Source organism: Sander vitreus, chromosome 7, assembly GCF_031162955.1.
Source record: "Sander vitreus isolate 19-12246 chromosome 7, sanVit1, whole genome shotgun sequence".
Lineage (NCBI taxonomy): Eukaryota > Metazoa > Chordata > Actinopteri > Perciformes > Percidae > Sander > Sander vitreus.
This window is the reverse complement of record NC_135861.1, coordinates 7264433-7382386: the sequence shown is the minus strand read 5'-3', so window position 1 is coordinate 7382386 and position 117954 is coordinate 7264433. Positions and strand designations below refer to the sequence as shown.

The following is a 117954-nucleotide window of genomic DNA, read 5'->3' as shown; positions in this document are numbered from 1 at the left end:
GTGAGTTTTTCATCGTCTATTTGGCACCTGAAGTCGCCTACATCAAACCCTTCAACAATGTTTGTGTAAATTATAATGTTGTCTTCAACAGAGAAGGTAACCAAAGTGTGTAATCCTGATGGCCAGTGGTTCCACCACCCGGAGAGCAACCGAGTCTGGTCTAACTACACCCAGTGTCAGGCCTACACCAAAGATAAACTTGAGGTAAAACACAATGCAGTGAAACTGTGAAAATTGTGTTTAAGTTAAAAACCTAAATAACGAAAGTTCCTTCGACCAAATTAGAGTAACGTCACCAAAGGACAAGGCTTGTAGCCCTCTTTCAAGTGGACTGATGCATAGTTTCTTTATTTGAACAGGTACAATGCATAAAGAATATTAAAGTGTTCAGTATAATCGCCATTCCCGACCTGTCGCGTGACAGTGTGACGTCATGGGAGCGCCGTAACTATTTAACTATTTTAGGTTAGCATGTTTAGACTTTAATTCACACGCTCTGATTCGCCTGCAGCTGGGTGGTGTCAGAATATCTTTATGAAACGAGGGGAAATAAATACCTCACACCCTACAGCGTGCTAATCAGTGTAAAGTGGGCAAAAAGTGTAATATTCAAAATACTGCTGCTCTTTGCATGTTCTTATTGTTTGTGTGACATTGCTGGTTTTTTTCTTGTATATGGTTATATATGATCAAATTTAGAGATGCAATATTAGTATAACAGGAAAACTCCCAAAACACTCTTGGAATTTAGCAGATAGTGAGATTATTTCACATTTTAATTTCTTTCCCCCACTTCATTGGAATTCAAACATCTAACACGTGTCTGTGGAGTTCTGATTTAAATGCAAATGTACTGTGAATCCTATTCCTCTATTTATTTTTTATGTAGGTTTACTTATTTTAATTCACCTCATGTCTACAAGTACAGTCTATTAAACTGACTTAAACATGCAAGTCATTTAGGATTAGTTCCACTTGGAGGATGGCAAATCTCACAGCCCTGCACACAGATATTACTGTAGGAACACTTTTTTTTAAAGCTTGTCTTCCACGAATCATATTTATTTGCCATGACATTTGGCCAACAGTATGATTATGTTCTTTAGTGCATCTACATTCACATGTTCTTTTCTGAATTTCCCCCAAAAGACTTATATTCTCTTCTTTCCTTTGCTTTTGTCAATGCTTCAAAGAGGCGTCCTTTCCTTTGCTTTTGATTACATACTGTATAGATGCAGACTATGCAAACACTGTAGCTGCTTTTACTTTGCTGGTGTCACTCTTGAACTTAAAATATAACCATTTTTAATAAGTGGTGAATTTATTTATATTTATCATGAATAAACAATTTTTTGTCCATGCAGTTTACATTGAGTCTCTACTACCTGGCCATGGTGGGTCATGGCCTGTCTATTGTCTCCCTGATCATCTGTCTGATCATCTTCTCCTACTTCAAGTGAGTCATGACTTTTCTCATGTATGATCTGACTCAACACCTCAACTAGAGCCCGACCGATAAAGGATTTTTAAGTCCGATATCGATACAAATATGTGGTGATTTAAAAATCCGATATTCCGATATATCGGCTGATATATATTTAAAAAGAAATCCAGAAACGCGTGACATTCCCTAACATTAGTTATTTGTAGTTATTTATGAGTCCTTACTAAAATAATATGATAATGCAGTTTAAAAATAAACTTGTTTGTTTTATTGTCACAACAGAACAGAGGAATATCAAAATATATTAAAGTTCTGATAAATAAAATGTATAAAATACAAACATAAGATATGAAACTTAAAGGGTTAAACACGAGTGTTTCCAACAGGGACGTTGTAGAGCGCCCTCTGGTGGACAAACTGTGCAACGCCAACACTCAGAACATGGTTGAAGGGTGTTTCGTCCGTTTTCATTTTATTTTTTAAATATTCATTTATCGGCCATTATAAATGTCGATATCGATAGTTTGGAAAATGCCTAATATCGGCCCGCCGATATATCGGTCGGGCTCTAACCTCAACAGTCTTCATATACCTTTCTTACTTTTGCTTTCCTATTTCATTGTCAGTTTGTGTATGATGGCTTAGAAACTGGTATAAGCTGCGTGTATGTATTCTGCATGCCGAATGTCAGGCTTTATCCCAGCACTGTACTTGAGCCGGTCTAATGAGGTAATAAATCAAGTGAGAAGTAGGGTCATTTTCGCATGGACTTCTATACAATCAGACTTTTTTAAACCAGTGGAGTTGCCCCCTCCTGGCCATTAGAAATAATGCAGGTTTAAGGCACTGGCACCGCATTGGCTTTACTTTTCAGACCCGGCGGTTATAATGCAAATGTTTCAAAGGCTTTTTTTTATCCTGTGAAAGATCTAATGAATGTAACTGAAGAAAACGTATATAGTTTAAATTGTGGGTATCTTTACGGCAACAAAAAAAAAAATGGTATGGTCAGATATAAAAAGCTATTGCAATTTCAGTCCAAAAATGTTTGTAAAAGCCTATAAAAAATATCAAGAAACCTTAACTAATATACCTTCCCTCTCTCTGTCTGTTTCTCTTATTCAGGAGTCTTAGCTGCCAGAGAATCTCCCTCCACAAGAACATGTTTCTCTCCTTCATCCTGAACTCCATTGTTACAATAATGTGGCTCTCGCTCACTGGGGCCAATAACCAAGCCATAAGCACCAGCAACTCTGTGAGCCACTGAATTTATCTTTCATCTGTATTTCATCCCATTACACATATTTCACTTCACTTATCTAATTTCCCCATGTTAAAAAATGTCCCACATTTAACCTAATGGTGTGCTCATTAGAAATCATACTCCATATCTAAGTGTGGGTGGTTTTCTGTTTGTAATTAGTTTCCTTTTGGATTAGAATCTGCTTCTAATTCATCTTGAATTAGAAGAAAACTTTTGAAGTGAAGTTTTCCCATTTCCTGTCCGTCAGGTGAGCTGCAAGGTCCTGGCTGTGCTGACTATGTACTCGTCTACTTCCAACTACTTCTGGATGCTGTGTGAAGGCATCTATCTCCACACGCTCATCATTGTGGCCGTCTTTGTCGGGGAACAGCAGCTCTTCTGGTACTACGTCCTGGGATGGGGTGAGTCAGGAGGATCTGATATTTCACTGCCATTTCCAAACTATTTCTTTTTGCGTTTCAGTGCGAGCTGCTTCTTTCTTGTGGCCGTGTCCATCTCAAACAACAAATATATATATATATATATATATATATATATATATATATATATATATATTTACACTGGGGGAAATAACTCTGAATATTTAAACAATGTCTACAGAGACAGCGTTTAAGAATCATAGTGCATTTTGTCATAAACCTGATTCTAGGTCATAACAAAAACTGGGAAGAGACACAAAATGCCAATAATTTTGGTTAGTTTACCTGATGAAGGTCTAAGACCGAAACGTTGTATTTTCTAAATAAATATGGTAATGGTAGTGTAATGGTCAGTGTGCGGGACTTTTTCTAAGCTTCATCTTGGAAGCAGCTTGATCTGCTACTTTGGGTCACATCCTACGCACCTGGCCGACAAAAGAGGTGTGCAAAAAAGCTTTCCTAGGTAGTAGTTATTACCAAAAAAATATACACAGTACGTTTAAACTAAATACAAGTATGAGGTGTGAAAATCAGTAACATCAGTAGTGTTCATGTGGATGTGTATAAAATGGATGTAGGGTGTTGTAATGTAAAAATGGACAACAGAACAAACAAAACAGCAATAGGGCTTCAGAGTAGAGTGAGAGAGAAGTCCAGGAAGCTGGGCCCTTTATTTCTCCTGTGGAGCACTGGGCCCAGGTGCTGCAAATCTGGCTGCATCAGCTAAAACCTTAAACACAGTTATGCATGCATAGTTAGAACAAGCAGACACACACAGCTGGCAGGGGCTGTCACTATGCTACCAATAGATTGCAAGACAAATATAAAAGAATTACATTAATACAGTACATCACAGTTGCGTTCTGTGGGTGTTTATGGCTGTCATTTACTCACAAGATGCTAATAATGCTACCTCATAATACCTTATGAGCAACACTCCAAGTGAAGAGCACTGCGTTATCCTCAACTGACTCTGTTTTCAAGGTTAACAGTACGGTTAAGTCTTCCAAATTCAAGTGCCAAAACATTAATTTATTCATAAGTATGCCTAATTATATATGAGGGCATCTGCAATGTTTGACTATATTGTAGTCCTTAATTCCTGTGTTGCGCTGAGAACATCACATTTCCACCCTAAATTATTGCATAAATGTAACCTTGAAGCCTGGATGTACAGTACCTGTGCTTAGATAAGTGGGCTTCATTTCAGCTCTTATCCAGGCACCTAGCTCTTATGTATTAATAATGGATTCTTTTATGTCTCTCTAAGGCTCACAGCATTTTAGAGCTGAACGGTATAGCGTGCCTGTAATGAGCATGGCACGTATCCCACGTGTCACCTTTACTTTGAACTCACTACTGTACTGTTGCTGCTGGTATAGTTACTCTCTTACTTGAGCTTTCTTCAACTGAGTATGTATGTAGTAGTAGTAAGTTTTTTCAAGGAATAGTTTTTCAGGAAATATGCTTACTCGCTTTCCTGCATTACATGAGAAGATCAATATCACTGTCATGTCTGTGCGACCAATAGGAAGCTACAGCCAGCAGCCACATAGCTTAGCTTAGCACTGAAAACATTATATCTCGCACAAAAACTGAAGTGTAAAATCAACAATACATAACCCCAGTAAAACCAAAAATTGACAGAGCCAGGCTAGCTTTTTGCCCCTGTACGGTTTCCTGGTTATAGGTTTGGATCGAGGAGCTTTAGAGGTGCTAGTATTACCTTTGCACAAGTAGCTGTTTCCCCGTTTCCAAACTTTATGCTAAGCAGAGTTATCAGTCTCCTAATTCTAGTTTCGTCATCTCGTCTCGGCAGGAAAGTGAATAAGCATAATTCCCAAAATGTCAAATTATTCCTTTAAGGTTAGTTAAAAAAGACTGTATTTTGTTCATATAAAACACCTTTATGACTCATCAACATATTAAAGCTATAGTGCGTAGTTCCTGTCTCCCCCATGAGGAATTCTAATTAATGCCAATAAAACTGTAAGCGCGTCCACATGATACAAGCCTTCCGTGATCCCGCACAGCCCCCAACCCTCCTCCACTCAGTTGCTAGTAGCCAAGGAGGACACGGAGGATTAAAAAACATGATGGACTCTTCAGAAGAGGTAATTATCTTCACTCGAGTTTCTACGCGTGAAAGTCACCGGACTACACAATCTTCTGAACATAGCAATACTGAGAGATACAGAGAGAGATGTGTGGAGCTGATAGTCTTAATTAGCTTTGTAGCAACTCATTTGGCAATGGCTTGAATGTAACGGACGTTCATTAATATCAAAAAGTTACGCACTAAAGCTTTAAGGTGCTGCATTACTTTTCACATTATGTTTTTTGTATTGTGATGCAACTGCAGAAGCCTCTGTAGAGACTCAGGATGTTACATGAGTCTGATATTTCTGTCTGTGTTTCTCTCTCTGTCCAAAGGTTTTCCCATCGTTCCTGCCATCACGTATGCTGTAGCACGCGGGCTCTTCTTTGACGATAAGTAAGATGTAGTGTGTTTGCTTCTTCTATTGTCACAACTGTGAAGCCCAAGTCCAGATCAAGGCCAGGAATGTCGCAGTATGTAGTCTATTGTAACATAACTACAGGCTGGGATTTCTCCCTCTCTCCTTCCCCTGACCTTCTACTACTCTCTTTGATCAGGCTGAGAGGATTTGTACGATATTGATTTCCCTCTAGTGGTATTTGCGTGAGCCCTTTGTTTGCTGAGTCCAGCACTAATGATGAATGACTTGAGCTTTGAATACCGTCAGGCTTATTTATTATATCACTGTGTACAGTATGTGAAAGCTTGCTGGAATAGTTTCAGGTTTTTTTTTTGCTCTCTGTTGGTTTCAGGTGTTGGATCAGCTCAAACACACACCTTCACTACATCATTCAGGGGCCCATTCAAGCTGCACTAATTGTGAGTCATTAATAAAAGTACATCAATATAAAATATGTGTCTTATAAGTGTTATAAGATTATTATTAACAGATTTGATCTTGCTGGCTGGAAATTGACTCTCAAAACTGCTTTTCAAATACTAAGTGACAGATGCAAATACACAATCAATTTTAAATAAACTACTGGCAGTTATCAGTCAATGTTTAATTGACTGCCTCTATTGGCAGTACTGTTCATCAGAAACAAAATCACCAAACAGTACTGATATTAAAATACCACTGAGATGGGAGAGCAGTTAAACATATTGACTTTAACATGTGGTAAGTAATATCATAACCAATTTCTATATCTGTCTCTCCCTTCTCCTCTACTTTCATTTAATCTACTATCAATCTGTCTAGGTGAACCTTTTTTTTCTCCTGAACATCATGCGGGTTCTAATCACCAAGTTGAAAGAGACGCACTGCGCTGAGTCCACAGCCTACATGAAGGCGGTGAGAGCCACCCTCATCCTGATTCCTCTGCTGGGAGTCCAGTTCATCCTTTTCCCCTGGAGGCCAGAGGGACAAATCAGCCGGGCCATCTATGATTTCATTGTAAATATCTTCAGCCACTTCCAGGTATAGTCAACAATAAACTGCACAATAGAGTTTGAACAAAAAGCTGATGCTGCTACTCGCCCACAGAGACTCATTCAGATCATGGCTGTATTAAACAAACTCCTATGATGAAGTTTACTATTACCAATTTTATACTAATAATCTGCAAGTTTTATTTCGCATGAATACATCTCTATTCACAAGACTTTACATTTGATGTTCTAAACACATTTGGTGTTTGGCATTAAGGCTTGAATCCATGACAGAAATACCATCCAACTCCTTCCATTTTCATTAAGCAACAACATCAAACTAAAGAGCACTTTGAATTTGAATAAACAAGTTATTTTTGGCCTCTTGCTTTTGGAAATTGGACCTTCAGCTGCTCTGTGTATTAATATTAGTAAAACAAGTTTCTAGTGATTGCCAGTCTCAAATTCACACAACTGGAGAAAAAGACAATTTACCTCATTTGGTCTATTTGGGTTTTCAAATAAAACATGATGATTCACAACATTTATGATTTACAGGATTATTTCACTGACATATGTTCCTATATGCATATTTAATCAATGTGGAATTGCTTTACAGGGACTCCTGGTGGCAATTATCTTCTGTTTCTGCAATGCTGAGGTACATTAAAACTATCATAGTTCATGTTTCAAACATACTTTAAACTGCTAGGACTCAGTTGTTATGACCCAGATAATGTAAACTGTTGTGTCACATATAAGATACTGCATGTAACCTTAAACTGGTTAAAACTAGACTAAAAGACAAAAACTGTTTTGACATCCAGGCCCAGACAGCGCTGCGGAGGAAGTGGGCACAGTGGAAGTCTGCCTGGGGTAAAACCGGCTGGGGAGAAACAACCACCAACTACCACTTTAACTCCCACAACAACTCCTCCATTACCGAAACCAGCCGTGCCACCATCAGCTTGGAGGAGCCTGCTGCGTCGCCTTCTGAACATAAAGAAAATAGCCACTTCCAGTTCCAGGTGCTGCAAAAAGTCAACGGGAAGCAGAAGACATGCAGCAACGGGGAGGTGGACATGCTCAACCAGTTGGAGACCACCAACATCTGACTGGAGAAAGGTGATGGTTGCGGTGCTAAAACACACGCCCACACACACACACACACACACACACACACACACACACACACACACACACACACACACACACACACACAATCCCTTATATGAAAGGCAGATGTTTGCAGGTGATTTTTTTGGTCAAAGGCTGGGCAGTGTATGTACAGTCTGTACAAAATATCTGAAAAGCACACATACACATTATTTTTAGTAACAGCTCCAGCTTTTGGACCATAGACTTACAGTTTTTACAGTCTGTGGTATGAACCGATGACAAAAAAAATATTTATATTATGGTGTCATCCTGTAATCCTAGTATAGTAATAGTTTCTGTTCTGTCACTGTCACATTGTTTTTTTCTAGTTTTTATAATGTATTTAGAGAGTTGCAGATCCCAAACCTGCCATTGTGATGTCACAAATGCAGAGCTGTTTGTATAATCTGTTGCCTTATGAAGCCTGAGTGCTTTACCCGTGCACCACTTTGACAAATGAATGTCATAGCCCACTGATGTGATCTATATGTTCTTTTACATGCTTTTATATAGGGAAGATAATATAATCATCACTGGCCTGCGGGAAAAAAAAGCCAGGATCCCCCTTTCAGAAAATGAAAACCACACCACACTAAGAGAATGTGTTAATAAAAGCAACACAATCATGGTTTAAATTTTGATTTCCCTATGACAAGTAACAGAAATAGGATTTACTCTTAGTCAGAGGAAGTCTACGATTGCAGGAAGGCCTACAGTTTTTAATGAACACTTACACTTACAAACTTCATTTTGTAGATCATGTTAGACTAATCAGCCCTTGAAAGGCAAAACACAGTAAAGACCAGAATCTGACTTTTTGACATCTGTTTGACCATATAAACAAGTATAATACTATATACCTTAGAGGTGTATAATTGCTGCTAAAACAGGATGTAACATAGAAACTAAGCTAAAACCGAAACTGCAGTAATTACACTCTGGTTTAGTAATGTGTTAGCTCTTATCTACAAGCCACCGTCACACTTAGGCCTACTGCACTCTCTGTCACAGATAGACAGCCAACACAACAGCCAAAGCAAGTGAGGGACTTCAAGTGGAAGCTAGCTGATGAAAAAGCCACAGATAGCCTTAGCTAAAGCTAAAACTAAAAGTATTTACTGATTTTTATCTGTTATCTGTAATTGAAAAATATCCATTTTGATGAATCTGATAATTCAGTTTGTTATTCCACATAACTAAATGAGACAGTAAAAGTCAGTGATGATGGAGAAAAACATTAATGCTAACCTAGCTAAAGTCATGCTAACTTGGCAGATAAATGAACAAAAGAAATGCTGTATCCCAACATTATTGCTGTAAAATAAGTTTGTTAAAGTTGATGGTCACTGTGCATGCTTACACAAATCTTCAGGTTGCCAAAATAATGAATTTACTTTTATGGCTAAAAAGTAGCACACATGCAATAGACATACAGACACTGTGGTTTGTGTGAAATAATTTATGTGAGGATGTGCACGTGTGCTTTTCACAAATAGTCCCTCCAACTTTGTTACAATTGGTGGGGAAAAAAGGTTTTCACAATCCCACAATCTTCACTTTATATTATTTATTGTAATACAGCAGGAAATCGTAATGTGATATGAACCTTTATTACACTGAAAGTTTAGGACAAAAGTAAATATGAGGCAGTTATGCATTTGGAATTCCATTTTTAAATGATTCCGTCTCAAATATAGCCTTTGACAGAACAAGACTGTGCCAAATTAATGTATACATTGTTAGGAATAAATATTTTTTCCATCTCTTATTAACTCCACTTCACTCCGCATTATTTGTCTATGTTTATTATAAATGTTTATTATTTTAATGTCCCTTTTGCTTTGTAATTTTGTAATGTTCTGTGTTATTATTGCTGTTAAAATGGTCTGTTTCACTCTTTCTAATGGATTGTATTATTGTTATAAGTTTTTTTGCAAATACAATTCACTGTCACTTCAATGAGATATAATTTAATAGCTTTTCCATTGCATGTGTACCATGCTGTGTGTACACTGGCAGGGTACAGTACCAGCACCTTTTCAGTTTCCACTGGAATACTGAGTAAGTCTTATAAAGTGAGCTGGTAGTAAATGTATTTTGGTGTTCTTCCAGGATGCATCCACACACAACATACTGGGAATACTAAGTACTAGTGTGAATACAGCAGGCTACACTGATGCATAGGGAATAAAACACAATTGTGGTAAGAAAACAGCTGAGTATGAGAAAGCTCTGTGAAAGAGCGGTGGTTCTCAACACTTTTGCCAATGCTGCCCAGTAGAGAAACAGCTGTCATGGACATATCTGTAAAGAAAATTGAAAAACATTCCAATAAAACGTCAAAAGAAATGTTCAGTTTAAACATATTATTATATATATATATATATATATATATATATATATATATATAAACATATATTTTCAACACTGCCATTAATGTGTGGAAATAAAGTTGTTTGTACATAAACCTGTGGTATTCTGGGTGAGTGGTATTTCTGAGTGAAAATATTTCATCTGTGCCACAGTATGATTTTCCAAAGTTGATAAATGTCTTTGTTACAGTACTGTACTGCACTTAATAGGTATTTCCTCTGCTCCTTTACTTCTACTTCACAATTACAGTGGAAAATATAGTCTTTTTTTTTTATATTTTGCTAGTACATTTGCAGAGAGATTTTCATACAAAATAATTATAAAATGTGATGGCTTGATATAGATTTAAACTGACAGCATATTAAGTAGTTAAAATGAGCTCCACCTTGACCTTCTAGTAATTGAGATTTTATATTGCTCTAATTAAGTAAAGGATCTGAGCACTACAGTAGGCAGGGTGTAGGGCCAGAAAGGGCGGGCCGGGCCCATGGTAGAGAAGTTATGTGAGGACAATATTGCTTTTCCATATATAAGAATGTAATAAGAATCTTTTATGGAATCCCCTCTTCAAACAGAATTCATCTAAGCAACATGTTAGGAAAATAGTCAGGCAAGATGGGCAGTCAGCCATTATCTGATTCTCCACAACACTTTTTTGTAGTTAGTGGTAGTTACAGATTTGGGTGCTGCTGTTTATTAGTTTTTGCTGTTCACATCCTCATCTTAGGTCCAAATGCGCAACTGTGCCGTAAATTACTATCGTGTCGTTATACATTGAAGAAAAAGGTTGAGGTCTCACCGAGATTTGAACTCGGATCGCTGGATTCAAAGTCCAGAGTGCTAACCATTACACCATGAGACCTAACGGTACCGTCGCCACTGCTCGTTCAGTTCTTATTCATAATAGGAGCGTCGGGAAAACTACTGATGTTGACGCTTCTCACGGGCACATAGCATATTATTTACAAGATAATCAAATAGTTCTCACTTTCAATTGGTGGTGTGGCGTGGCGTGTAGATTGCAGTGTTTTTTGCTGTGCTTGACAGGCTAAGTGTTAGGTTGCCGTGCCTCCAGTAGAGGGTGAAAACGTGCCGTATTGGAGTGGTGTGCCTTAAAGCGCCCTCTGTTATTTGTGTGTGTCGTGGATTTCAGTGTTAAGTGCAAGAGCTTTTTGGTGTCCTGGTGTAACCCTCCTCCCTATTTATGAATTGTTGAATGGTCGCTGTAACAAATAATATGGTCTTATTTTATTTTGTATTTTGCTGAAGGTGAAACTGTGTGCTGAAGGGCTCCACCCTGAAGAAGGCTGTTACAACAATAAACTGGAGGCCCCCCTGCATTGACTCTGAGGACCCCCTGTTAAAGATCCCTGGTAAAACTGAATCTACTGTGGACGCAAAACTCGCAAGAAACACAAATGGGTCTCTCTATGCCAGTGCTGTAGCAGGGATGTAAAGCTACCTGCTAACTGGAATAGCTTCATTGAAATGGATGAAAACAAAGCCGACTTAGTTCTATCAAATGAGTTTGAGAAGCATGTGCACACTTATGTTCAGGAATTTTATTAGTGGAAGGTTGGGTGATCCTGAAAAGGTGGAATCAGCAGCTGGGATTGGTGTTTCTCACCTACAGGCTGCACCTGAAGCTGATACCCGCATACTTCGACATGCAGCTGATGCAACAACCAAAGGTATCAGAGGCTCATCATTCAGAGGCTCATCATTCAGTGCCGGGACCACAGGCCGGGACACAGATGTGCTGGTGTTACTTTTTGCGTTTCTACAAAAACTGAGCCAAGAAATTTGGATGAAAGAAGGAACAGCCAAGAAGCCATCAAAGTTCATTATATCAAAATGCCAAATGAGAATGGTCTGTTGGGACTCTCTTGGTACTAGCTGGACTTGTGACTTCATCCTCACATCCAGCAATAGCATGTGAGGATGAAGTCACAAGTCCAGCTAGTACCAAGTCCAGCTACTCTAACTTTGCAAAACAGCAACTCAATCCATGTAGTTTGCTGTGCCGTGTTTACGAAACTAAAAGCCAATGTTGATACTTTACCACCAACAAGGAATGCCTTGACACTCCACATCATGAGGGGCCACTATCAAACAAAGATTTAGAAAAACACAAGGTGGATGGCATGCTGGTCCCCTAATTCTAAAGTCTGCCACAATACAGCTTTATGTGGCAGTTGACCTCCTCACTGACGAGATACAGAGATGCAGGAATTGCTGCAGCTCAGGCCTCTGCTCAAGACATATGTTATAGGAGATGAATGTGAAGGCTGTACTTAAAGAAAAGAGGCTCAGGAGCATAAGGAAACACTTTGCCAATGAAGCCCACATACAAGCCTATCGGAGATGCCATGAAGAGGCTGGAAACTGCATTCTTTAATGTGGTTGTGGACATCACCATTGAGTCATGAAAGGAATGGGTTGAAACACTGGGTGAAGTGAGAGCAAGATTTGGAGTGCCCCTTAACTTCAAAAAGCTAGATGGTGAGGCATTGTCCAACCAGTGTGACAAGCTCTGCAGCACATTAAGCACTGGAGATGAAGATGACATTGATGGAAAGGAACTGGCTCTTGCAATCAGAAACTTGCCAAGCCTGCTTTTGGATCACATGACTGCACTGGAGCTTTTCTCTTTCATCCACAAAAAGTAGCTGACAAAACTTTACCCCAATCTGTGGATTGCCCTGCAAATTGCCTGCTCTCTCCCTGTGACTGTGGCCGTAGCAGAGAGGAGCTTTTCAAAGCTGAAGCTCATTGAGAACTACCTGAGGTTGTCCTACTCACATTTCACTTCTTTGTTAGGCTCACCTCTTCGACTTGGAAATTTGAGATGTGCTACCTTTTCAAAAAAAAAAATTGTAATATGCTCATTGGCTCCTCAGATTGAACCGGAGATATGTCACTCCCTCTTAGCTTATATGTCAGTTGTTGGGTTGAAGTTTTATACCAGTTTTGAGGTTAGCATGAAATTGGCATGCTGACTGTGGAAATGTCCAACAGAGCTGTTGCCGGTGAATTGAATGTTCATTTCACTACTATAAGCCGTCTCCAATGTCGTTATTGAGTATTTGGCAGTACAGTAGATCCAATCAATCAGTACCAGCAGACCACGTAAATGTAAACCCTCCAACCCAGGATCTCCGCATCTAGTATCTTCACTTGCAAGACTATAGCCACCTGGACAGCTGATGCAACAGTTGGTTCGCACAACCAAAACCTTTCAGCACAAACCGTCAGAAACTGTCTCAGGGAAAGCTCATCTGCATGCTTGTCGTCTTCAGCAGAGTCCTTACATGACTGCATAGTGGGCAAATGCTTTGGAGAATAGTTCTCTGCACGGCTAAATCCCGCGTGGACAGAAAATGCAAATCTGTCGCTCTCATGTGAAATACATGATTCAGAGTGCTTTATTAATGTCTTAACATTTTAGATTGGCCTTTTATTGTGACCTTCCCAAATCACACTTGTGTAATAATGATGCTTGCACTTAAAGGTGAAGTGCTGCAGATTTAAAAAAAAAAAAAAGCTGTGCACATATTTTGGGAAAAAAAAGTCTAACATCATTTTTTTTGTATTGGGGTTGTATAATGATTAAGTCACTGACAGCGGTCATGTTTTCTGGCCTGCTGTGATAGATGTGAAGGTAGGCTACGTCTTTCCTTGTGTCAATACACGCACAAATGTTAGTTACATTATGCTTAACAACTCCAACTCCAACTCCGCTCTTACTTTTTTGCTTTATGGCGATGATTAAAGCTAATAGTGCGTAGTTTCTGTCAACCCCAGGAGGAATTCTAAGTAATCATAACAACACTGTCCACATGACGCAAAACCTTGGTGGTCACACAAACGGTGGATAAAAAAATATGGACTCTTCAGAAGAGCCTCTGATACCTTGTAATTTGTATGTCCTCTTTGTCTCCAAAGCTGCCCGTTGCTGTTGTTCTTTCTTGTATCAACTAATTTGCCAATGGCTTGAATGTAACAGACGTTCATTAATATAAAATAGTTGCGCAGTATAGGTTTAAAGTTTAATCTATTCTAAAATAAATTCAGATTACCACGGTCACTGAACTTCTGCATTACAGTCAAACAGGTGTGATTGTTTTGCTGCTCTCTGCATCTCTCTCTCTCTCTCTCTCTCTGGCACATAGCCTACAGATCCATCCACCCGTAGGTGCTGCGAGGACACTTTAACCTGATGTCCCAGGGCTTAGTCTATACTAACAACTTAATGCACACACAGACTCAGCTCTACATCACAATCCCTAACACGTGAGCAGACAACTCCCACTTGACCTGCTGATTCTTTAGCCCTATTTAACACCCGTAGATATGCACACACATACAGACCGAGATGATTAGGCATATACACAGACGGATACACAAACACATTTAACCAGCTAAAAAGGATGGGTGGTAAATCAATGTGGTGCTGGACTATGGATGCAGGAATGTGACCGAAATTAATCCAGCATGTCAGGCTGTCTGATTAAACAGAATGTCATCAATGGTTCAACCTATACCGATATGCTGGAAGTAAACCATACAGAAAGACAATAATACTGTATGGCTTCCCTGCTATGTGATTTATAATGTCATACAATTATCCTATACAATCAATCCTGTATAAAAACATATCAAGAGCAAATAATTTTACCTGGGATCACAAAAAAATCAAATCACTACAATTGTATATTGTAAAAGTGGTTCGGACAGAATAATGAAAGGCCACAGGGAATGAAATGAAAAATAAAATGTTTTCTCATAATGGAATTCCAGTTGCTCTGTTTCCTTGATAGATGGTGTGAAGCATCCAAGAAGGAAGAAACATAAGCACAAGTGTAAATATACCACATAGATAGCACACACAAAACGTGCTGTACAGGCATACTCACACATACCGTAAGCACACACATAAATAGATGAGTCTCTGTTTTCCTCTCCCCCCGTGTAATCCCAGTCTGTCTAATTTGGGCTAAATCCTAGTTTAGAGATGATCTCAATTTTTGCCTAGAGTTGGTCAACATTCAGACCCCAGTGAGATAAGACGGACTGTGTGCTTTGCTACAGTACAGTACTTGTCTTTTCTTCTCTTTTTAAATACATGATTTTGTTTATAGTATATCTTTATAATGTGTATAATCTAGTTTTAATTAGATTAAGTCATTTATCTATGCTGCATCTATACTGCTGTGACACTTCAATTTCTCTGTGTGAGATTAACACTTGTGTTATCCTCCCGGGTAAAAATTTACACTTTTTCAGGCACTGTTTTTCAATTTTGTACGCTTCTATCCACGTTTTGCTTTTTTCTACGTTTTATTTCAATGTTTTTGACACTTTTCCCCCCTATTACCACCAGTATATTCACCACTAGAACCAACTTATTAACACTAGTTTTACACTCATTTTTGAAATTCCTGGTCATTGAACCTCATGTATTGGAAATGATCACGTTTTTGTGTAAGAAAAAAGCAGAAATTCTGAATGATTTTGACTAAAAGATAAGATCAGATGAATGAAGGTAATGGATAATGACAGATATGTCAAAGGTTAGTCAGGATAATGCTATTAAATTAAATAAAACACCCAGTATTCAATGAAAGGAAAGATTTGATCCTTCATTTCACTTGTGAAATGTGTTGTATGGAACCATCCATGTTATTTTGGGGCAATTTGGTTGAAAGAAACCCAAATGTCTATTATAGAAAGTTTGAAAACGGGTCAAATTAGACCCGAGGACAACAGGAGTGTTAATAAAGTTTATCTTATATTATCACTTGCTCGATCAGGCGAAGGAGAAGAAGAAGGCATGCTTTGTGGGGACTTGAACCGGCAAACCTCCTGTTCCCAGGCCAGATACAAGTCCCTGCGGACTGAGCCCCGAAGGTAAGGTGGTGGTCAGCCATTTCCATATTGGCTCTGGGTCACATGCCACAAAGGGTTTCTAAAACCTGACCTGGGAGCAGTCCAAACAAACCACTGGTCAGTGGGTCACTGCGAGTCAGCAGATTTCCCTTTAGTCCAGTTTTAGATTTTGTTGACTTAAATCAGTTCAAATGACGAAGTGTAAGCTACAAAAATAGCTCCTTTCCCATGAGAAAACCCAAATCAGTTCCAGAGCCAGGTTATCATGTTAAAGCTTTATTGACATGTGTACATCTGACCACCAGATTAATGTAGTTTAGAGGAGATGACACATCCATGTGGTTTTATAAACTATAAATAGAAACTCAATTAAAAATATATAAGTGGAAAAAAAGGGATGTAAATGTTAAATATAAACATGGTTGATTGCAACATTTACCTATATAGATATTAGGTACACAATTAAATTAATATTCTTCACATTCTATACACGTTCTAATATAAATGCAATAAAAACTAAATTGCAAGCCAGAGACATTTGTGTATGTAGCCTACATGTATTTTATTTCTTTGCTTTAAGAAATAATAAGTAAAGCCTAAAACATCAGCAATTAGAAATATGCATGACTTCAAAAGCTAGAAATTCAGTACAAGAAAGTCATCAAGTGCATGCTTTAAAAACACCTGCCAGTCATTTTTCACATCCTTTTAATTATAGGCTCAGGACATTTACAGTGAAAGAGGGAGCCGAGAAAGGCAACAAAAGAACTGAGATTTTAGCTATTATATACATAAAACATTAATGGTTTTAAAGGCTTGTTAAAAGCATTATGTGAATCACTTCATGACATTTCCTTCTTAAAACATTTGGATTCCTGAGGTCAATTTGGCTGAAATGATGAGCCTATTTATATATAAGGCACACTGAGATGTTTCAGCTACTCGGGTGTCTAACTCGAGGTTGATTTATACCAGCTTTACGATAAACTCAATGTTAAATGCTTTGTTTCAATGTCAGTGGGAATATACAGACTCACAGCTACTAATAAATCAGAAATATCATAAAACAACATCTTTTTTCTGTCTTATTTTCTTCCTTTCACCTTATTTTGTTTGGTCTACAGCTACCATGATGTTACAGTCAGATACCACATCTTTAACAATGTCTATTGAGAGTGAAAGTAAAGGATAAATGTTCCTAGATGGTATTTAGGCTTTGATTTCAGCGTCTCATCCCATATCGGACCCTGGGCACTTGAAACTTGCTTGTGGCCTGTGATCATGTATGTCATCATTTTCCTTAAAGAGAAATACAGGTGTGTGCTAATTTGTCTTGTTTTAATCATAGTCGAAAGAAAGTTAACAGTTAACAAGAGAACTTTCTATTTTATCTTCTTTACAGGCTACGTACTTGACAGAAGCGTCTTGCTGTGGTTTGCCTGGTTTGTTTTTAATGGGATGAGACTGACAGGAGGTGGTTCCAAAGTTGACCGCTGAGAATGTTTGTTATTGGTTGAAAGATTTATTTTGGAGATAAAATTGGACACAGAGTGTATCGGAAAGTTTAGCTTAAGCTTGTTTTATTTACCCCTCCAGTCTTTTCTCAGCTTAAAGTGTTCCCAAAAGGTATCTTCAATATGAACCTGTAAATGAAGCTTTTTAGTGAGTGTTTGCTGCCAGGTATTAGCATCAGTGTCGTGCACAGACTATATAAGGGCCAGGGGACTAAAGAAAAATGGGACACCTCTACGTCACACCTGCAGTGGCGGACTGAGGCTGTCTGAAGAGCGGGGGCAACAAAAAAAAAGGGCACTAGCTGCATGCGGTGGGGCACAAGCAGACAGAAAGTTTTCTAGCATGTAGGGCGGCCTATATGGCACTGCATCACATTCTCTTCACTGAAGAGGCATTCTTGAATGCACTGCGTCGGTCTCGTCTCTGAATTGACCACATTTTAACTAGGGCTGCACAATTAATCGCAATTGTATCGAAATCGCAATATGGACTAGTGCAATATTCAAATAGCAAGGGGGCGCAATATTTGTTAATGGCAAAATATGTGTTAAACCATTCTGAATGAAGTATTGTGGTGCTGCAGAGACGTCCTGGGCCTACAAATCGTATCCTACAGATTAAAGAAAAAAATCTTTGTTTGGTACAGATCCTCGCAAAAATCACACTATAATCATTTTAATGTCTTTCAATGTTAATAATTTTCAATGAAAATGAGAATAATGATGCAAAAACGATCATTCCCGCCAATATCGTGAATCATATCGCAATCGCAATATCAGTCAATTAGATATTTTCCTCTTATCGTGCAGCCCTAATTCTCGGATAAAGAAGACTCAGGATTTTATTTCAAGACCGGTCAAGACCACAACTGCAGGGATTTGCTAAATTGTCTGGGAAGTATCAGCCAAATCCTCGGTAATACAATTTGGCTACCTAAACCATAAGTAGTTTATTTCCCAAACAACATCTAAAAGAAAACGGACATTAGCTATACATATTAGTTAGTTGTTATGTCAATAAAAGAAGTGAATGAAGAAGAATCCTAATTTGTTTTTTATAGAAATGTGGATCTTCCAGATCAATTTCAGGAGTGCCTATGGTTAGCATTTTCCACATTTTATCGTGTCATGCAGTGTTGGACTCGCACTGGTCTGAGCTTGGTCTTGACTCCGTCTCAACCCCTCAAAGTATTGGTCTTGTCTTGGTCTCGATACACTCTGGTCTTGACAACAACACTGGTGCACTGCATCTCATTCTCTTGTTGTCTCTCTTCTCGGTCATCACTCTGGAGGGCACTTCATCTCATCCACATGTGTGTCCACCAGTGTGTTTCCACCACTGCACACTGGGTTAGGTTCAGGTTTAGATTAAGCTTTCAATTTATGCTAAAGTCACAACTGGATAGCACTTCAGCTGAACTCAGCATCTGGAGAAGAATAATGGGGGGTTTTGGCACAACTTTACCAACTAACAAGGTGCAGGGAGAGGCGAAAGGAGTCTAAAAAGGTCAAACTCCAGTAACACTTGTAGTATACAGAACAACTTATGTGGTTCTCTCAAATGTCACACTAGGCAGGCATGGAGAATGGAAGTATCCCATTAGGGCGGTGGCTTATTCTGGGTTAAAGGTTTAAAAAATGTCACTTAGAACAAAAAGGTCAGAGGCAGAGCTGAACAAAATGATATCCTACATGTGTGATGAAAACCGAACAGAAGTGAGGCAGAAGGCCATATGCGGAGTTTGCGGGGGTGGCTGAAACTGGGAAATTGCACCGTTTCAAAAATGAGTGGAATAATTACGTCTGGCATGACCAGATCTTTTATAAATATTTTAAATAACACAAAACAACCAAATGGTGGTAGTTAATACATCTGATTTCATATACTGCTTTATTAAAAAAAAATTTTTTTCAGGGCTCTGCCTCTCACCTAAGACCACTGTCGACGCATATGCAGGACGCAAAAAACGAAAATTACTGTTGCGCTAATCGGGACATCTTGCCGTGCCAACGTTGCAATAAAGGTTGCCTAAATGCCATGTAGCCTATATAAATTTGCTGTCAGCTTACTAATTGATTGTGCGTTTTGCGTAGATTTGGACTTTTATAGCCTATGTTTTATTCCACTTTGTTTAAACGGTGAAGTGGAGAGGCCACGTTCACCTGTTTGGAGCTGGCTGGTGAATGTGACGCTCGTATCGGCCTTGCTGGATACACCGTGACCCTTTTTGTGGATCTACTGATCTCTGTGGATTACTTTTTTTCCGTGTCATTGGATTACGGCAAAATATGGATCTTTTTTCTTAACGTGTCTTAACGTTTTATGGTGTGACTGCGCTTCGTTTCTGCGTTTGGAGAGGCGTCTCAACAGACTGGAGGTCGAACACTGATTGCTCACTGTTACATTTTAGTTGAATTTAAGTGTCTGGGCATTCTGCCACCATCTGTCTATTGTGTTCCAAGACAGCCGTGCCTCGATTGGATTTCATAAATTGTTACAATGTAATTTAAAATCTGCTTTAAAAATAAACATATATGTTTATTTTGCATGTGTGTTTTGTCCATATGTGCTCGTGCTGTGTTCATCAAGTGGTAGGCCAGGTCTCAGCTGCTACAATGACTTTTTTTTTTGCCCCCCCTGGCTCGAATGTCAAACTCCGCCTATGCAGAAGGCATTAAAAATGTAGCCCTCATCTGAACTTAAAATATCTTGGAAAGAACCTCAAACAACCCCCATTTATGTGTCCAGGTGCACTTAAAATGTTTCTTTAAACTATTTTATATCCATGCGATCTCTCATCCAACATGACAGCACACTTACCTCTCTGGGCATTACAGGTGAAGTGTGTCCAAATATCAGCCCTCTGAGCCATCATGCGTTTTATCTGCCACTCTCAGATGTCAGCCAAGCTCAGAAAATGTATGGTGCGTAGCTCCAGCACTGAAGCTTCTGCTGGTGTAGAGGGAAGAGAAATGCAGGCAGTGTCCAATGACAATGAGAAACACATGAACAAGATTGTGTGTACAACGTGTTTTTATGGGTCAGTCAACTACAACTTTTGTCTTGTCTTTTTTTGTCAGTTTATGATTCAGAGTTTGTTGTTTGTTTTTAGCCACACCCTAGGGATGGCGATGTCGGTCGGTCGGTCGGCCGCCTCACCACTTTGATCCCGATTGAAACAACTATCACATGGACATGTGGACAGTTTATTTGCCATGGCCAAAAGCTTGTGAAGAAACCCAATCTGTTAAAGGAACACGCCGACTTATTGGGACTTTAGCTTATTCACCGTATCCCCCAGAGTTAGGTAAGTCCATACATACCCTTCTCATCTCCGTGCGTGTCGTAACTCTGTCTGACGCCCCCACTGCTAGCCTCGCTTAGCACAGATCCTGGAGGTAACCGGCTCCATCTAGCCTACTTCTCCCAATAAGTGACAAAATAACGGCAACATTTTCCTATTTTTATGTTGTGATTTGTATAGTCACAGCATGTACAAATAACAAGGTCACATGAGACACAGCCATCTTCTAACCGTATACATACTGGGAACTATATTCTCAGAAGGCGAAGCACTGCAACTTCTGCTACTTGGGCGGCGTGATTTGCTCGCAGCAACTGAGTGAACTCCAGGCGAACTCTCTGCTCCTCACCTCAAGTAGCAGAAGTAGCAGTGCTTCGCCTTCTGAGAATATAGTTCACAGTATGTATACCTTGGCTCCGTTCGGTGCTTAGCACCACCCAAGACGATTGTGATTGGTTTAAAGAAATGCCAATAAACCAGAGCATGTTTTTCTCCCATCCCGGAATGCAGTGTGGACTAGCCAGACCCTCCTGGTGGTGGAGGAGGGTCTGGCAATGCGAGACTACTGTCACTGTGACCACACAAGCTCTGATTGGATCCTGCAACCTCACTTCAACCTGGCAGGAAGGCAGGGATAGTGTTCATATGTAACACACACAGCCTCAGATTAACTCTTTTCACCCTGCCTCCTACTCAACCTTGCTCTTATAATCTCCCTTGATCTCATTTTGACACCTCTCTCAATCTCTCTTATTCTAGTGTGCAGGATGTGGTCTCATGGAAACCCACATCTAAGGATTTTTATACACTTTGACATACCCCATGCTGGTCACTCCAGTTCTCTTATTGTGTCTTATTCTCATGCTTTCTTTTTGACAAACATCCTGTATGTGTGTCTTAATATTAACACCCCCTCAGTTCCCCTGGGCAGTGACTTGCCTTTTTCCTCCTCCTCCTCCTGCTCATTCTGTGTTCCCTCCATCATCTCGCTCTCCTGCCTCCCTCTCCCTCCACACTGTTTGGCACGCGAAGCTCCTTCACCGCAGTGCCACATGTGATTTAGTCACTCAGTGTCCTCACTTCACGCCTGCCTGGCTCAGTCACCCTGTCCGACCTCCACAAAGGAGACAGTAGTAATGTAAAGCAAACAAAAACAGTCAACTGTTATCCTCAGCTCTGGTAGGCTGAGGTGGGGTGGAAGTAGTCTCGCATTGCCAGATCTTCCTCCACAGTGGAGGGTCTGGCTAGTCCACGCAGAATTCTGGGATGAAAGAAAAACGGGCTCTGGTTTATTGGCATTTCTTTAAACCAATCACAATCGTCTTGGGCGGCGCTAAGCGCCTAGCGAAGCCCCGGTGCAGCTGCAAAATAGCCTCGGGAAGGAACTTGTTTTGGTGGAACGTGTACGTTCCAAGGTTGTTTTAGTTGTGCAACAGAAAACTCAGACTGGACAGATAGTCTAGCTAGCTGTCTGGATTCAACCTGCAAAGATCTGAGGAGGAAGTTACCCATAGTCCTCATAAATCCTCCGGAGTTTAAAATTACAACACAAAGAAATAGGAAGGTGACAGACATCCGGCCGAAAAGAGTGACTTCCGGCAGAATTTCCGGCAGAACGAGAGCAATCCCGGAAGTGGAACGTCATGGATATAGACTAGGGTGGAAGCCACTCCAACACCACTCTGTTAGGGAAATCAAGGCTACCCAAAGGAAATCATGACTTCATATTTGGTGTTTGGTCCCAGTCAATTTAAGCCCCTTTTACTGAGATCATTTAAATGCTGTTATCTTGAGATGTCAAACATTTTGGGCTTTTTCGCTGCATTGTTGCTCAAGAGTTTATCCTAGTTTAGTCTAACTGAACTGACTAAACTTTAGTCACAGTCAGACCCAGGCACTGTGTCAACAACATATAGAAATGTTCCAATTGAGAAGAAAATAGCCAGAAAAAAAGATTGAACTGCATTTTTTTTACATGCATTTTATCTTAAGATAATGACATATTTATGATCACTAGAAAATAGTATGCAATATATGGAGAAAACTTTCACTGTGTTGAATTTGTCCCAGGACTGTCCTTGGTGAATGCTTGCTGTCACACAGTTGCCCTGCATCTCTGCTCTCTTTTGTTTCAACTTTCTTATATATTTACTCTCTGTGCCGTAACCAATGTGTTGCAGTGGTACTTTAAAAGGATTATTATTAACCTACCCTGACACTAAGGGCCTGAAATTAACATCTGCCAACCCACCAAATATCAGAATCATAATCAGAATCAGCTTTATTGGCCAGGTTTGCGTAAACAAACAAGGAATTTGACTCCGGTTAACACTCACTTAACTACGGTGGCCCTGAAGTGCAAATCACAACGGCAAATAGGAAAACACGACAGCAAATATGAAAGCACAACGGTATTAACTTCTACCGGAAAAGGTAGGGCCTATCTAGCAGAGGACGGAGCCTCCTGATTGGACAGACAGACTGTCTCTCTGTTAAAAGTAGGCGCTTTTCTGTGTTTTTCACCTCTCCTTCCTGTTAAAAGACAGACAGACAGTCCGTCTGTTACTTTTAACAGAGAGACAGTCTGTCTGTCCAATCAGGAGGGTCCATCCTCTGCTAGATAGGCCCTACCTTTTCCGGTAGAAGTTAATGCTGTTGTGTTTTCCTATTTGCTGTTGTGTTTTCCTATTTGTTGTCGTGTTTTCCTATTTGCTGTCGTGTTTTCCTATTTGCTGTCGTGTTTTCCTGTTTTCCTATTTGCTGACGTGTTTTCCTATTTGCTGACGTGTTTTCCTATTTGCTGTCGTGTTTTCCTATTTGCTGTTGTGTTTTCATGTTTGCTGTCGTGTTGTCCTATTTGCTGTCGTGTTTTCCTATTTGCTGTTGTGTTTTCCTATTTGCTGTCGTGTTGTCCTATTTGCTGTCGTGTTTTCCTATTTGCTGTTGTGATTTGCACTTCAGGGCCACCGTACTTAACATATAAGAATAAAAACAGAAAGGACAGTAAGAAATATATTTTTTTAAATAATAAAAAAATCAGGAGTTACTAGCAAACGTAACGTGTTCTGAATCAAATTGTAACACACATTTATAATGTTGTGGTGATAATGACATATTGGTCAACTTAAAGGGTAACTACCGTTTTTTTCAACCTGGACCCTATTCTCCTATGTGACTGATAGAAGCAACAATCTTTGAAATTGGTCCAGTATTAAGCGTGAATGCTGTAACCAAGCTGTAACCAGTGAGAGGGCTCCAATGTAACCCTATGGCGTAAATGTGAATTGTCAATTTGGTCCACTAAAAGTGCTTTATTTTGCCACTGAAAGGTTTAGATTATTATTCTAAGTGTCTGGCAACATTATGGAAATAATCCCTACAGAGATAGGTCTTTTTAAAAACCTCTTTAAGACCTTTCTGTTTAACCAGAAACAGCTCTGAGATTGCTAGCGCCAAACCCACCAGACCCCATTTAAAAAAAAAATACTTTTAGCGTGTATAGAGCCAACATATTTTCACATGTAAGTTGGTAAGCTATGTGTTTATTTCAACCACAACTAGAGTTGTGATGGTTGGAAAAGTGGAAAGACGACCCAAAACGGCTTTTCATGGTTTTATTTGGTTTCTGTCGACTTTGAATGAAGTGTATTTTATGATGCTAAAATTACTGTTTATTTACATGGAGTCTGGTGGCTTTAGCGAATGCAATTTCACGGATGTTTTTATGTTTAAAAAAAAAAAGGATCTTACTCTTTAACAGAAAGGTCGGCCTCCCTAGAAATCCTTTCCTTAATGTTGTCAGACATTTAGAATATTAATCTGAGCCTGTCAGTGGCAAAACGAGCACTTTTGTGATCTTAAATACAAGCTGGACAATTGCCCTATTAACTTACATTGTAGCTTTTTTTGCTGGACCAATGTCAAAGATGGTTGTTCCCATCAGTCACTTAGACACAAAAACATAGGAAAATAGGGTCCAGGTTGAAAAAAATACGGTAGTTACTCTTTAAAGACGTAATCATATCTGCAATTACTGACCATGGAGCACATGACAACTTACAAATTAAATTAAAAACAGTTTAGGCTTTGAGCACCACAAGCCAAGTTCCATCTAATTCCATTGTGTTAGAGAGAAGGCAGACATGTGTTTGGCCAATAACTACAACACCGGGCAACTCACACCAAAACGATCTAGATTGATAAAAAAAAAAGTTTTGAGTTGTGGGTGAACTGTCTCTTTACATTTTTTGTTAGCATTAAATCATATGCTTATCAGATTCCTTATCCTAAAATGTTAACATTAGTTGCAAGTGTCTTCATAAAACACTGAAGATAAAGTTATATTATGTGCTTGAACCTTCCACTTTCAGCTTGGCTTTCTTGCAGATTGGATTTTGTTTCCCTCCATAATAAAACTATGGACATATCACTAATCATAATAACTGGTATCCTGACTTACTCACCAATATCACATTCAATCAATTTTCAATCGATTTTTCTCTAAGTTTGGATACAGTTATGTACATCAATAATGATATGGCTGAATGTTAACCTGAACATGTTAGAACATGTAGATTCATTATTTTGATTAATATGTTGCAACATGCAATGCAATGAAGATAATTTCAGTCAAACTAAACTGATGGTTGGAATGCTATGCGACAAAGATAGAGATCATAGTTGTTGATGGTATACATTATGCCACATATCACTTACAATATGATAGTAAACATAAAAAATTAATTGTTTGATACCTGTCATGGTTGTGTATGTTTTATGCTTCAGTTTCCTGTTTTATTTTGTAGTCTGTTTTCTCCCATGTCATGTCTTGGATTACTTCCTGCCTTGTGTTTTCCTGTCTTTGTGATTGTCTGCCCCACCCTGATGTGTTCCTGAGCCTTCGTGTCACCTGTCCCTTGTTTCACCCTTGTTACCTTGTGTATTTAGTCTCTGTGTTGTCTTTGTCTGTTGTCAGATCATTGTATTGTGTGTATTGTGTGTGTGTGTGTGTGTGTGTGTGTGTGTGTGTGTGTGTGTGTGTGTGTGTGTGTGTGTGTGTGTGTGTGTGTGTGTGTGTGTGTGTGTGTGTGTGTGTGGGCTTGTTCAACTATATTCGTGGGGTCCAAAAACAGGGAGTCCAGTATACTTGTGGGGTCCCAATAGCTTTGTGGGGCCAAAATGCTGGACCCCACAAGTTTAAAGGGCAGTTTGAGGGTTAAGACTTGGTTGTAGGATTAGGGATAGAATTAGGTTATGGTTATGGTGAGGGTAAGGGTTAAGGTTAGGCATTTAGTTGTGATGGTTAAGGTTAGGGTAAGGGGCTAGGGAATGTATTATGTCAATGATGGGTCCCCACAAAGATAGTGCCACAAACCTGTGTGTGTGTGTGTGTGTGTGTGTGTGTGTGTGTGTGTGTGTGTGTGTGTGTGTGTGTGTGTGTCTGTCTACCCCGGTTGTCTTGGTGTTCCAGTTCATTTTGATTCCTGGTCTTTTGGCTTCCTCAACATTCTTTGGAAAAATATTTGCCTGCTTACTTCAGGACTCTTTTTGTTGTAACCCTTTTTATTTATTAAATCTCTGAACTCAATCAAATATGTCAAACTTACAGACGATCGTAACCATATGTATTATTATCAAATCATTTAAAATAATTGTGTAATACAAGTGCTATACATAAACATATTCAATTCTAACCATATGTAAAACATAAAAAAAATGTATAAAGAAGTTTTTATGAGCTACCTGCTTCAAATTTGGTTTCTTTTTTTAGTCAGCGTGACTTAATCTAATCTGAGTCACACACGGCACCAGGCCCAGAAACAGGCCTGTGCTTTATTCTGGGTCCTAAACTATATTTTAAGAAAACACACTGTTCTAACAGACAGCTGCTGAACACATGGCTGGTCCATCCATATTAATATTATATATATATATATATATATATATATATATATAGCTATAGAGCTCCAATTTATTTTTATTTTTTTTTCCGACTCTTAGCCTGACAAGTGCCCTATTTTCACAGCATTAAATTAGGTGCTAAAAACCCAGGAAACAAGAGTTATAAAAAAAGAGCTTGTAGGGAGAGTAATGATGACTAACAGGCCAAAAACATCCTTATTTTTTGCAAAAATATGTTTCAATGGGGCTTTTATCATTTCTCTTACTCCATTAAAAGCTGGTATTCTGCAAAGAGTACATTGTTGTAGGAATAGGTACATTCTTTGCCACGGAATATTTAACACCAACTTTTGATTGAACATCATTAAAAGAATACGCACAAATCAGTGTCCATCCTGCTGTTTTCTTAAGCCAATTCTGTGTGTTGACATTTTACAGATGCAAGACTTTTACCCAACAGCATCATTATGCATCCTCACACTCCAGGAGCCACTTACCAATGGGAGACTCACTCGAAAAAAGAGCTCTATTCAAACACCACGCAACACAAACACTGCTCATTCATTCCTGTGGAGCAGAAAGAGCTCTAAATCTGTCTGAAGCTGTGTTTTTACTCCCAGACTCCCTCCAGGTGGGACACCTCTGATCAAACCCACAGACTGCATACTGTCCCGAGGAGAACTCCCACAGACAGGCTTATACTGTAAGTGAAGACTGTGTGTGTGTGTGTGTGTGTGTGTGTGTGTGTGTGTGTGTGTGTGTGTGTGTGTGTGTGTGTGTGTGTGTGTGTGTGTGTGTGTGTGTGTGTGTGTGTGTGTGTGTGTGTGTGTGTGTGTGAAGAAAGAATAGCGAGACTGTCATAGAAATAAAACTGAGACATAAGGAAAAGCATCTAAGGCAAAACAAATACCTGTATGTGTGTTACATTCATGACTTTAATGACATATAACAGAATAAATACGTATTACCAAATAAATTTGTGACAAGACAATTTGTAAGATATGTGTTGGTAGAGATGAAGGGATTTGCTGTATTTATGCTTTCAGTTGTTTCAAGAAAATTCTCAGACCAACAGAAAATGGCTGCACGGGTCATAATAATGTAGAATTGCTATTTCCATTGTTGTAAAACAGCAGACTGTGCAGGGTTTGGTCACAGGGGAGAGTGTTGATGAGATTAGTGACAGATGTCACAGACATGGTCTTGCAAACAGATGTTAACTCAGGAAGCCTTCATGACCTTTGGTTTTCTGGAAAAGGAATGCTAATCAATGTTGCCCTTCTCTAGCTTGTAACCACATCATCACCAGTGTGATCTACAGTGTGCTAATTGCAACAGTGAGGGTTGTGGTGAGTTAGACTTTTTAGTATAACATAGATCTCTGTTGTATTTACGGTGTATATTAAACTTGGTCTAATGTTGTTTTACTGCACTAGCTGTATCTATGTTTTAATGTCTTGTATCGACTTGACTCCTGTAGCTGCCTCTTGGTCAGGTCGTCATTGTAAATGAGATTTGGTTCTCAATTGACTTATCCTGTAAAGTAAAGAAAAACATCCAAAGCATGTCAAGGAGGTTTGGAATAAAACATGCATCTGGCTACAGTCCCGGTGAAGGTGATTTTGACTTGTCTTATAAGAGGACAGACATAGGTGAAACAAATTGCATCAACGATGGCTCAGTGCCATTATGTGAGTCAAATTCTCATTTGTCAGTTACCAGGCCATCTGATTGGTCAACAAGACATTTAGAATGTGCACAAATCAGCATGAAAGCACAACCTGGGTACATCCCATGTCTCTTATTTGATAGCTCCTCGCTCCTTGGTTGTAATAAATCATGAACCATACTAGGACACACAGAAGCTCTCCAACATATTTACATAAAGGGATTCATTAGATTAAACAACTTATAGAGTTTTTATGTTAAAAATAGACTGCTACATGTGAAGTTTGCGGACTTATGGTAGCTGAATCTGTCGATAGAAAAAAAGAATTCAGCAGATATCTTAGATATCTGCTTTGCTAGCTCAATCTTGAGCTAGCAAAGCAGTTTTGTGTTTATACTGTATGTGCGGTATTTATTAAGTTTGGGAAATTCCACGATCTCTACAAAGCTAACGTTAAGCTTAACGTTGGCTGACTAAACAGGGAGGGACTAGAAATCAAACGAATTGCCCCACAATGTGAATACAATTTGATTATACAGTATCTTTTATTTTGTTGGTAACCGTAATATAATTGCAATATTACACTAGAGGGTGTGATTTATTGTCATAATATTGGCAGTTCAGTGATGCTTACGGACCATGGTGCAAACGCCTCAGTCTTAGCCGCATCACTATTAGGCCAATAATAACAATAAATCCCACCCTCTCCTGTGATATTGCTTAAAGCTTTAGTGCGTAACTTTTTGATGTTATTGAACATCCATTACATTCAAGCCATTGCCAAATGAGTTGCTACAAAGCTAATTAAGACTATCAGCTCCACACAACTCTCTCTGTATTTCTCAGTATGGCTATGTTCAGAAGATTGTGTCGTGACTTTCTCATACAGAAGCTCGAGTGAAGATAATTACCTCTTCTGAAGAGTCCATCATGTTTTTTTAATCCTCCGTGTCCTCCTTGGCTACTAGTAACTGCGTGGAGGAGGGGTTGGGGCGTGTGCGCGATAGCGGAAGGCAGTATCATGTGGATGCGCCGACAGTGTTGTTGTAATTACTTAGAATTCCTCATGAGGGCGATAGAAACTACGCACTACAACTTTAATTACACCTGTGCTTTTCGTGCTATCACATGCCAAAACATAAGTCCCCGTACAACCATAAATAGTTTTTATTTTACATTTCAGTTTTTGACTGAACAAATGAGATATAATGTGTGTATACTGTATATTAGTGAGTTTAAGAAATGCTACTAGTCGGGTTTTTTGTTTGTCTTTTTACTTTTGGACAGAGCAGGGCCAACTTTTCTCTCAACAAGTCTTTATGATAAGCTGCTAGCTTCATATTTAGCGTAGCGACAATAGTGTGGTATTGATATTCTCATCCAAGAAAGCAAATAAGCACATTTCCCAAAAGGCAAAGTATTCCTTTAACCTGTGGTCATTACAGTAATGCAGTTTCACCAGAACATAATTATTTTTGGCCAACAGAAAAGCAAATTATGCAGTTCCGCTAAGAAAGTTATTTCCCAAAGTGTGAAAGTTTATTCCTGACTTTGCAGTATTTGAATAGTACACAGTAAGTTAAATCTTTTCCTTTGAGAAAATAATATTTTGTCTAACTCTTTCCCAAAGTTTAAATGATTTCTACTGTGCAATTTACATCACAGCATCTCAAAACTGTTTCTCAGGGCTTCTACCCTGGATGAACAGTTCTTCCTGGGATTCCTCCTGTCTGATTGGCTTAGAAGGCCTTGGCCTGTAATCCATTTCAGGTTAAGTGGTTTTCTAACAGAGGAACAGTGTTAATGGTCTCATTTTAGCACTTTAAGAGTTGTGCGACCACACACTGGACTTCATGCTCTTTATTTGTAAGAGGTCTGTGGTGACTGAAAGCCCCTGAGTAATGTCAGAATTTTAACCAAGATTAAAGATTTTCTATTTTTATGCCTCCAAATTACAAGAAGTCAGTGTTTCCTGCCAGGGTGGAAAAGCTTTTGGAGCAGCATCATGAGACATTAACTTTCCACTGAAACCCAGACTAATGAGGTTCCTTTGAGGTTGGCAGCTTCTTTAGACAGGGTGGGTGACCCCCTGCAACCATTCAAAGGAAGGGATATTAGATTAGTAACTAATTACTGACTAGCGCCGCAGTCTTGTTTCACCATTAATAATCAAAATCACCATTGGTGGCTGCCAAATGAAACACACGTGTATACTGTAGTACACTGTCAAAAAAAGGTGTTTCATTTTTTGTATGCATATACGTTATTTTATGTTGTGTCAACAAAAACAATTTTTTTGTCCAAGGGACTTGAAATATTGCATTGTTCTGATCTTATAATTGCAAGATGCCAGTTGATATTAGTTGTTATATAAACTTGGGTATTAGTTGGAGGGACAAATTATTTTTGTACTCTCAACTATTATCGTTACGTCGGCAGCAGAATTCAGAAAGAGAGAAAATAATTCATGCTACTAGTTCGCTCATTATTTTTAGTTGATACAACTAAGCACTTTTAACAGTGTATAGTGGAACCTTTATTTGCTTGTGACCCTTTGTCACAGGTTGAATGTCTGTGAGTTGTATTCAGTGCAATCGAAGGATTGTTTCATGTGAGCTGGGTTTTTTTTTATCACCCATAAAAAAGCAAAGAATAAAGAAAAAGGAAACAGTATTATGTAGACGACCTGAGATCCCACAACTTCCGCAAAAAACAGAAAATGTTTTTTTCCCTCAGAATTATGATTAATTACTGCATATATCTACTGTATGTGTCTATGTTTAATGTCTGTGGCTTTAAATAAATACATAAAAGAGTAAGTGTGTAGTGAGGCGGCGGGTAAGTACATACAGGAGTGATTGAGTAAATAAGAAACCGCATAAGTACATATAACCCCAGTAAATAGGAGTGTATGCACAGTGAGAAAAGCTATAGATGAAATTAATACATGGGAAAGTTCAGTTTAGGTTAATTCTGTGCGTGCTTATCCCAGTGTCTGATTTTTTGGTGACAACAGTGTCTCCTCCTCCCTCTTAGGCCTCCTCTGCACACTAGCATGCAACAAATACAACACGCAGGGAGACTCTTTGTCAAACATTTACCCAAGGCAAGTCAGGGAGCTTACAGCTCTGTGAAGCCCTCACAGGCCCTGTTTCTATTCTCTCTTCCGTGTCAAAATGCCTGACCAGACATTTAAAATGTAAGCTAAATTAATCGACATCAAACATTTACACACTTATAATTTTATTTCTTCTCACCTCTTCATTGCTTTTTCCTAAACTTGACGATTTAGAGATCACCTTAAACATTTATACACGGATTGACCGAGCTTCATCTGTCACTAATGCGCTCAGGCCTACACACACACGCACACTCACACACACAAACAAACAATTCCCTTTTCCCCTGTCGCATGAAAGATGTAACTTGGGCATGTCAGGGAGCGTATTGCTTTGCCCCTGGAGCTCCAACAATACTGCTTTTCCTCTTTTACTCCGCAGCTTTTTAAAACTCAACTTTTAAAATATTAAAAGTGAGTCGGCTTGCATTGCATAACAGTTGGGTGGTTATGTAGCAGCAGCAGCAGCGCTTCATCTACGGTGTAAATATGAAGCCAGGATGTAAAGGGAAAAGTGCTGCTCATAATGATTGGTTTTTGAAAACATGGAGTCAAGAACGTGTGTGTGTGTGTACCATTTCATTTTATCTAATGTATGCATCTGTGTGGAGTATTTCTATGTTTTGTGTGTGTCTCTTTGTATCCCGGTGTTGCAGGCTTGAGTCAGAAGGGGTTGGCACACCAGTGTGTAATTTTCTATGTATAACTCTGGCTCTGGGGCATTACGGTCAGGGTTGCCAGAATATGTTTTTCTTCTCTTTTTCTTTGAAAATGAGATTTAAACTCACACACCACACACAAAGCAAAAATACACAAATTCTTGCAAACTGTCAACATATGGATGCAAACATGAATGCCCACATGACTTCAGTGAACATAGTTTTTTCATTTGGCTATATAGCTGGAGAAATAAACAACACTTTCTTTCAAGTCACTACCTCTCTTAATCCTCTCTCTCTCTCTCTCTCTCTCTCTCTCTCTCTCCCCTCTGGGGAAATTATACAGGATAATGTGGAAAGCAGGTGAGCTTATCTAGATTTGCACCTGTTGTCGTGGAAGGAGAGCAACACATATATATGACAGTTTGTACTTTACTGTTGTATGAGCAAAAGGAGAAAGGAAATAACCTCAGCAATGTGCAGCAACACACAGACACCCCTGGACATCCATAACCAAACACATGCAAACTGTGCAAACATGCACTCATGCATCCACCCATTACTGTACTGTACCAGTAGTGTACTTATAGACATGTAGTTGCCGTCTGTTTGCATGTATGCAGAGTTCAAAAGTCCAAAATAAGTCAAAAGGTACTATTAGTATGGCTGCATCTAGCGATTATTTTGTTTCATCTATGGATTATTTCTTTATGATTATTTGAATAATTGTGTAGATAAACAAAACAACACAAAATATTGAAAAATACTAATTATAATTTCCCCAGAGACCAAGGTAACTTCTTGAAATTGTTCTTTTTTGTCCAACCAACAGTCCAAAACTCAAAGATAATACATTTACAATAATGCACAACAGACAAGAGCAGCAAATCCTCACATTAGAAAAGATGGAACCAGAGGATGTTTGGTATTTTTGCTTCACAAATTACTTAAACAATTAGTACAAAAAACTAAAAATGAGAACACAGCACCAGCCATGGGTCAGTTACCATGGATAGAGAACCAACTGAGACAAGAGGTTTGTCTGACCCAGTGCTAGTGAAATGATTGTCAAATTATTGTTGTGTTATTTACCCAAACTAAATGGTGTGGTTGCAGTTTATCATCCCATCTAGCTCTTTTTTTGACTCATACGTCACTATTTGTTACTGATTTTTAATAAGTGTATCTTCTGAAGTTTTAATTGTTGTATGTGTTATTTTGTTCTCTCTCTCTCTCTCTCTCTCTCTCTCTCTCTCTCTCTCTCTCTATATATATATATATATATATATATATATATATATATATATATATATATATATATATACATACATATATGGGTTCAACATTAGGGGGGTTGATATCTCTACTTTTGAGCAAAATTAAAATTTTAAGAGTCAAACAATTTTTCAGCAACAATTTGTGCCTTTTCTGCATCAATTTATGTCTTTATTTATGTAAAAGCAAGTTATAAAGAAAACTTGTACCTATGATTAAAGGTAAAAATTGTAGCTTGATGTGTCTAATACTGTGTCCAAATATTAACATTTTAGTTTTGGCAAATAACCCTGCAGTAATAATAATAATAATAACTAAAAAAAACACTAACACTGGTAGTGGGGCTACGACTAGGTAAGATTAACCCAGGGGTCAATACTTGTTATCAAAATGTTTCTTCTTTCTCTTCTTCTTCATTTCAGCTATAAGAATAAGAATTCCAGATTACGTAAGTGCCTTTATTACTGATGTATGTAACGCAATAACCAAAACTGCCGTAAAGCATTTTAAAGTCACATGCGTGCACAATGTGACCGATACAGTTTGTTATGTTACATATTTAGTAATATTTAATATAAGTGAAATCTCAGCTCGGTTCAATGCAGTTGAACTCACTTCGATGTCATACGGACTGCTATAAGAAATCATTCTTCCGTGGGCAATAAAAAAAAAAAAGAGTGTTAGATAAGACTCATATACCTCACAATTCTGCACTAAGTGCAACTTGCACAAACATAGGTTTTACTTATATCTTTATAAATACTATTTAAGTAGTTGTACCTTTTATTCCCAACTTGTATATACATTTGTACATTCTTTCCTTTGTATTTTATTTTTTGAATATTTAATCTTGTATTCTATCCTATTTATTATATATTATTTATTGTATATTCTGTGTATGTGCTGTGTGTCTGATATTTTGCTGCTGTAGCACAGAAATTTCCCAATTTGGGATCAATGAAAGTCTATCTAATCTAATCTAAACTAATCTAATCTAATCTAAACTCAAATAATTCCAGTTTAACTCAATTCAGTTAAGATAAATTCAGATTGGCTCAATTCAACTCAACCTTAATGGCATAGAACCAAAAGCTAGGTTGTCTATGCAATACAGCCAAATTAATATTCTCAATATTAACTGATGCTATAGCAAGCAATACATATTCCTAATATATCATACATACACATTCAATGACAATCCATCTCATCACCTTTGCTTTCTTCTCCTTATGATCCTGCAGTCACATGCTCTGTGCTCTCCCCTAGAGCTTAGCATGTGCTTCAGGATGCCGTGATCTGTGTCACATGGGTCTGCTCATGATTAGGACTAATGTTCATGCTGGAGTTATGCATTGCAAAAACAGAAAAGCATTGAGACATCCATATGGCTGCACTGAAGGTGTGCACACTTGTGTGGGCTGTCCTCATGTAAAACTGGGAGTCATTTAACAATTCTGCAGAAATCATTAAAGTCATCAAGAAATAGCTCTGCAGAGGACTAGATCTTAGCAAATAATAGGATCTGTGGTATAATGTGTGTGTTTTGGGGTTCTCTGACAAAAACAAAAACAGGGAGTTAACGGAAAGTAAAGTAAAAAGACAATAAGTCCTTGGAATAGCACTAAACGGCCAAAACAATTAAATGGAAATTTAACATGAAGGGAGAAAAATGCCTAAATGTGACAATTGTGATTGATACGTGAAAGTGACTGGTGCTGGTGCTTTTCAGTGCATTCCGGGCAAGAAAATAGACGAGAAAACAAGAAGTACACCGAATAAAGACGAATAAAGAAAATGTTGACACCGCGCAGCCGTCAGTGGAAGGAAATGCCGACCAACCTAAACCACTATGCCAACAAACAAACAACAATGGTAGGTTGAGGATGGACTGGTTAAAGCGAGAATGTCTAGGTTCTCTCCTTTGATACATGCTGACAGTTTCCAGCCGTGTGGAACAAGTGTGGGCTGTGTGGCGAACTACATAAAAACAGAAATCTTAGTGGTAGGAAATTGCCAGTATTGAGTGAAAGTGTATGATTTCATAGTTCGCTGAAATTCAATAAAAAAAGAACAAAAATGCCAAGCAAAAAAAAAAAAATCGAAAATAGGGCCCAAGAAATGCACTCTGAAAACAAAATCCTTACCCTGCTGGGCAGTTCTGCATGCTCTGTGTTATAAAAAGGCAGTCCTCATCTTTTAAACATGAAGTTTATATCATAGCAGTAGTTGTTAAGCTTGTTCTGGCTGGTGATCCTCAAGAGAAAGTGTGTCGTCTGTGGACCTGGGCTTCTAACTAACACTGGCACTGCTGTCATGAGGATCCATTTTGGGTTCTGATGCAATGCTGGAGGAGCATGACATTACACCATTGGAATCAACATGGAATCAACCCAGTGATAAGGGATTTTTTGGAATTTTTTTCAGAGAATTGCCTGTTTTCAGAAGTCAAATACCTCCTATCTGTTTGTTGTGGGAGGTGATCTTCACTGTTTCCAAACACAGACAGAGCCGGGATTTGGGCTTCCTCTTCGCCACTAGTGACGAATCCCACTAGGGCAGAGGTCATGAGGGACCAGAGGGAGAGGGAGGGGTGGAATGAACAAGCAGCAAAGCAGGGAAAGAAGGCAGACCCAAATGAGGAAAAACTGTGTAAAATAAAATGAAGGGACACACTGTAGACAACTATTTGAAATTGATGTTATGGGTTTTTTTCCGCTGCAGCAAGAATTGCTTATGCTGTGTGCACTGGGCAGAACGAGGTAGACAGAAAGCATGCGGGGCAGCAAGAAATGACACAAGAAAAGAAGACAAAAGGAACGGGGGTTTGGTGTTTTGCAACAGCTTGACATTGATTAGGGTTGTCGAATGATGACGCAGCAGTCTGTTGACTCATTTGTCTGCAGTGTGCAGCCTCTCCCAGAAACTTTTCTTTTCCATTTGTCTACATATTTCAGATACACAATGAATACAACTTTGAAACTGTGGCTGCTATAGAAGAAAACGATTTATATTAGCAGCAATTTGATTTCATTTTCATACATCAAACCAGGGGTTCCCAATCTGTTTGGCTTGTGACACTTTACAAAATGTTTACTTTGGGCCTCTTGTCACATGTTTCACAAATCCATCAATTGTTAGCATATACAACCCTCTAAACTCCTCACATGGTTTAGTTATATTTGAGGCACAAAAGGTCAAATAAAGTAAAGGTATCACTGCAGTATATATCTAATAATGTCAGATATAGTAATAATAATAATAATAATAATAATAACAATAATAATAATAATAATAATAATAATAATAATAATAATAATAATAATAATAATAATAATGTCACAGGGGACATATTTCTGCTGAGCCAGTAATTTTACTTTTGATACTTTAGGTACATTTTGCTGATAATACTTCTGTACTTTTTTTTTTACTATAAAGCAGGTCGGGGTGCTATTTTAATACTTTGAACGTATCAAAACCCTCAATCCACAGAGAAATACACAGAGATTGTATTCAGAAACTGTGACTTTCATCGAGCCATGAGGACTTCTGTACGGTTGTGATGTTACAACTATACTATATCTAGGTAGAAAGTGCCACTGCAGTGCGGTTACAGTCATTCCCCGGCTGCAATGACGGTGCTGAGATGCAGAGAGCACAGATGCGAAAGACCTGGAAACGCTGACCAATCAGAGGAGACTAGGCTTTTTCAGGTGCTAAAAGGAGCTAAAACGGAGCATTTCAGACATATGCACATGTATATTCAGACAGACAGTATGAGAAAAATAATGTCTTTTTTTTTTTAACATGTAAACCTGTTCTAATAGAAACCCAAAAATACAAGTATGAGCATAATATGGGACCTTTAAGTGGGATGTTGAATGAAGCACTTTTACTTGTAATGGAGCATTTTTATATTGTTGTATTATTACTTTTACTTAGTAAAGGTCCCTGTGTAGTACTGTTATGTCTGGTTATGGTAGTATAGTGTTTTCCACAATGAGGAAACACAAATATTGCTTAAAAAGTTAATATTTGTTCTTCCATTTCTTTTTTTCTTCTTTTCAGTGCTAGGGTCACTGACAGAAGCTATTTTTGCCGACACTTGCCATACACAGGTGGTGGGTTATGATAGGGCTGATAAATGACTGTGTAGTTTTGAGCAGTGAGCTGCATTCGGTCTTGCTGGAAGTGTCTGTGCTGGGTGTGGATCCTTTTTCCTGCCCAACCACTTCACAGTCAAAGCTTCCTGAAGAGCTGAAATGAGTGGAAATAATCCATCAAATATATTTCCCCCTCGACCAAGTGGATATAACACAACATGTATTGGATTTTATTTTGGATCAGCAGCAAAGCAAAAAATGAAATACACCCGAATGGCAAAAGCAAGCATTTTTAATTGCTCAGAGGAAGCACAAATAAAATGTGCTTTAGAGGCTTGAAAAACAAACATGGCATTAATGTGCAGTCTGCACAGGTGCTACATTTTAAGCTGCACCACTTCCTCAGGAAATATCAAAAGTGTTCTAAAACAGAGACAAAGACACAAGAATGACACCAAAGAAACAATATCTAAAGGGTGCAAGAAAAGAATAACAATGTAATGTATGTAAAGAGCAGCCTACCAGTTATATCGTATAGATAATATGTAAATATATAAATATTTACAAAACAGGGACTAACACAAAATAAAAAGTAAAGAAAAGTGTGATGAATTAAAACAGACTGGCGTCAGATATTTCATATTCTCAGTGGCCCAAACTCAAATTTTTGGTTGTGCATTTATGTTCCCCAAGGTGGACTGCAGAGTTTTGCACAGCTATCAAATTTCCTCATGTCTGATAGGAAAGAATGCAGCAAATCTGTTGTGAATATGGCTCGGGTTTATTGATGTTGGAGGCCCATGATGACATTGTTGAGGAGTGGGAGGTCAAGGCAGACAGAGTTAAGGGGCATGACATTTTAAATGGGGACAGAGGAAAGGCCTGGTTGTTACTGAGAACACTCCTTCCCTGGACTGTGTGATCCTCTGTGTGGCCATAGCTGCCAAAATATCCCTGAGAAACTTGTGGCACACAAGGGTGACACTGCTACCAATCTTCTCACCGCACACTGCAAAGTTGATCAAAGAGTGTGTTTGCCAACTGCTGCAGCATTCCTTTAGGTTTGTGCAATTGCACTGCTCCTTGTGCTTTTTGACTGCAGCTGAAACATCAGTGTGAGGACTGCATTCATCCAAGTAAAGGTCCAGTCATGTGTGAGAGCCAGTGGGCCAGGGCTCGGCCTGCCTGCGACTATTTGCTTTTCCAGCTGTTTCCTAGACTCACCCTGTAAATGTGGGAGAGAAAGTGGTGTGTTGGTTTGGAGGTGGGGAGTGGGGGCGTTGAAGTGAAATGGAGAGATTCTGAGTTCTAGGAAGGAAGATAGTGAGGAAGAGAGAGCTACAAAGAAAGTGTGTGTGTTCAATTTAAGTGAGAGTGTCTCCTGTTCCTATTAAACTGTAGTGAGTTGCACAGTGGAAACACCCCTAGACAAACCAGGTACCTCATACAGTATATACTCTGTCTCTGTCTCTCATACACACACAAATATAGAGGAAGATGAAATCCTGTGTGCGCATGCCCCCACGCAAACACACCCATATGCCTAGCTGCCCCTCATATAGACTGATCGGCCTCTCAGACACAAAGCCACAAGGGATGGCCTAGATTCCAGCGCATGCACACACAGGCAGGCTGCAAGGAAAATGATCACACACACACACACACACATAGGCTACACATTTGAATGTTAAGTATATAAACCGTATAATGTATACATTACCTCTATATTTTCCAGTATATGTGTTTCAAACATGTTGTTGCAACCCTATATTTGTAGGGTGTTGACACAGTTTGATGCATATGCTATAAGAGTAGCGTAGTGATGGAGTAGCAAGTGTGTGGTCGTGCGAGAGAGAGAGAGAGAGAGAGAGTGACGGTGGATGCGCTCAGAGCAGATAGCTGTTCAGGTGTTGGTAATAGAAGCAGAGGAGAAATTAGCAGTAATGTTGTCAAGTGGTAATAGTGGACGTTGAGACAGTTTTCTGTAAGACCAACATTTGAAGCTGTGGGATGTGATGGGATGTAACATTGATTACATAACTAAACTTTAGATGAGAAATTCAGAACAACAAATTGTTAAAAATAGCATGATTATATTTTGGAATTAAAGCAGTCCTCAATTATTTGACTCATTTTATCCAAACAATATGATATAGAATTTATAATGTGTATTATTTGCTAGTTTCTGGGCTCCTTTTATCCCCCAGGGTGTCCCATTTCACATAACAGCATTATGTCTTATGATTGTACTTGTCTTTTAACTTTTGTGAATCAATTGAACAGAACTGAACTGAACTGAACTTAAATGTATCTTAACCATGGCATATGATAATACACTTTGAGAACATGTATTACTACTACAGAATTTGTAGAATTGCAGATGAACATTTAATATTTAGGAATTCCCTTTATAGACACCACCACTGACTATCCATGCAAAAATGTGGCCACAATTTAGCTAATTTCTCATTTACATTTACCCGTATACTAGGTTTCTACCTAGTCTTGTTTATATTCAGTTTATGAAAGTAAAAATAAGGTGTCACACACTCTGGCTCTATATGCATTTCTCTTTTTATTCTGATGACGTTTTTCATGCTCAGACCTTCTTGAAATAAACAATCAAAGCCAACACATGCACTGATACTATATAGGCCACACCCTTGTCACACAGGTGATGATGATTAGATAATCATGCTGTTATTATATATTCAGTTTATAACAATTAGGTAAGTCAACATCGATGTTACTTAATTACAAAATCCTTGTGATGTTTATTAAAAAAATATGAGGGGACAGCTGTGAGCTGTACAGAACCATGCTGTTTTAATTGGGATGTATGCATTTATTTGAACTACAAAGGTTTCTTGTAGCTACAACTGGTGAAACCACATTCATCATTGTATGACCATAACATACTTATAACCATAACCATTTAGCTTTGACATTTATATATAGCTAACAGTCGTACAAGATTAGCATCATACTGATTGCAGCAGTTGAAAGCTAATTGCAGCAGTTGAAAGCTCTCCATTCCCATAGTAGCAGAGAGAGTGCAGGACAAAAATGTTAGTCTAGTCTCCTTGTATCATTTATCCTTTATCTGACTGAGGTTTGTGCAAGTTAGAATCTATGGCGCGGTCAATGGCTCTGAAATACAGTATCAGTAGCCTAATTAGCCTACACATGATCAGAAGTAAAATCGCAAACTCAAACTTTGAGCACAGCGTTGCGCCACGCCAAGGGTAGCGCATTCTCTGAGTTGTCTCCACTGCTCACGCCATAGGAAAATAATGGCACAGCCAACGCAGAGCGGTTTTACGGTGGATCATGTGTAGGCTACACAACTGTGCTATAAATCCACGGTGCTGTCTGTGATGCTGAAGTAGCAGGCAGATTTGTAATTGCAGCTTTTTTTCAGAGTCACGCCCTTCTGTCAGTTCGTCCTGGATCTATAATATTCTCTACACTATAGGCTATAGCTTGGGACAGACAGGGACAGGTGGGGTTAACGGGGCGGTTCGCTAGTCATTTGTGACCTACTTGCTTTGGTATAGTATAGTACTATACTGTGATTTACTGTACAACAGTATAATGTATAGTATGGTATAGTATAGCACAGAGTAAAGTAGTACTGTATAACAGTAAAATGTATAGTGTAGTATTGTAGAGTATAGTATGGTATAGTATACAGAACTGCATAGAATAGTATGACAGTATAGTCTATCTGCTAGTAATACACAGCATTTGAAGAACATTAGATTACAGCAACATGGTTGCCAGTGTAGATGTTACATGCAGCAAACTGTGATAAACTTGTTGATGTAGCCTAACTGTAACAACATCAAACTCCATCCATGATGAATACATCTCCACAGTCGGAGAAGCCACCAAAATAAAAAGTATATTGCAAAAAGTTCTGGACTCATTCACACTGCCTTTAGAAAGTCAAGAGCTTGACTTCCAAGATGACAGTTGTTATTTCAACATGCCATATATCACATGGTGAATAAGAAGAATGGCTTTCTAAAAGCCTCCTTTCACACAGCACAGCACACAGCTTTGAAATACCCTAATCCGTTTAGAGAGAACTCAAAACCACCAATAAGCAGGCTTCAAGTTGCCTTTTTTTCCATCTGTCAGAAAGGGGATAATATTGCCTGTCTCATTTGTACCATTGCATTACGGCAAGTTATGGATTACTCACTGGAATGTTGTCAACATGGACCTTTTTGTACTGAAAGGTCATGGGTTGGATTCCTGTAACAGCCACATGGTCTAAAGTCCAGTTACGCACTCGATAAAAAATACATCATAGTCCAACTTTTCCAGGCTGGCGCTGTATACTACATAGCCCATCAAGAGAAATGGCAAGAGATGGATATAAGAAGGGAATCACTCCTAATTATAGAGTGGGTAATGTGGTGATTGAAGTGCTATAAAAAAAAAACTCCCGGGGGTGACATAGTATAGCACCACAGGGCTCTGTCATTCCATTTGAATTCTTCCACCAAGTGGACAAATTAGCCCCTCTCCATATAGGTTATAGGCCTACACTGTGGATACAGACCAGCTGGTTAGTGGGTTGGTGAAAATGTTTCTTTTACTGCTCTTGGTATGTGTATACTATCAGTTACCACGAGTTTCCAGGACAGAGAGATCAGAAAGAGAGAGAAGAGGATGCTGGAACTTTCATATATTATGTATAGGTAGGCTAAATCATAAATAATTCATGATGAGAAATGTGGAGTTACAAAGTAGGCTACATGCACCATTCAAAATTCAACATTGTCAAAACACAAATTTGCACACACAAATGTATAAAAGAAAACAATATTGTGACATGTCTCACCATCTCTCCAGTCTCTATAAATGCAGGCAAGCAAACGCCATACATGTGTAGTTCTTTTCATTTATACATTTTTATGATTTTTATTAACTATTCTTTTTTGACGAAATTGCTTACTACCTATCAGGCTGTGTGGTACATCACGACACACCCCTATATGGTAAGGAGACAGCTGGAGACTCGGCTCGAGGCTGACACGCTTCGCGACCAATGGGAGCAGACACTCCTCCAGAGTGGCGAGCTGTGATTGGACACTGGGAGGAATATTCTATATGTATAGATATGCCTGTTAAACTGTGGGGGGCGGGTCTATGGAGAAGTGCTGCCCATGACCAGTCTATGTTGATACAGATCTAAAAAACTGGACTAACAGAGTGTCTGCTTACGTTGCCCTTCGCATGGACTAATGTAAGTTATTTTGCACTTCCCTGTACCTTTAAGAGTATTCCGTATAGTGAAAGTGGATGTAACATTATAATAGCGTTGTAGTTATGCTTTTTCTCGTCTCGTTTTGCTAAGAAGTGCTTTCAGGCCGAAAGGCACACGCGCTTTTCAGGCCAGTGAAGTGTGCTGCTGTAAGCGTAGCGTTAGCTGTTGTTATTGCTCTCCAGCGTGCTGCAATATTTTGACATACCGCTGACACAAACAATATACCGGTACTCAGTGAGCCGAGGCGTACTGTCACTGTAGAAAGACCATTTAACACAACACATACTAATATCCACGGTGTGTGAATATTAAAGGACATTTTCGTATTAACTGCTGCAATTCTTGTCAGCTAGTGTCCGAGCCCCGTTGACGTTACCGTTCTCTCTGCTTATGTGTGGAGAAAGGCGACAACGAAACCCCTTTTTAAAATGTGGCAATTGAATATGGCCGAATGTACAGAACTAATAACATTATTTCACAGACATATCATAGTCCTACCCACAAGCAAGCGCTTCGCTCACTAACATTATCAATAATGGCTCTGCTTTTAGTCCCACGTTTTTCTAACAAAATAGCAAGATTCGGAGGGTAAAAAGCAGTGTGAACAATCATACAACTTGAAAGTTTAGTTTGGATGAACTCGTGCTGCATAATTTGTTGTGTGCCGAATGTCCCAGAAGTCCCGAAATGTTTCGCGAAAGGTTTAATGTCCTGTTTTCAGAAGTGTGTATCTCTGCTTGAGCAAGGCAACTATTACATTGCCAGATGTATTGAATCGTTTATTGGCGTCACAGTGTGTTCATGCAAGAAATAACGAGACGTCATCAGGACTCTAACGTTACCCAATTCCCAGCCCCCCGACTGACCGTTAGATAGCCCTGCCTGATCACTCCTGTTGACAGTGTTGTTTTACACGGAGACAAAGTTTTTCAGCGTGGGGAAATTGTTAAAAAAAAAAAAAAAAAAGCTGCCTTCAACTCCACTGGCTCGGAAATTTGGCGACTTGGTTCCAACATTTGGGGCCCCCTCTGCTACTGCACAAAGTGAAGGTTGATATGCCACATCAGGTAAGAGAGCATTCACTAGCTTGGTTTTGTGACAGGAACGCACTCCAGTTAGCATACGTTATGAGCTAACCACTGCAAGCAAAAAATAAATAAATCCCGCAGCTTTTCTATTTGTTTCCTCACTATACCGAGTTTACGTGCATTGAAGCCACATGGTATTTCACATTGCCGATTAATTTCGCATTTTAGCAAAACTTCCACGGTAGCCCTGTCCCGGTTATGTTTTGTGTGGGGTGTTATTGTTATAGGCGGGTGCTTCCCTCCACATTCCACATGTGTATGCCTGCCTGCTGCAGGGCCAGTGCGCAAATCCAAAAACGTCGATAGGAAAATAAACGGAATTGGAGGTTATTACACTGCATTGAATTCCTATTATTTCTGAATTTGTCTGTACAGTGACAGGCAGATGCATGTTGTGGATGTGGGTTTACAAGTGCTCCTTCCTGGATGTTGTCAGTCTCTGATGTGGGGGAGGCTACTCCTCTTTGCAGGCGGGGAGGACAAAGGGACAGATCAGTATGGAGCTGAGTGGAGTAGAACGGACCCGGATAGACTTCAGTCGTTTTCACAGTTAGAGAAAATGTTGTTTTGTGACTATTCGGATGGGAACCATAGACATTACTGGACGTGGAAAAGTGATTATATTTGATTCTATATTGCATCCTACATGTATATTGTCAGATAATATCAACTATCAAGTCATCAGAGTACAATATCCAGTGTTATTGTTCATACAGTAGCCTTTACAGTCTTGCTGTTGTGCATGGATATTCGTGATCTTGAATTATTGCTCCTCAATTAAGTATTATTTGTATTATGAATTTTCAGCTAATACGTTTCACTTTGAGGCTGACGTTTTATACAAAACCATTCTGCTTTAAATAAAAATAGGTAATTTTTATTTTTTTAATTTTATTGAAAGAGAAGCATGTATGGGCATAATACATTTCTTTGGGTGTTTCCACTCAGGCTGCGAGTGGTTCCCTTGTCAGAAGAGAAATTAAACTGCATTTCAATTATACTTACAATTATACAACAAAAGAAATGTTATGTGTGAATAGATTATTTTTCTTTACCCCACAATCTGTAGGCTTTTCTATTTTGGACTTTTTTTTAGCATAGCATATAAAACACTATAACTGTACTGCTGTTTGTAGTGCTGAGCTGGAATTACAGTGTCTGTTCCATTTGTGTTGTTGTTGCAGCATTGACTCCGTCGGAAATGATGAAAGACAATATACTTTCTGTAAATCTGATGCAATGACAACTAAGAGATTGGAAAGTTAATGTTTTGTTCTTTGAAGAACATATTGTGTTATTTTGCCCAATGTGTTTTTAGTTGCACTATTTGTATGTATGCTTGTTTTCCTCTTGTTTTGGCACAAGCTTGTTGCTCTCCTGCTACACCCTACAATAACATGATTCACTGATCACTTACCTTCCACCGCCATTGGAGCAAAACCTTGTATCTCCAAGAGTGCATGGTATCCTTGCATAACCTTTAGTAATATAGCCTTAGGCCTATGTTTCTCAGCGTCACCCGCTCCATGTTGCCAGCGCAAGAGACATACATCATGCTCTAAATCCACCAGGTCAACGTACAGTTTGTCACAGTTTTATGAATCTGGAAAGAGCTGGGAGTTGAGAAGTTTTGTTATGAAAGGGATAATCACTTTGTCACTTTGCTGTGTTGTTTCCTTCATCTAAAGGTTCCTCCCACTTACCCATCACCTCAGTGGGGTACAAAGGGTCTCTTTCTGTAATGAGGTGCTTAGTGGAGCACATTGTTCTCAGGAGGTTTGTACTCTGCTGAGTTACAGGCAGGTTGCAAAATGATAACAGATCCATGGGTAGGGTTGGGTACCGAAACCCGGTTCCACTATGGAACCGGTTCCTACACAACCGGTAGGAATCGGACTGGATTAGAACGCCCATTTTGGTTCCTCATTTCGGTTCCACTTAATGTGTCGACTGAAATATTTGTCCTCTGTCGCTCCGAAACGGACGTAAAAATATCACACTTCCTCTGTAGTCTACCATTAGCTTGCTACTGTAAATGTAGGCTACTTTTAAAATGCCATATTTTCCCTCTGGGAAATAAACAATAAGGGTTTAACTTGGAGAATGCGACTCCTGAAATTGACTTGAAGCGATCCACTAGATAGAAGATGGGCACCCCCCCGGTAGATTGAGACCCGCCCAGGTAGATAAAACCCGAATTACATTTTTCTTTTCTCCAATCAACGATGTATTTTTTACAGCGCACACAGACCAGTGGCCTCCAGCCCCTCCCCCCTGTAAAGTCCCCCCCTCAGAGGCTACCGTTAGTTAGCGTGCTGCTGGTGGTCTTGCTGTGGGATAATCTGTACCACACTGCTGTGAAAGCTCCCCGAACGTCATTTTTTAGAGTTTGGTTGTTCACCCTCTCCGCAGCACTCTCCTCCGCTCCATCTTTATAATGGAGCTACCCACTAATCGGAGCTAATCGTTGCTAACCGAGCCTTCAGTTCCTGTTCTTGTTGCCTGTATTTATTAACTGTAATGTATGGACTCAAGCTCGAGATTTCATTAAGTTGGCTGTAAAAGTTTTAAACTACAACTCAGAGTTGTTTGGATGAGAAAAATCTGTTCAGATGAAATCTTAACGAGTGCAACACGGACATGTACTGTACAAAACTGTGTTTAGGATCCCCAAAACAAGGATAACAACACTTCAAAAAAAACGAACAATGATTTAACAAACAAAATGAGAATTAACTTTAGATAGCCCTAGTCTTATATGATTTAACAGGAGTTAGGAGGAGACATTGTTGAGCTTTATAATAACATGTACCTTTCTGTATGGATCATAGTATAGTTTTAAGGTTAAGTTGTTAATACATATAACATTTGGGCTCCGGGTAATCCAGTATTTTATCTGCTGAACCATAGCATTTGACAAACCAACCCGATTTAATTGACAAAGCACATCCTGGCTATACTTCATCTGCATAATCTTTTAGTCTGATTTGTTTAATATGTAAATAGTTATATATTTCTAAATTATATGTTAATGTCATGTAGCCATTGTTTTCAATAAATAGTTCATAAACCTTCGTTTGACTAGTTTACTACCGAACCCAGCCAGCACGCGCTGCACCGTCACATCCTGCACCACCCACCACCACAAATACATTCTCAACCTGTGGGAAACACTGCAGAGTGATGGTAGCAATAATCTCACTCTGACACTTTTTTGTTTTTGCCTCCATCTTTTGTTGTGGCGTGCTGATTGCTGCAGTATTTCTGCTCTGCACTTCTGAGTTCTCCTGTCATTCAAACAGCTCAGTGCTCTGTTGTCTTTTCTCTTGAATTTTCCTATTGTCTGTTAAACCACGGTGTTCGTACTAACCAGTTTCTCTTCTGCTTATTTTTATAACAACACAAATCACTCCCCTAGGAATCACCTACTAGACACCAGTTGTGTGCAAGCAATGGTAAAATGTGTAAGCTTTCATGAGCTGGCAAGAAGTTGAATCACGGTTGTGCAGAATAAATCGGTAATAGAGAGGAGAAAAAAACAGACCTTTGTCTGCTTTGTAACATTCAGAAAAACGGATTACTCCTACTTTAATAATGTCGTTCTTCCTACAGCCCCAGTCTCCTCCTCTCCTCTTCCCTCTTTAATGTGTACGTGCTAAACAGGGGCTAATGGATTCTTTATGAGAGGTAATTGTATAGCTACAACATAAATGTAATAGAAGCTCTGGTGTTGTGGCTGGTGTGATTAGGTCTTGTTTGAAGCCCCTAGGGGGCTTGGCCTGATAAATGTCAATAGCGCCTACCATACAAGTAGTGCTTACAGAATTGTAAGTTCTCAGGGTTCGACATCTGAATGACTCGGCGCTGGTGAACAATAGCACAGACCATAGAGATCACAGGGCTTGTGCAGCATGTTGTGGGCTGGGGTAGCTTAACACAACACAAACACTGCTAGGGTTAGAGGTTTCCACAAGGCAAAAATGTATTCACCATTGTAAATGTAAGGCTATTTGGATTGAATAGTGCCTGCATCAACAGTGTAGCTTATGGAGACATGCAGTTTATTTTCTTGAAATGTTTCTTGTAGTACCATTTTGCCGGATGGGATGGGTTGAGTATGAACAACATGTTTTAAGACCCATATTAATTCTGGGATTGCATACATTCAATGTGCCAAGGGATAGTGATGTATTAAAATGCAAATTTAATTGGCTGTAAGTCTACTGAATACTTGCCATTGTGACCAAGTTATCTCTTCAGTCACAAATCTGAGAACAGTCAGCCCTTCATACTGCCTAATGTTCATCAGCATCCATTTTACCTGTCAGGCTGACTTAAGATAAAGCACAGGCCCACTTTTCTTTTAGCAGGGCCTCGTAGGGCTTAATGTGGCCAGAAAGCAGCTTAAATGCTTAACAGGAGACTAAAATCACCATCAGTCTGTATTTGCAGAGGTAACTTGGACAGCAGATCTGGATTCATATACCAAGTTCTAAAATAATACATACAAGAAACATGTCTTATTGCCCCAGATACTTCTTGAGAGATGCCTGCTTCATAAGCTGTAGACAACATGTGGCCAAGCAAAAAAAGTCGTGGAATCAGGAAACCGTTTCTAACCCTAACAGGGTTTTTTGAAAAGGTGCAGTGGATCTCTGGAAGTAAGTATTTTTCATTCAGCGTAGGACTTTGTGTTGGCACAGACAGTTCGAGAATGAAGCCCCACATTGCCTGTTCCCTTGCCACCCTTGATCTCACACAAATTACGCTTTTAGAGGTTCATTATTTGCATCACATTTTACGGTTTGCATGCTGTGGAGGCTGAAATATAATTTAAGGTATTTAAATTGTCTGTTCACCAGCCATTGAATCAGCCTGGTACTAATGTTTCTATCCCATCTGTACTCCAGTAAGTACAACTAAATATAGATACTCTGTAAAAGTCAGGGATGTTTGTCTGTCATCTCCCATCTGCCTCCCAGCGAAAGAAGTTTAATGAGAGATTTCGCCACAGGTTAGCAAAAAAAACCGGCAAAATGTTATTCGTGCAACTTGTGCTGTTAGACATGATGGAATAGTCCTGGGAAAAAAGCTTTGACATTTTAAAAGGTAACAACGTTTACAATGTCACACAAACGCAGGCCTTTTACAATCAGTAATCCAAGTCTGTATTTGGTTCCAAAAATGCACAGCTTATTCATTGACTTTAATTTGGTTTTTCTGGAATCAGACTACCAAACCCCACACTGAAGATATTTCCATAAGCAGCCAAAAGTCTGTTGCAACCATCACTGCCTTCTGTGTTTCCATTGATTTAAACTGAGGCTTTTTAATTAGACTGATGTGAGAGTTAACTTGGATGTGTTTTACTGCCACACTAAAAAGCACGGCTGGCTCATTAGTGCAGCCACTCATTAAACCTGGGAGAGAGAGAGTGTGTTTGTGTGTGTGTGGACATGTATGAAGTTAAAGTATGAAGAGTGTCTGTATGTCCTGCATGGCTGCTGACGGCCCTGTAAGCCGTAGTCACTCGCACTGGACGGCATATGAGGAGGTTGTACCAGTGTCTGTTTCAAAAGTAGCATTTTGTTATAGAGCTTTAGAGGTGCATATTGACAAACTTGGAGAGAACCAGGCAAGCTGTTTCCCTCTGCTTCCACACACTTAAAAATGGGATGGAAATTCATTTAATCAAGTAATAATATTCTCCAAAAAGTGGGTGTTAACATTTCTGGATATTGCAGGGAATTGCCCCACAGTGAGAAGGCAACATAAAACCCAAGCAAATGGAATTCAGCTTCTGTCTCTTTCTTGCTCACTCTTTCTGCGTCTGTCTGTTGAGGCCCAGTGTAAGGGGCTTTCAGTGAGCTACTAACCCTTCTCAACCTTTTTTTTTTCCCCCTCCATTCCTCATTTTCTCTTTCCTGATGCTACTGTAGCAAAGAGAGGGAAAGACAAGCCCACAGGAAGTGATTGGTTGTAACTCAACAGGCCCCCCACAGAAGGCTCCACCCATCTCATCCTGTTTGTGGGACAATTAGTCATCCTAAAGTGATGTGGCTGACTGGGCAGCGTGCTGCATGCACACACACGCTCTAAATGCAGTTAAAGTGAATATCCTTTATTACTATTGTCATAAATAGTTCATGCCTCACTGTCTGCCAGCATCTTTTTGACATGTAAATATACACCATGGATCCAGTGTAAATGCAAAACTGCAGGCCTGAGCCAACAGGACGAAGCATGTTCTTGCATAGAGCTATAACACTTTCGCTCTCTCCCTTTTTCACCCAATGCCAGTACTTCAGAATAAAAAAAAATAAAAAAAATAAAAAGAAATTATAAATGACATTTACTCATTGTGCAAATGTCTCTTTTTATCTCTTTGGCTCAAAATTGTCTCTAAAATGGGTGAAGATGTGACAAATAGGTGGAGGTCTGGAGATCTGTTAACAATCTTTTAGTCTTTTTTTCTTACCTGTTCGTTTATAGTTTGATCATGTACTGTAGACAAGCTAGATTTGACAGCTTTATACCTAGTTTTGGATTTATAATTGCTCTTAAAGTCAGGCCCCAAACCTAGTTACTTTATCCTCTTTGTCAATCTATTAAACTAGGAGAAAGCTTGACTCCTCTTTGAGTCTATTTGTGCTTTTATGTATTTTTACCTCTACTACTCTGCTGGACCTACTACCATTACAAAACAAATTTATAAATCCTGAAGACTATCTGATATTCTGAAGTTTCCAGAGTGCAAAATATGTGTCGTGTGAATTAAATGATGCATCTGCTACTATCAAATATTGGATATTCTTGATGTCTTGGAACCAGTGATTTCATCGGCTCAGTGTCGTCATAAAGTCATCAAAGTGGAATTTGAATTTTCACTCAATGTACACATTATACAGTATAACTTTAAATAAAGTGCCGGAACAATTGTGTGATAATAGATAATTTTATTTATAATTTTATTATTTATAATTTGATATTCTGATAACAGAAATATAGGTTCAGGAGGATAAAGTCCTAATACATTAATTTAATGTGGCCTAAGTTTAATTTTACACCTTTCCCTCTGCCTCCCATCTTTTTGATCTCTTTCACTTTATAAAAAAACCCCCAAAAAACATTTGTACCTCAAATATTCCCTCTTTTCTCTTTCCCTTCTCTTTCCTTCACATTCTTTCATGTCTCTTCTCTCACTGTGAATTTGTTCATTTAGTGTAGTACACAAACCCAAGCTATGCGTGTGTGGGCTGTGTGAGTCCGACCTCCTGCCCCCCATTTTTGGTGAATGCGTCATGCCCTCCTCCGGGGTGTCATGCCCCCCTCTACTCTGCATTATAGGCTATCAGGGAACAACATCATATGAAAAATGCAGAAAAACATGGCTTTACTGATTTGATAGTGCTTCTGAGATTCATATCCTTGTTGATAGGTATCAGAATACAGTCTGTATATGTACATACTGTCGCGTGTACAGTTTTAGGGTTGGTTACCAAATTGGTCATTTATTTAAATTCCTGGTAGCTGTAAAATCTTAATTAGCTGTTTTAAACATTTTCTGTCTGGTTATACGGTCTGTCTCTCTCATTTTGCTTCTTTTGTCGTTTGCCCTTCTTCCTCTCCCTCACTTCCAGCATTTTACGCTTGTTATTCTCATTCTCTGACCCCCCCCCCCCCCCCCCCCTCCCGCTGTCGTTCTATTTGCCTCCTGTGTTTTTTTCCTTGTTATGGTTTTTCGGTGTCGCTCTCACCCATTCTCTTTTCTACCCCTGCTGTGTGCTGTATTATGTAGCGTTTAAGACTCTATTTGCTTTTGGCAGGAGCTGGAATCTGCTTGGGTCAGATTTGTTTTAGTGCTACACTGCTCGTGGCTTGTAGTGTATGCCCCAGAGAAGGAAAAACACTGCTGCACACACACTCGTACGTAGTCTCTCTCTCCAACATACAGTATGCACACTGCAAGCTGCCTTGCCCTTCTGACTGAATCATTCAGGGAAATGACGCAACTTGAAGACCATAAAAGAGATTAAATAGGTTGTGTGTGTGTGTGTGTGTGTGTGTGTGTGTGTGTGTGTGTGTGTACCCATGTACATGCTTACCTTTAGACTAGACATGGCGTCTTTCACACACCACGGTAGTTTGAGAGTACATGCATGTGTGGTCTATATTTCAACACAATATTCTCTAAATATTTGCAATATTAATTAGAAGCGTTCTGCATTTGGCATACACAATGGCCAGAAATGAAAAGCCTTTCGATAATATATTTTCTATAATACATTTTAGTATCAATCAGCATTCCGATTGTTTTAACAGACTGATGTTGGGTGTCGCTTGTTTCTTGTCTTCTGATTGTTGTGAACTGCTTTGAGATAGCTTGTGTGATTGTCTGACTGCTCTGCTCTTTGCTCCTGTGGAGAGTGGCATATAATCTATTGAAATGATATTATGATAATGAAGTGCAACAATGCAATGGATTAGCCTACATTTTGATGAAAGCCTCTATGTGCCAAAATGTGATTTTAAATTATTTTAATGTTACAGATGAAGTGGTTTTAAATACGTGGATTTTCTGTGCCTCTGTGACATCTAATGTGGACAAAAATTACAATAAATAATGAAACATGTTATTTATATAGTAGGCTATATCCTGATCTTGGGTCATCTAATTGGATATTTTTCACAGAATCAAACATGGTTTTTTGTTTTTTGTTCTTTTTATTTATGGAATCCAATGATCAGATATGTTCATTCCACAGGCTAGAAAAACAACAAAAAAGCCCTACAATTTAAAAAAAAATTAAAAAGAAGAGCATACAGGATCAGAAAGTAATCGACATGTCTAATCAACACATGGGTTGCAGAGTTGTTTTGTTTATTAAGTTGTTTGGCCCGGCTAACAAGGTTGGATAGAGAACATAGCCGCAGAAGCACACACACATACAGACGCATGCAGGGCAGGGAGCAATGCACACCAGTGTTAATAACATGAAGAGTAAAAGAAAGCTCAGGCCACCAAAGCTGATCTTATAAACTAAAAGTCATACTGATCAACATCCTAAAAGTCTACTAAATGCTCTCTTTTGCAAACAAGCTGATATGTGCAGTTATCTTGTGACTTATCATTCCAATTTACTTATTACTTGCAGCTGCAACTGAGCACAATCACTGATCCTCTCTCCTCTGGCATACATAAACAAAGACAAACATGAACAACAAAAAGGAAACCAACTACCACCGATAATTTAATTTACGAGATTCCATATGATCGTTTACCTGTGCCCAGGGGCCCAACAGGTAAAACCACACGCCCTGCTGCTATCATGGAATCAACGCACACATCTTCGGCTAGAACAGTGACATTACTGGTTTACCTTGCAGGCCACAAGGCAATACAATATATGTGAATAGGTGTGTTGTATAGATATTAGCAGTATGTTACGAGTAATATTTTGTCTGTTCTGAAGCAGAAAAGTATAGCTGTTCTAGGCCTATATTTATACATGTGTAACATAGTGCTACCTACCTTCTTTCTACTAAGTATTTGTGTCAGGTCATATCTCTACTGGATAGACTCGCTCATCTCTCTGGCTACTCACAGGAGTTTTGACACCAGTCGTTTTAACTCATTGCCTTTCCAAAATTAGACCTGTGGCAGTGCAGATGGCCTATTTACTGGACTGGCTCTCACAACACTCACTTTTCAGTCTCTCCGGGATTTTGCGGCCTTTTTGTTTTAGATTGTTGCGGCCCAAAATGCTTGATTTTGCGGGAGCTTTTGTAAAAAAAAATTGAGATAAATGTTGCAATGTCTTTTGTATTTTTGTTGCAATTAAGTTGCGAGAGAGATTTTTTTTTTGTTGGTATAATTCTTTAAAAATTAAAAAGGAAACTTATTTTGGGGAGAAAAAAAACCACCCTGGGCTGAGTTTTCCTAGTAACCTTGCCAAAAAGGCTCAGGATGCTGCAAATGTTGGTATAATATGAAACGTATCAGAAACGGAGAAAGGTACAGATCCACGGGCCGACAGTTTTGTTAGTTTTTTTTCCCCCTCTGGACATGAGCTCCCACGCTTGAAAGCCCTGCGTTTTACTTTTTATAGGGCAATATTTAAAATGTATTTTGTTGGCAAGAGATGCTGATTATTTTCTACTTGTGACATGGCAATATTTAAAATCATTTATTTTGTTGGCAAAAAATGCAAGTTATTTATTTTCAACTTTGTTAGGAAACTCGCATTTTACATTAACATTAAAATGTAACTTCTTTTTCACAAGACGTCTTTATTTCAAGCAATGTGTGCTTTGATTTCAAGTGTTAGGGTTATTCAAAATTCAAAAAATAACCATAATTTGTTCATCTATGTGGTCAAAGATAAGATAAGCACTTTTTTGTGTCTATCCTACTGTCTACTTTATTCCCTTATAATGCCTATATTTAATGCTGTCTTTTTTGTTTTCTAAACTTTATCCTTGAACTGCTATAGTTTTTATATTACTATGTCTACATTATTCTCTTATATTATCCATATTTAATGCTGGTCTCTAGACTTTATCCTTGCACTATTGGACTTATTTACGCTACCACCATGACACACACACACACACTCTCATAGAGCACCTTACCATACATACTGAATCACAGGGTCAGTCCCTGCCCTGTCACTGCAAGCGTCTCATGCTTATACATCCCTTAGTACATTCATGTAGATTTTTTATTTAGTATCTTTTCTTTCATTGTCCATGCTATTCATGTGGATTTGTTATTTTATCATCCTGTTTGTGATGTATATGTATGTTGTGTGTGATGTCTTTAAAGTGCTCATATTATGCTTTTGGCTTTTCCCCCTTTCCTTTATTGTGTTTTATATCTTTTTGTGCATGTTATAGGTTTACAAAGTGAAAAAGCCAAAAGTCCACCCCAAAGGGACTTCCCATCTTCCAGAGAAAACACTGTTCACAAACTGCTCCAAACAGCTCTATTGTAGTCCAGCCTTTACTTCTGTGACAAACATGCGTCACTTTGTAACGCGTTATAATGCTCACCTAGCTGCTAGCGTGGTCGCACTCATACTATGCAACTGACAAGCTAGCAGTCACACAGGGCGTGCGTGCGTGCGTGCGTGTGTGTGAGACACTTATGGAGCTGTCAAAACAAAGCTGCAGCAGTCAGATGGAAGTGTATTTGGATGACACTTATGGGTTTTGCAAGGTGCATGGGTCTGAGCACGCTTGTGTGTGTGTGTGTGTGCGTGTGCGTGTGCGTGTGTGCGTGTGCGCGTGTGCGCCAGTCACTCTATCACAGGTAATGCATATATGTTTGACTTGCTGTGTGTGTAATGGTGTCCAGTGTGTATGCTAAAAGCTGACACAGCTGTTTCATAGTAACCACACTGTTTTCTCCACACTATCTACAGTTTCACTCCATGGCACTCCTCCAATCAACTTCTGCCACTTCACTCTATTATTGTTTTTCTCTGTCTCATTTTCTCAGATTTTCTCTTTTAGTCCGTCCTCCCACTCTGTTCCACCGTTTCACCCAGCGAGTGTGTTTGTAGCGAGAAACCAAAACTTGCGCATATTAAATTGGGAAGCAATGATCGGAATTAAAGCCAAATCCTCTAAACGATTCCATTAAAGAAACGATTCTACTGGAATCGTAATTTTTGAAACGATTCCAAGTAGGAATCGGTTCTCGATGCCCAATCCTAATGGCCACCCACCAAGAGCTCGATGGTGTTTTTTGCCTCCAACGGCGCCTTCCAGGCAGCCAACCCTAACCTTAACCCTAAACCTAACCATTGCCGCGCTGCCTGGGAGGAGACGTTGGGGGCAAAAAACACCGAAGACCCCACCAAGAGCCAGGTTCTGTCCGAGGTTTCTGCCTGTTAAAAGGAAGTTTTTCCTCGTCGCTGTCACACCAAATGGATGCTCTTGGGGGAATTGTTGGGTTTCTGTAAATTAAAGAATGTGGTCTAGACCTTTTTTAGATTCTTTTTTTTATTGTCAAATCAAAACAGATGTTATCTCAGGACACTTGAAAGCAACACTATGTAACTTTTCCCTCTTCGGTTTATCTGTTTTGATTTGACACAACCAATTTATTTTGAACCAATTTTGAATTTAATTATGCATAATAACAGCAACAACTGTTAATAATAATTGTTTTACATTAACCATTTTCTGAATAATTAACTAAATGTTCTTAGTTAGTGGGATAAATAGGATAGGACTTAGTTTTACAACTGAAATAAAAATGTTATTACCGAGAGAAGGTACAGAAAAAAGGCACTGTTGTTGTTTCACGTAGTTGACAGTGATGCACGGGCAAAAGTTCCTTGTTTATTTAAGTGCTCTTTAAGTAATAAATGGAAAGCACAGTTATATTTACTTTGTTTGTTCGCCAATCCGAAAAATGATCCGATATGCGACTCAAAACCTCGATACGATCCGAACCGTGACTTTTGTAATCCGCGTTACACCCCTTAATTTTCATAGAAATATGACTAAAAATAATAGTATCAGTGAATATAATATAATGATAAAAAATAACAGCAGTATCAGTAATAATAACATTAATTTATAATTATATAATAATAATAATCTGATCCAGCCCTACCTATAAGCTTATAAAAGAGGAAGTCTTAAGCTTACTCTTAAATGTGTGGAGATGGTGACTGCCTCCCGAACCAAAACTAGGAGCTGGTGCCACAGGAAACCAAACTGTAGTCAAAGTCCTAAAACAAACAGGGAGTTAAGATACCTGGCAGAGTGTCACTTGGAAGGATTAACACAGTTCTCAGAGGATGTATTATATAGACTACATCATTACTTTATTTAAAAAAAACTTCTTTATCAACAAAAACTCTACAGCAAGTATAAAACTGTTGTCATAAAATATTAGTCAAATGTAAATGTCCATGTTCTTTCTTTATTCCTTTCTTTTGTTAATGTAATGCACCAGAAGAAAAACACAAAAATTCTTCAAAGGAAACCTATTGATACTCAGTCAGGGTAAGATAGAGGCTTTTAGCCCCCATCATCCAGGCTAAGAGGGCCCTCATCTGGCTGGGAGCCAGGGGTAGAAGGGAGGTGAGGTATTTTAATTCACCGTAGGAAATTGTTTGCACAATGCGGAGTAATTGGTGGAAACAACCTTTGTGACATCAGACAGAGCTAATCTAACAGAGGAAAACTAAAACAATCCGGGTTGTCTCATAAAACCTGTGTGGTCTGAGAAGTACACTTAGAAAGAGTCGAGAAGTAATGGATAGTAAACATTTGGAGAAATAAACTGTCTAATATTGACCGATACTACAGATGCATTACTATGACCTGTCCAATTGTGTGCGCAGGAATAAGTTTCACTGTTGTCGATAGTACCTGGTAGGGATGCTAATGATTAATCGACGATCGATTAATTGGTCGATACTATCAAGATCTGAAAACCAAACGTGTAGTTTCCCATCATATTCTAGCAATGAGTAGAATGGTGTATTTTCAATAAATATATAACAATATCTACAATATATAACTTTTTTTATGATGACTCAGCCATGTTGGGGTGCGCCGGGTCAGGAAGAAGAGAGCGGCAACTTTGGAAAATGAAGCGGGCGAAGCGAAGTATTGTGTGGGACCATTTCGAATGATTTTCTTATAAGACTTTTAGCGGAGATTATTTTCATGAGCGTACTCCGCATGTTATTTCAACGTGTTTAATACGTCTAGGCCTTTACGTGCTTATGTTTAATAGGCCATGCAATCCTGTCAGAAATGCTGTGGAAATAAAGCTTTGATTGAGGAAGAAAACGCATTTGGTATTGTTTCAAATACAAGCATAATTTAAGTCACGTTTTAATTACGAATAATCGCTTAATTGATCGTTAATGTCACCAATGATCGATTAAGGAAAGTGCTTACAATTTGCAACCCTAGTACCTGGTACTCCCATCCTCTCTGATATTTTCTGCCATCTCTTCTCGGCCGATGATTCAAATCGATATTTAGGAGGCAGCCCTACTAAAGGCTCTTTAAAACCGGTTTCCCTTCTCACCACGTTTTCACTGATCACTGACTATTCTTGTTCATTGTATTCTATCCGATTATCAGTCCTTCCAGAAAAATGCGGAGTTTTTTTGTGATTGTTGTGGGCAAAAATCCTTGATTATGCAGCACGTTTTCTTAAAAAATGCGATGGAATATGCGGGATATTTATGCAATTTTATGCGACGAAATTGCGGGAACTTGCAAAAATTGGGGGAACTTGCAAAAACTGCGGTTTGATGAAAGAGGAAAAAAAGTAATTCCCCACACCCTGCTTTTCCATGATGTTCACGTCGCGTAATTACTTCACTTCATAACGTTCCCATGGCAACAGGGGAAAATGGCTGCTCTTGTGTGAAGTAAACGCAACATTTTTCAACTTTCTGCTAAAATATATGTGACTTTTTTGCAACGAAAATGCAGGGATTATGAAATCGTGCAAGCCCCGCATATTTTGCGCGGAAATCGGCAATTTATGCGGCGAAAGTGCGGCGTATTTGAAATACATAAATATGCGGACTTTTCTGGAGGGACTGGATTATCATTTCAGTGCTGTTATCTATCAAAATATTCACTGAAAAAGTAAAATAAACGACACTTACACCTGCAGCGATGGTTGTGTCTTCTAAGATGTTGAGCTGAGAGAATTATAATGGACAGGTTATGTACCACTTTGCTCTAAAAGGAATTATTGACGTAGTTGCAATTCCACCATGTTCATATTCTTCTTAGATGCCTTGGAGGTTCAAATTGATCACGAAAAACCTTTAGTGCTCATGTCAGTAATGTGGTTAGGCAAGTTTGGAGTTTGTCTGGACGCATGTCTTGTTGTCTGTGCAGTTAAATGTAAAACAAGTTGTGTTTTTGGTAATCTTATAATCATTTAATGTGTGCAGGTATTTTTCCCTGCGATAACACATAAGAGGGGCTCTTGACGTAAGCAATGAGGTCAGACATGTTAGTCATAATTCTTTGGAAAATGTAGATCCGGCTGTTCCGGGCTTACTGTGTTTATGATTTAGGTATGAAAAGAGAAGTATACAGAAACTTACAGAATATTGTCAAAGACTGCACACAGTAAACCACTTTACTATCCTACACCGCAACATGGCATCATGACTTTGCGTAAACATACACGCCACTTTCCTAAAGCCAAATGGCGTGTTATCTGTATGCATTTTGAGCTATCCACGTGTATGTCTACGCTGTATACAGCGGATGTAAACATACACACCACGTGGCGTCAGTTGATCAGTTGATGAACAGTTGATAAACGCTGCACGCGGGACGCGATCCTGGCTCTCCCGGGTGAAAGTCCTGTCCGCCACCCTTACCAACCTCCGTCCTTTCATACTACTCGCTACGGCAATAATTCACATGTCATGTAGGTCAATAGAGGCCAAACAGCGTTGGTAAACATGCTAAACAACGATTATGCGTCTTGATAACATGCAAAAATGGCATGCAAAAATGGCATACAAATTGGCGTGTCATACATACGCCACTTAGTGAGGTCAGTCTGTACACCGTATTGTGCTATACTAAAGAGTGGGGACCCTGGTGCAGACAATCTTTTTCAATGGCAATACTTTTATTGTGACCACATGTAGGCCTACAGTATGTATGCATGTCTGTATGTATGTGCAAGTGTAATATGTGTATGATAGACATTTCATTTTTTTTTTTTTTTTTTTAAATGGACCCATGACAAACATAAAGAAAACTGAAGTAAAAAATTAAAACCTTTTGGCCAGGTCTCACCCAGCCTCACATTTGTTTTCTCTCCAGCCTCCCTGCTGGCAGCTTTGACTGGATTCAACATCAGTTACATAACGCTGTCATTCCACGAATACCTTGTAACTTAGCTGATTTTCTTTCCTTTGCATTTTGTCTTTGAATCAAAGATTTAGTCCTTTATTTTGAGGAGTCACTTGGCATTATATGCGTTGATGCCCTGATGTATCGGCTTGCTGTCTGTACTGGCTGATGAGTTCATAGTGGTCCTCATCTCAATATATAGGCTAATATATGTATATATATTTCTACACAATGATCCCTGTTCTTTTTCTTGTACAGTGCCTAACTATATGAAGATACCAGGCAACTGAAAACCCTGTGTTAATATTTATAAGGGGTGTGAATCATCTAGTCTAGTCGAATGCAATTAGCAGATACCTGGTGATGCATATTGTGTTCTCCTTCTGCACCTTTCTGTGCCTATCACCACAGAGCCAAAAGTTTCCAGCTAGTGTGAATTGTAAACAGCTTCCCAAGTCACTCTATCTACTTCATCTTAAAGGGATAGTTTGGATATTTTAAAGTTGTGTTGTATTCAAGATGCAAGATTCAAAATCCTTTTATTAATCCCACAACGGGGAAATTAGCACTGTTGCAGCAGCAAGCGATAGGGGGAAAAGTACAAGACACTCTAAACATAAACAAACAAATATAAGTAAAGAGAATAAATAGTAAAATGTATTTACAGTTTTGCAGAGTCACATTATTATTGCACAGTTTATCAGTCCTGGTGTGTGTGTGTGTGTGTGTGTGTGTGTGTGTGTGTGTGTGTGTGTGTGTGTGTGTGTGTGTTTTGTCCCTGTGGTCTACTAGGAGCAGTGCTGATTGTAAAGTCTGACAGCAGCAGGAATGGGTATGAGTATGAGGTACTCATTACTTCATTTGGGCCGATTTGACATGTTGAATCGGAAGGCGGGCAACCGGACTCAATGACCAATCTGATTGGTTGAGTGCTAACCCGGAAATGATGAGTGGGACGAACGCCTCTCAAAATATGATGAAAATCTTTTAAACTGACCTTTGTCGATCTGAAATGAAGACAGATTCAGTAACTGTATGGCCTATTTCTCACTTAAAATGTTTTCAGAAACACGTTTCAGTGAACTATTTTCGTGAAATACGAGATCGTATTTCCGAACGAGCCCCCATTATGGCCGGCTGGAGAAGCCAGACCCACGTGACTCGTTTGTCATTTCCGGTTTTCGTTTTAGCAGCGCCTGCTGTTATGGAGACGTATTACGTCTCGCGCACACGCAGAACATACGCTCAAGTCGGCGTCGCTTCGGTGTGTTCCGAGGCACTTTTTTGACCAACTCTGGGAGACTGATCAGTCCGAATGCCTTTTCTGCCAATGGTCGGCCGTCGGGTTGGTGTGTCAGAGCCATAAGACAACATGCAGTTTCATTTCAATGAACATAATACTCTGTGTCTGTGTGTACATGGTCGTGTAAATGTGTGTATGTACGTGTATGTTTTTTCTGAGACTTATGCAAGTTTACCCAGAGAGGAAAAACCAAGCAATAAACAATAGCCACAACAAGTCTAAACAGAGTTAATGATTTGTACTCTTTCAGCTCCTCTCTCTCTCTCTCTCTCTCTCTCTCTCTCTCTCTCTACTCTACATATGGTGTCGGTTGGTTGTGGTTTTTGTATTCTCTGTATGTGGTGATTTGGTGAAGACCTCGAGCCTGGCTGGGAAATGCAGAGCGCTCAGCTTCTTTTGGAACCTGCACGTACACATGTGATTACACAGACAAATCCATGAATTCAGACACATTTGCAGAAGAAAACCAACTAAACGTTTGCACACTTTGCGCTGCCTGATCTCTCCCTTATCCCACTTATTTATAGTTGTTCTGTACACCGCAGAGTTGAAACTGTCACTCAGAATCAGATTCTGCTTTCACATGTGGTGATTCAGACCGCCTGTTTAAAAAAAACAGCCATCATGTTTGACAGTCATGTACTTCATGGCTTCACCAGAGACTTGATTCATGGATCCTATTTTGACAGTTGCTTGTACTTGTGATTATGTGTTCCTGTTCCAATAGTGAAAATGTGAATGTTTTGGGTGTGTCACTTTTTTCCTCTCCGCTTTTCATTCCGTCCGCTTTCAAGTATACCAAAAATGTCGAGAAAACAATCCATAGCAGTGGCAGTCAGGACAACTTCAATGGCTTTTTTCAATTGAAGGAATGCCATTTGAAGATCAAAAGAAACTCTGATTACCAGTGATGCTGGAGACTTTTCATATACAGGAAATCATTACTTGAAACTAGACAAAGCACTTATCTGAAGATCTTCAAGAGAACAGAGAACTAGAGTAAAATAGAGGCAATCCTACCACATTAAAATAAAATTTCACTTTGCATGAAACATGTTACATGTTTTTGGATGATTTATTTATATTTTGGCATTTCAAGCCTTTATTTGATAGGAGAGCTTAGACATGAAAGGGGAGAGAGAGGGGGACTGACATGCAGCAAAGGGCCGCAGGTTGGAATTGAACCTGCAGCCTGTCCCACAGTTTGCAATCAGCAGGAACTTCTCTAAGTGGTGTATCAAGATGAACAAGCATCTAGCAAGTGTTCTTTACATGCACACTTGAACGTAAAAAAAAACAGACTTACATTTTTCAGTCTGTAGACTCCCTTATAATATTACATCTTGATTTGAAAATAACAATTATGGAGTTAGAGTGGCGTCTGTTGCCTTCAACGTCTGTTCTCTGAAACAATGAAATGTGATATTTTGTGTGGAAAGCAGAAGCTAATTGGGGAGGGATTGTTTTTATTGAAGTAATATGAAACTGTTCCTCATGCAATAGTCAGTACACAACACTTGCCAAATAAGTTATACTATTATTATTTAGCTTACTTAGGCTATATGATGTGCATTGCCTCCTCTTAATTATTAGTGGCTCAGTGCCACTTCACTGTTAAAATATCAGCAAACAAATATTGCTTTAAAGATAGGTAGTTGTTTTTATTTAATACCAAAAATGTGTAAAGTAAAACCTGTCTTCAGAACTTGGTACTGTTGAAGGAGCTTGGAAGGAAAACTTAAAGGCAGCATTAGGTAAGCCCCATCAGTTCTGGGAACAGAGGGGTAAACATGTTGTGCACAGTATGATGTCTATGTTCTCATTCAAGTTAGCTATGTTTATATGTACAGGATGTGCTGGAGCTGGTAACTAGAAAAGAGGAAGGGAGAGATGGAGCGATGGAGCGAGAGATGAGTCATTTTCTCTGTCAGACACTGTTGTTTTCCACTAAGCACTGTTATTTTCGCTCATAAATGGATGCCAGGTAGTTTTTTCCATTTCAGTGTAATTTTATAATGGGGGAAGACTGTGGTTAAACTTGAAACATTTGCATGGACTTGTCCCTATGTAACCCTCTTCTCTCTTTTTTAGACCAAACATGCATTGTGAAATTATCAGAGCCTTTTCTTTGAAAACAGCTGCCTTATGAGCCCAAAAAACGACCCTATTAGAGTGGTAAAAGTGAACCAAAACAGTAAAGTTGCGGGCCACAAACCGAAACAATGAGCTGAAAGATGCTACATGAAGATGAGGGGAACTGCAGAGTTGAGTAATAATTCTCAGTGGGTTCCTTGCTACAAGTGACCCCTTTCAAATACAACTTATTTTCTTAGGACTTGGCTCATGCTAATGGTTAGCACAATTTGTCACTTTGTATAAGGCAACAGTTAAATATCTACAGTGTAAAATGTGATGAATAAAGTAGTGAGTATTGTTCTTCTGGACTGTGCTTGATTGGCAGTCTCTGGCATTGAAGATGCCATTCTTGAAACCTCCTTTTAATACTTGAGTTTAAGACCGCACACATGTCGACAGTCTCTGCTGCAGACTGCAACAGTGGTTGCATTTCCTACGTCGTTTGCAAATTCATGGCTTCCATAAAAAAATGATGTTGATATTTTATCAGGCAGTCCTGGAGAGCCTGGTCAGGTACGGTATTACAGCTTGGTTTGGCAACCTCTCTGTGCAGTTGAAAACTAAACTGCTACGATTGATTCATACTGCATGGAAGATCATTGGTGTTAAAGAGCACTTATCCATGCAAAGTATTTATGAACAGGCTGCTTTGCGACAAGCAAATACAATTGTTAGCGACACGTCTCACGTTCTGGACGCAGAATATGAGCTGCTGCCATCCGGTAGGAGGTTTAGAGTTCCTTGCTGCAGACTTAACAGTTTCAAAAACTCATTTATCCCAGTGTCTATTAAGCTCCTAAATAGCCGCAAGGAAAAGGCAGAACAGGCCTGCATGACGATGGAGAATTGTAATTCTTGTACTTGTGATCTCTCTTTTTTTAATTTATTTAATTTATTTATTTTGAGCAATGTTTAAATAATGCATTGCATGACACCATGTTGGGTTTTTTTATACACTGTCAGGACCATAGTACGGTCTGTTGTATGGTATTGTACAGTATCTGTTGTTTGTACATGCTGTCTGTGTTTGTTTTTACTATGGCTGCAGCATGGGTTAAGTGCCCAAGACAAATTTCCCACGATGTGGGACAATAAAGTTAATCTTGAATCTTGACTTCTCTGACACTGGACAGGAAAGAATCAAGTAGTATTAGATTAGCGGCAGAATGTATTAAACCAAATCAAAAAACAAATGGGATGGAATTGAGTGGGGTAATAGGCATTCTGTGTTGAATTGGAAGCTTATGTCTGTGCTTGGATCTGAAGGATCTCTTTCAAGAGGCCATTTGCACTCAGTTAATCTGACTCTTGAGAGTTTCTCCTTTTTCACAGTGGCTAATCTCTGCCCTGTCACTGCACTGCAACCACTTCTTTCCTGCCATGACTCGTCTACGATTATCTGCCGGCCTCGTACAGTGGAAGCCATTGTAGAGAATGACATTCATTGGCATTCATCCTTTATTTGTAGTACTACATTTCTAATACATTTCTCTTGTGTTGTTCTTTCACATAACTAAGACTATAGAAGTGGAAAAAATAGGCTATGTCAAATTATTCCAAGGGACATACATGAGAGGGTACCCGGTATATTCTCTATCTTGTAAGGGGTCTTTGGCTGAAAAATGATTGAGAACCTCTGCTGTAATGTATGTTTAGATATACGTATAACTCCACTAGGGCTGCAGCTATCGATTATTTTAGTAATCGAGTATTCTACCGATTATTCCATCGATTAATCGAGTAATCGGATAAGAAATACTTAGTAAGAAATACTTAGTAAACAGCAATAGTAAATATTTATTATTGCTGTGTACTAAAAAAAAAAGGAAACCTGTCTTTTGTATATATACAAAAGAGATTTTTTTTTTTTTTTTTTTAAAAAGCAACATTTTTTATTGCCAAATTCCAAGTACATTTTTGGCTATTCAACTACACTGTTCTGGGGGACACATTTTAAGAAGGCTAATACTGAGTGAGGAGAAAGAATAAAGAATGCAGACATCACCAGCATGATGACGTCATTCACGTGCATATTAAGTGGCCATGCTGGGGGGAGGAGCCGGTTTGTCTCCGGCAGCAGCTAAGTTTCCAAAGATTAGTAGCAAACTAATAAACAGTCAGACTACAAACCGACAGCTCTCGTTTTAGCTCGTTGGTAAAACATCCCTATTTGGAGAGTAGCATGCTGTAGGCTAGTTGTGTAAAACAGCGCGGTGGACGAAAGCAGCAGACGTTAGTTAGCTACCTTGTGTCGGGTTCGCTCCGTGGAATGGATGAGTAGACTGGATTTTTTCTACAAAGATGATGTAGCAGCATGTTTGCAGCTTAAAATGATCCCAAACTTTGTCGTTTTCTCTCGCCTGTCTCTTCTCTTAGACCCCTCGCTATTTTCGTCTTCGTTCATTTGTAATCTGGGCCGTCAGTCTTGTGCATAGACAGTATATAAACGGTCTTGTGTCCACAGAAGCGTCAACTTGTTGTGTGTGCTGGTAATTATCCTCCGTGCGGAAACACAGTGAGCCGTACAACCTTAATTACATTGATTTAACGAAGCTTCGAGGCAAAGAATTTTGCTTCGAGGATTTTTTGTAATTGAATTATTCAAGTTATTCGAGGAATCGTTTCAGCCCTAAACTCCACTACTACACACGCACTGCTTCCCCACAGCCTATCCTCATGGAGTCAGCCATGTTCTACGTAGCAAATGATATTGCTTGGCAAGTTACCCACCAGCTGATTCTGTGTTCTTTAATGCTCATCCATGACGCGACACATACACACACATGCATGCCTTAATTTGACAGGACCTCTACAAAGAAACATTCGCAATGTTAAATCACATCTTAACTCCTTGTATTTGCCTTTTCATGGCCAACTGAGTTGTCACATTAGTCTTGCTGTTAACGGCACAAAGTTCTTTAAGGACGCATCTTTGTTTTGTTTTCTTTGATCAGTTTATAGTCTTGGATCATAGACTGTTTTAGGGCTGTCCCAAACGATTACTTTTTGATTAATCTAACGATTAAATTTTCAATTAGCGATTATTTTCCCATTGCTCAATTATTAACAATTTACACAAAACAAATTTCAGTAAAGTTCAAGTTGTTTAACACTGCACTGTTCAAGTAAAATGAATTTGTAGTGCAACCTGAAGCCAGATGTAGGCTATCAATCCAACCACAAAATAAAGTCACTTTCGGGAGCAATACAAAAATTAAACTTAATAAAATAAAATTAAACAGAGCAAGTGCAAAAAGAGTAGCCTGTATTTGCTTTTTTTTTAACAGTAGTAGGTAAAATAATGAATAAGCGCTTGTTTAACATCCAAGCTCTTCTCCCTTTTAATCTTACAGTAAAAAAGGTGCAATTTTAGCAACATATGAAATCAGATGTATCAAATAAATCCAACATAAGGCAAGTTGCAGAGTGTCTAATATAACTACTATACTATATAACTATAATTGATTGGGTCACTCATGATGATGGTAAACCAAAAAAATAACACTGCCGACTGACAGCATTTGATGATGCTTAATGTTAAGTCATAGCGGGGCCCATGCTCGTTGTGTCCGAGCCCGGCCCGGCCCGGCCCGACACATTAACTGGAATTATGAGCCGGAGTCCGATTTAAACGCGACAATTTTTTAATACGTGGGCCGTTATAACTGACGTTGTAAAGGACTCGTGAGATATCGCAAACAATCTGGCCTGGTTGCGCAATTATCGAAGACAGTGCTACAGATGGGGGAGACAGGATTTTAGTAGAGATGCACCGATTACAACTTTCTAGGCCGATTCCGATTTTAGCCGATTCCGATTTAATTTTTTCTGACCACTTTACAGCACACACAAATATTTATTTTCTATCTTTTCTTTAATAGAAAATGTTACGTTTTGCATAGAACATAGAAAAATTTTTAAATAGATAATCGATCGCTATAAAATACAACTATATAAATGACTCCTGGTGTGGGAAATTAACACACCTCTAAAGTGCAATGTTATGGAAGAACCATTCCTTCGTTTCACATCCAATATCCAACTAAAACAATTTGATAAATTTAGCAAACTAAACTTCTGTATGTATGAAAACAGGGAAAACAGGTAATGGCAATAAAATAATATATAAATAACAAATAAAAATAAAATAAATATAGCCTTAATGCAGTATAAAGATATTTCTCAAAACACACACACAGGCCTGTTTGAACGTCAACAGTAACGTTACCTGAAAACAGCGTGTAGTTCCTTTTTTAGCAAGTTTGCTTTATGTGTCATTGTGCATAAATATGAACAATGTCGTTGCTGTCAACAGGCTTATCTGCTAACGTTAGCTACCGGCGGTTACCTCGGAACAATCCAGCAAATAGACAGTACCCTAGAGTGCCGTTACCTGAAACGGATGATTTAACGTCACCGCTCATTTTACACACCGTTTAACAACAAAACTAAACTCTTTAAATATTACTAGGTTTTTAATGTTGGTTTTGAGCGGTATACATCCTCACTAACCTGGAAAGCGTAAATAGTAACGTTAATACAGCGTTTTTTTTGTTTGTTTACAGCATCTCAGGTCCGTGTGCCCAACGCTATTTTCCGATAAACTGTAGCTGTCATATTTCACGGGACCCGCGTGAGTGCGGTTTTCATGTTCCAGTTTTTCAGCCTCAAAGGGGAGAGAGAGAGCGGCTGACTGTTCGAGCCGTGTATAATTACGAGTGTATGACATTTCATAAACAGCTGAGCAGCAGTGCGCCGCTGCTACATGCATACAGCGAAAACCCTGCATGTGCACGTGTGGTGTTGCGCGATGTAAATCATGCGGCGCCCGAGTGCATTTGACCGGCATAAAATCGGCATATGTCAGACTGAACGATTTTTGAAAATAATCTAATTGCGATTTTTTTCAAAAATATTGCGATTGCGATTCAATATGTGATTATTTTTTAAGCTCTTTGTCTTCTCTATTATTCAACAAAGACAAGCAATAACTCATTGTATAGTATGAACAACACAAGATTAGATAGATTAAACAAACAGTTCTTTCCTGGAGGCCAGGCCTGTATGTGATGATGAAATTAGGTGATGCATGAATTTATATGAATGACATGAAAGCACCCCGAACGTCATTTATCATAGTGTGGTTGATGCCCCTCTCCTCCAGTCCATAGATTTATAATGGAGCCAGCTAACTGGAGCTAACCGCTAATCAGAGCTAATCGTTGCTAACCGAGCCTTCAGTTCTGCGTGCCTGTATCCATTAACTGCATGTATGGACTCGAGCCCGAATAAAACCCTTAATTTTATTAAAATAGCTATAAAAGCTTTAAACTACAACTCAGAGTTGTTTGAATGACAGAAATCTGCTCAAGGTACGACGTAGCGTTAGCGTGCTAAATTGATGCTTTCTCTGCGGAGGGCAGACTGATTTGCTCTTGCGAGTCACGTGACCAAATCGCAGCCTTTGCGATTAGGAACATATCGTGATATAATTGCAAATGCAATTAATCGTTCAGCCCTGATGGCCGATGACGTGAAAATCGGCCAGTGCATCTCTAGATTTTAGCACAGTTTACCCACGCTCAAGTCAATGCAGGACATATACCCAGAGCTACGGGAGAAGCTGGAGAGGCATAACTTTCTCCCCACCCAATATGGCTAATAAAGTAATGATTAAAAAATAATAGTGGCGGGACATATGGGCCCGAACCGGCCCGTGGGTCAAGCTCGGGCAGAGAATCTAAACTCTACTTGGGAGGGAAAGGGACAAAAAGGTGAGCAGAACTTACGGTGTTTTGCTGCTGTTATCCTGACTCAGGGATGCATTTTACAAAGTCTACAGACTATCACGTTGTTGTTGGCATTAAGAGTAAAACACTCCCACACTTAAGAAGACGGTGTGCGAGCCTTTTTCTCAATGTGTTGTTGGACTTACGAGGAATCCATACTTGCGCTGTTGCTCAAGGCAGCCAGGTATTTTTAGATTTCTATGTGTGACGCATCAACGCAAATTATTTGTGTCGACGCATTTACGTAATCGATTTCGTCAACTATGTCGACGAATCGTCCCAGCCCTAGACTGTATATAATGATGAACAGCTTGACAGCTGCCCAGAAGTGAAGCCAAAGCAACTTGATCGCCCCCTGGTTGCTTTGTTGTTACACATCAATGTCATGTCAGCTGCTGTCTTTTATTTCTGCAACATAGTAAAGAAGCGTCCTTTACATTTGTAGCCACATACCAGCTGATTAATTATTTTTTTATGATTTTATCAAACCTCTTGACAGTTGGTTTGACCTAAAAAAGTTCTTTGGAGCCTACATTTTGTAACCGGGATTATTACCTATCCTTCCATTGACCCACTACATCACAGAATTCTGTCAGTGATGATAAAACTGGAAACAAAATGTTGCTAATACTGGCAACAGACCTAGTCTGGTTCTGCAGTTTGAACTGACATTATGAGGAAGAGCAGCAGCTGTATACTGTATTTAACACTATCTTGAAAAAGTCAGGCTCTACTCCTTCAGTAAGAGACCCTTCTGCTTCACTGAGTGCCAGGCTCTTCTCCTTCAGAGCTCCTCTCATTTTAACAGCTTGCCAAGCCACATCAGGGAATTTGAAAGGGTTTTCAAGCACAGACTCGCGATCCATCACTTCAGTTTATTATATCCTAACCCCGGCCCTGACCCTGAACCATGTCCGTTATCACAATCGCCTAGTTTTTTATGAGGCGGTGCTCTTGTGTCTTTCTCTCTATCCTGTGTTATCTATTTGTTTATTTTCTTGTTGAACGGAATGTTTGTTTTTGTGTGGGAGGAGTCTCCCACACAATACTGCAGTGGAAGATAAACTGATACTTGGCTTAATTCTGCTATTAAAACTATTATTACCTGCTCAACAAAGGTGCTGGGCCATAACCGTGCCCAATGTGTCAAGTCCCAGAATGACAGGAAACTGGAATCAAAAGGTTTAGCATGTAGCATACCGTGTGTGTAAATGAACGTGTGGTTTTTATTGTGGTTTTCATAGAGGATTGTCCGTTACATATATGGTTGTGACTAGACTAGTATGGAGTTTGACACCATTTGTGTGTATTACTCGCTCCTCAATCTATTGCATGCGCCCGTTAACACGTGGAAATGATACACACAGGAAGTCACCTCGCTTTAGATAGGATGAAGGCAGATATGAACTGTTGCATACCAGACGGGCTTATCCTGTTCTTTTGGCTGTTAGTGGTTCCTACACAATGGCTTCCCCACACACAAAGCACAGCACACTAAGCTTTCAACTTTAGAAAGAACAGTGTTGGATTTCCCTCAGTTAAAAACGAAAAATTAAACAATCCTTCTAGTAAATCCTAATTATGTAATCTGAAACTTGCAAGTAGTGCTCAATAGAGATTGTATTATTTTGATTCCAATAGCAGAGTGATCTTTTTTTTTTCTTAGACCAGGCTGACTGCGGCCTCGATGTGGTTCTGAAAGGTGATTTACCGTCACATCAGAGCACCATCCGTTTCTTTTTTTTTTAACATTAGGAATGTTAAATACAACCAGGCTCATGTAAATCAGAATCATATAAAACATGCCTGCATACCATCAGTCCTGTACTTGCCAATGTTGGACACACTCTCTAGAATAACAGTAGACATACGATGGTCATTCTTTGTCATGATAGTTCATCAAGATAACTGGTTCTTGTTCCACAATGCTAACACGCCTCTGTTACAGAACACAGAGTGTCAGCAGCCACCCCACCCCAGACCAGGCCCTCTCCCAGTTACAACTTGCTTTTAACAGAATCTTTATGATTTAAAACTTATTTTAAAGTCATGCTTTTTTTTAATTTGAAATCCAAACCACCAAACCTGCCTTCAATCCCCACTTCCCAGGGTATGAAGTGACTGTGGTTTTATTTTTGGGCATTTCTGCCTTTATTAGATAATAAAGCTGAGATATGAAAGGGGAGAAGACATGCAGGAAAACCGCCACAGGTCAGACCTTCTTCGTCGAGGAACAAACCTCTGCATATGTGCGCCCGCTCTACCTACTGAGCTAACCGGCCACGATTGAATGTGTTTCTAAGTACAGATGTCTTGGTATTTTAATTGATGTAGAGATGTCCCAATACCAGTATCGGTATCACCTCCGATACTGTCTAAAACGCTGGTATCGGTATCGGGAAGTACTGGAGTTTATGCACCGATCCGATAACACATAATAAAGCCCTAAAGAAAATCTACGTTGAAGTAGTTTATTTATGTTCTTTTTCCGTTATAACTGACTGTCAAACTGCAGAATAAAAGAAAGTTCTGTGGTGTTAATTGTTTGTGTTTGTTCATGTTTCACAAAGAGTTTAACCTGAGCCACGCCGAAAACAAAGATAGAAATCATATCACATCCATACAGGGATAGTAGTATACAGTTGTTAAAACATAATAATAATAATAATAATAATAATAATATATGACACACTGGTATCGGATCAATACTCGGTATCGGCCGATACACAAGTTCAGGTATCGGGAAGCAAAAAATGGTATCGGACCATCTCTAAATTGATGAATCTCTTTCTTGTACACATCATATTCAGCAGCTAGCAAAACGATTAAAACTTAAACTAGGTTTTAATTTCAGAATCCAATCCTGCCTTTCGTTCGAATCTAGAAAGAGGCTGGTCGCTGCCACTTTTATGTCTGTACTTGACTCTGGTGATGTTTTATACATGCATGCTTCGTCTCAAAGTTTACATGCACTGGGCACTGTATACCATGGATCTCTGAGGTTCATCACTGGTTTTAAAGCCCTCACTCACCATTGTGACAGGGAAGGACTGGGGCTAAAAAACAGCCCTGGACTTTCTCCCAAATAGGCCCATCATCCGGCCATTCGCCCCTAGCCGTGCGCTACAGACACTAGCCAGGATGTCCTGATACTATGCCACAATACTGTAGCCTATCAGACAAGGTATTCACAGCAAGTAACATCTCAAAACCAATGATGATAATTGGGGTTGTGTTTATTAATGAAGCCTCAGCCTTCAAATAAAAACAAAACAAAACACACTCCCCGTCATCGTTTGTGCTGCAACTATCTTCAGCCTGAACAAACAAATGATTTTAAAGATAGGTTATTAGCTATTATTGATGATATAATATGTGTTGCTTTGTGTTAAAGAATTAGCATTGAATAACCTATTTCATATTTTGTCAATGTCATATTACACTTTTGATTCATATTAAGGCTGTGAAATGCTGAAAATGACTAGGCCCTATCAATGTTGTCTGTGAAGTTTTCACAAACAACCACCAGGTCTTTGCCAGTTCCACAATAGTAAACGCAAAAGACAAGGAAAAACTGCACTCTGATAGAAGACAGACAGAAAGTTTATTGAGTAAATTTGATGAGTTACTATGTTACAACGAACCATGTTAATAGCTGACTATGCAATTCGCTAAGATAGGGATAAAGGCCGCCTATTATAAGGTGTCCTGCTCCTGGCACTTACCAGTAGCCTACCTCTTGCTCATGTGACTCTGCTGTCTGTCCCTCATCATGACCAGGCTGTGGATGCTCAGGCTCAGCTTCCACTTGGTCCTCTACACTCTGGCTAAGTGATGCAGTGCTGCTTTGGTCATCAGGGTCTACAACATTACTGCTGCTGCTGCTGGCAGTTGCACTGCAACCAAAAAGCTCTGTGAGCTGCATCAGTCTCGAGAGACTTGGCCCTCTTTTCTTTGAATTTTTCTCATCCACCTTTCTCCTTACGTTTTCTACTAGCCATTGTCACGTCTAATGATGTAAGATAGACTGGGTAAACCCAGCCCGATCTGCTGGCGATTGAGCTTGGTCTGGTGATAGCCAGACTAGTATGCGTACTCTTCTTCCTCAGTTTTTACACGTAGCATATAAGTGATAGTATTAGCGGCCCCTGCTGTTGGCTGTTAATATCGCTTTATTAGACTTTTTTTGTGCCGAAGGCCGTCGGTTGGACGGCCGTTCTGGACTTTTCCCGAACGCACAGATTGTCAGTCCGTCCGTGCCTTCTGACCTGTACCAGTGTAAATAGTATCAGGACTTATAATCTTCGTTCCCAGGATCTTTTCCTTCTGTCTGTTCCAAAGGTTAGAACTCAACTGGGGAAAAAGGCGTTTACGTTTGCTGCTCCCTCTACCTGGAACAAGTTACAGAAATCCATGAAACTTAATGAGCTGGTCTCATTGTTCGCTTTTAGGATGTTGATTGACTTGGAGGCAGCCACAGCTGGCTGTAGATGTTTTGCCTTTTAATTTAGTTTCTAATGTTTTGCCTTTTTAATTTAGTTTCTAATGACGTTTTACCATTACATGGTACCTGCTCGACTCTACTCGCCATTTTTGGTTTTTCCAGACGGGGGTGTCCTGAACAAACCCACCATTTTTAAATACTTTAGCCAGCGGTGTTTTTTTTTTTGCTGCCTCCAGCTTCTTTTGAAACAAAATTTTTCTTGCCGAGAGTAAAAAAACAACACACCTTTGATGTTCTGTGTGTGTGTGTTGCGTTAGGTCGCGGTCGAACCGAGTAGAGTAGAGCTGGTACTAGCAGTGGGTAAACGCCATAAAAGAAATTTAATTTATTTTATTTACAATGGCGGACCCAAAAGCACGACTCAAAACAGGAAGTACAAGGTAAGGAGCTTTATTGTCCAGAGAACAATCCAGGCAAAGGTACAAAATCGGCAGGCAGTAGACGTGGTCAAAAATACAAACAAGAGGTCTAAGTAACAACTGGAAAAACAAACCCTGGGAAAACTGCTGGAGAGTGAGACACACAAGGTACTACAACAATCTGGCAACTGAAAAGTGACACAAGTGGAGTGTGTATATATATGTGTGTGTGTGTGTATGTATGTGTGTGTATATATATATATATATATATATATATATATATATATATATATATATATATATATATATATATATATATATATATGTATATATATATATATATATATATATATATATATATATATATATATATATATATATAAACTGGGACTGGGGAAGACGATTACACACAGTTGACACACATTAGGGAAGGGAGGGTAATCACACAGGCGGGAAATCAGACAAAGACGGGAAGACAAGTGACCTGAAACAGAAACAGTGGTTAACAAAATAAAACAGGAAGTCAGAGAAAACAAACAAAACACAAACTAAGAGCGGGAACTGGATGTGACAGAGATGGGTTTTACTTAATAGGGTTATAGGGTTAGCACTACAGGGCTTCGCCTTAGCAGAGCAAGAGACTAAAATTTCAGATGTTTTAGGTATGCCACAGAACCTCAGCTAATGGAGCAATAATCATTTGATATCACTGAAAGGAAACTATGTTGTGATGAGTTTGTTTCAGATGCTAAAAGGAGTGTTGCTCTGCCTGTAAAGTGAGAAAAGGTTCCCTCTGAGTGCTGTCCGGCCACATTAAGCACCTTACATTTCACTGAGCTAATATGTTAGTTTTGGACTGTTGCCTTTTTTTCCCTGTGACATAGAGATTTGGCAGAGGGCAAAGAAGGCCTTACTTTAAAAAGTCCCTTTTTCGGGGATTGCAGCGAGGTGATGATTTCACAGGGACTCTGGCTTTGTAGACTTTTCTGCAAGTTTGGTCAGCAAATGGGGTTTGATTTTGCAACACTTTAATGGAATATCCATGTAGGAAAAGGGGTTACTTTAGGTTTATATAAAAATACAGATGATTTCATCCTCTTAAACATGAGCACCTTTAAAGTAAATGTGTTAAAGTCAATAAATGAATAACCATTTAGATTTTTATATATATATATATATATATATATATATATATATAAATATGTGTGTGTGTGTGTGTGTGTGTGTGTGTGTGTAAAAAAAAACACACACTTAAGTTTGTACTGACTTTCCCGTCATGCCAGTTGTCATTATGTCAGGCTTTGGAATACTTAACCCTTTCATTAACTGATTCACTAGCTTTGTAAAAATTGTGCAGTGTATACTTATTTAATACGCAGTGTCAGTATACCATAATGCGTACTATAATAAAATGTATTTCTATCAGACTAGTACATCATTGCATCTGGCATGATTTAATACCATTATTCACTGTGGGAAGTCTTGGGCGAGCTGTCCAAAAATTCACTTATTTATATTATATGGGAAACACTGTTAATATGCTGCTCAAGGCCCTGTCAAATGGGATAGTTGGACTTTGAAAACCTTTGAAATGTTTGAATTTACACCAAAGTAAATTCGGGAGTTGTTGAGGTAGATGCAACAGAGCGTTCTGGTGAAATTGGTCCATTGCCATTAGTTGTACGTAATATATCCAGAGGTATAACTCTCAACTATGTCATCCTCCATGTCCTCTTTTATCTTCAGTATGTATTAATTTAAAATAGCTAATCTTGGCATGAAGCTCCTCAGGCTGTTTGAGGCTTAAGAAATTCGTCTAAAGTTCATTGCCCTATAGCATTCCAATGTCATGTGGCCTGCACCCTTAGCTTAGCTTTTACCAGACTCATCCACCTTATTATTATTCAACTTGTCAGAGGTAGTCTCATGTTGGCGTGCCGTTATTGCTGCTGTTCACAGGTTATTTCTCAGTATCAGATTGATCTAAGGTTAGCATGGCACTGCGTGACACTAGTGTTCCAAAGCAGCAAGACTTGGACTAGGGTTAAGTTTGTTTAAACACAATAAATAATTTTTTAAAGCTGCACTAACCAATTTTTTGGTTAGGTCGCACTTTACCCTGCCAGCTCCCTAGTACAAAGACCGTGTAAGGTCCAAAGTGTGAATAGAGAAGGCCATTGTTTTGTTAAGATTAGTTTTTGCGCATTTTAGGCCTTTATTTATATAGAACAGCTGAAGACATGAAAGGGGAGAGAGGGGGAATGACATGCAGCAAAGGGCCTCAGGTTTGACACCGCCCTGCGTTGAGGAGTGAACCTCTATGGGCGCCTGCTCTACCACGTGAGCTACTCAGGCACCCACAGAAGGTCATTGTCCAGAGAATTTACAGCGAGCAAGTGGGCATGTTGATTTATCATGTGTCAGAGGGTGAAGAAGAAGGGTTTCACTCAGCGAAAATGTCTAAGTGGGGCGATGATAAGATTTGGGAACTTTTTGTTGGTGAAATTGTCAGTCAAATTCACAAGAACGGAAAAATAGTCGGATGTTTATGACCAAATTACGAGCCGGCTCATTGGCCGCAGTGTAATCCGTGTCATGTCCTGCATCCTGCGCGCTTTACCCAGGCGCCACCCCTCGCCTAAACCAAACGGATTATTTCCAGTAAGTGAGAACATGTCTGACATGGACAATCTGTGTGAAAGAGCGGCTTCAGACAATGATTCGACCTGATTCGTCGGACATTGTCCGGACCTTATATGACAAAACGGCTATAGTCTACTAATAGGGAATCCTGTTTGATCCAAAATTGGTGTTATGCACTCATGGAAGAGTGCTTCATTTACCCAGGGACTTGTGAAAATAACTTTGATCAACAAAGATGGGAACTTTTGCTAACCAAAATACACTCTTGAAGTTTAATTTTATTTTGTAACATCTTAAAATCTCAGGTTAGACCAAGTTATGTATATGTTTTTTTTTTTTAAGTTGGTATGATGTTGATGTCCAGTGGAGATCAAACAAAAGATGAGTGTCCTGTTTTATTACTAATCATTATAAACTGGCATTTACTTCTGGCTTCAATAATTGGGGTGTGGTATTGCCAAGATGCAGCAGTTGTTAGCTTATTTACCTAAAAAAAAAAAAATCGAAATGGCTACAATAAATGCTACATCAAAGACCTCCATCTGCATCTAAGTATCTGAATTGAACCATTGTGTTGATGTCTCACACATTTTTCTAATTTTACATTCTTGGAAAATTAACCAAATTATGGGTTGTAAAACGGAGTTGCCAACAGTCTCATTGAATGTTTATAACCTTTTTTTTTTTTTTTTTATCACGCTCTCTTGAGTTAATGGCATCCTACAGAGTAGTGGTATATTTACTGAGATTGTTGTGCAAGTCAAAGTGTAGGACTGTTTGTCCAGAGGTTATTTTATGTCAGGTTCTCTCAAAGTTCAGGGAATCCTACTTTTTTTTTCTCTCTCCTTTCCTTGTTTATGCACCCTTATTGGCATTTTTGACCCTCCCTCCTTTTCAGGTATGATCTTCTTTTTATTTGTTTTTTTCATTACTCTTAACCTTAACCTACATTATTTTTCCTGTTTCACTCCCCCCTCACACACACATACACACACACACACACACACACACACACACACACACACACACACACACACACACACACATTCCCTTCCTTAAACCCTTTACCCATGTCAGTGGTGGCTTGTGCTATATTTGTGAAGTTTGCCCCCAGCCTGCTGACCCCAATTATCAGGTTAACCATTAACGTTTAGGTTTCACCTTGTTGGCCTTTTGCCCCCATTACTCGTCAACACTAGTCTCGCATTGCCAGACCTATCTCCACAGCGCTTGGGAATAAGGTCTGGCTACTTCACACAATATTCTGGGATAGGAGAAAAAAACACTCCACGTTGTTTGCATGCGTGAGCCAAGGGCGGGATGTCAGGCAATTATCCTGGAAATGTACTTCCGTTGATCCAGACTACGTCAACACTGACCTAGCTACAGGCTGCAGTGGTTTTTGCTGCATCAAATTTGAAAGCTTCTGGCAGAAGAGAGAGGGAGAGCAATGAAAGGAAGTTATTGGTGTGGTGGGAGTAGTGGGAGGAAGTAGTCAAGGTGTAAAGGAAAAGGCAAGGCGTGGGAGCGCAGGGAGTATCAATGAATATCCAAATCATTGAAGCAGCTAGAGAGTTAAACCGGAAGAAGGAAGACGGAGGAAGAGCCTGAAGTGGGAGTCATACTGTAGCCTTGAACCAAGGGAGATTTTGTGTGGAGGAGTGTGGACTGTAAGCTACTGTGTTTGGCTGCTGGGAGAATAATGGAGGAAGCTCTCTCATAGCAGTAAAAGGTCAGTAGGAGCTGCCAATGCTGCTGGGCTTCATATTGTTTCCTTTACATCAAATATTATTTATCTTTTGTTATTTATTCCCAGCAAGTCTGTGTATTCCTCAGAGTTTCCACCAAAAGGAAGCTAAAAGTGTGTCAATGTCAGTGTTATTTTGCATTAGGCCGCTGTTATGATTCATAGGTTGGTAATGTAACAAATGTATGCATGCATATATACAACATGGTTTTCATTCTAGGAAGGACATTGGGATGCCACCTGCAATGTAAGAATAGAAATAGTCCAAATGATATGTTAAGAAAAAACATTTTTGACACTTGTTTTGTTTTTAATAATGGAGTCGTAAACCTGTGCTTCATGAGTAACGTATGACTCATGACAGGATATGCCAGCAATTGCATTTTGTGTACTTCAATGGCCATGTTCTGGTATGATCGCTTTGTTTTGCAATTAAATCAGCATGCATTTTGAAGAAACAAAACCAGACGAGAAACCAGATAAACAAAACAAAGAAATTGGAGGTGGCTAGAAACAAACAAATAAACAAACAAACAGAAAACACTTCATTTACTTTGTTTTGGACTCAATGTTCAGAATCAGTCAGGTCTACACTGGTACGGTCACAATTGTACTATTCTCTATTCTTTTCTCCATTTTTGTGTTAGAATTTAAAAGGTAAATGTGGATTTTTTTCTAATCAAGCAGTTTGTAGACACCTTTCTGCTAATTTGATGGGCATTCACGTTTAGTTGTCAGCGCAATGGTACAATATGTAGTACTTTTGATGGGTTTTATGAAGTCCCCTACGAATTAATTGATTGAGCATGTTAAGTTTGCTATTAAATGTGTTTGTCCTGAGACTGGTGCTGAGATTCTAATTGGAGTAATAGAGTGTTGTGAGAGTTATTTACATTACTTTGTGTGGTTTGTTATTGGTGGTTGTTCATCATGAAAAGATAAATACAAGCATCCAGTTGCTTTTGCTGAGCTGCACACACACACACACACACACACACACACACACACACACACTGTATGAATGCTCAGGTAGCTTCTTTTTTTGCACAAATTAGGCTGTTGCGACCGTTGCCTAACGAGTCGGAGCAGAAGTGTGTGAAATCTTCAGTGAGAACAACTGGTAATTAATCTTAATGTTGTCAAAACATATTAAGCTTGAAGTTAAGTGTGTGCTTAGGCAATATTTGTTGTGATGGAATTGTGGCCTTCTAAGAAGCAAAGACAAGGCATATTTGATGTAGAATTTTAATTATTAATTGAATATGGAGTTTTAATGTTTGTGTATGTCCCCTACTGTATGAGGACATATACAAATCTGACATTACCAGTGTGCTGTGTGTCATTGGAGATCTGTCCTGAATTACAGCCTGTATGAATGAGTCATTTGTTTTACTTGGTCCACCTCTGAGTGAAGTCAGAGGAATCTTCAAAATCAGAAACCCATTGTTTCCATGCTAAAATCAAACACAGAGCGGCTGTGTGATGATACTTTTCCTACTCAACAACTGGACATTGGCTCCTCTGTGAGGTTTGGAAGTAAAACTGTCAACATTTAGCATTTTAGCTTTGTGAACTAGCAAACCAACTGTGTTTAACATTATGCTAAATACTTTTATTAACCCTACAATAGTTTATATCCATGACCTTCCCCTTCCGGTATTGCTCCGTTGTTGCCGGAAATTTCGCCAGATGTAAGTCTTTTCGGATGTCCATTTTTGGATGTCCCGTTACCTTCCGCTTTCTTTGTGGTGTAATTTTGATTGAAAAGGACTATGGTTAACTGCTCCTCAGATCTCTGCAGGGTAAATCCAGACAGCTAACTAGACTATCTGTCCAATCTGAGTTTTCTGTTGCACGACTAAAACAACTTTTGAACGTACACATGTTCCACCAAAACGTTCCTTCCCGAGGCTATTTTGCTGGCAAAGCGAGACTAACCCTACAATGATACGACATTACATATTTTTACATCCCTGTATTGTTGGATTAGAGGAAAAGTCAATCACCCTACTTAAAGTCTGAACAAATAAAACCTGGAACATGAAAAATGGCATTTTGTAACGAGTATTTCATGTATTTCAGAAATGTCTCATCTTTAAATGCAGGTAAGAGTAGCAGCATCCATAGTGACAAAGGGTGAAATGGCCCTTTAAGCCTATTGAAGCGGAAATGTGTTTAACTTGTGTTGGATTCCTTGCTTGCTTCTTTATCAGCCTGTTTGTGTGTGGCTCAGTTGCACATGCTGCGGCTGGATTTTCACATTTTGACTCTGCAGCTGGTGTCCTTTTACCCTTATTCACATATTCTAGGTCAGCAATTGACAAGAATGTATTGATCAGCCGTGATGAGTGAGCGTCAGCTCATCTGTCCGTGCATGTAGAGAGACCGAGAGAGGGATTTGTCTCTGTCCTGTCAAGCTATTGATTAGTTTGGGAAATTTTACATATATTAAAGACAGTGTAAGCATATACTACAAATAATGTAAGCAGCTAGGGCTGTCGGCTTTCTAACCTACTCTCTACGGTATTATGTAAACTCTCCTCTGGTTGGACTTCTGCCCAGAACGCTTCATTGTACTCTTCACATGCCTCTAGGTTCCATTAACACTGACAAAACACAACAAAATGAGGTACACTTTGAAGATGAATGGGCTCTGTGCTAGGAATACGCTTCTCACTCAGTGTGTATACTTTGTACTCTGTGATTTACAGCCTCAGTTCTTAAGCCATGACGATTAAGCTGTCAGAAACAGCGCTGGGCACATCACATTTGAAAAAAAGTCCAGGTTCTGTGCAAAACGTGACATTTTGGCCCGAGGGTGGCACTAGAAGAAATTTAGTGTGTAATGGAAAGAGTTTATTATTTTCTTCCAGTCGTTATCAGTTGCTTGCCTCTTTATTTTCTTATACCTTTTTTCTTATGCATTATTTCAACCACTTGTCCTTTCTATCTTTTTTGCCATATTTCTTGTTTCTTTCACCAGCCTTTTTGCCCTTTCTGCCTGTTTTTTCCCCCCTCTCTTACCCCTTCAATCCTTCTCTCTTTCACTTTCTCCTTTCATTCCTCCGTTCCCACCTTATTTTTTTTCATTACTTCATTCCTTTCTTTACAAGCTCCTCTCTGTCTCTCCCTCTCTTCCTCTCGCTCCTCCCTCTTCTGTCTCCTTGTCAACCTGCCAACAGCCCGACGGCCTGTTCGTTTTCATCCTCTGCAGAGAAAACAAGGTTTAAAGTTCAAAGCTGCTGTTGTGGATTGGCAGCAGGAGAGGATGCCAGGCCTTGGTCAAAACAGATTTAAATACTGTCTTAAATAGATGGAATTTTAATATAATCAGACACCACATTTCAATGTTATATGCAATCAAGATGAATTACTCATAATTTTACCAGTTTCATGGCAGGAAAGATTACATGTGGATTTTGTTTGTATAAGTGTGGGAATGCACTGCAAATGGTGTGTGTGTGTGTGTGTGTGTGTGTGTGTGTGTGTGTGTGTGTGTGTGTGTGTGTGTGTGTGTGCATGTGTGTGTGCCTGGCCACTTGTATCCAATATATATCTTAATGATCAGAGGTGTCCTCAAAAAACAGTGTGTTGATAACTGTGTGTTAATAACAACAGCTGGATCAGCAAAGATATGTGACTTTGTTTCTGCAGCTACAATTATATAATTATTGTTATTATAAATTGAAATTTGCATTTCCAGCATGGCTTGGGTCTATAACGCCTCCTGAACCTTTTCAACCATCTGGACATTTTACGGAGCACAGACTTAATCTGACAGCTGCTTCTACAAGTCAGTAGGCCTATACGACTTTCTGGATAACTAAAGAGATATTTTTCTGGTTTTATTTTTGAATAGATTAGAAATAAAACAACCTATAGAAGCATCTCATTGGTTTGAAATGTTTTGTGTAGATTGCAGACAAAGATCTCACTGAAGTCTATTTCAAAGGGTTTGATTTGATGTGGATAGTTGTGTGAGACTCTAAATTGGTTGAATCGAGGACTACTTATTTGTGAGTCTGTGTATGTGTGTGTATTTGTGCATGTGTCGGGGGTGCGCCACATACCAACCAATCACATCAGTCCCTTTTGTGTAGCATACTTCTGCAGCCAATTAGGACTCTCAATTATCTTTCTCTCACACACACACACACACACACACACACACACACACACACACACACACACACACACACATTCAGGCCCCCTTCCTTTTTATGGCCTCAGGCTCATTAGTTGGATGTGCAGGCATCTGCTTGGATAAAACCAGAGCTCTCCCTTCTCTGTCTCTCTCTCCTCCATGTTTCATGTCGTTTGACCATGCTTTCTCTTATGGTACTGTACTGAAGCACAGCGTAGCCTATTGACACTGACATTCATGTTGTGTTTTGCTGCCTTCTGATTTACAATCAGGCTACATTATGCAATTACTATTTGTCTAATTTTTTTTTGTATATATATTTATGCACTTCTCAACCTATTACTGTATAATTTTTTTGCACTCACTTTATTCTTCTGCGTAAATATTTGCACGTTTCCATACATTCCTAAAATGTTTACTTCATGTTCCAGTCCTTATAATGTTGTTTCAATATGTAAAAGTATCTACAGTTTATATTGTTTTAACCAGTACAGTTTGCAGTTAACGTTTTTGTTGCATAATCACTCCAGCTTTAGCAAAAACATTAGCTAGTTTATTTGGTACTTCTAGCTAAAACTAATGCAGTCTAATACCGCAGTCCTGCAATCATTTTTTTACCTTAATGAAGGTTATACTGTTTTGTTTTCGAAGGGTGTTGAATGATGGCGTTCGTGGTGCTGTTGAACTGTATTGTGTTATACAAAGACTGAGGTGATTCTGTTATTTAGCCTTCCTTTGTTGGTATGAATGGGGCTGGAAAAAAATAGAAATTAGTAGCCTAGATTGTTAAACTATATGTAAATTAGAATATTATGTTCAGCCCACCTGAGATTAGTAGGACTGGGGACGGCTTTACCTGTGGACCCGTTTTAATCTTTCCATAGTTTGGGTACCAACTTAGAGAGAAAAAAAACCCCTCTGGCTTTGATCTTTGTGTCCCACATTGAGGTTTAGGCCCAAAGCAGGTTGTTTGGGTTCACATGCCGCTACTCCTCTGTGATTTCTTAAATTACCTTTGATCAGGATTTATGGAGCCAAACAGGAATCAAATACCTGGGGAATTACCTTTTTTTTTAATTGGTCAAACAGAATTCCACTCATTTTACTGTCCAGTATCAATACACAAGTCCAACCCAAAGATGACAGAGCCAGAAGTGTCTGCGTAGGAAATATAAGGAGTGGCCGTTTGGTTTTCGAGTGGTGGGATTTTGACTGTGCTCTGGCCTGTCTGCCGCTTTGTTGTATTGTACTGGACTGGAGTTCATGGTGGTTAGTTGTTTGTGGGGCCCACTGTGAGGCAGCTAGTGGTAAAAGTAGGCCATGCGCCCTGTTGTGCTGCCTATAGCGTGAGCCCCTCTAGTAACAGATTTCCATTTCCTATGGTACCCTCCTATACTGAGCCTTATACATGACTGGGCTGTACTGGGTTTCTGCTGAGTTTTGAAGACAAACTATGTGGAAGGAGAGAGTGGGAGTATCACAACCTTTTGTAGGAATGAAGTACAGCCCACCTGAGGGAGCAGAGAGGAAGAGGAGGCTTGTCTTTCTCCTCTTTACGCCCAGACACTATGTAACACTGGCTTCTGCAGCAAGCCTAATTTATTGTTGGCCCCTTTTTTTTTTTACTGGACTAAGCATCTCTACTTGTTGTGCATCTTCTCAGCAAAATCTCAAAATTTCCATAGTCAGTGCAGATGAAACAAAAGTCAACTTCTTCTTTGTAAGCAGACGGCGATTTAAACAAAGAGCGTCCTCTTTCAGACAATGGTGTAACTTTATGGATCCCTGTGAAATCCTCTTTTCTATTGCCACCTCCACTGGGAGGTCAGAGGTCAGGGTCAGCTGTGGGGCAGCAGCCCTGCAGCTGGTAGGGGTCTGGGTGTTGTAGTTCAGCGACACTTGTGTAGTGTTGATGCCTGCTGGTATAGTGGTGTGTGGACTCAGGTCCTCAGTTTTATGGACTATCTCTTTAACCTTTATGCTTCCCTGTCGACAAGTTCAAACCACTTCAGCAGCGCATGGCCACTCTGTAAACGTGGGATATAAAAGGCACCAGTCAAACAAGAATGCTAAAGTGCTTTAGTGCGTTTATGATACTAGATCCTGGCAAAGAAGCTTACTGGTAAGTATGTTCATCTTATCCACTCTGCTAGGCATATAGTTTGATAAATATTTGAATTGTAGCAATGTCCCTTTTTGATTAGTGGGCTTCCTGAGAGATTTTGTCTTTTTTTTATTTATATATATATATATATATATATATATATATATATATATATATATATATATATATATATATATATAATTTTCACAGTACTGAAATACAGTTTAATACTAATTAAACAGTAGAAATGTTCCCATATGTGGTAGATTATATTGTAAAAAAGTGGATGTATCACTCAATGTTTCTGTACACAAACCACCATTTATTCTAATAGAGCAGTTATTGAGACAAAGGAGAAAAAAGGATTGTTCAGCAACTTCTAAACAAAATCCACAATAATAAACAATAATAAAAGTAAGCAAAGTAAAGCATTTCTCAGATTGTGTAAAACAGCACATTCTGGTCAAGGCTACCAGATGGTCATTGATTCTCAGGCTCAGTCTCAGTGTTGTAGTGACAAAACGCTCAATCATGGTGATGATATTTAATGGTACTGGTGCAGGTTAATCAATACATTGATAAGTCCACCTCATGCCTCATAAACAGTAACATGCACACAAACTGGTAGGCCAAGCTGACCAAAAATGAATGCATAGTATTTAGAGTACATAGTTATTCTTCATACATACCACTGGACATGTTACTCTTGACTCCTTCCCAGTCAGGTGATCTTGTTTTATCATCAGATACATCAGATATATCATAGGAGGGAAGCCAAACAAACGCAGCACAGAAGTTTGACTGGCCTCTGAGGGGCACAGAAGGGGCTGGACTGAGTGTAAGAGAAAAGAAAAGCAGACAGAAAGTTACAAGACAGCTAAATGAAGTTTTGAAGGCGGTTACTTTCTACACTGTTGTAAACTGACCTGGGTGGGCTTTGGTAGAGTACCTTTCGTTGCAGTAGGGGGTGTTTATTATCAATGTGGAAATTATTGGTATACATTTTTAAATATTTTTTTTAAATATGAACGTTCTCATGCATTATTATTATTAGAGATTTGGTGTTTTTTCCTCATAGCTTATGCCTCTTCTGATTAATTATAATCTCTTGTTTGTTGACCAATATTTGCAACCCTGTCTCCTCAAAATCATGTTCCCATACCACTAAACTGTGCTCTCAAAAACATTTCGTCCTGGTTTGTTTTTGACATATAGGCCTATCACAAATACGTTTCTAATCAAAGTTCACATAGGCAGGAGGTCAATGTGGATAGATGGGTCAAACAAACACTGGACTTTCACCGAGGAGACCGCTATTTGTCCTGTGTGAAACCAAAAGTCAATGTTGACCTATTTTAACCTACATATGTAAATTAACTTACGCAACACTTAACTTACAAACATACTTAACTTACGTATGTAAGTTACGTAATAAACATACTTATTTTAAAGGTGAATTCCGGTCGATTTCAACACGTAGCCATCTGTGTTGCCTAACGGTGTAGGCAACACCGATTTTGTTTTGGTTTTTCTCGCTACTGACAGCACTCCAAATTTACAATTCTCCTTTTAACCCAAACCATGATATTTTCCTAAATCACGTAGTTCTGTTTCAATTCAACCATCTTAACCACGTGTTTTAAACTGCGAGCGTTTCTGGTATGAGGACTTGTTGAAATAAATGTAATCCAGGAGAAAATACTTTTCTCTCAAAATGTATTTGAGAATGCAGTTTAGTTGTTTGAAAACATAATTCTTTAGGGGACAGGGTTGATAGTTTCACAATTACAGGCAGTAAAAGCAAAGTTAAATCCTCCTTTGTTAACATTAGGTAAGATGAAGTGGGAACATAGACGGTAAAAATAGTTGACGTAGCATCAGTGATGTCCTCATTGGTCTGTGGACTGCTGTTTTTGAAACCAGGACTTTGCATTTTGGCCATCACCATCTTGGTATTTGGAGCCAGAAGTCACCATATTTGGACAAAAGGGTGGAGCTCGGGAGGGTGACGTGGCTAAGCTGGTGTTGTGTATGGTTTAAAGGACAATTCCGGCGCAAAATGTACCTAGGGGTTAATAACAGATGTGTACCCACTCGATCGTTCTCTGGGACATGTTTTCATGCTAATCGAATTTGTTTGTAGCTTGAAAGAAGCTAGCATGGACCGCTGATTAGCTTACAACGCTAGTATTCGGGGCACAGGGAAAGTAAAAACAAATCGCTATTTTGTACCACTAAAAAGGCTCAAAATATCACCAAACTTCAATGGTTACATAATGAGGGTCCCTAAATGTTAACCGAAGCATTGAGAACTTTGTAAGTTGTCCTTTAATGGCGCTAAAGAGGGAAAGTCGCACAAGTTGCTCTGGTTTATTGGCATTTCTTTAAACTAATCACAATCGTCTTGGGCGACGCTAAGCTGTACAGAGCCAACGGAGCCTCTGCAAAATAGCCTCGGGAAGGAACTTGTTTTGGTGGAACATGTCTACGTTCAAAGGTTGTTTTAGTCGTGCTCAGATTCGAAAGCTAGTCTAGCTAGCTGTCTCGATTTACCTTGCAGAGCAGCAGTTAACCATAGTCCTCATAAATCGACCGGAGTTTAAAATGCCAGCACAAAGGAAGCCCAAGGCAACGGACATTCTGCCTAAATGAGGGACATCAAGTATAATTTCCGGCGGCATAGGAAGTGGAACGTCGTGTGTATATAGACTGACGGGTAAATGCAGCATGTATGTCAGTACACAGAGCTGGTTGAAAATTGGCAGACTTTCTCCTAAGTTACCAGCTAGCGCTAGCTAATTGGCTGGATGGGTTGGCAGAATGCTGAACAAGACATTTCTAAGCGACCAAAGTATTCCAGTTAACTTTGACGAAGTGAAAAGTGAGAGGGTCAAAGTTTAAGATAAAAACATGGACAACACCCAAAAACAAGTTATTTCACGGCTATTTCAATCACGGCCATGGATAAGCATTGCTAAGCTTCTAGCATGATTGACAGGTCGACGTGTAGCCACGCCCCTAGAGATTGTGTATCATTTATTTTTAAATAAATAGGAATATACTCAGTCCCTCCAGAAAAACGCGATTATGCGATCGCATAATTCAATGCACAATCAGCCAAAGTCCTCATATTTATGCGGGGGCTGCATTTTTTCAAATACGCCGCACTTTCGCCGCATAAATTGCCGATTTCCACGCAAAATATGCGGGGATTGCATGATTTCATAATCCCCGCATTTTCGTTGCAAAAAAGTCACATATATCTTAGCAGAAAGTTGAAAAATGTTGCGTTTACTTCACACAAGAGCTGCCATTTTCCCCTGTTGCCATGGGAACGTTATGAAGTGACATAATTACGCGACGTGAACATCAACGAAAAGCTGCAAAACCCGCGATGAAGCCATGATGAAACCTCAGTTTTTACAAGTTCCCGCAATTTTTGCAAGTTCCCGCACTTTCTTTGCATAAAATTGCATAAATATCCCACATATTCCATCGCATTTTTTAAGAAAACGTGCCGCATAATCAAGGATTTTTGCCTGCAACAATCCCAAAAAAACTCAGCATTTTTCTGGAAGGACTGTATACTTTACAAAATGAACATCATGCTGTATTGAAGAGGACTTGAAACTAGCAATTGAGGCCATCAACTCGTTAGGAAAATGTTTCAGTCATTTTCCCATAGACTTCTAGAGAAACTGACTTTTTTTTCTGAGACAGTGGAGTAGCCCCCTGCTGGAAATTAGATAGAATGCAGGTTTTAGGCAGCTCTGAATTTGCTTCACTTTTTTTAGGCACAGAAGTTGCAGCTTGAGTGGAAAGATCTTGTTTTTATGCCAGTTTTCAAGTATATGACGTGTTACATGAATCAATCAAGAACCCAAAATAACTAAAAGCATGTTTTTACCTAGGGCAACGAGCACCCCTTCAATAACCTTTACAGGTGCACTGCAGCATTGAATTGGCCATTACAGACTGGTCCTATAATGACTGAATGAATATAACAGAGCTTTGCTGTATTTTGATGCATTTTCTCAATTATATACGTGCCATTTGTGTGTAAACAGAAAAACAAACTATTCTCTTTCAGTAAGAAAGTAATGCCAAATATGCTTTAGTGACTGGACACTGCGTGGTGATGGGTTCTGAATGGTCTGTCCGATTGGGACCAAGTGTTGACATGCTATGAGGGGGGTTTATAAATTTTAACAAGACAAGATGGCACTCAGCTGCTGCACTGCTTACAGCTTCGGCGAGGGAAATAACATCAGCATCAGCAAAAACAGACAGAGCGGCTCTGCTGTATTCCGGCCTGATTATCCCTCTTACTAAATGTTTCATCTGTTGACATTAGATGGCACTTGTAGCCGACTCTGCATAGCTCTCAGAAGCAACATGGACAAATGTGTTTACAGCTGAGGGTGGCGAGTGAAATTAGTGAAAAGGGAGGGAGAGAGAAAAAGCAAAGTGAAACACAAATGGAAAAAAGAAAAACAGATATTTGGGATGGGTTGACGACTGTTGTTGCAATGACACAAGAAATGTGACGTGAGTACCAGTATTTCATAGATAAAAAGTTGAATATGAATATGACTGCAGTGCATTTGGTTAACAAGAAGAAAAAAAACATTTATGCTCCTGGACTGGGGTCCTGTTAAAAATCAGGAGTGTTTGATACTTTTGTTATGTTTTCAGTGATTTGATTCTAAATTTTGTAGTACATGTCGTCTAAGATACATATTTTATGTATTTATGTCCAGTCTGCACATATACACCCTCAGGACACAACTTTGAAGTGGGAATTAATCTCATGGATTTCATTTAGGCTGGTCAAAGTTGGTAAAACTCTGACAGTTTACAAAAGTTAGTTTTTAGTGTTCAGTCTTTCGCAACACTATTGACGTAGCATTGGATTGTGTTATTGTGTCAACACCAGCAAGGACTGTAGGTGCAGTGAGTGATAGGAGTCACAAGGCTGTAACAGGGGATACAAGGTGAACAGCGGTGGGCTAGCTTGACAACAACAAGACAGTTCCACTTCTACAGTATATGGTAAACAACACATCTTGGGACAGTCCGCTGGCTAAAGATAACACCAAGGAGTTCTTCTTTGGTAAGTCAGGAGGATACTGTATGGAGGGACTCTTCTGTAATGTAGGGACTAGTCTATATCCTTCGTGTTCCACTTCCGGGATTGCTCCGGTGCTGCAGGAAATTCCACCGGATGCATGTATTTTCCGTTTCCTTCTGCTTTCTTTGTGTTGGAATTTTACATTCTGTGGATTTATGAGGACTATGGTTAACTGCTCCTCAGATCTCTGCAGGGTAAATTGAGACAGCTAGCTAGACTATCTGTCCAATCTGAGTTTTCTCTCGCACGACTATTTTGCAGCAGCTCTGTGCGGAGTTTAGCACTGCCCATGAGGATTCTGATTGGTTTAAAGAAATGCCAATAAACCAGGGCACGTTTTCCTCCCATTAGTACCTGGAATTCTGTGCCAGTACCTTTTTGTAGCCTACTTTCTCTCTGTAATGCCCAAAAAATATTTTTTAATTGTAAAAAATTGTCCAAACTTTATCCTGTTTTAAATTTATCCTATTTACATTTAATGTATTTAAATAATTTAACACATCACACAAAATAAAACCTCTCCCCTCCCTAACCTGTCCCTACAACCTCCAGCCTGCCAGTCTGTCACCAGGGCATGGAGACTAGAGTGCAGATCGGGGCGCATTTTTCTGTCCGATCCCGGCATGCGTCCGACAGAGCAGTAACCGAACCTGACCCGAGCCCGACAGGCATTAAGATATTTATGTCCAAGCCCGACCCAAGCCCGACATAGTTAAAATCTCTTTTTTTTTTTCTCATACTAATGACACATGTACGTTTGTTTGTGTGGAAAGCCCACTTTTATTAAGCAACTGTAGGAAGGCATTCGGAAATGTCAACAGATGATCGCATCAGCGCACACGGGGCAACAACCACATGTTAACACAGGTGCACACATACATAATAAGCTTTTTTAAATTTAAAATGTTCAATGCCTTCTCGCGCTGATGTGACCGAGCCCGACCCGAACCGAACATCATTTCTAAATATCTGTCCGAACCCGGCCTGGCCCGTCGGGTACCGTCAAGTCCCGTCGAGTCCCGACCGGCTCGGTTCGGGTATCCATCCTCTAATGGAGACGCTGTTGTGTGTGTCTCAGAGGAAGGGCAACGGCTCGCCATTATATTATATTGCAGCGAGCGTAACCACACTTTTATACCTGCTTTGTTTTCACCACAAGCGACCACTTCATTGGTATTGCCCTGACTCAGTGTGACTTGAACAAGCTGCCAAGGCGACGGCTCTGCTGCGCCCAGTTCACTTAACAGCAGCTGTAAAAACTGTATTACACACTATGATGGTTAAACTTTGCAATTAATCCGCGGTGCGTGCCAAACTGTGGGGGGGGGGGCGGAATCCTGACGGATTAACTTCAGTCCATCAATAGAAAATGTATTAAAAAATATAAAATGTTACACTTAATAAGGTATTGTATTCATAACACGAGGTATGGCCAGGGTCCCGATTGACTCGCTGTTCGGTCCAGATGCAGACCTTGGTCCGGACTTTGAGAAGCCCTACTTTAGGGAATACATAGAATAAAACAAATTTTCTATAGTTTGCCAACCATGATGCTTGTTTTAAAAAAATAAGTAAATAATTTCAAACTACTATTACAATCATAATCAGCTCTGTATATGTGTGTATGAAACCGTGTATGTGCTTATATCTTGTTGTCGTCCTCATTCACAGTGATGATCTGACCTTAGTTGTGTAACACGTTTATTAAATCAGTTATCCAGTGTCGATCCATGAATCCATTATACACGGCTGAGGTCTGTTTTGTCTAGCAACATAACCTCTCTTGTTTCTCCCAATTCAATTCAGTCAGTTTGTTTAGTTGTCATAGATGTCATACAGTATTAACTAGTATCTAAGCATCCAAATAAACATGAAAATGTATAAGCTCATAGAAATAATCAGCACAACCTGGGTTTAGTAAGATTGGCTCCAATACTTATCTTTAGGATTGGCTTGGGACATCTCTAGTTTTAATGCTTGTATAGACTGTTCTACTACAATTTTGCCCAAATATTGAAAACACATTAATCAGAAGTATGTTATATAAATAAATCAGGACAACCAGGACACTCTCTCCTTATCTGTAATGATCATTGACACCATCATCATTTCCATACCTGACTGCTGCCTCTCACGATGGTGATGATGAAGATGCTAATTGATTTGTTTTCTTAAAGAAGATATAGGTTAATTGGCAGATATATAGAAACAAGTGTATACATGAGAAAACAGAGCAGGGATTGTTAAGGTGTTAGGGAAAGTAAGTAAGTAAGAGATTGAATTACCTGTCAGCTAAAAAGTCTGTCGCCTTTTTATTACCAACTAATCATGCTTACTATAAATAAATAAGAATGGTAATTATCAAAGCAGCATTACAAATGAGAAACAAGTGAGAGAAAGCACATAAAGAGTAAAAAAAAAAATAGTTACAAAGAAGTGATTTAAAGGAGAAATAACACTAGAGTTGTGAATTACAGACCTGTTGTTAATCACCACCACTAATGAAACGGCAGGTTGTTTTGGTGGTGTTTTTGCAGATCTGCTTGGATGTTTGACCCGCCATCGCTCCATTCCGCCCTCTCCATCCTTTTCATTATTCACCTGGTGCTGCATCCGGGGGAAAAAAAGCTGTTTTTGTGACATGACTAATTGCGTGTCTTGTTTTTGTGTCTGTCAACATGCTCCTCACCCACCCCAACACACACTGTAGCCTGAAATCACTCATATGTTTTTGAATGAGACAAGCCCCAGTGCTGGTCAACATGCATTAAAGTAGGGCTGTCAAAATAACGCGTTAATTTCGATTAATTAATCTGAGAACAAATAACGCGTTAAAAAAAATAACGCCGATTAATCCATTCCATATTGACGTTTGACCCGGAGCCATTCTAGCCACCATTGGACTGTAAAATGAAGGAGGGAGACGAGAATGTTCTGCCTGGATTATTAATTGGAACATTTACTTGTAAAAATCTTCTTCCTGCCAACCCTGGCTACCGAAATCTGGTGCCACTGATATGTCTGCGCTTCTCTCTGATGCTCTGAAACACAAACACCGCTGCACGTGACACTAGTTAACACTATACTCGACAGCAGCTAACATTAGCCTACCGCTAGCTAGTAGCTGGATTAAACACGGTTAAAATGCTGACAGCTAACGCTAAACGGTGTAAAGTTTGACTGTGTTTTACTGTAGAGGATTCAACACCGGTATGTAACAATCTGCAGCTGCCGTAGGAAAAACAACACAACGGTGCGTTCAATGAAACTGGTAAACTACAGACTCGTGGTGCATTTGAAGTTATTGTAAATGTCCTTTTCCCATCTGATGGTTCAACAGCAATTTACTACTGAAATTAGTTATTGTTATTGTTATACATTATTATTATTAAATCATTTCATTTTGACCATATGGCCTTAGCAATAAACAAGCCGTTCTTTAATGCCACCAACTGTTGTTTAGTACCCTTTTTTTTTCTTTTCTTTTTTTACTTTCTTAAAAAGTATTGGTTCAGGCACCGTTAATTATGTATGCGATTAATTTCAATTAATTAATCACAGAGTATGTAATTAATTAGATTAAAAAATGTAATCGATTGACAGCCCTACATTAAAGTGATCCTCTACCTGCACTGAAGTGCGTGTGTGTGCGCGTGTGCGTGTGTGTTACAGTGTGTCCTGCTTTCCCGGTGCGGTGCTTTCTGGGTAATGGGACTGATGCGTCTGTGTATGCATGTTAGTGTTTTCCTGGGAACCGGTGCTGAAGCTTCAACTAGCCAAGTTGTAATGAGAGCTAATGGAGTCTGACTATGTTTGTCTCCATCCTTCACTTGTGCTCTTACCTGCCTCCCCCTCTTTCATTATTTCTCTTTGGCCATCGGTTGCTCCGCCTCGGCAGTTCCTCCAATCTCTTTGTCCTCATTTGACACTGTCTGAGTCCAACTTCTATGCACGTCAGCTCCCCACAGGCTATATTCTGCAGCCTGCACCCCTCCTTTTTTGTCCTCATTTGGTTGTCTTCCCCTTACATGACCTCTCCTTCTCTCACACATAGGATTTCTCCATAGTGTTTATCTACAGGCCCAGATCTCTCTGTTTAAGCATTACAATACCAAAACCTACTGACCATGTGTTTGTTGCATTGGACTTTTCCATCGTTTTGTGACATTTTGAGTCTTTTCCTTGTATCTTCTACAGTGTTTTGTTTTGACTTTCCCTGTTTCTTTAACCCTCGGACCTTTTCCTTAAATTTAAACACAATTTCCATTTTACACGTTTCAGATTTTAGCATCGAACCGAACCAATCAGCCTCCGGGCGGAGCTACTGGCAGGTTCTTGGCATGGTTTAGGCGTGTGTGACAACCGCGACTCTTTGTTCTAAACAAAAATGGCAGACATAGTAGACCGGTGATATACAGATCCAATCAACTGCCAGGTATGTTTTGAAAAAAGCCTGCCTTTTTCCCCAACAGTTTCTAATGACGGCTTCTCAGATGGTTCTGTGTAACAAACTATCTGGTGCGTCAGGTTAGCATAAAGGGACTACAACTTGCATTTTGTTGTGCAACCCCGTGTTGTACAATGACAATAAGTAAACCTTCCATCTTAAAAGGACAATAACCTGGTCACCTTTTTGTCTTATGTTCCTTCATTAGCTTTATTCAATCAAAACGATGAATACTATTAAAATAACAAATGGTGCATATCATACCTCTCTCCCCTCATTTCCTGACAACATTTCCTGTATTTTCACATCAACTATCTAATCATTTTGAGTAGATAAATAACAGATAAGTCTTCTGTCAGTACATTCAAAAACTAACTTTAGGCCATTAAATCTACTTGATGTAATATGTTTTTGTGTAACTAAGTTCTTTTCTTGAAAAGAGCCTTTGCGGTTTGGTTACAATTACAATTGTTTATTACATTACAATTTAATTGAAGACCCTGCCAGAGTGCATTTGTCAGTCATGTTTGAAACCCACTCACCAAAACTACAATATACAGTGTTCATTTGCTCCTGCATATTTTCTCCTCGCCTTTTGACCTCCTTAAAGTATCCTTATCACTTCAATCAGACTTCAAACAGAGGATGTTTCTGTACCGATTGATATGGATTAGTAAGCTCACAGTTGGCCGGTCGGTGTGTGTTACTCTACTGCTGTTTATTTCATAGGGGACGGCCAGCCAGATGGTGAGAGTGTGAACAAATGAGTACTTTCATCTTGGCAGAATTAAATGTATCAGTCATTTCTTAGCCTATGGCAAATATCCCTCTTTCTGTCATTAATTTGCTTTCCCATTAATATTGTAATTTCACAATCGTGTGTGTGTGTGTGTGTGTGTGTGTGTGTGTGTGTGTGTGTGTGTGTGTGTGTGTGTGTGTGTGCTGAGTCATTCAGCCAATAGCTGCGAGAGTCTGAGTGTGGCTGTCAATGCCTTTTGCTAAATATGCTAATAGCCTGACACCTGTTTGTATAAGAAGAGGAAAAACACACCTCCCCATCAAACACTCCCACACAACACACAAGCAGAGGAAACAAACAGATTTTTATGCTTTGGGCGAGGTTGGTGAAATTCATGGATTCACACAGACATCCCTCACCTTTTTTAATCTTTGTGCGTTTGTGTTTCATTCGTAAACTAGGAGCAGGCGAGCAGTGTCAACTAGGCTCTAATGTCTTCTCTCTTTTGTTGTTTTCTCTGCAGTGATGGAGCCCATGACGGTGACGACGTCGGTGGCCGGGCCGGACGAGTTTGACCGCAACGCCCCGCGGATCTGTGGTGTGTGCGGTGACAAGGCCACCGGCTTTCACTTCAACGCCATGACGTGTGAGGGCTGCAAGGGATTCTTCAGGTGGGTGCTGTCCCTTGAGAACCATGTGTTCATCTTGTCTATTTTGCAGTTTTTAAATGGGTGGGATGATGCAGTTTGTGAAGTGTGTGCGTCTCTGTTATGTTGTCCATGTGGAGGTGTCTTCAGTTTGCATCTTATTTGCTTTATAATCGGGCATCATGTACTTAAACAATGATTTTTCTGCCGAACTTTAACTGAATCTGTACATTTCATTATCATGTCATTAGTTACGTTCAGTTACACGTAATCAAGTCTTATCCTTAATATCCTATATAAAGGTTGTAGAAATTAGGCTTATTTCTGCTTTTAGGCAGCACTGACAGCCATTGAACTTGTCTGTTAGAAAACCTGCAGGTACTTTTAGGTGGTCTTTTCAGTTTCCTGTAAATTTGAATAGATCCTGCATTACGTATGAAATTAATGGTCACCAATTATTTTTGTACTTCCCAAATTATTTCTGAATTAATGAGAGAAATGTTTTTTGATAAATATCGGCAATATACATTTATATAGTTGTTTTAGTACACTGGCTGCCGTGCTCCTCCTTAACACGTTGCCATTGTATGACAGCCTGATGTCAGTATACTGTACACTGTGTTTGATGTTATGGTACAGTAAGTGTTTTTTCAGTGCACAACTTTTCTATTGTTTTTCGTATTCTCCCCTCGCTCATACTTGCTCTCTCACATTCACTCAAATGCACAAACACAACACACTTTTTCATATATCATTGTTTCTCAATAGGATTTACTAATGAATTTAAATTATTATAATTAATTTAAATCCCACCAATAAAGTGTTTTTATTATCAATGGAATGAGCTTGCTTAGGTAGAATTTAATTAGTAATCATTAAAATTGTTTATGTAAAATATGTGTACAATAAATAAATTAGACATTACTTAGGCTGTGATGCTCGGTTCCTAAATCTTATGGTACTGTATATAAATTAATAATAAGGAGCATTCCGGACTGCTTATTTTAGTAAGTATGGAAGTTGATTTCAGTAATTACCAGGTCTGGATAAGTATGGAAAAAAAGAAAAGAGAGTATGGAAAGATATTTGTTTCTTTGTTTTCTAAAAAATAAAATTCTGAATTTATAAAAATAAATAGATCATACAAGCAGAGTGTTTTTAATGGTGTTTGGAGCAGGCAGCCAGCACAGCTAAAATGTTAACCACTGTGTGAGAGAGTGCATGCCAGAGCGAGCTTGATGTCATCGGAAGCAAGGCAAGAAGTATGGCGTGCAACTGAAAGCACACTCCTACGCAGAGCTGCCTGAACGTCACAGCCTGCAAAACGGCTCTGCCCCAAGTGTCTTATAACTGTACCAATTCTGGACATCGGCGCCCAAATTAGTTTGAAAGTAAATGCCACAATATCTTTGAATTGCATGCCATATACACATAGCATCACCAATAACCAAATATCATGCTTGCCTGAACATTTTATGAGTTATGCAGTGATGTAGTTATCAGAAAAGTGAAGTTAACATTCTATCTTTTCTGTATAAGGAAAACATACCTTTATGGCAGGTTCATCATCATTTCCATAGACGCAGTGAATAAACAAGGCTGCACAGACGCCATGAAAGCTTTATTTAACTTTTTCAACTTATTTTCTGTTCTTATTTCTAAAAAGAGACTAAAATAGAGAGAAAGAAAATAAAATATTATGGGAAAATAAAAAGGGTATCAATGGATAGTAATTCTTCTTTGAGGACAGAAGTTTTACAGTGGAACGTCTTCCAACTTTCTGCGTGGGAGTGTGGACTGAAGAGCCACGATGGGTAAATGCAAGTTTTCGGAGGGCTGGCTTTTTGTACCCGGATGTCAAATATGGTCTGAAAAATCTACCGGGAAGTCTTGAAATTTGAGTCTGGAAAAGTATGGATTTTTAAAAATGGCAAGTGTGTAAGAACCCTGAATGGAATATTTGAACCACCACAGAGAATAAACAAAATGAGTAATCGATTTGCTCTCCTATAGGCGCAGCATGAAGCGTAAAGCCTCCTTCACCTGTCCATTCAACGGGAGCTGCACCATCACCAAGGACAACCGGCGTCACTGCCAGGCCTGTCGTCTCAAACGCTGCATTGATATTGGCATGATGAAAGAGTGTGAGTAGATTATTTTCTGATCTCTGACATTCTAGCAATGCTGCTGATTTCATAAAGTCATAGCTTGAGATGGAGGTGTGACGTAGAGCTGCAGATATTTTAGTTTCGACCATTTTTCATGATGGTCTGTGATTCACTGTTTCACCAACGGTTTTTTATTGTAATGGGTTGTTGGCTGTGCATCAATTAGCCCAAACCCAGAACTGATGAAATTATTTCACCTATTTCTAATGCAGTTTTACTTTGACAGTTTTCTTGAGGCAAATGACACTACTTAAGACAGATCCAGTACTATCTAGGTCACATTAAATTACCCTATAGACAGATATTTTAAATTGTTTAAAGGAACTTTAGCTTTAAAGACCATAACCAGATTAAATGACTAGTTAAGACATATTAATGTTCTGCAATTCCAACATACAGCAGATAATCTAATACTTAAAGACATTCAGTAAGAACAGTCAGCAGACACTAGAATCACTGTAAATGTGTAAATTGATCTGATTTGAAACAAGGAGACAGTCAATGGTGGATATACATAAGACTTTGTTCAAATAGAAGCTGCAAATAATAGTGTACTTAATCCTGCTTTTATCCTACCAGACGGGGTTTTCATCATCAGTGCGGTTAAGATGGTATTAATCAAAGTGTACAGTAGTAATTTATCTTAACTGGATGGAAAGTGCATTGAAAGGTTGTTTGACACAGTTAACCATGTTTGTTATGCATACAGTACCAGGATGTAATACTAGTAGAAGGCGGTGCAAAGGGAGAATGAGACCTCCCCTCACAGCATGTTAACACAAAATCACACCTTGTCGCAACTGATTCATAATTACTAACACAGACAGGTCTTTATTCTGCATGTTTACAAATTATCACATTATTATTGGTAGTAATTACTTCATCAGTCATGCGTCGAGATTATTTACATGTAAAAGAGCGAAGAAGCGCTGTGTTTCTTCACAACAGGGTTGCAAGTCAGGGTACACTGAATTCCAACAAACCAATAGGAAGTAGCACCAACAACACTGCAACATGCAACATAACCATGACAAGTAGTGGATGACAAGAGGAGAATGAAAGAGAGGGAAAGAAGGAAGAAAGGAAGGAAGGAAGGAAGGAACGAAGCTGGGGAGGTTATTGTCCTGTTCAACAATGGCTCTCTTTCTTCAAAGAGACACACACTGGTCTGGCACACATTTCCATTCACAAACAGACTGTGTGTATGTTGATGATGCAGGGCAGGGTTCAGACTGCTGATAACCACTGTGTTGACCACAAATAGCCACATGACACTGGAGTGTCTGTATTCCATTGAGAAAAGATGAGAGAAGAGCGAGCGGGAGGAGCGAGACTTATTAGTATAAAATGGTCTCTTTGTTTCTCACAACTAGGATTCAGGTTTGTGGAGTGAGTCCCCTGTACTCACTGCTGAGTATTACAGCTGCTCTGCTGGTCTCTACAGTGTCTGCTGGACACTGTGCAGCCACATTTTTTTTCCACTTAGAGAACTTCAAGGCAGCAGCGTTGTTCATATTCTGTACTGCTGGTACAAAACCTGACTTCTGCAAGATCAGGCTGTTTCAAGAATGTTGCATTCATTCTAACTGCAGAATCGCTCCAGGGTGGCGCTGAAAAGAAAGCAGGATGATACGTTTGCAATAAGTGCTTGACATTAAAAACACACAAAAAAAACACATTTTAAACTCTAGCTAATTCCCATCGTTGTCATCTGAAGGTCGCGTGTATGTTTGGACTGACGTGCATTGTCAAAATGTTATGATGCAGTACAGATCTACAGGTTGCACCAGGCAGCTTCAAAATAACCACACATACTTCTGCACTCTTGTGCACATGTAACTAATCATTTGTATCCTGGTGGTGTTCTACTTTATGCAGTGCAAGCCAGTATTTGTTTTAGTTTAAATTTGCTGGCATGACTGTGGTGAAGTTGGTGCACACATTCATTAAATATGTCTTTGCTCTGATGTAAAATTGATTTACTTTCCTCCATGATAAATGTACAGATGCCCTTCTGTCCCGTAATATGTATTTGGAAAACTACTTTGTCTGTAAAGCAGAAGCAATCACAGTCCCTTATTAGAGCTGCATTCTTAGCTTTAAAAATGGCAATCTTTATGAACTGGAAAATACAGAAATGGACTGTTACACTGTGGATAACGCAAAAACCGTATGTGTGCGTCTCCAGTCACAAAAATATAAAACGTGCTCTTCCACTCCTCCTGTGTAGATGTGGACTTGTGCTTCTGATCATGACCTGACCTATGTTAGGTCACAGTGGATGTACCATCTTTGCCTCATTTTGAGCCTGTGTATCCACGTCACATAATCAAAGACACAAACAAAACAAGAATAGGCACACACCGTGTTCCCTGAAAATGTATATACATGCTAGGGCCAGAATGAAGGTGTGGCACTGAGCGTTGATTGGTGGAACGTTGACATAAAGGATGCACACATGGATGCACGCACACACAAACGCATACCAGCATGTGGACTTACTAAAAAAGACACTTATACAGGTTACAGGACCAAAGGCATACTCCACAAAACAAACACAAACAACAACATGGAGATCAATTATGACCGTACATAAGTTGCTCATCTGACAGACTACTGATGGTGAGGAAAACACATAAATGCGTTGTGCATATCTCTACACTTGGTCTTATGAGCAATGCGCATGCTCCTAACAATGACTTATTTGTGCATTTTATCAATCCATCTCACTGTTAGTCTTGTGGTGTAACTTAATAATAATAATAACCCAGTATGACTCTTCATTTTTAATGGGAGATGGTATACTATGTTCTTGAATGCATCTTTGAGGATTAATTACAATTCAGTTACCCTCTGTTTTTGTGGGTATGTGTTTGTCTGCCTTTATGCAAATCTTTTTATTGGCAGCTTTTTCTAAGTTTCACCACCCTTCAGTTAAAACTGTGTGTATGTGTTTGTTTGTGTGCCCGATGTAAGCTGTGCCAGCTGAGTTTGTAGTAAACACCCCTATGCTGTCCTTGTTTGACAGAGGTGAGATACATGCCAGGGAAAAAATGTCCCCGCTTGTGTGTGGGAGCGAATGTATTTGCATGCCTGCTGTGTTTGTCTGTTTGCAGGGGTGTGTATTCGTAAAAGGATTAGAATCACAGTAGAGTTTCTGAGATGTTTTAGCCTAGATGATTGAATTCCCACCCTCACTGTTTTTCAGTAGTAAAGCTTATCTTGTGGTGCTGCCCTCCGTTTGCCTCCCTAATTTACATTCTTCATCGTCTCTCTGAGGCTTTTGTATTCTGTCTCTTTAACAACCTTTACACCTGCATTACCATAAGTGCCAGATGCTTAATTTATAGTTGGATAGACATGTCGTTTAAGCTTTTCTTTTTTTTTTTTCAAAGGTCCAGTGTGTAACGTGTTTAGTTATCAAAATCTGTGTTGCCCGTTCACAAACTTGTTGTTCTTTTTCACGAATATTTGCCACCACCATCAATTCCAAGTATTAATTTTGGCTTGAAATTTTACATTTGCATTCGCATGAACTGGGGTAGACGCTCCATATTCATTCTTCTTCTTCGCCTAGAAAAAGAAAAAGGATATTGAAAAGAGCAAGAGACCGCCTTTTTGAAGCGTGAAGGCTACCGTAGCTGTAATACGTACTTTGGACTGTGTCCTGTGTCCAAGAGAGTTGATTGCGATATATGATCTCAACTCTAGTGCACTCCTTTAATGCACAGGACAGGTGAGAAAGGGGAGAGAGAGGGGGAAGACATGCAGGAAGTTGTCACAGGTCGGAGTCAAACCCTGGACCTCTGCGTCGAGGCATAAACCACTAAATATATGTGCACCTGCTCTAATCACTGACCCAACCCGGCCACATTAAGCTCATCTTTTAAAGCATTTCCACCAATTTACAGTATACGTGTGTGATGTGCTATCCAAAGATAGTTGAGAATGAAATGTGTGCAATATAGCATATATTTGTTTTAGCAGTAACTCATCCAGCAAATACATTGCAAATGAAGGAAAGAGGACTGAAGTCCACATAAAGACATATTAAAATTGCGAAGTAGATACAGTCAAGTATCACCGAATGTGTTTATAACCCATTTCTTTCTGCCACCGTGTACACTTCCATTGTGAACTATTGGTAAGCCATTTTCCGAGACACTCGGCATGTGTGGGTGCCCTGACGCCTGACTGACCTGAATTCACCTCCTGGAACATCACACTCCCAGGGCAGCAGTGGAAAAACATTGGCCCCACACACCAAATCCAGCTTGACATAATATCACACTGAATGGGAGTGTTAGCAGCATCCATTGTGTATAACTGGTCTGTCGGCTGTTTAATGAGTAAGCCCGCTGTGAACCTCTGGCCTCCACTACAAGGAGACGCTGCCTTTCCCTTTTTGTCAGTGTCTCTGGCATTACCCGCTCTCTCTCAGTTTGCCTTTCTTTTTTGCCTTTCTTTCTCTGCTCGTCTCTGCCATGCAGGGCACTTCACCACATCCAATCAGTCGCTTTCCAAACAGCAAACCTTCTTTTTGGTAAACTGCTGTGCGTCTGCCAAGAGCTGTGGGGTGGTCAAGATGTTCCTTTGATGGTCTGTTGTTTTTGTGAACTCCTGCCTTAATGATGCCATCTAAGGCTCAAACTTGGCTGGGGACTGACTGATTCAATCATGTCCCAGCCTTAGAATAGCTTCTTTGACGACCTGTGCCAAACTTTGACCAAACTGTGCCTATTCACGGCTTTGTGCTGCATACTTGGATGTCCTCACCACAAGGAGTGGTTTGAGGCAGTCTGCTTGGAATGGATGGACATTGGAGCGTTGCCAAAGCAGCCTAATTAATGACGGTGGATTAAAAGAGATGAAAGCCAAGTAAATCCTTTGGTTAGCTAAGCAGTCAGATTCATTCAGTTGCCTTTTTAAGCCTGTGTAGCCAAACTGTTGTTGTTGTTGTCGTCGCCTGCATCGCCACAATATGCTGTTATGTAACACCGCTTCTGTGGTTGCAATCCAGGGTGCAGTCTACTTGAAATATAGTTGTTTACAGCTTCCAGGAAAACAGCCAGTATTTAGTATGAGGTGCATGATCTGAGCTCTATTTAATTTAGAGTAATTTGTGCCATCTCATTGGCCTCTTAAATAAGCATATACTGTAAAGAATGTATTTATTTGGTTTTATTCCATTGATCCAAATATGCACTTACAATTGTCAAGGCTAAAAGCTTTAGCCACATATTGTATTGACATTTTTAGGAATGGGTAGATAAACCATTTTCTAATTGCTGAATTAACAGACGGAAGACATTAACACAGTTTAAGCAGTTAAAAGCAAATTTAGAGGTTACTACAGCTGACAAACACAATAGTGTAAGGAGCTATATATCCATTCAGCCGACATGGACAAGGTCTCTATATCTCTTAAAAACGGTACATGCCATGCCTATAAACCTTTACTAATAGCATCATTTGATAGAGCTAAATTTAATGTCAGTGAAGTAGAAGAGTGTCTCTGTTGCTGCCAGACCGTCCGACCGTATGTGCTCGTATTGTGACCTCATGGCTCTGGGCCTGTCTCTCTTTGGCCGTCATGCTGTCTGTCTATCTGCACAGTTGAGCGCATCATGGGTAATCAGTCACTGTGGCAGAGAGTCAAAAGGATAATATGGGCAGAGGCATTTAGGGGTCAGTACATTACTCCAGCAGTGACTCACAGAGCCAGGCTTCAGACCTGGATGACAAAAATACTAGATGGCAGTGGTAAAATACCATTGAAGTAGTACATTGTCAGTTACTATATGTTATTCAGCAGTATTTCTATATTCTGTGCTGTTTTTTTGTTCCATGTGTGCTATTTTTAGGGTGCCAGAAGAATACTGAAGAAGAAAAGCAGTTTGCAATTAACTTGCTAGATATTGCGAAGTTATTTGCGAATATACAGTGTATTTGGGTGTGTCCAATTACTTTGTTTATAATGAGCATTTACAGGCACATATGACATCTATAATCTGATAACTCAATTATAACAATGACGGTGATATAGTGTTAAAATGTGTTTTTGATTTAGGTAATCAACCTGCTCTTTTTACAAAGTAGTGTAATGTAACAGAAGGATTTTTTTCAGACCTCATTACAGACGTCACATCCACACATGGAACATTTAAGCCGCCTGTTATTCATCTTTTATAAAATCTCTTCAGGCACAGCTTGTATTCCAAGGTTTCCTGTTTCACACCACGAGTGGCTACTCTGCAACCCACATCCAGATGTTGGTCATTCTGTCGGTTGCTGAGAGGCGTCTTTAAAAGAAAAATATTGTACTGCAGGAATTGTGTGTTGGGTTAGGGCATTCTTCCTCGAGTGTTGAAAATAGCCTTTCCACAACAACAGTTTAAACTGGAGCTGTCAGACTAACGGCAGCTCCAGAGACTCGGTCTGCAGTGCGAGTTAAAATTGAAATTTTAGGACGCCAATAGACCGAGGTACTGTTGCTAGTGTGACTAACTCAGTGTTACGCTATATTCATCCACTAATGGTGGCTAGATCTGGGTATCGGTAAAAATGACGATACAAGTACCAATACCGGTACAAATGGAGTACTTCATTTGATACCTTTTTTTTCTACTTCATTCAATACCCATCATGGAAGCACTCCGTAGCGTAAAATGCTACCACCACTAGCTGCTGGGGTAGTGGGCCAGTAAGATGTCGCATTGTATTGAAGAACGCTTGCGGTGATTGGCTGCGAACTAAATTATACAAATAGTAATTTTTTCTAGTTCTTTGTACAAAAAGGATCGATTGCAGGTATTGTTTGACTGTAGAAGCTTCGATACTACTTGATATATGGAGTTATTTTGGTTGATCGATATCTTTTAAAGGTATTGAGTACTGATACTCAGCCCAAATGGTGGCCCACCACAGCTTAATTTTCAGTACTCAATGCATAATATTATCTAACATATCTTAGCAACAGTCATTCTGTCATTCACAGTATTTTCACAGCAGAGAAGTGCCAGTGTTTTCACTTCTGCTCTGCACTGTTCTGTTATTTGCTGCAATAAGCTGAAATTGATGTGTAAAGCTACAGGATGAGTTGACACTTCTTCCCAATAACAGAATTTTAATTTGAAGGTCTATATTGTGATGCCACTTTAGGAAATGTTGACAACAATGCTAAAAGTTGGAGAAAAAAACGTTATTGAAAAGTATAAAAAAAACACTTGGGTGTTTGTTGTTAAATCTGTTGCGATAGATATAAATCTGTAATAAATATTAAAGTGATGTAATGCTCTAAGACATGTAGAAGTGGCATGCAAATCCACGAATTCCCAAAAGATCCTCTCATCTAGTCAAACCTAAGATAGTCATAATAAACAGTACGTGTAACCCATTCTGCACCACTGTTCCACTCTGCCTGCAGTCTCTACTCCTGCAGCATGAATAAGGCAAAAGGCACTTTAATATCCAACGCCTGCCGCATCAGCCGTAGGAAAAGGCAGCAGACATGACAGGCCTTTTCTGCGTGCCAAGCTCACGAGATGAATGGTTCATGGAACCTGGGATGGAAATATTTGGAGCTTACATTACAGCTCCTTCACCTAGTTTTAAAAGCTAACTTTGTTTAACTGCTAACAAGTAGTACTTTTTTCTCTTAAAGCCACAATCCATCCTAAAACTGTATTCATTATTCCTGTTATCATAGCCTGTTCAGGCAATATTTTTGGATATGAACACACAGATATTATGTATGAACATCCCTCCTTACACGCTATGAGTGAGCAGACACTTAATGATATTGCTTTTGTAATTGTTTTGACGTCAATCAAAGTGTTGTTAAGGTACAACATAAGATCTGCTTTTCTTTCAGTGTGGGTCATCATGAGTTCATTTTCCTTGTTTCCTTTTTTTCTTGAAACTCATCATAATTAGGTGAAAAAAACAACCCCATTAAACCCAAACCCTTAAATTAACAAGATGTTCAAGTACCTGGATTGATTAAAAAATGTCCTGTGTGTAACAACATTGTGATGCAGATTGATACAGAGAGTGTGGTGTCACTACTACACTGTGTGTGTGTGTGTGTGTGTGTGTGTGTGTGTGTGTGTGTGTCTGTAAACCTGCGCCTGTGTTTACTTTCACTAGATTAGACACAATGAGAAGAGCCCAGATCAGTTACACCTTGTGATACTTGGGGTGTTAATGGAGTTACCTCTTGATTAAATCACAAGACCTGTTTGTGGCTTTCTGTCTTTTGGTGAATTTCAAAATATCTCTTTCCAAAATACATATTATCAATGTTTGCGTTGACATGAATGCAAGCCATTAGTATGAGGAATTTAATTTATGATGTAGGAACAGTTAAATGAATGTAGGAAGGTGTGTAAAATGCTAAGCTTTACTGATCTGGGCAGCTTCAACATCCATGTTTGTGAATGTGTATTTGCTGGGGATTTCATTTTGTCAGTTCATTGCAAGATATTTTAATATATCTTCTATTCCATCCTCTATTGCAGTCATCCTGACAGACGAGGAGGTTCAGAGGAAGAAGGACATGATATTGAAGAGGAAAGAGGAGGAGGCAGCCCGGGAGGCGATGAGGCCACGTCTGAATGAGGAGCAGGCCCGGATCATCTCCAGTCTGGTGGAAGCTCACCACAAAACCTACGATGCCTCCTATTCTGACTTCTCCCGCTTCAGGGTTAGTCCAGTACAAAGCCAAACCACATTCACATTATCATCCGTGCAGCCAAAGTCACTATGTTATCCACCATAAATATGGGTGGAGCAGGTCATGATGTCATGCAGCGGAAGGGAGGGTTGGCTGATGCACGGCATCAGGCCATAACGCTGTTCCAGTAAAAAGCTAATTGATAGAGAAGCAACGTTTTCTTTTTTCAACACGAGCTGCATACAACGCTGTGTTCTGGATATGCATTTTCTAAGTAAGCAGCCTGCCACCATAGAAACTAAATTCCTTAGAGGTTAAATGCTAAAGAACTGTTCAAACAACAAAAGATGTAATAATAGTATATGGACCCATCTGCTCTGGTTCACCATAACACTACAGACCTTGGCATTCTCTCTTTTATGACCGTAATTGGCTAAAGTAGGCTACAATTATAGCTAAAGCACTAGGAAAGGCTGCTACTTCTTTATGTTTGATCTTCAACAGTAACGTGTAACTGTACTAAGTTACTTTAGACCATGGCCACATTCTCAATTTGGTTTGGCTGGATTCACTTTTAGTAATCAGACAGTACATGGGCCGACGTCTAGCTCCTAGTCCTTGGCAGCGGCACTAGTTGAAATCCGACCCGCGGCCCTTGGCTGCATGTCGTCCCCCCTCTCTCTCCCCTTTCCTTTCTTCAAGCTGTCCTGTCAATTAAAGGCCATAAAAGCCCAAAAAATACAAAATAAAAGAAAAACCAGACAGTACATACGGTCTTGTTTGTAGTTCTAAATTAATGCACCAGCATTTAACTTTATGCAAAGACAGCACCATTGAGGCTTAGCTCTTGGAGCTAACGTTATTTGTTTGTTTGGTGGTTCCGTAAATCTGGACGTCCAATCCAACTAAATATAGGAAGAGACTTAAATAGAGGACCTAAATGCTGTTAGCCACAGTGAAGTTGATAGCCTGAGGCCGAAGTCAGAAGAAAACAGACTTGCGAAACGGCTTGCATTTTCAGTATACAAGAATACATTGGACCTGTTACTGTAGACAGCAGTACTCCTGGATTCAAAACGTGTCAGGATTTTAAAACAGCTGGTTCAGCCTTGCGAACCCCTTCCTCTTTGGCTAAATGTTGCTTAGCAATACAAAGAGAGAGGGGGAATGACATGCCGCAAAGGGCCGCAGGTCGAAGACGAACCTGCGGCCGCTGCATCGAGGAGTAAACCTCTATACACGGGCGCCCGCTCCACCAGGTGAGCCACCCAGGAGCCCTGATATTTTTTTATATGATTACATATGGCATTTTGTTGGCAAGTGGCTATTGTATGTATATATATTGTATATTTGTAAGTATAATGATAATTACGTAATGCATACTCAAGGGTGCAATCACATCTACATTTTGGTTTCTTTGGTCAAAACCAGAATCAGAATGGAGTTTGTTACCAAGTAGGTTTTCACATACAAGGAATTTGCCTTGGTGTTTAAAGGCCCTGGACACCCACACAGGTGTTTTTCAGTTAATTTGGCTGATTGGACCTCTTCCCAGGACTGTGTGGGTGTGTATAGACTGATTGATTGACATATTCCCGTGTCTCCTGTTAGCTTTTTTTGCACCTGTTAGGACAGGACAAATGACACCTTTGTCATTCTTATTGGTAGATGAAATTTGTGACGGAATAAATTCCCATTAAAGCTCCGACCTACCTTCAACCTTAGCAGAGGTCTAATCAGCCAGAACAACTGAAATCACCTGTTTTTATGTTTTAAAAAAAGGATCTTACTTTAACAGAAAGGTCGACCGCCTTAGAAATCCTTTCCATAATGTTGTCAGACACTTAGAATATTAATCTGAGTGGCAAAACGAGCAAGTGTTTGTGAAGGTAAATACAAGCTGGAAAATTTCCCTATTAACTTACATTGTAGCTCGTTTCACCGCTGCCGACTGCAGTAATCTTGCTTAATATTGGACCAATTTCAAAGATTGTTGTTCCCATCAGTCACTTAGACACAAAAACATAGGAAAATAGGGTCCAGGTTGGAAAAAAAATGGTAGTTACCCTTTAATGTAACGACCACTGTATAAGATTAATCTTTGTTGCATTTTTGTGTACTTGTACTGTGCTCTCCTGAATTATCTTCTCAGGTCTTCATACCATTTCAAACCACACGAGGAACATACACATGTGAGGAGGTGGTGACAGCCAGATTTATTAATGAGCGGTGTAAAATGACTACACTGTGTATGAAAGTAATGGGTTTCAGCGCCGCTCCTGTGATCTTGAGATAGCTGTGAAAAGTCTGTAACCGCAGTCCTGTTTACTTGAGACCAGCATGTCAGCTGCCATGGCCTGTGTGTGTTTTCAGTTTACTTAACACCCGTAACGCGAGTCACCAAAGGCATTTCTCCTCCCGACTACGGCGTCATATTTTCTCCCTCCCATATCATGAGCTTGATACTTTCAGACGACATTCTCTCTGCGAACCACAACAATTGGGTCGTCCAGAGTAAATGAGATGGAGGATGCAGATTGGATGGAACGTTTGAGATAGTCTCAAAACACTTTTGCCTTTGGTCTGTGATTTATTAGTGCAAAAGTGATTCCAGCACACACTGTGCAGACAGCAATACCATCATCTGGACGGGTGTCACTTTAAACTGTGTGTGAGTGAACCTTACCAGATGAAGCACTCAATCACCTAATCTAATCAGTCTAAAAAAAAATGCAATTCACAATTGTTTTCGTCAAGATTAATAAAGTGGATGCATACTTAATAAGCATTGCATTAACCCTCATGTTGTCCCTGGGTCAAATTTGACCCGTTTTCAATGTTTTTGTATATCAGAAATATGGGACGTCGAAATAAGGGATGTTGAAGTGTTTATCAGTGTTTTAAGCCCCCAGGTTAGGGTTAGGTGCCTTGAAGTCAACGGTCGCAGCGCTGCCTTGAAGTCAATTAGGCAATGGTTATGGTTATGGTTGGGTGCCTTGGAGGCAGCGGTTGCAGCGCTGCCTGGAAGGAGCCGTTGAGGGCAAAAAACACCATCGAGCTGTTGAAGTAAGCGCTGAAAATGTCGACAGACAGACAAATGCTTTGGGAAAAGTGTAAAAAAAATGTTGAATAAAGCGACCAAAACAACGATAAAAAACTTCGAAAACACCGGAAGAAAATATCAAAAATGTTGGAAAAGTGACAAAACGTCAGAAAAAAGCAACAGAAACTTCAGAAAAAGCATATTTCAAAAAAAAAAGTGACCAAAACGTTGAAAAAAGAATCCACCAAATCGTAAAAAAAAAAATAAAAAAAAAAGACTGAAAAAAATCAACAAAAATGTTAAGAAGGGACAAGAAAAAACAAAATTTTCATGGTCGACAGGAAGGCAACACTAAGGTTAAGTTGTGAATGTATTACAGCGATATATTATTTGTGTTTCTCTGTGTGTATTTGCAGCCGCCAGTGCGTGAAGGCCCAGTAACGCGCAGTGCCAGCAGAGCTGCCTCCCTTCATTCCTTGTCTGAGGCTTCCTCTGACTCATTCAACCACTCACCTGGTGAGTCATTCTCCTCCTGTCTTTGCTCGCTTTCATACTTCAGGGTTAACTTAACCCAAGACACGGCAGTCGTAAAGAGCTCTGTTGATTTAAAAATGCATAGAAACATCTCTGCGCCCAATGTCTACCTCTGCTTTCATACTGAGTTTTAGTGAGCCAATGAAAGCCCATCTTTCATCTACAGTTGTACATCTACTCTTTTACCCAGCAAGGCTCCTCACTGGAAAAACTAGCACATATCAAATGTATGCCTATTTGTTAATCTCATGACATACTATTTATTGTGTTTAATGTTCTATTAATTACGAAGACTTTTTTGTATTTATCTCTACAATGTTGTCCTTGTTCCTGCTATCCATCACTATCAAATAGTTTACAGTCAGATATCCATCTAAGTGTGTTAGTTTGCACGAAAATGCCAGGATGGGGGAGTTATTAGTGCAATTTGAAAATACGGAATGGTTTTGTTCTTATTTTATGTTGTTTGATGTTGATATAACGGCATATTCACAGGTCTTTAAATGTCTGATAAGGTCTGTAGTTACCAAAACAATGGCTTTTAATTTGCCTTTCATACAAACAAATCACATTTTATATGTTATGTATGAATATTTTAGCTTATCTAAGTTTTGTTGTGATGTAGATTTTCCTTGTTCTTATATTGATCATTTTAGCCTCAAAACTGTAGCTTCCTTAAAGTTAGTTGACCCAAGGCAGAAGCTAATGGGAATGCCAATAAAGAAATAAACTACTTGCTCACACTATATGAGTGTGAAAAAAAAAATTGCCAGCTTTTTGTTTGTTTATTTGTATTTTGTGTTTCATCAAGTATTATTGATGTAGTATTATTAAGTAGAAGAAATCAAACATGTTCTTTAAAATATGTTTCCACATAGTAGTATACAAACTGCAGTCAGTATTCAATATGGCATGGGGTTTATTTAATTTCTTTTGCAGCGCCACTGTGTTCTCACAGCAGTGTCTTGCCTTGTTTTAACCTCTTACTGGCATTTGATATTTCTGTGTATAAAATCACTTCCTTACCCTGCTCCTGTCCTCTTTTTGCTTTCTTCCTCTGTACTCCCCTTGCCTCCTAATCCCCTCCTCAAACAGAGTCTGTTGACACCAAGATGAACTTCAGCAACCTGTTAATGATGTACCAGGATGGCGCTAGCAGTCCAGACTCTAGTGAGGAGGACACAAAGCTTTCCATGCTGCCCCACCTGGCGGACCTGGTCTCCTACAGCATCCAGAAAGTCATCGGCTTTGCCAAGATGATCCCAGGCTTCAGGTAAAAAACTATGTACACTGCAACGATTGCTGGTAGATTGTGAGGTATCATTACAGGGTAGCAGCATAGATTGCTGTCTACACAGTGTCTTTTTATGCCTCTGCGCCGGCTAGCTGGAGGCTTTATGTTTTCGAGTAGTCTATCCGTCCGTCCCATTCTTGTGAATGCGTTATCTCAGGACCGTTATCTTTGATTGGCTCAGTAGGGCTCTGATATTAATGCAATATATGTTGTTATCCTCAGGTGCCATGAATCACATTCTGGCTATGTTGAAAATTAAACTTTATTACCCCTGCAGGTATCTGTTGCTTTATTGGAGTTCTGGTAATGATTTGTTGACTAGTAAAATGCTGCTACATCCAACCAACCAGTAGCACGTACAGACACGAAGGTTAGCAGCCTGAATGAGCTCCCCACCCACATGCAGAGCACATTGATTTGCTGCCCACATGTATGAAGGACATCATTGGGTAAAGTGAGATGTTATTATCACAAACAAACAAGCTCTTCCAGGAATACGCCGGAACAGGCTGTAGCTTAATGAATGCATGCTGAGCTGAAAGATAAGTTTATAAATGTATGCACATACAGAGACCACGTAATAAAAAGAATAGAGAAGACTCATATGGGTATACATAATGCAAGCGTGTGTGTTTGCATGTTATGAATCATAAATGGAAACCTAACAGTAATTGTTTACATGCTGCTGGCTTTATTTTTACATACATTTATTCCTACTGCCTGCCTTGTTGTGGAGCTGAGTCTCAGCCGTGTGTGTGTAGTTCAGGGGATTTCCTATGGGAATGTAAGAGAGTCTGGGATCTCTTTGTTCAACTAAAATATCATCCTGGACCGCCAGATTAACTCCAATTAGACACCTGAAGCTCAGGGTATCACCGGGCCTTTTGTGAGGTTTGTAAAGCACTTCTTGAAACTGTTCAGCTTAATGTGGGTTCCATCTTACCTTGCCAGGTAATAAATTCTAGGGGAATTGTATCGTTCAACAGTGTTTGAGTTGGAAATTCAGACCTTAATATCAACAAGTTTTCTTTCAAAAGAATTGTCAAAATGTCACTCTCTATTCAGTCAGGTCTTAGTCCTCCGCAAATACAGTACTGTTTGAAACTGACTTAGCTACTTTCTATCTATGCCTCATATACTGAAACACTGCAGTGATTCCGTCTGTTCAGTTCTTCCCTGGAGTAACTCTGGTGCAACTTTTGTAATTTGTTTACGTAAAAGAAACAAAACGGTGTGTTCAGTCAGTGTTTATTTGCCCCACACTGCCAATGGACATTTGCTGTAGGTAGCTAATGGCACACACTGACTCCATTTGTGTGATAGAAACTGAGAAAAATTACAGGAACTACATTTGTTTCTGTCATGTTTCTCTGTTTCTGTCTGCTTTTCTGTTCAGATAGTACAGTATGTACAAATCTTTTGCTCGAGTTGAAAATGTTTTTAGTTTTGTCTTGCAGAGGCCAACGTCTCATTTATAATTTTTAACATAAACAAAAAACATAAAAACCTGTTTTTGATAAGGATATGATGACCAATGTATAATATATTTAGTAAAAGATTTTACAGTTGAAAAAAAAAAAAGTGTAATGGTTACACTGTTGCAAAACTACCTCAAATATATCTTTGGCATTTCTGTACTGCAATGTCTTGTTATATTTACTGTATACACAATCCAGTCATATGTGCGATAAACTGATATGGGCCAATTTATTGGTCTACCTAAAAAATTTAAAAAAGTAAAATGAATAAGAGATTTTTTTGAGAAGTTGATACAGTACAAGTTGAAGTTAAAAAGCAAAATGAAGAAACAAAAAGAAGTTGAAGCTTGTGTCCAACTGTCAACATTTATACAGTAATAGCCATAGTAATAATAGTAACAGTATCTGTGACTGTGTGTTCCAGAGAGCTGACAGCAGAAGACCAGATCGCTCTGTTGAAGTCGAGTGCCATTGAGATCATCATGCTGCGTTCAAACCAGTCGTTCAGTCTGGAGGACATGTCCTGGAGCTGCGGAGGACCTGACTTCAAATACTGCATCAATGACGTTACAAAGGGTTGGTTGCATCTCACTGTCATAGTACCACAGTGAGACTAATGAAACTGGATTAGGGGCTCCGTTTCATGTGCTCCGTTTCAAGTGTTTTAAACTATTATGCTTTTTGGGGATTTTTCCCATCTATTAGTGTGTTATATAGTTTTTTTTTGTGTATGTAATAGATGTATAAAGTGAAAAAAAACAAAAACACATTTCACCCCAAATGGTGCTTTCTCTCCCACAGACAGCACTTTTTCTCAACTGCTTAAAAACGGCTCACCCACATTCCTGTTTGAAATTCCTCAATTAGTGGTGTCACTTATTGAGAATGCCAGCCCAGTTTTTCACATGTGCTGCCCATAGGTGCTGCCTGAGCAAGCACAGCCCACCCGGTGGCTTGTTTGAATTTGGTTGACCAATCACAACAGAGTGGGCCAGCTGACCGGGCCTTTTGGGAAGGCGGGCCAAGAGCTCAAACAGAGTGTTTCAGACAAAGGAGCTGCAGCAATGAGCAGTATGAGAAACATGTGTTTTTTGAACATCAAACAGTAACAGTAAACCTATTCTAGTAGACCCCAAGACTGCAAATATGATGCTGAAAAGGAGTATAATAGGTGCTCTTTAACTGCAGAATCAGTACATAAGCAGCATGTGTTGGACTGCACACACAGAGACCTTGCTTATTGATTCCTCTCAATACACACACTCCTCTTCTTCCTCGCGTACCCAATGCTCCGAAAGTTTCCATGATGGCCGCAACATCAAGCACTGCATTGATAAAACGTGCCTGTGCACACAAGTACAGAGAGAAAAGTGTCCATCGTTGGAGCTGATGACACAGCTGTGATTTTCTTTTCTTTTTTCTCTTACCTTATATAACGGAGCCTTACAAGCAGGGTTCAAGGTTTACCAACACACTGCCTATTTTCGCACACTTGCACATTACTATGAGGTTTTGACTTCAGGTATTTTCATGGAAGCAATAAAGCAGCCACAAACAGAAACACACACACTGTTCTTATTCACTGACACACGCAGGGCCATCTCTGTCCGCAATGTATAAATAGACAGATACATAGAGAGTAATGATTCTACTTTGAAGCACACTGCTGCACAAAGTGTGTTTTGATTTATAAATTGATAGAAAAGCACAGTATAATGTGTCCCTGCCGCGGACTCAGTATAAACGTTGTGTTTGTGTCGTCCTCCATAGCTGGTCACTCTCTGGATCTGTTAGAGCCGCTGGTGAAGTTCCAGGTTGGTTTGAAGAAACTCAACCTGCACGAGGAGGAACATGTGCTGCTCATGGCCATCTGCCTGCTCTCCCCAGGTACTGCTTGTGTTTGTGTGTTAATTTGAGTGTTCACAGTGTAGGTGTATTCCCAGCAGAGGCATTTTTTTAAGAGTGAGATTATTAGTAGATTGACTGGCTTACTAACAACGCCACGTCAGGAAAGTACAAACAGTGTAGGACAGGGTATGTGTTGCTTGCTGAACAAAATTCCCCCAATAATTAGTGTGTTTTTGATGCTGCCAGTAACGCATGAAAAAACATGAAGTTACCACACAACGTCAGAAATTAATGTTGGTACGCCTTTAGTGACAAGTTGACAACAGCGAATGAACATAAGCATTGATTGAGGTCATCAAAGAGCAAGGCCATTTCAAGACTAGATGACTCATTTGCCCTCTAAAACATTTCAAAAGTCTGTTTCCGATGTTTAACACCATTGTGAGTTAAAGAGTTTTAATGAATGTGATATTCAAATTTCTGTTCATGGCCTTTTTCAAAATGTAAACGCATATAGAAAAAATAAATAAAGATATATTCATCCCATAAGAGAAAGGAAAAACGAGCAGTGATGGAATCCCTAAAATGGTGGATTTGCTTTTATACAATCAGTATATTTTTTAGTAGTAAGGTAAAATGTTTTATATCCCTTGGAACAATGACCCTCTCCGCTGTCCATTAATAAGCCAACATTTCTTTTCTGTTCTAGAAACTGTTCTCGAGCATGTACCACTCATGCCAACTGATGTCATTTCTGAGTAACCGAATAACCTTATCTTGAAAAAAACAACATATGTATAATATAGAATAAGATATACTTTATTGTTCCCAAGGGGAAGTTTTGCTCATGCCAACTGATGTCATTTCTGAGTAACCGAGTAACCTTATCTTGAAAAAACAACATATGTATAATATAGAATAAGATATACTTTATTGTTCCCAAGGGGAAGTTTTGCTTGGGCAATAGTCCTACACACAGCTGCAATCAAATTGTAACTTAAAACAATACTTAGCCACAAGACAGAACAGTGGTACACAAAAGACACAGTAAATACATTACATACACCAAGGATATGTAAGATATTGCGCATGCCCTGTGAGATAAAAGATATCAATACATAGGCCTAATAAAATGTATGTGTAGACTATGTGAAAAGCCTGTAAATATATGGGTTCAAAAGTTTAGGCCAGAGTTAAACACTTGCTAAAATTAAGAACATGTTGTGAGCATGATAACTAGTTAACTAACTAAAAAGGAAAGTGCAAAGTAGTTGTGATGTATTTTGTGCTGGAAGTGTAGTGTACATTAAAATACTGTTTAATTTGCCGTAGCCAGCCAATATGATAATAAAGTGCATGTTATGGAGGAAGTAACTACATTAACAATGTAAACATGTCTATAGACCATGATTACAGTCCACTACAACAAAACAACCAACTGATGTTCTCCCTCCATCCATCCATCTCCCCACCTAAACCTTACTCTCCTCTACCTTCTCTCTGTGCCCCTCCCTCTCTCCACCTGCCTCCCTCCTCTGCTCTCTGATCTCCCTCATAACGGGCATGCGCACATTCCTTCCACTGCGCCCTCTCCGTTACCCAATGGCAGATCGTCCTGGTGTCCAAGACCACGGCCGCATCGAGCAGCTCCAGGACCATCTGTCGGAGACACTGCAGGCCTACATCCAGGTCAACCACCCAGGCGGACGCCTCCTCTACGCCAAGATGATCCAGAAGCTGGCCGACCTGCGCAGCCTGAACGAGGAGCACTCCAAGCAGTACCGCTCACTCTCCTTCCAGCCCGAGCACAGCATGCAGCTCACCCCGCTGGTGCTGGAAGTGTTTGGCAGCGAGGTGTCATAGCAGAGAAGGAGGCACGCTTGCATACATACACACACTCATCACACATCACAGGACACATAGGACGACCAACCAACCCTTACCGCCTTTTCCCCAAGAGAACCCCAGCCCTGATTATACCTGGACGTGAGGGAGAAAGATGGATCATCAGATAGGTAGACAGTAACCTTCAACCCCTTTAACATCTGTCCATCCTCCTGACCTCAAGCAGCAAGGCTCAGATGCCTGGACCTCTGAATTTATAGATTTTAAGACATCTTAATATGCTCTAGATTTCTGCAGCACCTGGAAAACCAGATAATATTTTAACCTCTGGATTTGCAAACACAGCACCGCATTAAATGTCATTACGTCAGGCAGATATCCTGACTCGTAGACATCTGGAACAGACGGACATCTTGATCCTCTCCAAATTTAGAAACTACAAAAGGAAGATTGCCTTTTCTCATCAAGAAGAATTTCTTCTTCTTTCTTACAGTGAAGACATCTTGATGGATGTGAATGTCGCATCCCTTCTACCATCATCCTCATAACATTGTTCACATCACCGCGATGACGGACAGAAATAGATACACAGATTTACATCGTTTAACCAATGCTGGCACTTGTGAGGTACAGACACATTGCTAGCAATGTTACTACACTCGTGTTAGATAGCTATAAACTATTGTTGATTTACAGTTTGTTGACAGCAAAGGCATCCAAATATATTAAATGTCAACATAGTCAGCATTTAAAAATACTTGGTTAAGATGGTCTGCTTAGCCCTGTGTATCTGTAGGTTTCAGATGGTCAGCTGAAGCGAAGAAAGGAAGTATCAGTAGGAATGTTTCAGTATAGGAACGGTGAGAAGAGAGGTGCCATTTGGAGGAATGAGTAAAGGAGGTTGGATAGATGGAGGGATATGCTACGGATAGAATTCCCTGTTCACAAGACAAAGGGAATTTCACAAAAACAAGAATGTATGTATAATGCTATATAAATATAAATGATACGTATAAGCTGATATATATGAAAAAAAAAGAATATATATATATATATATATATATATATATATATATATATATATATATATATATATATATATATAGAGAGCGAAACATGGTTACTTCCAAGGAAGCAAGCAATTGCGAGTGTATAAAGTAGAGGATTTGAAGGCCCCTTCTCAGTTGTGTGTGTGTGTGTGTGTGTGTGTGTGTGTGTGTGTGTGTGTGTGTGTGTGTGTGTGTGTGTGTGTGTGTGTTTGTGCGTACGTCTTTCAAAAGACAATTGTAGACACACACAAGAAAGCGCTGAGAAGTGTGTGAGGAGTCCTTCTATTTTTGTGATGTGTGTACAGTATATGAGAATATTGATGAACCACAAGGGGGTGTGTACAGGCTCTGACCGAGGGATTAGTGCAGGGAAGCACTTCTCTGTTGGATGTCGTCGTTTTTTTTTGGACCTGTGAAGTTTGTAGACAGACACACGCAAACACTACATCATGTTTCCTGGATAGTGGTTATCCAAAAATATTTGTTCGGCTGGTTAGATTGCTGCTAAGACAGTTCGAGCTAGATAGTTGGACAGAAG

The 117954-nt window shown here is 39.5% G+C and overlaps 2 protein-coding genes and 1 non-coding gene across 7 annotated transcripts in view; 2 read left to right on the top strand and 1 right to left on the bottom strand.

Annotated features, from left to right (window-relative positions):
- calcrl2 (calcitonin receptor-like 2) overlaps positions 1–9682 on the top strand; it is a 35703-nt gene extending 26021 nt beyond the window's left edge. For all 3 annotated transcript variants that reach the window (XM_078254365.1, XM_078254364.1, XM_078254366.1), the window contains 9 exons: positions 92–204; positions 1365–1456; positions 2570–2699; positions 2956–3109; positions 5561–5621; positions 5978–6044; positions 6427–6645; positions 7216–7257; positions 7424–9682. In XM_078254365.1, coding sequence (XP_078110491.1) covers positions 92–204; positions 1365–1456; positions 2570–2699; positions 2956–3109; positions 5561–5621; positions 5978–6044; positions 6427–6645; positions 7216–7257; positions 7424–7711 — 1166 coding nt within the window. In that variant the 3' untranslated portion in view covers positions 7712–9682. The remainder of the gene's footprint in view (positions 1–91; positions 205–1364; positions 1457–2569; positions 2700–2955; positions 3110–5560; positions 5622–5977; positions 6045–6426; positions 6646–7215; positions 7258–7423) is intronic.
- Positions 9683–10917: 1235 nt separating this feature from the next.
- Positions 10918–10989, bottom strand: trnaq-uug (transfer RNA glutamine (anticodon UUG)). Its single transcript has one exon. It is a non-coding gene; the product is annotated as a tRNA-Gln (tRNA).
- Positions 10990–42699: 31710 nt separating this feature from the next.
- On the top strand, positions 42700–116850 carry LOC144520572 (vitamin D3 receptor A). Of its 3 annotated transcripts, none has more exons than XM_078254362.1 (9): positions 42700–42814; positions 95360–95507; positions 97497–97627; positions 106171–106355; positions 109785–109884; positions 110998–111175; positions 113099–113250; positions 114445–114561; positions 116132–116850. In XM_078254362.1, exons 2-9 carry the CDS (start codon positions 95362–95364, stop codon positions 116383–116385), a joined length of 1263 nt encoding a protein of 420 aa, XP_078110488.1. In that variant the 5' UTR covers positions 42700–42814; positions 95360–95361; the 3' UTR covers positions 116386–116850. The 3 variants fall into 3 exon arrangements, with proteins under 3 accessions (XP_078110488.1, XP_078110489.1, XP_078110487.1); XM_078254363.1 differs by lacking the exon at positions 42700–42814 and adding an exon at positions 42821–43902; XM_078254361.1 differs by lacking the exon at positions 42700–42814 and adding an exon at positions 42821–44537.
- The last annotated feature ends 1104 nt before the right edge of the window (positions 116851–117954 follow it).

Coding starts and splice junctions, on each gene's coding strand:
- LOC144520572 (XM_078254361.1), top strand. CDS start 44,309: ATGCATGTTGTGGATGTGGGTTTACAAGTGCTCCTTCCTGGATGTTGT. Junction 109,885..110,997: donor CTCATTCAACCACTCACCTG/GTGAGTCATTCT, acceptor CTCCTCAAACAG/AGTCTGTTGACACCAAGATG. Junction 113,251..114,444: donor CATCAATGACGTTACAAAGG/GTTGGTTGCATC, acceptor CGTCCTCCATAG/CTGGTCACTCTCTGGATCTG.